Source organism: Ciconia boyciana, chromosome 16, assembly GCF_034638445.1.
Source record: "Ciconia boyciana chromosome 16, ASM3463844v1, whole genome shotgun sequence".
NCBI lineage: Eukaryota > Metazoa > Chordata > Aves > Ciconiiformes > Ciconiidae > Ciconia > Ciconia boyciana.
Genome location: NC_132949.1, coordinates 10068008 through 10193833, shown reverse-complemented (window position 1 = coordinate 10193833; position 125826 = coordinate 10068008). Strand labels below are relative to the sequence as shown.

The window sequence follows — 125826 nt, the reverse complement described above, 5'->3', positions numbered from 1 at the left end:
CTCTCCTCTAAGGATAACGAATAACGCGGTTGTTGGCATTTCGGTGCAGCTTTTCACAGAGGTTTGCTGCTTCTCTTGAGCTTCTTTGCATATTTTTTAAAACATACTCTGCAGTTATACCATATAAAGATTTTTTCCCCCCGATTTTTGTTTTCTCTTGGTCCCTTTTAAATGAAGCAACACTATGGAAGTTACAACATCATTACCATTTTATTTAACCAATAGGCTGTGATCTCCCATTTCTGTAAGAAAATGCAAGTATCAGTGATCCTGTTCCCAGGCAGGTACCACAAATCCTTATGTATAGCGTTATTAAACATACATACCAGCCTTCCACAGCCTCATAGGCCCCAAGGTATCAATTAAGATACTCATGATTTATGTCAGAGTGGTTGTCTTTCTAAACCTCAGGTTGTAACATTTAAACAAAGGTTCAATCCACATTTTGCTCCTCTTTTAACGTGTCTGCCCATTTGAACAGGCACGTATAAGCATACACCTACAGCTGCGCAGAGAAATTTTTCAAGTATAAAACTGACGTTTTAGAAATTAAACCACAGAACTTCCAACAAATGTGCAATTTCCTGTCTAAACTGCAACTTTCCTTTATCAAGTGCACCAGGTAAAGCCCCTCCTGTTGCAAGTTAAGGTCTCGTGCTTTAATCCACAGGCAACATTTTTGTTAAGCACAAATGGCAATGCTGTACAAGAACTAGAGACAGTCATGGCTGCAAAAGTTCCTGACCCAAGGATTTAACTGTCTAAATACTTTTTTCAGTGTAACTGTCTGTAAAAGACATCACAATCCAGAGAAGCAAATATTTGTGTATTTGGCTGTGAAAGATTTCACAATCAAATTAGTTACTGTTTTAAAGCCAACCCCAGAGCAGAATGTAAAACTAATGCTTTTTGGTTTTTTTTAATCTGCAGACTAAAGGTGAGTTATCATTGGGGTCAAGCAAATCAGCTTTACCATAATGAAAGCAAATAGAAACACTTTCTTACTGCCCATTTAAAGAAAAATAAGCTGACACTGCTTTGCATATACCCTGGAAAAATATCACTAATCCTAGCTTGAGGTAAAAATTGTAATAGCTTTGGTAATCATTCTCTGTGCTTCAGCTATCTTCATTCAAAATGCTTTTACATGTCATATTAACATAAGTTTTTTTTAAAGCACTACAATCACTCTAGAGCAATCCCTGTGCAACTTAAGAATTTGCGTTTCCTACAGAATTGCTAGAATGCAGCATTAGCTGACACCTTGTTTCCTGTTCCTTTGGATGAATATTTTCATGCTAAAAAGCTGTGCCAATCTTGCAACGTATTCCACAAGGACACAATAGCCACAGTTGCATTGACAAATACAGCGATAGCACAGATTAAAGTTCTAAATTAGGAATGTGTTGAGATTTGCACTTAAAGGCATCGCTAAAATCCTTCTGTTTCACACTTTGATGATTATGCTTACATTTATTATCCAAACTTGATATAGTGATTCTTCAAAAGACATGACAGTTTTGGATATTTCTGTAACTCTGCACAGACCATATTTAAAGTATTTTTTATTTTCCCCCATATTTCTTTATATTCACAATGAAAAACAGATAGCTACATGAAAATTGAAACATTTGCAGAAACACTGAAACATTGAGGACATCTTAGGTACGCATCTGAAGTATACCTACTTCATCCTCTGGCTTAGGAATACCTGGACTGAATTAATTTCGATTTAAGAATTCAAACAAAAAACAAGCAAAAACTTGTACAAACTGAAGAGCATGCAAGGAATCAATGTTTCAATGCACAGTATACAATTATACTTGTGTAATCATTAGATAATTAGATGTCCCATTTATTTTACTGCCAAGAGCAATTTCTGCTTTCCATTAGCTCTTTATGCCATTTTCCCACAGAACATCAGATCAGTTACCATCAGCACCGTGCGTGACAACCTGAGAAAAGAAAGCACCATCCTGCTTTAATCTGCCCCCGGGGAGGTAACCTTTGCAATGCTGCAAAAGCTGCTTCCAAAAAACCTCACAATATAAAAGCTTTCCTATGTCAACAGTAGGTAGCACTTAAGAGCATTACTTGCTTGTATGGCCTCTATTGATGTATTTGGCCTCCATTGCTACATTTAACATTTATACCTGCACCTAAAGCATTTACACCAAGAATGAAATAGAAAACTAAGGATTTCTCTATGAAAACAGTATGCTGCAAACAACTTCAGAAAGCTTTTAAGGTTATGCATCAGTCCTGCAAGGCATTGCAAGCTGTAAATGCCTCTTCAAGTTAGTGACAGCATATGCTACTCAACAGCTGTCAGAATTAGGCAATAAATCTTAGTTACAGCTGGTAAACAGGTATTCCATGAAATTAGTACTCCCCAGGCTTTACAGACAATGGTCCCACAGAGGTCAGTGGGGCACCACACGGAGCTCAATGGGATGATCTCATTTGTAATGGGGACTCACAGCCAATGCCACATAGCTGCAAAACAACACTGGTTTGGTGACTGTTTCCAAACGTTTAAAAATCAAGCGCACTAGGAATTTTGTCCTGGCATGCTAATAAGATCACATGCTTATTGCACTACTGAATTTCTAAGTTTAAGACCTCGAGGGGAAAAAAGAAGTATAAGGAGCTAGAAAATAATATTTAGGAAAATGGTCTGAAATTAGGAAAAAGAGCCAGAAATATAGGTGTCAAACTAAAGCAAAATAAAGGCCAGTTCTGTTGTATCTGCATGTTCTTGTTTTTAGATCAACAGCTTAAAAGTTACAAGTATATTTACTGTACAATGCCTTACAAAAATCTATTTTTTTATTATTGAGCAAGAAGTCTACAAATAGTCAATTACATATTTCTGAATGTTTCTCCTGGCAAATAGTTTTTGTTTCTGCAGCAACATGTTTTAGAATTCATGCTGTTCTTTAAGTCCAAGATCAGGCTTTTAAAATGTGTTTCTTCTTCCTTTTTTTATTGGTAGGCATAATGCCGCTTACCTACTTCAAAGTGCTGATGTAAAATCCCCAGATGATTGCAGAAAAAAATGTTGTAAGAATCATTAATCAATAGCAGAAGCTTACAAGGATCCTTACCATATTCCAGTTTGGACAAGTGCTTGATTGTGTGTGTGTGTGTGGTATTTCCCACAGGTAAAATAATTTCTCTCTAACTTCATAATTAAATTAAGTCATATCAGGTTATCCTGCTATGGTCTCTGCAGAACTGGAGAAGTATACAGTTGCTAATATTTTTGCAGACAGTAACATAAGAATAAAACAGAGTGATATGCTGTGTGGTATATATTGAGTGGAGGGGACAGATGAGTTTCTTACTTATTTAACTCTACTCTAGACACAATAAATCTTTTGTCTTGTATGACTCAAAATGGCTTAACATTTGGTTTCCAGAGAAACTGGTTGCTTATAAAAGTTGGCTGACAACTACTTATACATAAATTTATTCCCAGAAGACTCAGTCAGCTGCTTGTTTGGGTTGAGAACACGTGATACTTATTACTTCCTATTTTTCATCCAAATCCAGCAGCTGGGATCTCATGACTCACAAGCATGCCAATTCATTCTTGCAGTTCCTCATAGCCTTTTCCCATTAAGATAGTTACAAAAAAATTGCAGATCACTTTGTATTTTCTACTACTTAGTCAGTTAATACCATGGACTCTGATTTTTTTTTCCCCCTATCTTCAAATAGTTCACTCTGGACTGTTATGAAAAAAACTGTCTGATCAAAATCTCAGTTACTGTCCCCCAACAATGATGTTCAGGAACAGCTGAGCAAACTTCTACCATGTTATGGCCTTGAGCAAACACTCTGGAGCATCTGGATTCATATTAGGAAAAAAGCCAAAAACGGAGTCTGTCATTCAGGAAGGACCACATTCCTGTGCAACTGAGAGAGGACCAAATATTGTTTATACATGAAGGTATACATTGGCTTACATGAAGGGAATTTAAGAAGTTAAGCTGAACTACAGATGCCTGGACTTTACCCATTTTGTCCCAAAGATGACATGAGCAGTTGCTCTAATGAATTGAACAGAAACATGTGAATGATGTTTAACTGAACTAGAAACACAAAGGATTTTTCAAATGTAGCCTACTGTCCACAACAGGAAAGTCACTCAGTATTTCAAGTGAATTAGAAACTTTCCTCCCCAAGCAACAGATCTTCCAAACCACCCAAGCCTTCAGTTGACATACGATTCACAAAAAGTCACATCAATGTTAAACCCGTAAGATTATCACTGTTATTTCTGCTTTGCAATTCCCCCCTCAGTTTTCAAACAAGGGCATTATTTTTTTTCAGGATTCTGTTCACAGTTATAACAGCTACCCAAAAATACATTGCATTCAATTACTATAACCATCGTAGCTATCAATATTGAAAGCTAAAGCTTAAAAAATACCAAGTATTACAAAACTTGTGATGGAACAACATCAATTGGCAACACTGATATAATTTAATACTAGCAAAAAAAAAAAACCAGCAGCAAAAACCCTCACGAGTATCAAGAATTGCATTTGGAAGAATGGGAAACTTCAAACAACAAAGCTGGCGCTCTGTTTGCACGTGTGTAGTTATTCACAAGGGTATATACCCATACATACAGACGCACATACATGGAAACACACCTGGTACAGAGAGGGAATGGCTTTTAGCTGCTGCAACATGGAATCAAGGTCCCAGCAACAGGTCTTCTGTTGGCAGCCGTCTTGAGACAACTTTGTGATGCTGAGAAATCACTTACAAACCTCACTGTACTGCAGCCTTCTGCCCGTACAATACAGACATAAAGTGCTAGCCAGTAACGGCTACTGCACAGTGCGGGTGCTCTGTGACAGCTGTGAGGTACCCAAGTGTGAGGTACGCGCCAGCTGCCATCGAGAGCCTGGAGGCACATTGACCTCCACGGCAGCCGCAGGCACCAGGGCTGGCCAGGCATGGGGGCAGCAGGGAGAGGCTCCCTGCTACAGGGAGGGGCTCCCCTCGCCCTCCCTCGCCCCTCAGCCTGGAGCAGCAGGCAGCCCTGGCAGGCCCTGTTGTGCAAGGGGCCATGTCCACCTCAGCCAGAGCAGGTCTAGCAAATTGTCACCAGCTGTGCCCAGTAAAGCTCTTTCACACACCCAGCATCTCCCTAAAGCATTTCGCCTCTCTCCTCTGCCAACACGCGAGTTTTTCTCCTCTTTTTTAAATACAGTTAAAGCCATACAACCTAAGGAAACGCCAACGCTCGTTCTTAAGCAGCATCCACAAGCCTATCCACCATCTTGAATACGGGCAGCACGCCACCATCTTGGGTGAGGCTGAGGCTCTTCCTTTTCCACTCACCCATAAAGCCCCAGGGACTGCAGAGCAGGGAGGGAAGGTTTATTGATCCACTCCTTTGCCCTCACCCAAAATGGCCGCTGGCGCATCCGATCCTTCTTAAGCCGGGCGTCGCGCCGGCGCGTTGCAGCGGTCGCTCTGGCCGCGCTCTATGGTTCGGGTCGGCGGGGCTGCAGGAAGCGGAGGCTCCCGGGCGTCCCATTCAAAGCGCGTCCATGCGGCTGTGCTGCTGCGCGCCCCGGGCAGGTACCGCCGGCAGGGGACGGAGGGGGGCTGCCGGGCTGGGGGGTTGAAGGGGCGCCGGGGCTGTCCCGGGGCGGGCTGAGGCGCAGCCCGCCTGCGGGGTCTGTCGGGGGAAGGTGTGGCGGGGGGCCGCGGTGCGGGCCTGGCGGGCAGGAGCCCCTGTGGCGAGCCGCGCTGCACCGCCCCTCAGGGAGCCGTCGGCTGCCCGGCCTGAGCCCCGCGGGCTGCGCTGGGCCGCCCGCGCTCGGAAGCGCGCCTGAGGAGCGGGGTGCGGGCAGTGGTGTAGGGCGGGAAGCGACTCCCCCGTCGGCCTGGCAGGGGTGCGGCCGGGCCGCTACGGGCGGGTCCCAGCTAAAGGCCTCGCGTTACCCACACGTGGGGGAAGAAGAACGGAGGTTTGTTTTGGTTTTGGCAGTTCCTTTCCCTAACTGGGTGCTCAGTGAGGGGGAGACCAGTTAGTGCATGGGTCTCGCTGGGGGAGGCAGGTGCAAGATTGGGAGACCCAGCGTCTATTGCAGAAGGGTGCATTGTCCTGCTTTGGCTGCCAGGCTAGTCTGTCATGGCAGCCTTTGCAGTTAGCAGGAGAAATGCTGTCAAAGAACTTTCCATTGCTCTTGCTGCTTTATTTGTTTGAAGTGCTGCATGAATTAGCAACAATGTTGTTCTGGCTTCTTGTTTTTCCACGTTTTCTCCTGGAATCTGGTTGTGATAGAAAGGAAGAGACTTTTACCCCCAAAATGAGAAGCTTCTCGAAGAGTTCAGATTCCTGTTGTTGTGCAAGTCTCCACATGACAGTTCTTCCTTGCAGTTTTTTAAAATGTGTATATTGCTCTTCCTGTGAGAAAAAGACTATGTTGTTACCCTGGATACCTTTTATAGTCTAGATTAAGACTTGGTAAATCCTGACAAATGCTAGGAAGGGCTCTTGAGGGCTAGTGTCGGAGTCAGCAATGATTTTAAATTCTTACTTATCTTTTTTTTGTCCAGTGAGGTTTCATGAGTCAGACTGGGCTGTTGGGAGTTTTGTCTAAAGATGTACATGTTGGTTGAAAACCGCACAAGTTCCCATCTTCATCTGAAGAGGTCACCTGGCATCCGATCTTGGTCTCTCTTTGTTGGTAAGACCATAATATTCCTTAGTTTATCTCAGAGCTTGTTTTAAGGGAAGAGGGTCACAGAATAAATTCCTGGAAGAGCCTCTAACAAGAGATGCCTGTCTTTCAGGCACTTTTATTTCAAGAAGAGGAATCATCATGCTTTGAACTGCTCCTTTAGCGTAGCCACTAAATGAGTCTGAAGTCTTCTCCTCAGCACAGTAGTTTCACTGAGACTGATAATTTTTCAGTCTGTCATCTGCAGAACCTCAGAGGCTCATGGACAGAATTTTAAGGGAGTCCTGAAAGATGAAGAAAAGAAAGTTTATTCTATGCTATATAGCAATATAAATGTGAAGGTTCTGAAGGGGATGCATACTTACATTGAAAAACATCTAGGTTTTCAGAAACGGAAAAATCTGCAGTGGAGCGATGCTGGGGTTAGATCTTGCGTGTGGTTGACAGTGAACTCTTAACGGCACTGTGTGTATGAAATGGGAAGTCATACAGGATGTTCTGAAAGGCGTCTGTTTTTAAATGCTACTGAATATGCAGAAAAAAATGGAGCGGGTACTTCTTAGGACCATACTGAGAGAGCTGATGGGGAAAGTGTGGCATATCCTGCTTTCCAGCTGACTAGAACCCATTGCAGTAACACTACAACATTGTCATTGCTTTCAGTGATGTCTTGTCAAACTCTCATTGAGACAGGATCTGCGCAGTTGCAGTGGCGCTCTGGGGCATGAGGCACTTTTCCACTGCTTCCTCATCAATGGGAGAAAGGAGCTGGCAGGTTCTGACAACTTTATTGCAGACGTTTTCTTTTGGCTCCACAAGAGCACTTAGAGGGGAAAAATAACTGCTGTAGTGTTTATGTTAGCATGCTGAAAGTTGTACTGTGCTCGAGAGGAAGTATGGTGTAATGGGTAGAGTGAGAGTCCCTCTGAAGTTCTGTTCCCGATTCTGTCATGACCTTTTATTTCTGACCTCAGCCCCTGTGTTTTTTAGTGTCTTTGCAGAATGGGAGGTTTTTATACTGAGTTCACAGAAAAATAACTGACTCTTTCATATAGTGATCAATGTTGCAATCACATTTGTCTCTTTTGAAAAGTGATGAACTTGTGAATATTTATATGTTTTTAATCAGGAAATTTTAGATAGTTTGAGCTGCTTGTTTGTCCTAATTCTCTCCCTTCTTATCCTAGGAATAGCCTCCATAGGTGTGGCTGCTGCTTATTATAGTGCAGGTAATGGCCTATCATTTTTTTGAAGAATTGCTTATTTCCTGTTGATCTGTTTTTCATGCTGATGACTCCTCTGCAGCTTCTGTCTGGCCTTACAAAGGCAATATAGGTACCTATCACACTTTGTGGTGTGAATATTAAAACCCAATGATAATTGTTGCCTGTGTATGACTTACCGTGTCAGTCATGCTTAATGCTCTATTTCTTACTCAGCCTTCCTTTCCATTTGCAAGAGTATTTTTAATAATGATATTTAGTACTCTGTGGCATTTTGTACTTTCAGTGTTTTTTATAACTGTGATTAGCTGGTCCTCACAGCTCTCCTGGGAAGAGGTATAATGATTGTTTGCCACCATAATGAAATGATTACCTTGCCTTTGATGGAAGTGCTCTGTTTCTCTGGAAACTGTTAAATCATCACTGGCAGAGATTACTCATAAGAACACCTTTAGAGAACAGACAGCTACTGCTGCCTCTTCCCCCCCCGCAATAGAGCAGATGGTACCAAATGCCAGGTATCCTTCCATCTATGGAATTTTTCCTGAAGGTTGTCCTGTGATTCTCTTGCTGCATCCTATTAATATCAAATTTTAAAACTTAATAGTGTATAGGAATATACTACCGATGTAATCAATGTATTTTTATTTTAAGAGCAAAGTCTGGTGAAAGCTGCTTGAGACACCAGCTATATCAGCCTTTTTTCTTAAGACATTGCAACAAAGTTTTCTAAAACAATACTGAGCACAGTTCTACTCTGCTTTCAGTAAAAGTCTGAGCAAGCAAATTGCTTAGGCTGCTATATGTAAACATTTCCAGGACATAAAATGCAAATATTTGTTTGTCAAGAGGGCTAACTACTTCCTTTTATGAAGAAACATGTTTGCTTCAGTGAATTTCCATTGTCCCTTACTTACCCTTGTCCTCTGCAGCACAAATATTTGGTGGTTGAGAGCAGGTTGAGAGTTTTGTGGATGCCTTTTAAGATGCCTTTGCTTTTAGGGAAGAGAAAGATGCGTAGTGATGTTACAACCTTGCCAATAATACATATGTGTATTATTCTGCATGGTTTGGAGCCCAGTGTAGATGGAGTCTTTGAAAAATGTGAAGAGTTTCTGTATTTTTATCCTGGGAGAGAGCTGCAAAATAGCTTGCATTACAATTAAAGGCAAAAATGTTGCATCAGAGAAACCTTTTTTCCTATTGTCGCCTTTAAAAGGAGCATGTTGCTTTTCAAACTAACTGCTTGAATACCAAAGAAAGAAAAAAAAACCCTAAACTTGTGCATTTTTTTTGCATTCTTCAGACAGCTTGGCATGGAAGCTCTTCTATATGGCCGGGTGTTTCTTTGTGGCAGCACAGAATCTGGAGCAGTGGGAGGTAAGATGCTGAATTCTGGAAATGAGGTCGTGCTAGTTTAGAAACAGTTGGCAGATGCTGATTCCAGCAGCCCTGTGCACTTCAGCCCCATGCGCTTGCTTAGTCCAAACAGACAAGTTATGCTTTTGGTTTTGAGGAAACCCTTTGGGGTTGCTACACTAGGACTAGAACTAGGGTAATAATTCTTTCACTACACAAGCATGAAAACGTGAAGCTAAGGGGAGACTTGTCCTGAACTGTTCTGTGGCCTTTTCTCCCTCTTATATAAAAGAGGGAGAGAGAATAGCACATTCAGCTGCTGCAACATGATTTTGTACTTAACTGTGCCAGCTAATGACAGAACGACCATTAAATAGGGTAGCTCCAACCTTCCGGGCCACTCAGCCATTTTCCACTGGGAAGAGAGTGGTGTTTGTGAAGCTGGCTTATAATCTTGTGGATGTCGATTTGTTGGGAGTTGGACTGAGAACAATAACCTGTTATATAGGCTTGTCACTTTAGTGACCTAAGTTGTTAGAGTAAGCGACTCACACGAGACATCTTCTTTTCATTGACTGTCAGGGGTATTTTAAATCTAGTATAAGCCTGGCCCATATGGCTTAACAGTGCAATTTTGGTGGAGTTGGTGACTGTTAGTGAAAAGTGTAACTAGAACCTATGATCGCTGTATAGTTATACTGTAGGCCAAATGCATACATCAAGTGAAAATTACAGGAACTCCAGGTTAGTGTTCAAATTTGATTCCAGGCAAAGTTTTTATTACATAAAGAACATGGCAAGAAGGGCAGTGAAACCAGCTTTAACTTCCTGCTAGAAGTAACACAGGAGGTATGGTAAAGTCTCGCTTAAAGCCAAGAGCAAGATTGTGATTTTCACAGTCTAATAATAGAGGAATGTCTCTAAAATAGCTATGTATTTTTTTTTTGTGTTACCAAGATTATTTTCCCATATAACTATTTTTATTTTACTTTGAAGCATAGCTACTGATGGTGTTTTTAAGAATCTTGATTTTTATTTTTCAATTTTACAGGAAGCTGTATTTGATAAGAACAAGGGAACAGTCTGCCTAAAAACATTCAATCTTTACAAAAAAATACTGACCTTCTCAAAAGGAGGCAATGAACAAGGTGAGAAAGCAGTATCTGTGGTAGCAAATGTGGTGGGCAGACAGAAGAAATGCATACATGCCCATTTAATAAGCTGCTCTGGAGTTCTGTACTCAAATTAGTCACATCTGTTTCCAGATCTATTTTGTTCCCAAGCAGCAGATATAATAATCTGCCTCTCAGGACCCAAATGTTTTCTCAGGTTAGAGTGCTGAATGCATCTTGTTTAGTTATTTTAATCCAAAGTAACTGGGCTTACACATTGCTTTCTATAATAGTCTTAGCTATTCCCTTGGGATGTTAATGTGCATGTTTACATTTCCCTTGGCTAGCCTGCTTTGCAGGTGGGACTGGTGGAAAAACTTAAATTTTTGGATCCAGGAGTTGAGATTTCTATAACCTAATCTGGTTTTGGTAGCACGCAAGTCTTTAGGTATCATATGCAAGCAAGCATGTTATATCTTGCAGATATATCATATGCATTTAAAACAGCATATTCAGTAGGCTCAGCTTAATGCAGTGTCTCGTTTCTTTTGAGCTTCCTGTTGGAGTAACAGAAGTTGAAGTATAGTATGTGACTTGGCTGAGTCACTGTGAGACAGGAGCTCCATTGCGAACTAAAGTAGGATCCTCTTCAGTGTCAGATTTTTTTATTCTACTTGCTAGTCTAAATCAAACCAACTGTCAATACACTTAGAAAACTGACAAAATTTGGAATGTCCTTAAGTTGAATTGGTTTTTAAATAGTTCATTTTGGAGATGTAAGATAAGATGTGGAGAGAAGGATGTTTAATATTTCTGAACTTTTCTTTGGGGTATGTTTATATGTTGGGGAGCTGAGCACATCTCTTCCTGAAAGGTTATTTGGTAATACCTCTTTCAAGTACTGTTAATGTGGGGATGCAGAGATCAGCAGATGCTCTGAACAGTTAAATCTTTCAGTATTTGTTCAATCTCAGTAAACTTAACACCTGTTTACCTGCTCTGTACAGAAAAAAAGTTAAAACTGTCATTAAAGTAAGTGGGAAACATAAGTAATAAACTAATGGTCCCCAGTTCCTCGGAGGCAGTGTATCTTGTTCATTAGGGCCTCTACCAGCTAGTATGTGCTGTAGTCTCTCCTTGTTTGTTTTGCCTGAATAGCTCAGCAATTGTTTTCTATTGCAGGACTGCCCCGTTGTATGGGATCAGAGTAGTAGTACCCAAGAGCGTAGTACCCAGCCATGCAGGTCACAAGTAGCAGTGTTGAGTTTACTGTAATGCTAATAGACTACTTTGTTTTCCACATCTGTTTACAGTAGTGGCTCTACTGAATGAGATCCGAGATGTGAATGTGGAAGAGGAGACTGTGCGGTATTTTGGGAAGGGTTACCTGGTTGTGCTACGATTTGTCACTGGATTTTCACACCCACTGACTCAGAGTGCAGTGTTGGGCTGTAGAAGGTGCAGTGTGGACTTTTTTTAATTAGAATGTGTAAGGTGGGAAATAACAATCACATGGGTCAGCAATTGTCAACTATTGTCATCTTAGCTCCTCATACTTGCTGATATGACCTTGTGTTATTCAGTTTAACTTTTTTAAACCCTTTAATGCTTTCAGTTGCAGACATTTGGGTAACACCATCTCCCATCAGGAGACTGATCATATTTAGATATCCAAGATTCCTTTAATCCTGCATGTCTGCTGTAGTTACCTTCACTAGCTCAGCTGTGCAATGGCAGAGGGGATTAACTCTATTTTGCAAACATTCAGTGTATTTATCAGTGAATAGGATTTATTTTAAGCATCGATAATAAGGAATCTTGCAGCAGGGACTGTGGGAAAGGGGTTGATTTGTTCTGATGTGGAAGTAATGGCTTGGCTTGATATGCCTTTACAAGTGGGATGCTGCCAGTCATACTCTATGCCATATGTTGACTGGCCCTTCAAGCAGTTATTCTCAAGAATTAGCATGCCTGTTCTTGTCTTGTCAACACCACAGTTCCGCTAACTCTTACATTGTTTTTTCTTTTCCACAGTGATGTGGAAGCAGTTGCCAAACTCATTACTAGTTTTCTGGAACTGGACAGAGTAGAGAGCCAACAAGATCTCTCTCAGAGCAGCGAAACAGAGGCTAGCGATGCAGATGAACCACAGGATAGATATTAATAGTCATCATGAGCTGAAGAAAGCAGAGGCTTTCAAACATCTGGAAAATATGGATTGTTCTTCAGAAAAAGAAATCCCTCACAGTCTTGATCTGGGCATTTCTCTACATGTGTGTTTACAGTGGGAGGAATCTGTCTTAGGGCACCTTTTTTAGTGCTAAACTGCTTCAAGATCCATGCTCACGGTATTGCTGTTGTAGAGTCCAAAGCAAATTCTGTTTTATTTGCTCCTTTGACTTAGTTCCTGCATGTGGGCATTGCTGGCTTTTGAACTTTGTCAGCTCATCAAACTTGTCTAGGAATAGTTATTTATTAATGAATTGGTTTGAAATCATTTATTGCTTTTGTATTAATGAAGTGGAGATACAGATGTAAACTTCCACTTATTGCAAACATCTGCTGCAGGTACAGTATATGAAATGTAGAAGAGCTGAATTTGTAGCTCATAACACAATGCTTTGAGGTTTTTCTTGAAATGTTGTAAATGACTGAATATATTGCTAAATTGGTTTTAAGCAGCTTAATATATGCAATTAGGTGATGCAGGATAGTGGCACTTTTATATTCTCTACTACTGACTTGCCATTAGATATCAGTAGGAGTCAAAGTTGGAGTGACTGTCTTGGAGTGGGAAACATCAGGCTGATCAACTTGTTACGTTGTCTTCTCTTGGACTTGCCAAGGAGCCATAAATAGTAAACAAAATGATCACATTGATGATTCAACATCTCTGGGATGTTCTAGCTTAGTCCTGTTCTGCTTAACTTCTGGGCATAGACTGCCCCAAGACAGAATAACCTTTTTCTAGACCTCAACATTTACTATTTTAACTGTGTATTTAGAAAGGAAGAAAAGCACATCTGTCAAACAACATGGCAGCCTGGATTTGTTTAGTATTTCCTCACTTGAAATGATACCAAAGTGCTAAATAATAACTTAATTTTTTTAAGATAGCTGGGATAGATCCAATGTTTGACTTGCACCCATGTTTTACTCCAGGTGTATGTAGTGTCCTCTGTTCTGACCAATGGTTTCACAAATAGTTAAAATATGAATTTTCCAAGATATCTTTTGAAGTAAAAGCTACCTCTGTTAGTCAACATGTTCTGTCTAGAACTAAAACTTCATCATGCCTACATCAACATGTCAGGACGAAAAAGTTGTAAGGAGCTGAAAGTTCCTTCAACATGTGAAAACTGCTTGTATTAAAGTTCACTGGGTTTTGTTTAGGACTTGTATGATGGTAAGACCTGAATTAGAAAATATTTACACAGTTACTTCTAGGAGATCTCTATGGGGTACAAGGTAACTGTGTGGTCTGCTTTCACATTTGGCCAGCAGCAAATGTCTTCTGGCAGCAGCTTCTTCAGGACTTAAAAGAACCTGCATCCTTCTTTCAAAGCACTACCTCTACAGAAGAGAAAGCTCTGAAAAGATTTCAGCAGAAGCTCTGTCCTGTTGTGTGTTCCAGCTATATGGAACCTAAACACATGCTTATCTGACCAAAGAACAAGTTGTACCAAGAGTTCACTTCCAGCCATGTAGACCCAGTATGTGAGCTGTGAGACAAAGATGCTCTTACTGTCGGTTTGAAAGGGTAATCAAACTGTAACAGGGAGATAGCTGTTGATGCAGCTTGACTGCAGCTCAGAAGTGGGTGTATGACTTAAATAAGAAAAGAAACTTGTAATCACATCAGGTATCAAAGCAGACCTCTGCCAATAGACGTGCTTGTGAAGTCCTCCGAGTTGGTGAGCTCATTGTGTGGGGTTCAATCGCTACCCCATTATCACTGGAATGGGGAAGCTGCTATGTATGAATGTGGGAAATTAGATTGCAGGCAATTAGCTAAATTTGGCCTTTATTCTGAAGCACAGCTGTAAGCTAAGAATAATCATCAAACCGGTTTAAAAAAAAAAATTGCAGGATGTAACACTTTGGAGAGATCTTCATTTAAATCCACTCTAATATATACCCTAGGTAACACTCATTTTGGAGAGAGGAAAATGAGATTGGGAATTTGGAGAACTCTCCTGCCCCCCTCCCCCCCCCCATGTGAATGTCAAGTGTTCCAAGGACTTCCAGTAAGAAATACTGAAAAACACCTAGAGTATTTAATGATATAATGTAAGCAAAGGGGCTCAACCCGCAGATAACTGCTGCTTTGTAGCAAGGATATGCAGAGGGAGGATATGGTACGGATGTGCATTGCACTTAATATTCTGAGCGCACAGATTTGACCATGGATGGAATGGACAAAACTGCCTGCATTCAGTCTTAACTATGCTGGGTTTCTTTTGTATTTCCATGGGAGCTAACATGCCGTGGAAGATACAAACCATGGTGTGGTTTTCTAGTTAAAAATCAGCTTTAGAAAGGTATGTCTATTGATCTAAGCCTACATTGCATTGTGTGCCCTGCTTCTGCTGAGCTCTTTTGTGCTTCTAGCTTGCTGTACATTCTTGATGTTAGTAATGTATATATTTATGGACTATGCAATATCGTTACACAAAGACTAAAACAATGTAAGGAAAATTGGAATCCCCAGAAAGAGGAATGACCTATAATAAGATATAACAGCTTGAAATACGTTCTGTGGAGTAAGTTGCATTTTGAGTTGATGTCCAATGATCATCTCTTTAAAGATGTTCTATAGTGTCCCCCTCACACATCGGTATCCTACTGATGGTAGGCTGGAATGGGATGACTGCTGGCATGCACTCTGTGTAGGAGGAATATTTTCACTCCTCAGCCTTTCACTTGGAACAGCTGGTGTAACCCTCTCTTGTACTATGTCCATTTTGCATTTGGCAGCTCTGTTGCCATACAAACTAGTACAGATTCAAATGAGAACCTGAGTTCCGTAGACTGAGCTATTGTGAAGGCTGACTGAGTACAAATTCTTCAAACGCTGTGGGTTCTGCCTGTGGGCTGTACATCAGGCACTGCTCGCTTGATATGTACAACTGGGAGCTTACTGTGATACTGACCTACAGGGCAGGTAAAGAATGATGCAACTTGGCACTTGGCTGCTGTACATGAATGTGCATCACAGGCTGATGTGTATTTCTCTTGATCTATGTTTTGAGCTTACTGTCTTCAAAACTGTTTGTCTTTTGGAAGACATGTCCAGATGTTCATGTTTTGCAGTAACTGTGTACATGGAAAATTAACTTGCAAATTGCCGTTAACGTGGATTTGATTATGGCAAAGTCTGCAGACTCTTCAGTGATGCGATGCAGCTTGAAGGAACTGTTTAGAACAGCAGGTGCTAACTCAGGACAGGTTCTGTTTTTCCCTCTTTCCACTAGCCCCCTCTCTGATGCTCTTTTCCTGACGCTTTTTGCCATTTTGCTGAAGGCTTTTTTTGATAGTTTTCCTCACTTCTCTTGGGTCTAGCATATCAAAAGGCCCAGTAAACATAGCCTTATGTGTGCCTGATCTAAAGTGGCTTGTACTAAAAGGAATGATGTGAAAAACTAGTTTTGGTTAGGAAATTAGATACTCCTAGAGGAGATGTATTTGTTAAGTTTTTTGCACCTCAGGCTGTCTAGTAACTTGAGCCTAGACAGCTGTAGTTTGACTTACAAATGATTTAAAAAATCTGCATAAAAGATCTTAAGTTAGATCTAACCCCTTGCTCCATAAGGCCAACACTTTCTATTGTGTCTGTTAATATAACTGTATGATAAGTGCCATTTGGCAAATGCATCAGCTTAAACTTGAGTAGCACGTTTGAAGTTACTTGCATGTGTGCGGTTGGATGGGATCATGGCCTTAGCTGTCATACTGAACAAAAGCTAAACTGCATGTTGTACAAAGGGAGAAAGTTGCATTATCTAAGCTATAATCTAATATTCTGATATGTCACAAAATGAGATATTCCAGTTACTAGGACCAATTGTGTGTGTCTCAAAGAAAATCGAAGTCTTCATACTGTATAGCTGAGATCTGACTCTTATGCTGTATTTATGAAGTTACACAGATCCAAAACCTAAGCTGGCTTACATAGTAAAGAGTGCTAGTTCTGACACTGTAGTAGATTGCTGAGAGGCAAAAATACTTCTGGAAAATGTTTAGAAATTGCTTTTCTACTTTAAAATTGCAAGCAGAATTTCAGCAAGGCCTTGTATATTGTCTTTTTTTTTTTTTAAAAAAGTCCATTGATAAAATCAACTTTGATAACTTGTTTTGTGTCCCTGCAGTCTTTTATATTGTTTTTAATTAAAATGTATTAAAATATTAATGGCTATATTACCACTTGGCACAGACCTATTGAAGGAGTTAAAGCGGGGAGGACAGAGTAGAGGAAGTCCAAATACCTAGCTCCTTACTGACCCAGCTTTCAATATCATATAAGCTGATACAACCAACTCTCCACTGGTGAATATATTTGCATTTTTTCCTCTTTAAACCAAACCAACATGCCACATGCAAAACAAAGGCAAGTTTCCACAAACATTTTGAATATCAAATGATTTATTAAAGTAAAATAAATTAAGATCTTGTTTAGTTCAAGGTATGTGACTCTTGTAATTAAGGTATACATAGCAATTGATTCTTTTTGGCTAAAAATCTGCATGTGGACCTAACTCCTGTAGCTCTCATTACATAAGTTTGATTTATCTTATGCTGTACTTCTTGTACTTTCTGTATCTAGAGCTATACTCTTTATAACAGATTGTTCCAAGAAAATTTCAATACCTGTGCTTCCAAAATAAGACTTTCAAGAAAGCAATAAATTAAGCAAACAAGTAAAGAATATTTTGAATATTCATGGTAGTGTACTTAACTCCCAGACTTTGGCATTTTTCCCTTGTGGTGATGATCTTAATGCTCCAGTTAAGTCCACAAAATATATTGCTATACATTATTAAAAGTTCAACCTTAAAGTAGAATAAACCAGCACTTTTCCCTCATTCAGTAGACTTTAGTCATGCTTCAAATGTGGATGAACCTGCAGTCTCAGGTTTTACATAGCGAAGTAGATGTGTTAAAGTGACTGGGATGGTGCTTTTCTGTGGGGATGAAACTAAGCTTAGATGATGCTTTGGTAAAATGTCAAAAGCCCAATGTGTTAAGGCACTTTTCCCTCAAAGTCCAAGTGTCACCTTTGCTATTGGCAACAAGCCCCTTTTCTATAGCTCCCTCTTGCTCTGTACTGTCGTGGTACATGTTCTTCCATGCATCGGCTGTAACCTAGTGAGCATCTAGACAGTGGTTCCTTGCTCAGAGTTCTGCAAAAAGTTGGATGTTTATTTCCTGATCTCAAGCTAATCAAAGCTGGATTTAGGACATATGGTTTTATGTATTTCAAAGACTGAGAAAGTCCAAAACAAAATTAAACAAATCAACTGCTATATGCTGTGGAAGGACTTGTCCTGATGGAAAGGTAGGATACATCTCTGAACATACCTGAAAGAGGAATGAGTCACAGTACAGACCATAAGGACCTCAAGCATGTTTAAAGTATCCTAAATCTGTCTTTTTATGGAAATTGCAGAGGGAGGACATGTTGGCTACTGACTAGACTAGAACTTGTGGAACTTTTCCAGGTTATTGTAATTACTACAAATACTGAATTTGGAAGGAAACTGGGTTTTTCTCCTGCCTTGTAATATAGCCGAGTTCTGACTCACTCCTGCATTCTGTTTCGTGAGGGGAGCAAATCTGACTTACAGGGCAGGTGATTTAACTCTTAAGATGACAAACTAGCTATATGACTAGTTGCAGATTTCCACTAGCCATCTTTTCCCATGGAATAAGACAGACTAATTGAAATGCCCCTAATTTTGTGCTTTTATTGCTTTATCTAAATCATCCACCACTTCCTGCAGCTTCTGTAGGCTGGGGTGGACGTTCTCCTCCATCCACTCCTCTACAGTACACTTGTGGAAAACTTGCTCCATAGCTGCTTGGAGGTCTTGCACCACAGCATTCCACTGGGAGAGAAGACTAAGCAGAAATCAGAAGGAAGAAACAATCACATTTGCAGCTGAGCTCTGCCTCAAGGGAGAGCTAGCTTACTGGGCCTTTTAAAGGGAGTACAGTCCTTAAAATGAGTTTACAGGAAAAGAAGCATCTATTACAAGAGCTCAAAGGACTTGTTTTTGTGCAGATGGCAAAAGGTTGATGCTGTTTCTGTTTAAGTACCATTAATCTTGGCACTTTTCTTATGCAATGACTTTAAAGTACAGAAATGTGAGCTCAGAAAAGCACTATACACATTTTAAGTGTAACTGAAACCCACTGTGAGACTTTGTGGGAATTTCATTCTGTTTTTTATCAGCAAGAGTGGATGCAGTTAGATGTTCACCTTATCACAGCAAAAACATGTATAAATTAGCCATTTAGCATGAATCAGCCATCTTTAGGACAACTTCTGAAAAGCACATACAGTGACAGGAAGCAGGGTAAAGGGGGCTGGTTTTATTCCAAGCCCTGCCTGGAACCTGGCCCACAGTGGGCTCCTACACTGAGGTTAACTGCTGTGAGATGCAGCATGTCTGTATAGGAGTAACTGCATGTACAAGGAAGAGTTTTTTGGAAACCAATTTTGTACTTGTATTCAAAGAATTTGTTCAACAGAAGGCAAAGATATACATGTTCTTCTGTTTAAACCATATTATGAATACTTCATATTGCTTGATTTCCACTGATGCTTCTGAAATAATTTTAGAAAGAGGCAAGGACTCAGAACTGTATGTTGGGCACTTGAGTGCCCAAAATATGACAGACTTTATTTCCCCTATAATTCAAAATAAGTGGTGTTACCTTACTGCATCTGGATGAAAGTGATGCATTATTATAGGATGAATAATCTTCCTTTTTCTGTGGTAGGGACTGAACCAGCCTGTGACATATCTGAAAATGAATGTTAGTATGAGCAGTCTTCGAAACAGCAGACACATATGTGTTTGCAGGCTGACAGGGAGGTGATAGGGCTTTAGCTGAACTTCTCCTGCATAAATAGAGATAATGCTTAAGGAGTAAGTAAATTTAATTCTATGTATCTTTGGAACTAGCTTGTAAAAGACTGTTCCTGGCAGATGAGAATAACTGATCATCTGTTGCAACTCAAGTTTCATTTCAAGCTCCTTTTCTTGGTAACCATACCATTAAAAAAAATTTCATTTTTACTTTAAATAACAGTGAGATTTAATTCAGGAAAGAACTTTATTCTTGAAATGAGGCAGCACATACTGTTTAGGAATTCTGCTGAAACACTTTACATTTGGATCTAAGTATTATGCTCTGCTGAGGTGTCAATATATAGGGATGTGATGCCTGAAATGCAGAGCTTGATGTTGAAATCACTTTGCTGGAGTTATGTCCCATTTTGAGATGATACAGCCCCCACACTCCTGCAGACAGCCAGAGAATCAACATAAACCTTATTACCTGTTCCTTTCAAGAAGTTCATCCACTGATGACTTGAGGTAGAAACTAACTTGCGTCACAAGTGTAAGGATATTGCTCCCAGGAAAGGTCCCCAGACTTGTGCTGTCCAAAGAGGATCCGTTAGTTTCTGAACTTACCACGCAATGAGAAGCATCTGAATCCCACAGCTGGAATTTTACCTCATGAAAGTTTCAGTTTCCAGGTTGGACATTCCCAGGAGTTTTTCCACGTTTTCTTTAATCTTTTCAGAATAGCCACCTGGCAGAAGACAGTGGGCATAAGTAAAAGGAGCCTAAATAACCAAAAGGTTCTTAAAGAGGGTTTTTCTGGAGTATGCTGCATTGGCCTAGTAGTTCTCCTTGGATGAAGATTTTTTTAAAAGGTAAAATGGAAATAGAATAAGGAAAAAGACTTGGGGGTGGGAAGAGTACATTGTCTTTCACACAATTGTCTTGTGCTAGGTAAAGCACTTCCTAGCTATGAGCTTTCCGTTCAGGGTGCTGAATATTTTTAGTGCCTTAGTTAAAAATGGGTAGGTTGCATTTTTTTTATTTTGAAAGTAAGAAATGCAGAAAGACAAAAATAAAAATTCTATTGGCAACTGCCTGTGAAGAAACCAGAAACTACAGGAAGTTTTTTCCAGACAGTGTACTACCTAGATCAATTTTAAGAAAACTGATCAGTTAAAACAACTTTTACCTGTAAACAAGATCTAAATCTAAACAAAATCAGTCTCATTGATACACCAGTAGTGTTTCAAATCAGTTTCAAAAGCAATTCAGCTTCTCAAATTTTTTTTAGTGTAAACATGAAGAAGTTTGTGACCATTTACGGGTTAAAACATAATAAATGATTAGTATACTATGGCTATTTTTAAATACTTAGGCCAGGAGGCTTCTCTACTCCTGTATTGCAAACATTCAAGAGGTATAAGTTATTGTTCATAATTCAGACTGTGATCAGATAGTCAAACCACCTCAAAATATAATAAGCCTGTGCCAACCTTAGGGCAAGGTCACTTCACTCTTGTGCTAGGCATTAGCTGAGAGAGAATAAAGTTCTCATTGTACCATTCTTTAGTGCCTGCAGACATACAGCCAATGATGGAATTGCCACAGGGAGAAGCTCACACAAAACAGAGAAGTGATCATACCTAAATAAGAAAACATTCATTAATTAGACGTTTTACTGTTAGAACATACTAAACAAGTGGGAAGTCTTAATATTTCAATCGCTAAAATTCAAAGAGCTTTAGAGACATCACTTTCTGACTCAGAGAAGGGACCTTCTGTCTCTGAAATGCTAAGTATTCCTGTTTTACTAGTAAGAACAGACACAAACCAAATTGCTTTCTCAAGCCAAATTAGGGTCAGAAATTGGAATTCATCGCTCTCATATTCCCTGTTGCATAAAAACCTCCTGCCTGTTGCATAAAAACTTTTACTCCTTCATTACACTAACAAACTCTTCTGTCTTATGCAACTTCATTCTATTTGAATTCACGTTAGACAGTCAGATGTACACCGTGTATTGTGTTAACTATGCTGTCTATAAGCAGTCCAAGGTGGCACAAAGTACATTCAAGCCTTCAAATCCAATCTGCTATTGTTGGTGTCTGTCAAAACAATTGCTCCGGCTGATAAATGCTGTAGCAGTTGACTGGAACTCTGAAATCCACCCTTCACAGTCAGTTGGGCGAGGCCCAGCAGTAACCAACAGGAAGGACTGCAGGGTTGCAAAGTTCCTTTCTAAATCCCCAGCCTCCTTGTACCTCTTAGGGAGTTTTTGGGTGGAAGTTTGGTTCCATGTGATCCTCGGAACCATTTAAAAAGATGTTCCTTACCTTTGCCAGCCGGTCAGCGCGATACCTTCAAGGACATCAGCAGGGCTATTGCTTGCCACTTTCAGCCATTGAAGGTGGTTTTTTAAATGGTGTCCAATAAGCGTTAGAGACTGATTCACTCCTGTAGCTCCTTTAAAAGCACTAGCAAACCACACCTTGGAGAAGCCACATCTACGATACTTCTCTATAAGAAGCACTGAAATAAGACACAAAAGAACACTTACAGGACAAGTTTTTCTCCATTTTCAGCATTGACTGTAATGCTCCAATTAACAGGAACCCAGGTCCAGTTACAACAGGCTGCTGAGCCTTGCCCCGTCAAGTTTTGAGCGTCAGCAAGGATGGGAGATTTGACATCCTCTCTGAGCAACCCGTTTCGGCGACTGCCCTCCTATTTTCATGTGCCCAGTTACTATATTCCATTCCCTTGAATTGCTAAATTGCTTCAGTGCTAAGAACCATGGGCATGTAACGAGCATGCGCAACATCTGACAACTGATTCTTCTTTCAGCAAAGAAATATTAGTATGCATGTTAGATGCCTGATTGGAGCCTTTAGGAGTTTTTCCTTTGAATTCTATAGATGTATGAAGCCTTAAAGCTTCTTTTGTAGAGCTGTTCAATACAGAGCTATCTGCTCCCGCTGGTTTTAATGCGAGGAGAGTTTATGTAACAGTGCTTGTGAAAAACCTCTCAATCTCCCATCAGCGATTCCATAGCCCTGTTGAAAAGAATTAAGCAGCAGACAATGCAAGTCCTTCATAGGAGAAGCATAAATAGAAAAAGAAAATAAATAATAGCAACTATTATGTGAAATCAAACAAGGACTATGTTTATGCTACTAAAGCAACAAAAAGCAATTTAACAAAAATAGAATTTTTTGGTGTCCAACTAAGGTATGTTTTAATCATACGGTTTTGTTTTGGCTATTTTGCTTAACAGGTAACAGAGCTCTTTGCTTCTAAGCAGCTCAGCAGAGAAGTACAAACCTTTGCCCTCCACGTCGAGGTCTGCTGCATAGTCCCAGATCATTGGCTGCACAAGCTGTGGGACCCCAGACTCTGAAAAGAACAGAGTTCTTCTAAGTAATGAAAAACAACCAGTTAAAAGTGAGAACTAAGTACATATTATTGGTGCAGTTAACATGACTAGAACTATGGCTTGTCACTAGAATTCTTCATTTACAGTTGAAGTGCCCATGGGCATTTTCAGCCTGGCCAGGGCTTTGAATACGAGGGTTCACATGCCAGGGGCCACTAAGTCCTTAGACAGCTTGAAACCACTAATATGGATCAGCAGTGACAACTCATCAGAGATCCCATTCATTCCAAGCCCATCTCATTCCTAGTCCCTTGAATCTATCAGTATACCTGCTGGGTTGAACTGGTGGAGCTGCGAACTGTACATGCAAGGTTTCAGCTAAATTCAAAGGAAGTATTTACCCTTTAAGTTAGAGATTGTCTGAGCTGTGTTTGCACAGAACTTAGCTTTTCAAGATGCCTTTAAAGTACAAATAAAGATACAGGTTTAGCTTCAAATACCTTTATAATCAACTTCCTGACTAGTTTTAAACATGAGAAACCAACCCCTAGAGAAACTGCAGTAAATTATACAGAAATTCAGTATTTTAACTGCATGCCATTTTAGTTTGTTTAGTCTGTGATTGCCTGTGGCAGTACAGTGCACTTAGCTAGATGCTGTGCTGCTCTTGTGGAAACTGCATGGGTCCTATCAGCATTTTTTTGGATGATTTCCCACTATTAAAGCCATGAATAGGTCAGTCACTGCTGGAGGAGTTCTTCATGGTATTGTCTAAATGTGTTTAGAGCAGACACATAAGGTGGCTCTGAAAATGCTGGAACTGTGTCTATGCTAGGACTACTCAAATTTTAGCAGTGGTTTCATAGTTTTCAACAAACAAGACTCGTGACGTCAAGGTCTTGGAGCTATCCCACAATTCAGTATCAGAGTTCCTCATGATGTGCACTGTGATCACCTATAATGTCAAAGACACTCACAGGGTCACAGCTTCTCCGGGTGAGTCTGCACCACGGGAACCAGATGCTGCACAGAGCAACAACTGACATTAAATGGTGGTGAAAGGCATAGAAATTTAGGCTGAGTCCACAAATGCTAATAGACTTTTTTAATGTGTAAAGAAAGTAGAATTGATGGCAACCACTGCATGATGACTGTTTTGTTTGTCACTGTGTACTACCTGATGGAAAACTAAAGTATATGTGTCGAGACTTGCCCAGCCATACAGAAAGTCCGTGACATAGCCAAGGACTAAGTGTCTCTACTCTCTAGTCTAACGGATCATATCTCAACTATTCTCAGATTTCTTGTTTTCCTTATTTTATTCTGCCAACAAATCTGTTTTAAGTGGTTGTGTAAACTTCTTTGTATGCTACAAAATACGACTCACCCCATCATTGGTCACACACCTGCCAATGTTTCCTCACTTATCCCTCTGAGCATATCATCCCACACGATGGGCGTCACAGTGGGGTAAGATGAAGTCACACAACTTGCTACTGCTTTTATGTGGGATAAGCACAGCTTCTCTGGAGTGTTGTCTTGTTGCTGCAGCCACTGCTTTGACTCCTCTCCTTCGCCGAGGTAGTAGACCTGAAACATCAAACAAATAATCTTGACTTCTTTTATAGGAATAGGAGGCGCAAGTTTGACACAGTGTCATGAAATCATACAATATTCAAAACGTATTGCAAAGATATGACACACTGAGTGGACATATTTAAAAGCACCTCTCAGTGATGAAGACACTGCAAGCATTTCTATCAGTCTGCAGGAGACTGTGGCCCTGACTAAATGCATCACGTAAGGGAATTTTCCTATAGGAACCGAAATACCTAAAGAATAATTAAAGCATGCTGTATTTGTCTCTGGAAGGTTTGTCCTTGGAAGTAGCTCTCACCAGTTTTACTCAGTTCAAATCTAGCAACCCGTAAGGTCCTGAATTATATAAAATGAGGTTCCTGTCTTGGGGAAGGAGATCATTTGTACGTGAATCTAGAAGTGACCTGGGGGCCTGTCCAGGAGTGGCCCCAGCATATTTGGTCCTATGCAGAGAGTAGACTTGGGCCTGTTAAGCTGGATATGCATTTAAACTCTTTGTTGTTTTAGAGCAGGTTTTATCTAAAACACGTTTATTCTACATAAATAGTATTTTGCTTTATAAAAGCTTGCAGGTCCCTATCTAACCTTGCCATTTGTTCCCACACAACAGGATTAAAAATGCTAAACTAGTATCAGTACAGTTAAGGTGATCACAATGAATTTCAGGGATCTGCATGCCACAGGGTTGGTTTTAAGAAATGCTGAGAAAGGAGAAAACTCAGGGTTCTCCTTGAGGAGACAAACTACCAAGAGAAAAAAAAAAACACTTCCCACCACAAAAGGGCTTACATTGAATAAGTTGGCCAGAACAATGAGCCAACATCTTACATCAAAACTCCCGTGATTCTTAATGAATACCTGCAATTGATATCTCACTTTAAATACTCATTTGACCTAAAATCAAATGCTGAGTTAGCTTTAAGAAACTGCTTTCAATACTTTCCATATTCCACTCAGATTAATAGAAATTACATCCCGTGCTACTGGAATCATTTATTGTCAAAATGACTTTTCTACACTGGCTTGAATTGGTGTTTTCTGTCCCCAAAATCCTACCCAAACGTGGCCTGGGCACCACTGAAAGGCAGAACCCTCGGCCTTCACCATCATTCCTCACAAAAAAAATATTCCTGGCTCAAAAGAAGTCCCACCTCATCACATCCGATGTGAAACCATTTTAAGTCTTCGTGCAGTGCCATGACCTGGTCAATCATGGCTTTGACCAGTGCCCGTGACTCCTCCTTGTGTGGGTTGAGGGCGTTGGGAAACGCCTTCACCTCCCGGAGATGAGCAAATTCTTTGTGCTTCAGCACAAACTGCAAGAGAAAGGAAAGCTTGGGGAACAACCGCAAAATGGAGGGGACAGCAGCGTCCTCCTGTGTCACCAGGGGTCTGCTAACAGCTGTCCTGCTAAAACCTGGGTTTTGGCCGTGTGTGAGCACAGAGGACAGCACGAGGCCTTGTGCCGGGGTGGCACAGGCAGGAGGGGCACGGCTGCTGCGCCACAGAGCCGTGAGGGTCTCCAACCGCAAAGTGCCTCATGGGGTGAGGGAAACGGGGCGGTCAGTGCAGTGCCACCCTGCTGTCCGGACCGTGCAGCTGACGGGAGCTGGATAACCGGAGCACCAGGAGTTACGGCGGAGACTTCCCAACAAAGCCACCCCCTCACCGCCGGAGCTGTTCGCCCCGCTCGCCCGACCCAGCGTTCCCAGGCGTCGAAAGCGCAACGACGCCCGCTCGGCGCTCACCTCCATGTGCCCGAAGGTCTGCACCAGCGGCACCGCCTCCAGCCCCTGCGCCCGCGCCTGGCTCAGCACCGCCCGCACCTCCCCGGGGCTGCGGGGGGAGAGCGGGACGTCAGGGCCCGGGCCGGCTTGCGGCCCCCCCGGGCCCTCCCCGGGCGGTACCTGTAGGCGTGCGGGGCCCGCAGCGGCTCCAGCGGCCCCGCGTAGGGGAAGGTGTCCTCGTACTCCAGCAGCAGCCCGGTAGCACCCAGGGCGCGGAGCAGCGGCAGCACCTGAGGGGGCGGGAGGGGACAGCGGGCGGGTGGGGCCGGGTCAGGTCGGGCCGGGCCGGGCCAGGCCAGGCCAGAGAGCCCTCCCTGCCCCCTCCTTACCTCCGCCAGGTAGGAGGCGCGGGGCGGGGCGCCCTTCAGGTCCAGGTGCACCAGCCGCCGCCGCGGGCCGCCCGCCTCCATGCTCGCCTCCATGCCCGCCGCATGCCGCCACTCCGCCCTCGATTGCTTCTGACTGCGCGCTCGAGGCTGGCCGCGGCACCGCCGGTCCGCATCGATTGCTTTGGCCTGCCGCTGCGGTATCCCGGCATAAGGCGCTTGCCCGCGTCCCTCTGACCCGGCATCTCGGTGCTGCCCAGCTGCCGCCCCTCGGTCCCGGTGAGGCCCCTCTGCTGCTCCCACCTCGGCTCTGTAATGGAGTGCTCCTGCCGGTTTTTCTGAAGCGTTTCTGCTCGGTGGCCGATTGCTTTCCCCTGGCAGGCGGGAGAGGCGGGCCGAGCTCATCGCTCTGTCTCGGCGGGCGCGATGGCTCCGCAGCGGCGGGCGGCGCCGCGCGGCCCCGAGAGCGGCGGGACAGCGGCTGGGCCGGACCGCGGGGGCCGCCGCCCCCACAGCAGGTACCCGGCGGGGGCTGGGGCTGGGGCGGGGGCTGTGGTTAGCGGCTGGCACCTCCCGCCGGCAGCGGCGGCCGCTGTCCCCGGGGATGGCGGTGCCCGGGCCCGGCGGGCTGAGGGGAGGGGCCTGCGGCAGCGCCGCCGGCTCTTGTGGGAGCTCCTGTCGGAAGGCGGCCTGACACCTGCGAGCATGAAAGAGGGGTAGAAATTGCGTGTGTTTGTATGTGTATACTCAAAACGAGGGGTACCGGCCCCGGCCCTTGATCGGGTCTCCCCGGTGTCGGGCGGGTAGCGGCCAAAGCGGTTCCTCACCGGCTTGGGAGCGTGTCGTTAGTGTCGTTAGCTTACGTGGGGCTGTCGCTGTGCTCCCTCCGTAGTGCCAAGAAGAGCAGAGGCCAGCAAGAATCACGGTGGCCGTGGCTGAAGGCAGCGTTCCTCCTCTCCTCTGCTGCCGTTGGCGGCCTCCTGAGCTGGAGCTACCTGAGCGCCGAGGATGGGGTCACAGAGGTGCTGGCTCATCACAGTGAGAGCCTGCAGGACAAGTTCATTGAGATCCCCTGCTCTGAGGACTATGACAGCCACAAAAGATTTGAAGGTATTTGGGTAGTATTGTCTGAAGCGGGATGAAGCAGTCTTCAGAGGACCATAACAGGCTGACTGCTGTCTAAGTCTGTTAAACCAAACGTGTACTGCAAAACTCCTGTGTTTCTAGCAAACACCGGGTCACTGTGCATATTGTTTAAATCCCCAAACATTCATGCCTCTTGGGCCAGCCCAGAAGTTGTTGCGTCAGAGAGGTTTTTCTGTCATTCCTACATAATTCTCTTCTGAAACTACTTTGCTTAGACTGTGTGAAATAAACCTTTTGCTAAATCTGTTTCTAGTGTCTTTTCATACTCTGACTCCTGTGGTGAGTTTGTTATTGGTAAATACCATACAGGGTTTGGAATGGAACTGATTTAGGATATTGTCTGTGCTGCTAGCATGCGGTAATGGTACAAATGCCATCTTCTGATACACCTGCTTTGAGATGTGTGTGCAGGCAGCTTTTGATGCTGCCTGCAAAGCATTCCTCCTCTGTCTTTATGTCTTTCAGCTGAGACTGTTTTCTGTCAAATTGGTATTTGTCTCCCCTGGCATTTATTTATTTGGAGTGTTGATGTTGGATCTTCTAGAAAAGTGGAAGATTTTAATCTTCTCTAATGAAGAGCAGTGAGAAAATTGCAGTTTGCATGGATAAGCTATGCTGATGTTCTTTTTCAGATTTGCAAAGTGTATCTTGATGAACATTGTGAGCTGGTACTGCTGCCAGAGAGCAGCTCTGCTCTTGCTTTTTGTCAGCCTACCTGTATGTGTAGCTGTGTGTTGACTGATAAGCTATTGCATCTAAAAAAAAATAATTCTGAGTTAGTTTTTAGCCAAATCAGTTGCCTTATCTGGTTTGTTATGTGGCTGACAAAACACTTGCTGACACAAAGCTGGAGGCAGTGCGGAGGCTGGGAGAAGCTGCTTGGAGGGGAGGAAGAAAGAAGGTGATCAAAGGGCTGGAGAACCTGCCCTGTGAGGAAAGACTGAAGGAGTTAAGTCTCTTCTCCTGGAGAAGAGAAGGCTCGAGGGGACCACATCGTGGTATTCCAGTACTTAAAGGGCAGCTACAAAGAGGATGGAGGCGCTCTCTTCACAAGGAGCCACATGGAGAAGACAAGGGGCAATGAGTACAAGTTGCGCTGGGCAAGGTTTCATCCTGATATGAGAAATGTGATATGAGAAATATGATATCTCATCTTGATATGAGAATTTAATCTCTCTTTTACAGAGAGAACAGGCAATCACTGGAACAACCTCCCCAGGGATGTAGTAGAGCCCCTGTGACTGGAGGCTTTCAAGATGCGATTGGACGGGGTGTTAGATAATCTCATCTAGGTTCCCTTTCCCATGAAAGACTGGACCGGGTGATCTTTCGAGGTCCCTTCCAACCTGAGCTGTTCTATGATTCTATGATTTCTAACTTTCTTCCAGTGCCAATTCTGGTAGAAAGTGTTCATCAAACTGCAGCCTGGATGTGGTGCTCCAAAGATGTAGAGATAATTTCCCCTTCCCTCTTCAGGTGGCTGGTCCTGGTGCTGTTGGTCGAAAGGCTTGTAACATAAACCAAAAGTTTATGTGTAGTCTGTGGTCAGATAGTTTTTCCTCAGTGCTGCTTTTGTAGCATCTTGTTTGGTAGGGTTTTGAATCATCCCAAATGTTATTGAGGCCAAGAAAACTGCTGTCAGGAAGCTACCAGCAAGAGAACTTCCTCAGTAGGGGGATTTTTTTGGCTGAGCACATGAAAACATATGTTCTGTTTTTAACTTTTTGTAGTTACTACAAGGAGAAACTGTTTCTGGCTTTATTTGCGTAGTGCCAAGGCCAGAGAAAACTGTGCAGCCAGTGTTGCCACAGATTTGGTAGTTATGACTGAACTAAGGCTAAAACTGTCTGCGTTCTGCTGCTAGGGCTTTTGTTTACCAAAAGAAAGCCCCCAAACCAACAAAACCTTACTCTTCCCTTCCCTGGTTTGCAAGAGGGATTTTCTGAGCTGTGGACTTGTGGTCTTGGCAACCCCATCAGTTATTTCCCTGATAAGGAAGGCAGGAACTTCAGGGTTATTTCTGCCCAGGAAGAGGAATGAATGTGTTCTCTATTCTTGTGATGTCATGGGGAGCAAGCTCTGCAAATGAAGTGTGACCTCTCTTGGCATCGTATGAGAATGATTGACATGGCTGGCATCAGCACAGGAGGAGCAAAGGGGAGTCATCTTGTGTGAGTTTGTATTCCGGTGTTCTAATTAGATGTTTCCTTGCTGCTGCTTCTTAACTTATGTGATTGATTTTGGTTTTTAGCAGATGTTTTTACATGTGTTCCCCTGTACTATGCTTTCAGAAAGAGATCAGTGGTATTAGAAATGTGCGAACGTCTGTTTTGTTAAGTGGTTAATTGAAGCTGTCCTGTGATAACAAACTTTGCTCGTTTTTTAACTCTTGTCTCCTGCTCGGTGCCCGCAAGAGGGTGGTGGTGAGCTGCTGAGCCTTGCTGTCCCGTCAGAGCAGCTCCTTGCTCCACGTGTGTTACTGGTAGCTTAGTGAGGCAGTAAATGCGGATTATGGTTCTCTGCCAAACTGGATTTAGCTCCGGAGCTTTAGCCACTTTGTTGGAAATATCTTTCTATCACTCAATAGCTTTTCATTCTCTGGCTTGACATCCACAGCTGCTGGCTCTGTGTCAGAAGGAGGCACATTCTTATCATCACTTGGTGTCTGATGCTCAGCTGTAAAGTTTCCACAGCTAAGATGAGCTTTGTATTTATGCACCTGTCCCTGCTTCAAACTGAACTAGTGCAACTGAGCTTCTAGTTTGCTTCAAATGAGATGGTAGTTGGTGTCACAGAGCAGTGGGTTTATTTCCATAGCACTGCCTGTCAGTAAACCTGCTTCATACAGAAATAAAATGTGTTATTTTTCAGAGGCCAAGCACTTAACTTATTATATTTGCAGAAGATAGGGTGTTCTGTGAGCACAGTCTCATCTGTGTTCTGAACCCTGCAGCCAGACTGGCTATTTCTGCTGTCTTGAGACATGGTTAACTACTTAAAACTACTGTGGCTCCTAGTGTGTCTAATGAAACTCCTGGGTGTAGTCTCTTATGTGTGTTGACATACTGTGTCAGTGTACAAAGCATGTGTGATTACTGCCGAGGAGACAGCTTTAAGATGCTTTTCCAGAGACTAGATCAGCAGATGTGGAAAGCAGAGAAGTCTGTGAGCAGTGGAGGAAAAGGTCTAACACCTAGACTGCTGGTGTGGTTATGGGGATGGCATCCAATACATCTTTGCCTCCTCTTGTCCTGCTTTGAGACAGATTACATTAGGGGAGCATAATGATGGGGCTTTTTTCTTGTGTGAGTCATCCTGGTCTCTGCAGCGTATGGTGCCTGGGCAAGTACCACTTTAAGTAGAAGACAAAGCTGCAGTTTAGGCACTTGAACCCCTGTGTTACATTCTGTTTTCTGTGTACTGAATAGGAACAGGGACCATAGGGAGTACTTGTGTTTTTGCATGCTTTGGTATGCTCCTTCTTTACCTTGACTGAAAAAACTCTTGGATCCAAAGCAGAGTGCCTTATCTAATAAGTGAATGATTTTGTGTCTACTAGGCACAAATTTGTGGAAGCTACTGGGTACTTTGTGATAGTAAACTGAATTTTTCCTGAGTGCACATTCTCCAAGTATGCTTTTAACACTTCAGTGCTCCCATGTACCATGGTCTCTTTGACAAAGATGACACATTTCTTAATGCTAAAATTGTTTTCAAACAAACAGACTGTTCTGATTTTTCGTTAGCATTCATCCAGTGTTTGTGCCTTACTGTTGGTACCTGACTGACTTTACACTGGACTATCTTTTTCTTGTTTTTCTTCTCAGTTTGGAAAAGCTTCTGCTGTTGCCTTCAGAACACCTCCTGCTTCCAGTACTGTCTTTTCCAGTTCTTTGTCAGAGACCCTAGACATGTATCACTTGACCAAGGTAATGCTGTAGTTTTGCCAAATCTGGACTCTCCAGTACCAGCCTTTCCAAAAGGGTAAGATCTGTGCTGTTGTTTACAACTGGAAATAGAGAGCACAAATCTCTTGTGAAATCAGAAGTCTTTGCTAGTGTCCTTTTTGCAGTAGGTTGTACAAAGAAAACTATTTGGACAGGTTTGTCCTGGAGTATTGAAATTCTCCTTTGAATTTGCTCTTTCCCACCTCTTCTGTCCTTGAACGTCAGCTTTCCCTCATCTCTAAGACAATTTTCCTTGTCTTTCAAGCATTAAAGAGACCTTTTCAATGGCAGAAGGAAAGTCATTCTCCTTTTCTTGTCTCTATTAGCCAAGAGAGCTTCTTTATTTTTCTGTGTTCAGCTTTTTCTGAACTCCTTAAAATCTCATTTTTCTATCAGCCTGTTAGCTCAGCCTTTTTTAATCTTGTTTAACAGGACTACAAAAGAAAAGAATACTGCCAGTAGCCAAACTTGTGCTTCATAACATTGTTGACATCTTTATACCCAACAGAACGTTGGGTACAGTGTGGAGTATAGGTTATGTGATTTGTGATTGATGATTATTGTTCTGCAAATCTTTGAGTGGATCTTATAGTTACCAATGAAATGTTTGGTAAGGTTTTTTTTCAGTTCTGGGAACCCAAATTCCTCTTTGGCTGTTTTTTTACATGCATCTGAGTTTAAAATTGGGTGCTGGAAGCTGTTACTGCCTCAGCCATCTGTCTCGCTCTTTGGTTGAGTATTTGCTAGCCTGGAGGCAGAGATGTCTCATCCCTGTCAATTGGCTTCTGAGATGCTCTTCAGCCTGGCATTCAAAAGTGAATAACTGATTTTAATCTGCCACTGCTGAATGTATGATGGAGCATTTACGGCACAGCAACATAAAATGTGTATGTTTTTGTTAGGACAGATGAGAAATGGTTTGCAGCATTTGCTGACTACTACTTGTTGCTTTTCAGAACTGCTAGGTCGTATGCTCCAAAGAAATATAGCATTTCCAATGCTTACATTTTTATTGCAAGATTTGCGGTGTTTAACTTGCAAATCGTTGGTTCCTGGAATTGAGATCGAAAAGCGCAACGATTTCGACAAAAACTGTGCCTAGGTGTTCTGGTTGCAGAGGGGATATTTACAGTGTGCCTGAACCATGGCACAAAAGCTCCCCCTCTCTCTACTCCCTCCCCTCCCAAATTTGTAACTTAGAACAACTTTCCGCCTATGAAGCCCTTGTGGTTTTTTGTTGGTTTGAATTCTGTACCTTTGGGGCTGGTACTGTATTGCAAAGTGGTGTTCTTTAATATGCAAAGCACCTTTGGGTTGCTGCCAGAATTTTTAATTTTTATGATGCTTTTTTATATCAAGGCACTATGGTTTCTGATGAATGGTATGTTTTGCTTCTGCTCACTTCTTTATCTCACAGGGTCAAGAGGAGAAACGTGAGCTGGGGGAGCAGTGGTTCTGGTTCATTCTTGTTACAGTGCTGGGTTCTGTGCTGGCATTGATAAATGGATGCTTAAGAATGTAACCTCTAGCATTATTTCAGGCTGCTAGTTTCCCAGGTCATCTTCAAATAACTTAGTGTACGCTTCCTGGAATCTGAATCTTGAGCCAACTTCAGTTAATTATTGCTGGGTAGTCAGAAAATGCATTAATTACCTGGGTTGTAATCCAGTTGGTTTCCTGACCTTGATCTGTGTTTAAACAGTTTGCTTGGTGTGGGTACCTTTGACTTCAATTTAAACATACATCAAACAAGGGACTTTTCTTTTCCCAAGCAAGGAAACAGTGTGTATAATTTGGTATGTTGTTGTCAGTGCTCAGCCTATTCACCCACACATCTCTTTCTCATTGCTTCTCTCTCTTCTTCAAACGCTGGTGTAATTAGAGGGCTATATCAGGGTATATCCAGTAAGATGGAGTGGAAATTCCTACAAAGCACTGGTACTGTGTCAAAATTTCTTTCTGTCATTGTTATCATTAGTTGCTTTTGATCAAAGCAGACTGATGCTTTTGACTTGCATGGGTGAATTGATTGATTTATTTCCAGGAGCTCTCCTGTCCCTTGTGTTCTGATGAGCAAATAATCCTTGAAGAGGAGCTCACTTCAGTAACAGTAAGTGTATTGGCAGATGTCAGAAAATACGCTAATCCCAACTTTTCTGTGGCTTTACATCTATATATGGATCTTCCCCAGTAAAGTGCCAAATGTGACATCCCAAGGTCTCTGGTGGCTCAGAATTGATCTTATTTCTTCTTCTTGCCTGAAGACTGTTGTGGACCAGACTTCTAATTTCATAAGAACTTTCATATATTCCTCACCTGGAACTCTTACTGCTGGCTTTTTTCCATGAGCTTTTAAAAATAAAAGATTTCTTAGCAATGAATTGTAAGAGACTTTTTTTTATCATATATGTCCAAGCTGGGTGCTTCAAGACACTTTTGTGCAAAGTCTCATATAAAAAGATGTCCTTCAAGGTATATTTGTATAGACACCCTGTACAGAATGTTATTTGCTTCCTTTTGACTCAGGTGTTTGGGGGGGGGGGGGGGTTAGCAAATATGAAATATGGTGCTTTTATTTTCCTGGCAGTATGATTGGAACATTCAAATTCACTGCTTTTTTATGTTACCATTGCTTTTCCAGTGACTGCCAGTGGACAAATATTATGGTTCTTAGTGCTTGACTACGGGGATCTCTGTTAATAAACTGGATGATTTAGGGTTGGATACCAAAACATAAGTTAAATTCAGTTCTTTGTGTTAATAAATGAACTAGTATGTATTGATACTACATAAAGATCCTATATCTATTCAGGAACCCTTGTTATTAGTAGCATCTTCTTCATGGCTTGAACTGTTTGTGTTCTAACCAATTTTCTTAGTTTTTCTTTTGTCAAGTGGTGATTTCACTCCTGCCTGAGTGGCATTCTCTTTTCGGTTATTAGCATGGTGGTGCTCTGGTGTTACATCCACTGCAGCCTGCATCCAAGTATATTTTGTCTTCTGCATCTCACTTTTCTCCAGGACAATTGAGTTTCTTTATCCTGTTGAGACTGTTTGTTTGGTTTTGGGATAGAACTCTCTTCATATTGTGTTCTGTACCTAAGAGTGGTGTGTACTGGACCTTTGGGTTAAAGACTTACTTGGACTGTAACAGAAAACATTTTGTATATGGACATGTGATATTAAAGGGGTTTAGTTGCTAGAGATCTTGGCTGATTTTGGAACAGTCAGCCTGATTTTTGAACTTGGCCAACTGAGATGGAAGGATCCATGTGGCACTGCAGAGCTTTCCAATTCTTGTCCTGCCTGTCTGAAGGCCAGAATAGAGTGTGTAAGCTGAAATCATTGAAGATCATCTTCCTTTCAGAGACCAGTTATGTAAACAGCAACTTTTGTTTTCACTACTGCACTTGGGAAGAAGGGGAAAAATCACTGAATCTATCTGTCTTGCTGCATGTACATGGAGATGCAGGTGCATCTGTTATTGCCTTACTAAACAAAGGCCATCTTCTCTAGCTTGAAGTGGTAGATGTGCAAAGGAACATCAGTAAGTCAGTTTTAATCCTGAAGTTTGTAACAAACTTGTAAAGACTTGTAGCAAATCTAGGGTTTCTAAGAATTCTTTTCAGATCAACAGGAAAAGTAGTTTGTTTTTAAAGGCACAGTATTGCTGTGAATTTTGCTTAATCTAAGCACTAGAGGCTCTGGGTCGTGCATGACAGCCACATCTCCAGTGGCTGTGCTACTTTGGGTGTTGAGATTCATTCCTTTTAGACCATCTCCTTTCTGTTGAATGGCATTATGGACATAGCAGGAAATAACTTGTCAGCTTAGTTACTTAGTTAACCAGCCATCGGAGGGAAAGTGATGCAGCTTTGAGTCCTTGGGACTTGAATCTGTGCAGAAGCAACAGTGACATTAGCTGGCCTGTCTTCTGTCTGATGATTGTGGTGCAAAACACATCAAAATGGAGATGTAACTTCCTTGTAGTTTAAATGATCTAAAATATTCTGAGATTGCCAGTATCCCTTCTGAATGTTGTGAATCTGAAAGGGAGGTAGAAGGATATTAATAGAGATTTGTTTTGACCGTTTCTGAAAGATGACCTTTTCTTTTTTTCTCTTCCTTTTTGTGTTCCAGGGTGCACTCCTAGAAAGTGTGGAAGGGGTGTGACCGATGCAGTAATCACAAGGGAAGAAGCTGAAAGAATCCGTAGGTAATTTTTCTTTTAGCTCTTAACTTTTATGAGCACTTACTTTAATGACAGTGTGCCAGTATTTAAGATGTAGCACAAAGCTCATTAGCTGAAGGAGGATGGGTTAAACCAGTTAAAATATTAAACTTTTTTTTAAAAAGCCATTTTTGCTGTAGTGGAGGCAGTTCTCTTTCATACAGAGTCTGCCTAGCTCTGTGGGACAGGAGCGTTGTAGAGAAAAAAGGAAAAATTAAATAATTTTTAAAGGATTTTCACTTGGCCTTCTGTTCCCATTTGGCCTCTAAAACCAGAACAAAACAACATAAGCCTCCTTTCAGCTGAGTCTCTTTCTGGGTAATTATGAGCTAGTGCTGACCCTATAGTTCTCTATGAACACTAAGTGGTGAGTTTTAATCAAATAGTAGGGGATGCTGTCAAATTACACAGTTAGAAAAGTTATCAGCCTCTTTGTGATTTGCACTTGATAATCATGTAAGTAGGGAATGTCACTAATGCTCGAAGCAATATGCAGCTCGTATAAGTGCTTTGTTCACTAGTTGGGCTGGCCACTCTGTGATTTCAAATTCAGTGGCGCTCCTGATTTTGATACAGCATTTCTGCATTGTACGGGTTTATTTGTACTGCCCCTCAGAATAAAGATCTGGGGTTTTTTTTATGTTTAATCTTACTTGGCCAGAACGTATTTGAAAGACAATGTTTTTGGATGTGTTTTGGGGATTTATAGAAGGGGGCTAGAAGCTCAGAAATGTTCTGCAACCTAGATACTTATTTTCATGACAAGCTCCAAGATTGTTTCAATTAAATGGCAGCTTCTCAACTCAATCGGGTCGTATCTGATGCATCAAATAACACTTACTGAAGAGTTACATGTTGTAAATAATGACATTAAAGGACAAAGTAATCAGACATCAGTTCTCATCTGAGGTTATTGTTTTGCCTGCAGAATAGCAGAGAGGGGACTGTCCTTGGGAGGATCTGATGGAGGGGTGAGCAGTGTCCTGTTACTTTTTACGTTCTTTTACTGCCAAGGCAAGATTATAAATGCATTTTTGGGGCGAGAGGAGATGGAGAATTTTTCCTTCCATTCAGACTTGGAAAAAATTTGTTTGGAGAGTCATTTTATCTCGCATTAATACTTCTGCTAGCAGTATAATTCCTGACTTCTGCAATACAGTTGACGTATTTCCTATTATTTGGTTTAGTTATTTCTAGCGCCTCTCTTGAACTGATTTTGTCTTCTCCATCTGGAATTTACTATAGCAGAACTGCACAAGTTTGACTTCTGAAACTAAATTACAGTGGTTCAAAGCATCACGTAAAGATTGGTTTTGTGTAGTGACAAAAAATGCCATATAATGTCTTGAGTAGACCTTTGAATAATATTCTTTAAAAATGAAAACAAAACCACTTCTCTTTAACAAGCACGGTTTTTAAAATTTCTTTCCCCCGTCTTTGTTCTCAGGATGTTTTTGTGTATGAACAGAGACTGTTTCTTGAGTATTTGTAAACACAACCACTTATTTAGGCCTCTGCTGAATTAGGGCATATATTAGCAGAAAAGGAGAAAGGTTTCAATGAAAAAATAAGACTTTATCATCCTTGTGATTGCTGAGAAAGACCTGCAAAAAACATAACCTGAGAAACTTAAGCAGTGCTGCCCATCTGAAACAATATATTTAAAAGATTTAACATTCTCTGCACAGTTCTGTCAGGATGCCTTAGATTTTTTTTCAGTTCTGTGGCTGCATAAGCTGCCACTTTGCCTAGATTACTCTGCCTTTTGGGACCTACAGCTTAACTCCTGTCAGTGCTGTCAAGTGGGTTTCCTATCCTGTTCTTTTGGCACCTACATGTGATTTTTCATTAGACTTCCACAAAGAGGGATTAGAAGGGCAGTGTATAACACAGGCAGCTTCATGGATTTGGACCACAGGAAGCTAATGTCCAGCTGGGGGTCAGAGAACTGGGGAAACTGAGACGGAGAAAGCCTGGAAGAGGCATGAGGGGAGATGAACTTGCTGCCCAATGCACAGAGCTGGGCAGGGGTCCTGAGCTAACTTACTTGGACAACAAGCCAGAGTGTCAGACAAATATAAATCAATCATCTACATAATTTTGGAAGCATCATTGTGAGTTTTTTTTTTTTTTTAAATGGGAGGGAAATGGGGGGGGGAGGCAGAAAATTCTATTGCTGCAATAAGATAAGTCTAAGAAATCTGATGTCCATTGAGAATTCTGGGCTCTGGTCCAAAAGCCTTCTCACATTTCTCATAATCTGTAAGTGTGTGAAAATTATTGCATGCTGTTACTCCTTAGGGAAAGGTGCAAGAAGAAAGTTGAGTAGTATTGCATTGCAGCCTTATCCAAAATAGTGTATAAACACTGAAAGATGCTAAAAACAAGAGCTGACCAGTGTTTCTGGGAGATCATATTTAGGAGAAGCCTTTAAATACAGTCTCTTTACCTAGTTTCTTTTATGCCTCTTTCTCTCCTGTTCTGCCATTTTCCTCTTTTTTTTCAATGTGCATGCTTGTACTCCCCGTGTCGTGGAGTGAATCTTTTCCCAATAGTGCTATCTTGGCTCCCAGATATCATTAAATACTGATGGGATGTGTGGTAATGATGTATAGATTAAACTGTCTGTCTTCATTTGAGCATTTTATCCTCTTCTCAAATCTCTTACCTACATAGCATACAAAATGTTTCAAGTCTTACTTCATCTAGCTACTTTTCCTGTATGCCTCTCAAGCTTCAAGCCTGTTGGATCAGGTCTGGCTTGTTGGTTTAAATTTCTTAGGCTTTAGAGTGTTTGGATAATTCTATCCAATTATGTCTCTTGTTCTAAGACTAATTTTTTCCTTAAGAAATCCTTAAATAACTCCTTGTTTCTGTTTAATTCTTTTCAATTCTTTCTTTAGCCACTTTGATCTCTCCACTGTTCCAAATAAAACTTCTTCAGATTTCTACTGGGATGCAGACTGCATTTTCATTCTCTCTGATTTCCTCTTAACCCCTTTTTAAGCAACATGTCTAATGTGTGGGGTGTTTTTTTCTGTCATACTTCTTATATTTTGAATTCACAGAACTGGATTTCTGTCTGTGTGTCTGGTTATAACTTAATAATTTAAAGACCTATACTTGCAGTTTGTGACTGTCAATTCTCACCTCCCTTTGTTTGCTGCCCTTTCTGCTTCCTTGGAGGACTGAAGTATAGCACAAACTTGTTTGCCAGGACCTTCTCAACACAAAAGGATGGAAAGGGAAACAACTGAATTATTGAAATCTCCCAGGAGTCATGCCCCAGTTGTCATGCTGAGCTTTCTTTCTTATCTTCCTTTGTAATTTTTCCTAGATTTATTTTTATTTACACACACACACACACAGAGAGTGAGGCTAGAAGAGGCCATTGTAATCTTCTGGTCTAACTTTCAACAGAACCCAAACAGGAACATCTTTTCCACCAGTATGCTGCTTTCCCTTGTACGTCTCTGTCTCTGTGAAATAGTTTTATACTCTGTTCCTTGTTAACAGAATGTGAACTGCATTAGTTCTCTTGATGTTTGCCTCAGCTTAGGTTTTTTTATTCTCTATAAAGATAACGACGTTTCCTTTTCTTCCCTACCTAATATTTGCTTGCACGCAGCCCCTGCTTGTGTTAGCACTTTAGGCATGCCTTATTCATCCACGTCTTTGTAGGTACTGCCATCATAATATCTCGCTAATGTAAATGAAACAACTCATTTACTATCAGATCTATTGGCATTTATTTAGAGGCCCGAGAAAAGAAATCCCTTGGTGTAGCCAGTCAGCTGCAATCTGTTTCCTGTGTTGCAGCAAAACTGTCAGGATTAGCCACCTAGACCTCCCTTTTGCAGGGGAAAATTAAATGTCTTAATCACTGGGAGAAGCAAACAACCTGCGTAGCTGTGATGCCAAACAAGGGTTTCTGATGTGGGCCCACTGACCCTTGCATAGAACAGTGGTTCTGCAGGCCGTATCCCTCCCTATTCTGCTTTCAGCCCTCCCAACCAAACTCTGAAGTCCTCAAAATGCTGGCAGCTCTGTGTTTTCCAGGGAGAAGATAAAGCCTCTGTGTAATACTTGTCCTATCTCATACCTCTACTATGGGCCACATAAGTTTTCTTCCTTCCTAATTTGCCTCCTGATAGCACTTAGGAAACACATACTTGTGAGGAGTGAGAGACATACTTGGCAGTGTGTCTTTCACTTTACTTACAGCTGTGTGTTGGTGTGATTATCTAGACTTAACTCGAGGAAGCTGGAGAGGAGCTGCTTGTGTCTAATCTGTATCTAGTGTAAACTTGTACTGTACACCATAGCCAAATATTGTATTTAATTTCCACAGTAATAACCTGTGACTGTAGCTGAGTGTTGTGTAAATTAGATTGGTTACACTTGTGTCTCATGATTAATCAGTGTAACTTTTAAGAGGCATTACCTTAAGAATGTAACCCTGGCCCCTCTAATCTCAAGATTCAAGTAAGGAAGGGGTATTTAAAGGTAGTAGTGTTTTGAGAGTCTGTGTAAGACTGCCTGCAGTGACAGCCAGTTTGGTGCTGCCCAGGAATCGGTGGCCATGTAGAACCTCCATTGCTCTTTCCTCTTCTCAGCTTGAGTGTATGAGCGTTCCCACAGGAGGAATGGGGAGGGGTTTTTGAGCTCTACCAGCTTTTCTGTAGACAAGTAGAAATAAGTTTTGCATTTTTCTCTCTTGGGCAGTGTGTCTGCTGTTTTCTTTAAAAATCTCACTTAAAACTTTTTAAAGGGTGGAGGAAGAAGGTGGAATTGCTGTAGCATTGAATGTATATTTAATGGTTGGCAATCCCCTTTAATGAGGATCAAATGCAGGGCCTTTGCTTTGCAAGATGGGGAAATTGATCCTTTTTGCCACATGCTGAGAAATGGTGGTTACTTGCATGTTCTTTTTGAATCCTTTTAGCAGTGAGAGGGTGGAGAATGTGGGACTAACAGTACTGAAGGTCCAAAAGAACATATATTTGTGCTTTATTTTTTTTTAAAGTAAGTTCACTTTCCTTTCTATAGAAAAGTTCTGTAAACCAGGATATTGGGGTGGTTCTGTTAAACAATCTCTTGGAAATAGATGTGTGGGTATGTGTGTTTGCAGTGTTCCTGCCATCTTTAGATAAACTTTGTAGAGCTTTCATCCTGGGAACACTGACCTGAATTGCAGGCTGACCCTTGATCAGGTAGCTGAACTTGAAGTAATGGTGTTGACACAGGCTTCCACCAAGGTATTCTTCTCAGTGTAGGAAATGATGAAAATGTTTAATGTTCTGAAATGGCAGAGGCCAAAATAAATGTGTTTCAGTTTCTTTCCAAGGTAGCTGTTAAACAAATAGCTCTGTGCTCCTGTGTAATTAAGTCCCTGTCTGTGTTTGGCATTCAGTTGTTTTCCTCTGTCTGAAACAACCTTGAAGAATATTCTTTCTTTTTCATACTCCCTTTTCAGTCTTCATCTGGCTTTTCTAGGCTCTATATCGTAGCTATTATCTTTTCAGCTGTGAATGCCTACAGTTCTAGGGGGTGTCTTTTATTGATTCATTTGGTGATTTTGGATCTTCCCAGCTGTAATCACCTGGTCCTTGAAGAGTGAGAAATGTGTACATTTGGAAAGCATGTTGAAAGTATTTGAAAGGCAAATTGTTTTTAAATTAATTTAATCTTTTTAGATGTGTCCTGCTACTTCTCCTTATAATCTACTTTAGCACGATCACAACTGTATTTTTGAAGCTACATGGGAGCAGTTGTACTTCTTCTAGCTGTAGCTTAAATTATTGTACAGAACCAGAAATCAATAAATGAAAATATTTTATTCTGAAGCTTGTGAAAAGCTTATTATGAGAGCTGCTCTTGCATGAGTGTGAGATTTACTTGTTTCCCTAACAGTCCTCTGAAGCTTTTGGAGAACTTATGTGGGAAGGGAAGGTCTGAAAAGCTCATGCTATGTCCACTTGAATAGCTCATTACTGTATATATTTTTTAAAGCTTTGTTCAGGAGTAAATAATTATTTGGGTAGGTTTATTAAAAGAAGGTTGTTACTGTCACTTTTAAAAGGAGACTTTAGTGGGGTTCCCCTGATTTAGCTCTGAAGCTCAGAGCAATTGAGCCTGCAGCAATTTTCTTTTGCTGAGAGATTGGCATGGGTGTCTTCCTCCAACATGATGCAGAGGAGGAGAGAGAAAAGTGCTTTGAGACTGGGGGTGAATGTGAAGCTGTGTTGCTAGCCTGGCATTGCAGCTCTGACATGTCTGTGTGCTGATGATTTGCTGCTGCTTATTCACCAGCCTGTCTGCATTTGGGTAGAGATACCAAGTGGCTTCAAACAGTACTATTCCAACCATGCCCGGAAATTCTTGTTGCTGGTAAGATGGAAGTTATCATTCTTTCCAGGCAGCTCACCTAGTGGTGGTGTTATTGTTTGGGTTTTGTTAGAATAATGTGAATGGTATGTGGTGCATCAAGAAATGCCAAATTCCAAGATGAGTGCTTTTGCCTGGATGTTGTATATCAAAGATGTCATTACTTTGGTGCCGGTCAGGTTAAATAACTGTTGCTACTTGATTTCCAGTATAAAAAAAAGACTGCTACTAAACAGTCATAACTTTAAATACTGTTTAACTGATGCAAAACAAACATGTATTTTAGGGACAGCAGGGGACATACAAAAGTGTACTTTATTCAATTTAGAGAAATAATTTAGAGTCCTCTCTATCCTGGCAAATCTGAATACTAATCTCTTTAGCTTGGTCTGGAGCTCAGCAGAACTGTTTGGCTTGAATTGGATGAAGAAATGGATTGAATTTTCATATGTAAAAACTTTTCACTCTTTGGTTTTCTTTTACAGCGGTTTAGAAATTGGGGAAAAGAAAGTTTGGCTCTAGTAAGCCTTAGAATTATAATTGTTCTTTTAAACAGACTTTTATGGCTGTATTAAATATGAGAAGTATACAGGAGCTCATGGTGAAGGAGAAGTTCTAATAGCAAGTGTTGGGCAAGATAAATATTAGTGCTGCTATTTGAGCGCTTCACAAATATTGGAAAATTAGTCATCTTTGTGTGGAAGGGAAATGTCTTCAAGAAGGGATCCAGGAACACAGTGTCTTACCCCTAGCCCATGGAGGAAGACTCTGGCAATTTTGTATGTCAGATTTGCATCTCGGGAATAGCAGTCCTGTGCCTTATGCATAGTACCTTAATCTTTTGTGCATCTATACAGCAAACTGAGGGAGGTTTGTAGTTGTAAAGTAAGTATTAGTATTGTGAACCCAAATGCTAGAAACTAGTATTTTTACTTGGGAGGCTGTGGAAGGTGAGAGCCAACTTGGGATAGTTATTAAAGGTCATAGTTAAATAATGATAAAACCTTTTCATGCTCTTTTTCCGACTTTTTTGTTTCCTTTCCCAGGCATCAATTTTGGACTTGCACTCTGGAGCTCTTTCACTGGGGAAGCATTTTGTTAATCTGTACAGGTAAAATGGGACTGTGGCTTGCTGCCTGTCTTGTTATCTTACACTTCAGTGCTCATTGCCTTTTCAGATTTCTCAAGCCCTGTGGGCTGGGGTTAGTAACGACAAACTGTAGAAGCTGGTTAGATTCGCCACAGTTTAAATGACCAGTTAAAAAGCCTTTGTGACATGAAAACTGACCTTTTGTTGAACTGAGCTCTTTGAAAGCTATCATTACCTTTATTTTCAGAGTTCTTGCAGCAGTAAATAATAGTATTTTTTCAGTTATAGTCTAGTTTGTCAGTAGTGGAAGAAATCAAGTAGTCTGAAGTCTTAAACTTGAATCCATGTGCTTATTTAATGATGTGGGAGGGGACTCTTTTCATGCCTGGGGGATTCCATCATCAGTTGATGCATCTTCATCCTTTAATCTTTTAACATTTAATCTTTGAGCAATGCTTTGGGAACATCATGCTTAAGAGCATTTGTAGGATTTCTTTGTATTGTGTTTTCTTTTAGTGACTGTGGGTAAAGCACAGATGGCAGTCTGATTTCAGTAACTCCTCTTTTAGACTGTTGTTTAATTTTTCAGGTACTTTGGAGACAAAATTCAAGACATCTTCACAGAAGAGGATTTTGCATTATATCGGTAAAGACTTTCAATAACTGCTGAATGAATCACAACATAACTTTATGGGTTTTGTGTAGAGTGCAGGCTGGGAGGGAATTGTCCTTTGGATTCAGACATACAACTGAATTTGCAGCTCAAAATAGTAATCTCTGAAAATTAAGATGCCTTGAGGAAAATAAGTAAAAGGACCTTTTGGTGACTACCTGATAAATAACATCTGCTGCTTTGAAACTTAGCTGCATTACCAATGTCAGGACAGTATTGATGGTGTAAATGTAATCAGAATGACGGCAGCACCACACATTTCCCTTTCTGCGTAAGGGGTTGATGCCAGCCCTGCAGACCTGTAAGCAAGGAGAGCTGCTTCATCTGAGTTCTGTGGTTATTTGCTGGAACATTATAGCTGGGATGTAAAATCCTTTAGCATTAACTCCTATCTCACACATGTTATCCAAGAGGTGTTGTGTTAGATGATAAAGACAGTCCTATGCTATTATTGCATTAGGAACTTGGGGTTTTTTGGGTGAAGTGTAGCAAAACATTAAAAATGGTAAAGCAGGAAGTGGAAGGATTTCAAATTACTAATGTTCTGGCTAGAGAAGCAGAGCATACTTTCCCCCTAAGAAGCCAGAATATGAAATAGCGCTATAATGTAATAGCTTTGGCATCTGATGCTTTTAGCTTTCCTGTAGACCTGCTCATATACTTAACGAAGACAACAAACGTAACGAGTTCCATGTGTCTGTGAAGGTGCGTGGCCAAAGTGTAGGAACAAGCATTCTTTGTTGACTAGACACAATAAATCTTTAGTTACACATTTCAGTTGCTTTCTCATAATTTAAAATGTACCTGGCTTGAACATTTTAACTCTTTTTGTCTTTTTTCTTGCCTTTGTGAAGGAATATGACCTCCCTCTAGTGGTGGAAGTAGTATTAAGTAGCCAAATAGGTTTATTAGTTTTATTAGTATAGTAATTGTATTTGCCTTAAAATATTAACCACTTAAAGCTTATTTCTATTTGACAGCTATTTTTAGATACTGTTGTCTTCATAGATGAACTTCCTTAAAATGTGTTTACTTCTGCCCCCAAAATCACAAAAATGAGGCACTTCCTTGATTATTATTGAACTTTGTATAAGGAAAATATATAGTCTCTGCCTCACTCAGATAGTGGGGAATATTTTGAAAATAGTCTTTGTTTTGTCTTCCATTCTGTAGAAGATCAAAGAATCTGTAGAAATAACATGAGTGTATGGAGGGGGTGTCTTACTAAAGAATATTTCTTTCACATTAACAGAAACATCAGTTTTTCAATAATTTTAATGAATTTCTGATCCTTACACTGTGAGATGAGGCAGCTGCTAGGCAGTATCAATATTCCACTGGTATTTCATGCCGATATAGGGGATGTTTCAGTCTGCTGGATACGAATCTAATGCAAAATATATTATTAAATGCTTCTGTTCATATTAATGGCAGTGCTTTAGCATGGACTGTAGTACCTTATGTCTTAATGAATGATTTTATGCTATTCTTGGGAGCACTTCTCTTTGTTACTTTCACTTACCTACCAAGGTCAGTTTAAAAATACACTCTTGAGAGAAATAACTAAATGTAATTCATGTCTAAGTATTCCTGATTGCAACAGTAACAAATCTGAGTAGGCATTCTGAGCCAGGAGGCTGGTTTCTAAACTGTCTCTGTCAAAATCACATTGCTTCAGGATCAGTTATGGTTTCTAGGCTGATGCTTTAACCGCCATCTGCCAAGCATATTACAGCAATTCCTCTTGTTTCACGTAATAGATGCATCTCTATCCAGAAGAGACACCTTTAAATCTAGATGCTTGGTTTAAGGGTTGTGACTTCAGCAGAAAATGGCACTATCAAAGATTTATTTCAAAAATCGTACAACTTACTAAGGTGGAGACATAGAAAGAGCAGAGGAAGAGCTGATAGTTTGCTTTCTCCCTTTATTTGTTCTGCATGTGTGATTTCTGTTAAAACTTTCTGGCTGTAGAAGAGCATTGCTTTGTCTGCTTCTACTGCCTTTGGCGCTTTTCACTGGGAACAGTACGGAGATGCTGACAAGTGGGCTAGAGAAGTTGTGTAGTTTTGCAAAACTTTGAGTGTTCTTGTCACCATACTTGAATCGCACTTTGCAGTGACTCCTAACAGTGCATTTTTTTGCTGGTCTGGCAGAGCTTGTATCTTACAGAAACTTTTCTGTGGCACTTGTAGTTGTTTTACTCAGTCCTTTATGCTGCTGCTGATACATTAAGCTGGCAACTTTGCAATCTAGTGAACATCCTTTCTCTTAATTTGTATGTTCCTTAGACGTCTAGCTACTTCATTGGCTTTTTTTTTTCTTCCTTATCACCCTGACTCCAAAATAGATTTCAGTAACTGCTTTTATAGAGGGTGGTCATATGCTCTTTTCAGGGAGTTCTGTCCTGCCTTTCTGTGAGTCTGGCTTGTGCATTTTGGTATTATCAAGTGACCAAGTGACTCAGTGCAAATGTCCAAGGGCTGCTGCTAACAAATTCTGAGAGGGATTCATTTGTTACTTATATTGTTGACTGGGTGCTGTACTCATATATTTATTGCCATAGCAGAGCTCTGTTTAGTGCATCTGATCAGAGCCAGGGTATACCCTAAGCAGTTTGAATGATAGAACAGTTGCTGTGTTTATGAAAATGAATGCTTACATTCTCCAGCAGAAATAAGTGTTTTCTTTGTAGCTATAGCACACCAGAGCTCTCCCAACAGTTTTTTTTGTATGTGGGGGACATGGAGGATGAAGAATGAGTGGGCCAGGATCAAGAAGGGAGGGAAGGCTCCTGCCTGAGGCTCCTGCTTCTTCTGGGTACATATGAGAAGTGGCTGAGGGAACAATGTGGCTCTTACTGTACCGGATCCAAGGTAGCCAGAATTTCTGGGCTCTTTCCTTCCTTGATAGCACCTTCTAAGCTGAAATTTGGCTTATCTTGTCACGTGATTTACACAAGAAGTACAACATGTTTGTCCTTAAGTATTTTACCAATAGCCTATATAGGCTGTGTCTGGAATAGCAGGGAAGGGAATGGAAAGAAAAACTTGCAGTCCTGATATTGATAAATGTTGAAACGGCCAGGTCAGTGGAAAGCAGGCTGTACAGAAGGGTTTTTATAGGCTAAAAAGTGACTTTATGCTATTTTTGAAAACAGCTACGTGCTGTATTTGGCATACACTGGGCACAGAATGAGCCGAAGTACACAGATGCATGTGTTCAGACACATACTTTACAGGATTCTAGGGAATGCTTTCATCTCTAAAAGGTAAACTGCAAGGTAAACATTTGATTCCCATGTATAGTGTTTAATGTGCTATCACAAAGAGGGACACAAGATACCTTATGGAGTTTGAAGCAGAGTTCATGTTTGCACTGACAAGTTTGTCAACCTGTTGATGACTCCTGTAGGGGGGTAAACGTGACTATGTGGAATGAAGGGCAACCAAGATCATCACAAAGCACCCTGCAAAACATACCTCCTGCAGCACACAGTTATCTTTGCCTTTGGCACCAAACTTGTAAATGGATGTGTTTTACACATTCTTACATCAGCTACAAGCTAAGGTCTCCTTGTTATTAGTTACAATAGTGCAATGCAATGCTTTCTAGTAAGATCAGTGTTCTGCATGTTAATTCCCCCCCACCCCCTACATTAAGCATTAAGTTCTTTTATACTTTATGTGGCTTTCTTAAACTTACTTTGAACTGCAGCCATTTACATACGACAAAGTGAGAAGTCCCGGTTGTTGTTTACATGCATTGAGAAACAGTCTTCCCTTGCATATTTTCAGTTTTCTTCTCTAGGTTATAGTGCCTATGTATTTGATTTGACTGATGCCACATTATTAGAAAGTAGGTATTAAACACTATCTATGTGTAGAAATAATATCTATGTGCTGGCTCAACTAGGAATTTAATGGAGTTTTGGTAGCTTTTGAGCAGTATGGTACGTACACAAGCAAGAAAAAGCATTTAGGCACTCAAAGGTATCGCTCTTTGGAGCTTGTTTCTAGCAAATCTTTGCCATATGCGTTATTCAAACATCAGTGGAAATCTGCAGTTTATTCATTACTGATGTGCCTTTTTTTAGCTCCTCTTCTTGATTCTCTGTAATTGGGTTATTTATTGCACTGCATTACACTGCAATAAATGTGCATATTTTTAGGCACAGTGTTTCCAGTTTAATAGTTAGTATTAAATATAAACTGCTTGGGCATTTGTTGGACATGTATCAAGTGACACTTTGTGTATCAGGGTAGTATTTCATGCTTAAAAATTTAAGAGCATCCAAAGGATGTGAAGAAATGGGGAGGCCGCAATGGCCTGTCACTCTTTCCTCCATCATATGTTACTGTCGTAGTTTAGCCCCAGCCGGCAACTGAGCACCACCCAGCCGCTCGCTCACTCCCCCCCGGTGGGATGGGCAAGAGAATCGGAAGAGCAAAAGTAAGAAAACCCAAGGGTTGAGATAAAAACAGTTTAACAGGGAAAGCAAAAGCCGCGCACGCAAGCAAAGTAAAGCAAGGAATTCATTCGCTACTTCCCATGGGCAGGCAGGTGTTCAGCCATCTCCAGGAAAGCAGGGCTCCATCACGCGTAATGGTTACTTGGGAAGACAAATGCCATCGCTCCGAATGTCCCCCCTTCCTTCTTCCCCAGCTTTATATACTGAGCATGATGTCATATGGTATGGCATAGCCCTTTGGTCAGTTTGGATCAACTGTCCTGGCTGTGTCCCCTCCCAGCTTCTTCTGTACCTGGCAGAGCATGGGAAGCTGAAAAGTCCTTGACCAGTGCAGCAACAACTAAAACATCTCTGTATTATCAACACTGTTTTCAGCACAAATCCAAAACATAGCCCCATACCAGCCACTATAAAGAAAATTAACTCTATCTCAGCTGAAACCAGGACAGTTACACAGGTTTCTGTTGTCCCTCTTAAATTCAAGCCTGAGCTTTGGGAATACCCAATTTACAGCAATGTACATTAGATGTATTTTTTGTCATGTGTGTACACTGGGGAAGAAAAAAAATCTGGTCTTGAATATTTCCTTTCTGTCCCTACCATTTCTCTTTAGAAAGGTCATCCTGTGAAGGGCTTTTCTTATGAGTAAAGCTTGCTGGAAAGGGGTCTTGTTTACAGTGACCGGTACATGAGTTTGGGTTACTTTGCTTGTTTTTTCCATGTTAGATTTGGAGTTCATTGAAATTAATAAATAACTTCCTACTGACTTCAGCATGTGCTGGATTAGGCCCTAAAAAAATAACTTGGTTGTTCCCCAGTTCTCACAAATATGTCTAAGAGACCACTGAAGGCAAACTAGAAGATTAAGTGTCCTCTTCCCCGAGACTTAACTTTTTTATGACTTTGCAGCCTGCACATCAAGTGAAGTTACTTTTGCTTTGTTATTTTCAACTTTTTATTGTAGGCAAGTTAACTCCTCTTGCTCATTGAGCTCTGATGTGAATAGTTAGTATTCTTTTGCCTGTTGAGCTCTTTGTTGAAGGAAGGCTGTTACTATAAACTTGCTCCCTGGACTCGTGATATCATGGTGAGTCTGTATTATGTGTTAGCTCAGCTGTAAGTGCAAAGGGTAAATACCTGGTTTTTGAAGCCTTGTCCAAGATCCATAACAATCAGTGGGGCTTTTTCATGTTAACTATTGTTTTGTTGAACAGCAAATTACTTACGTGCATAAAATTTACGTTAGTCTGCTATGTATGCCACTATTGTCTTTGATTAAGTTTTTGAGTGATGCTGTGATACATAGGATGACAGCTCACAGGGAAGCAAAAGGCAGGAGCATACAAGTCAACTGAAGAAATGCAAGGTTGGCACCTCTTGTCACCTTGTGCACTTGAAGAAGCTACTGTGATTAAAAGCAATACTTGAAGCCAATAGCGCCCAGGGAAATAAGAGGCCAGCGGTATGCTCCCACACCCAAAAACCAGCTACCTGGGTCAGCTGAAGGCAGCTGCTTCTGTGAGACCAGAATAGCACCTAAAGTCATGCTTTTAGACCTGTCACAACTGCTTCATTACTCTGTCTTCGTATTCACCACTTCCCCTGCCTACTTGGTTGATAAACAAGAAAAAACAAACTTATCTTGTGAAAATTATGCTTATTTTCTCTTTGTAGCATACTTGAACTGTTGAGTTTATTTTCCTTTTCTTTTGATAACCCATTGGCCGGTCCAAAACAGGTAGACTTTTGGTTGCTGGTTTTGTCTCTCGAGAACAGTTGAGTAGAGCTTTACTTCCTGCTTGGTTTGTAAAACATGCAGTCTTGCCCAAAGCCATTGCACGTAAGTCTTAAAGAGGAGGGAAGCTTTAACAGAGCCTTATAAACACCAGACAGCAAATTGTAATAGAAAGCTTTTAAAAGAGGAAAAGGAATCAGCCTGAAAGAAGAAGCAGTACTGCTTAGAGAGCAATACAACTACTGGAGATTTAAAGTCATGTCAAGACTGTGGCCTTACTACTTCGGAGTAGATATATTCCAGCTGGCTGATGCAACTGGCCACCTGGTGTCAGAGCCAGGTAATATGCTGCTTTAGTATTTGTGGGTTAGGCTATTAATTCTTGTGTTGGGTTGTTCAAAGGGCCAGCTGCCCTCCATTCATGACGAAGCAAAATAAGTAATTACATTTAATGCTTTTTGGGAAACATAAGGCAGCCTCTGCTGAAGTCCTACTTCTTGGAAAGAAAACAGACAGAAAGATCAGGCTCCCACAGGCATGAGAGGAAGGACCTGTAGATCCTTTCCTGATGTCAGTTTTACAAACTCTACCACTATGTAGCTCTCAACTTGAAACCTCAGTTTCCTGCAGCCATGTAAATACCTGAAAATCTCAGCTCTAACTTCATTTAATGGTTTCGATATTTCATGTGTAAAATAGCTTGAATTGATCCCTAAAGCTTAGACCCCTAAAAATGTAAAGTGAGACAGGTTAAAAATCAGATCTGTATGTGTGTGTTTTATTTTTGGTGAGGGACAAGATGTGAACAGGATGAATATTTAGGATTTCTTAGTACTTGTGGAAATGGTTCTTAAGAGGTGACTTTCACAGCCTAATACTGTAGGTCTGGTTTTACTTCTGTCACTTCTTTTTAGTCACTGTTTAAGTTCCCTAGAGAAATACTTGGGAAAAACTTTCTTGAAAATTATGCTGAAGTTCAGTACTGCCCAGTGGAGAAATAAATGTCTGATACAGAAAAGATGCAAAACTACTAATGTAATTCCATGCACAACTTCAGAAGTGTGTTTACTCAGAGTATCTTGTTTGTGTGCTGCTTTTGAAGCACTTGGGAAGGAAGAAAAGGAAGACTAATATAATAGTTAAGAATGTGTTAAAATTGGGAGAAAACAATATAAAGATTTTAAGAAGCATAGAGGATTACATTTTAAAAAATCCCAATGTTTTCATTTAATCTCATTGTGTTATTGTATTCTTTGCTGTTTTTTTAATTTCCTCAAAGTTAAATACATACTAGCTGTATGTTTTTACTGGTGGGATTTGCCAGTGGTATTCCTCATTAATCACAAATGTCTTCTCTTTAAAAGCGGCGCTGACCTGAACTAAGGCTGGTAGTTCTAGTCCTGTATGCAGCGATATCTGTCCTGAAAGATGGATGCTGCTATATAAGAGTTCTGTATAGTAATGCATGCATGATTATCAGTCTTGATAATATTAAAAATAAAAATCCTGTTCTGTTCTTTTCCTGTCTCCCAAGAAACACAGGAATAGCTAAGGTAGAAATAGTTTGGTTGAATCTTTGAAAATAGTTGGGAAAGACATCTTGCATTCATTTTAAAGGAAAATCTGGTTATAATACCAATACGTATGTTGACTGAGAACTCTTGAGTTTCATGGTGCCAGAGACTTCATCAGTTAGTTTAAAAATAGTTGAAGGGGCTTCAGAAGCAACCCTTTATGAAGATACAACTTCCTAGTTATCTGATTTGGATTAAAAATTTATATGTGAAACACTTTAATCTTTTCAGCAGTTATGCATGGAATTTTTCAGGAAAACAGACTGTTTACGCAAAGAAATTTTAACACCTAGGCTACAGGAGACAAATAGTTTATTTTTCTTGATATTCTGAGAATTAAAAAAAAAACAAACCCAAACCAACCAACCAAACAAACCCCCCCCAAAAAAAACAAAACAAAAAACCTCAAAACAACAAACCCCAACTCAGAACACTGGAGGTTCTCTTTTTTTTATGTAGTAGATCTCCTTTATTTAAGGCAAAATAAGAGAGAAAGTAGGGATATATGTTCCCCTTGATTTATTAGCTGAGGAAGAAGCTTAGCCCTGAAGAAGCAGTAACTGAATGAAGGAGAAGAGAGAAGAAGCAGGAAAGAAGCGTGTCACTTAGCATGCTGTGTTGCGTTGTGTTCTTTGCAGCGATGTGAGACGGAGAATTCAACAAAGGATTGCTCAGGCGTTTGGTATCAGCTCTGCTTCCATGTACCTGACTAAGCCAACGTTCTTCTCAAGAATAAACAACACAGAAGCCAAGACAACTCACGATGAATACTGGCACCCACACGTTGACAAGGTAAGTAGGAGGCTGAGATGGGATGCAAATGTTTCCTATTATTATTAGCTTGCTTTGAAGTCATTTTGCATTAAACAATCAGTCAAACATGTTTGAAAACTGGTGGTTGTAAAAATCCTTCAGGGATGAACCTAATGGAAGGATAAGTGAGTTTTAGAAACGGAGGCCAGTACATTCCTTTTTATTTTCTCTACTGTAGTTCTGCTAGAATTAATAAAGTGTGTGAATGAATACTCAGGAACCTCTTCTCAGAAATGTTGATTAAATGGACCTGCACCTACAAAGTGTTTCAGTTTCATCAAACCTGCGTTTCCACTTAGGCTATCGCCCTTTCAGCCAGGTCTAGCAGGAGCTATTTCAAAGTGGTGAGTTGGTCACTGTTGTTAGTTGATCTGAACCTCTTGATAAATGCTTAATGTTTATATTTCAGTTATATGTGAATCAAAGCTTTTTTACTACATGTTCTACAATGGGGATATGGTACCCTCTTTTAATAATTTGATTCTCGTTCTTTTTTAGAATGTAAGTATTGTGACTTTCTTTTAACTGCATAGTCTTCTATCTGTAGGCTCATAGCTTAATGTTTTGCATTTCTCAATGGACTTAAATGATTTGGGATTGGTATTGAGTTTATTTCTGAATTTAACTGAGTTCAAAGTTTCTGTGCAGCACAGCAGAATACAAACTAACAATGGAAGAATCAAATAGCAAAAAAACCCCAAAACCACTCCCAAAAAACCAGAGTACCCACATTTCATGTCTTCAGGATTTAAAAATTAGAGTCACTCTAGAGTCATGGATCACCCAAGATGGAACCAAATAAAACTTATCCTATCAAAATCTAAGTTACACCTCAGTGCTGAAGTCTGTATGTGAGTAGTGTACCTCAAAGTCTATGGCCTGCAACATCCAAGATGAAAAATCAAACAGAGAAATATTCCTTGCCTTGAAAATATTTCCTGGAAGAAGTCTGTCTGAGGGAAGTATGATGTCTGTTGTTGCTCACAACATTAGTGTAAGCTCCCGTGCCCTTTCTTGTCATGTAGGCAGAAGCAGCTTAAATTTAGAAAACATGGTGACAGTGATGATACCTGATACAGCTACTGTTTGAAAGAAGAAAGTAATGCAGGGTAGAATTTGCAGTCACTGATATAACAAAGATGAGACCAGCTTTTGGATGCTTCTTGTTTAAAAAGCTGTGAGGTAACCATTGAATAGGAGTGGACCTAGGACCAGAGGTGGTAGGGTTGATTTTGAGGTGCAGATTATTTTGGCTCGTGCTGGTAGGAACTGGTTGTAGGGAGCAAATTGTGCTGGTGGGGTTCATGAGAATTCCATCACGTTGCACTCATTTCCAAGAGATGCCAAATAAACTAGTGATTCTGGTTGTGTGAAGTGCAATAAATTCATAGGTTCCTCATAGTTTTTGCACACTTCCAGAGAATTGAATTTGACTGCTACAAGAGCAGAGAAAGCAGTAAATATCAATAGCTGATGGCTATTTTCTCCACTTCTTTCTTGCAGCCCAAAAAAGTGTATTTTAGAATTTCACTCTGATTTATTACTATAATGAGATTGTGTCTGCACAAGCATTAGGCTTGCCAATATTCTCCTTATTCTTTTCTGCATGTGTGTTGCATTGCTAAATGAATAAGGTGATCGGATAACATCACAATTGTTTCTACCGAAATCTCTCCTATAATGCACAAGTTGTTTTGTCATTTAGAAGTAAATCTGTTTCCATGAAGAGAATTTTTCCTTTGTAGCAGTTGATTCTCTGTTATGGCATCCTGACAGTGCCTGTACATGATGGACAGCAGGCTAGATGTTTTGCTGATTTTACCCATCTGTTTTGTCCACATTTTGTTTATCTCGTAGGCTGTCTGTTCAAGGAGCAGATATGTCAACTGATTGGCCTTAGCTTTTTCTAACCCATCCCCAGGTTCAAAAAACAAAACAAACACAAAATGTGATCTCTTAAACTTGCTATGTGTAATGTAAACCTTAATAGTTTCTATACTGAATAACTGAGTAGTCTGATTTATGACAGTGGTGCAGAGATAATTATCCTAGTTGGGGCAGCTACGAAACACCTTGTTCATAATCATGTAGAATTTGGCCCCCTCAAAAATAGCATACCTGCTGTAAAATATGAAAATGTGACTTAGGCTAAATTTCAAGGTGTTTTCTGAGAGAAGTATTGTTTAGATAATACTGGGAGTTAAAACCGTAGCTTGTCCTGTTTATTCTATATAAGTAGTTTAAACATTTTTCACTTCTGTAGCAGGTGACTTCTGCAGTAAGTTGTCTGTATTGGGAAAGCTAAAGCATTCAGACCATTGAAGTACTTTCTGTCTCCACCTTAAACTTGTGTTCCAGGTTTGATCAAATAAATTTTAATGTGGTTATTTTCTTTCTTGTTCAAGAGCATTCTCGCAGTAAGGATTGCATGTGAATATGCCAAAGCTGGGCCACTGTCCATGCTGTTGTGACAGCAACATTGCATGCTAAGCTGAGAGCCTTGTGTGGATCAGTTCCCTTTCATTTTTGGGGGGAGCACAAGGGAACAGAACTTCCCTGGCCCCCAGCCAGAGTGAAGGGGCTTTGTGGGTGCTGTGGAATAGAGACCTAGAGCAGACTTCTTGTAAGTGCTTTTTGAGCTCATGACTTGGGGGTCCATTTCTCACTCTTTGGGCTTCACATGGAGCAAATGCTGTTTGTGCAGAGGGTGTTGAAGAGAGATGGACAAGCCACTATGGGCTGGAATCATTCTTGTGGAAACTGCCCCAACTTAATGGTTCATCCCTTATCTAGGATAAAGGACTTCAGCTATTGCCAGATAATACAGTTACTTCTGTGGTTTAAATGATAGCAGTTTGCATTGCCTGGTTGAAAATTCAGAGTTTGAATCAGGCTAATGATGCTTTCAATAGGGTCTGATAGAGATACATCCTTGATCCCATTCACTTTATGTCCATCATGAAAGTCCAAATTACATCGTCATGTGTCATCACTACTTGCTGCCTTCGCTTCTGGTCCATCATTCACTTGAATTGGCATCAGAGGATTAATTTGAATCCTTTCCTTGCTGCTCAATTCCTCTCTCCTCTTTAACTTCTGTTTCTATGTCAAAAGGTCTGGTATTATGTTTCCTTTAATCACAATTGAAACAGAGCTATATGTGGATGTAGCATTCACGTACATGTTTGCCAGATCACGGCTTACAGAAAGTGTTACAGTATGTGTAGAATATATGTCTGCATATAGTTTTAGCCTACTATAGGTGTACATTATGTATATCTGTATCTATATTGTTATGTGTTTAGAAAGAGGTAAAAAAAAAGTATTTATAGCTGATCAGGCTATGCAGGAGACTGAATTCAAATAGAAGGTCAGAAAATATTTCAGAGAAGGCTAAATAGGATAGACAAGTTGTGTAGCTTCACAGGTTGTCTTCAGTGCAGTCAGCCTACCTTGTATTTTAATTTCTCCAACAAACTAAGTTTCACTGACTGCAGTTGAAAGCAAGGAAAAAAAAATGCATTGCTATTGATCTGGGGTAGGAAATACTTCCCAGATAAGAGCAGTAGTATTCTTATGTGGCCTCCAAAACAAGTGTGAATACTAGGGAGTTGAAGAAAGATCGATAAAAATCAGCACGTTAAATACTTTGCCAGTTTGTTGGATGCTTTTGTGTTGTATCATTATTTATGCTTTCCCCTTGGAATGGAACAAATAACTTTCTGTATTTCTGCATAATAATTAAATGGTGAAGGTTGCTCCTAGAAGACTTCAGGATTTTTTTTTTCCCTGCCTCTTTCCAAAAGAAAGGTAAAATTAAGCCTTTGAAAAATGAGTCTGACATGCTTTTTGTTTCAAAGTCTGACACTGTTGGTTCAAAGATGTAGGCTTCTTGGAGCACACAAATACCCCTCTCGCCTTTTTGCCTAGATTGCTGAGTCTATTGCAATTATTAGCTGTGTTTGACTTATTTGGGTAAAGGGTGCTCAACAAGAGCACACTAACTGTATGATGTATCAGGCTGAATGGAAATGCCTGCATTTTTTCTATTGAACTGTTCATAAGGAGCTATAGAAATTTGATTTGCTGCAGTGTGCCTGTATAGCTTATCGCCTGGTTTTAATGACAGCTCTTCTCACATAGTCTGAACTTCTGGTTCAGCTATTAACCTCTCTGGCATTGGAAATCATTACCAGGGTAGTAAATACATTTGATATACATGGGGGACTTATAGCATTTTAAATAACTGAGTATAATTTAGTGCCTCCTTTCCATAGTATTGCATTTCTCAGGCCTGGCTGCTTTCTGAGAGTTAGTAATGAACAAGAACAGGAATAGAAAAGCCATTTTCCATTGCATACTTGGTTCCCCAAATTAGTCATCTATAGAAATCAAATGTGTTTGGTTAGGCTAAAATGGCTTGTAGTCAGCTCTTAAAAGTTCAGAATTGGTAAAGCCACCTTGGGGAGGATAGTGTGTGCACTGATGGAGCAAAGATTGCTGCACCACTGAAGAGTTCATAAAAACAATTTTAATGCATTAGACTTGCGACTATGAGTTGAACGAACTTCTTTGCTATGCTAATGCCTTCACTAGCCGGAAGACTTCCTTAAACTGACTTCAAGTTTTATCACCAAAGCAATGAAGGTGAAAATAGCTTTGCGAAGCTGATTGCATGAGGAGGGCTGTGGAACGGCTGTTTTGAGGTGCTGCAGTACCACATGCTCATTAATTCCCATTTATTGCCTTGTATTGCTACTAAGGTTTGGGTAAATATGGGGAGAAGGGGATCACCAAAACATTTCTCTCACTCTTGTGATTCGGACTGTGTAGTGCAGCATATCACCAGATTTGGCTTTTTTTCCTGTAAGCCCTTATGGTCAAAGTAATAAAATGAGTAAGAATGAAAATGTCTTCCTATTCCATCTGCTGCTGTGTTCTCTTTAGTCATTGCCTGTACAGAATAATATGTACAACTGCTGTTGAGCCAAAATTTAACTGGCACTAATGAATGTAACTTAAAACAAAATTGAAAATATTTAGAAAACTTCTAAGTTTGGAAGTAGCACCTACCTCTAACAGTCACTGGGTCAGTCAAAACACTCTGCAAATGCTGTATATTTATACAGTACTACTGTGCTGCACATGTCACTGTTTGACAGTGGAATGCAGAACTTGATTGAGTTGTGATATACTGTAAAAAAAATTGGAGAATACAGCCATTGATTTTAAGTATATTTTTAATTGTTGGTGACATGTAGATATGAAAAGGAAATATTTTCAGAATCGGCTAAACTCAGTGTTAAATATTTAGATAGCTTCACTCTGAGCATTAATACATAGTATGTCTTTTCTCCATCTTCAACATACATATCGGGCAAAAATAATACTTTAAAAGGAAGGAAAATCACCTTGTTATACTTTAAAATGGGATGTTTGGTCTGTAGGCTGAGAAGAAGCAGAGACTTTGAAAGTCATGTTTGAACATTTCTAAACAAAACCTGTATGGAAAAGAGTAGAAGTTCGTCCAATAAATGTGTGTTTACTTGGAAGGTCTGATTCACTGTTACCATGAAGCTCCTGAATGGTAGCTGGTGAAAGAGTAAAAGGTGAGGTTTCCAGAAATGTATAACCATGATTAGATAATGGGTGGAATTAATTAGTCAAAGGCTATCATTGAGTCTCATTAATCTTAGGGTGAAATTTTATCTTGAAATAGTATAAATAGATCTGAGCCCTTCTGTAGTTTTGATACAATGCAGAGGTGTAACTTCTGACACTGTTGTGTTTTGCTAGTTGTTTAGTAGACTTAGGAAGAAAGTTTAGTAGAAATCAATAGTTTAGTTTAGTAGAAATTTTGTTTAGTAGAAATCAATAGGAGCACTTCTTTAATTATGGAAACTGTAATAATAGAAATAATAAACATAACATGCTAGTCTTGTATGTAGCATGTGTGTAAACATAATAGAATAGATTAATAAACATATTTCTAGAAAAGAATGTTCTCAGCTTTCAGAGACCCCTTTATTAAAGATGTGAAAACTGGAAAATTAGAAAAAAACATCAGATCCATCTGCTTAATTATTTGTGCTCTGCAGAGATGAGAGCAGAATTTGTTAATTTTTGGTAATGTTGCCTTGCTCTTAGGTAACTTACGGCTCTTTCGACTATACTTCACTGCTCTATCTCTCTGACTACACTGAAGACTTTGGTGGTGGACGTTTTGTCTTTATGGATGCAGGTTCCAACAAGACTATAGAGCCCCGAGCAGGTAAGAGTCTTGGTTTGCCTGCATTGAGGCAGGCCAAATTGTACCATTTATTAACTGGGTGGGCTGGCGGATGTAGTGGGACTCTGTGTCAGCAGTAACTGTGGAATAATGTAGCATTTTGTCTTCAGATTGATTACATAAAAAGTAAAGATTAAAAAAGATTAAAATGTGGCCACAGTTTGAAATATCTGGAGTTAAGCCACACAAAGTGACTTCCTTGAAAGCTGTAGGGCTTAGAACTGCAATCCAGTTATGACAGCTTAGCAGGTCACTATGCGTCAAGAGCAAAGATAACTGTGTGACTACAGCAAATCCAAAATAAAGCAATTTATTTTAGACTGTCTGACCTGAAATTCCTTTGCTGTTCAAGGTGGAGCTTAATACCCTGTAATTGCTGTGGGCTGGGTGTGAAGATGATTGATTACCACAGCTCTGCTAACCTGCAGTAACATGATGAACCATGGTAACTTGGTTATAAGTCCACACCTGGTTTCAGTAGATCTGACAGAGATGAGCATTCTGATGGCTGTCAGTTATACCTTAAAAAAAAAAAAAAAGCCTTTAAGGCTGGTTTAAGTTTTTTTCTAATAAGTAGATCATTTGAGACTAGAATTACTTTGGGGCAGTATACCTAGGAAGAAAGAGCTCAGCCTCAACTGATCTGTCTGGCAGGTGAGTACTGAGCTTACAGCAGTGTAACCTTTTACAATGCAAGACCGGTCACACTTTTGCAGGAAAAAAAAAAAATCAAGGACAACTTTATATTCCTACTGTGTTCTGTCTTTTTTTCAAGAGAGAAAAGATGGAAATTTACTCATTTAAAGACAGCCTAGTAATTGTCTGCTGACAGGCATCAACCCAAGCAGAACTTCTGACTATTGCTGCCTGCAAATGGGGATGGGTGTGGGGTTTTTTTGACTTATAGATCATAGTGATCCACTCACCAGCAGTAATGCTGGCTTAGATAAACTCTGATATTATCTGTATTCTGGGTTTGGTATCAAGAATTGTATGTTTGATTATTTTGGCTTTTGTGGTTGGAAATAAACCCTAAACTGAAAGTATCATCTTCTGCAAAATGCTGCCACCAGTATTTTGAAAGGGAACAAATTAATCCATTTCATTTACAGACGCAATTCTAAGATTAACATGTTTTTATAGCTGTAGAAATCATAGCTGAATTTTAGGTAGCTGGGAGGACAGCTGTCTCCTTGCACAGTACAGGGGCACTCAGTCCGATTGCTGTATGCAGCGTGCCTCTGACTTAATTTAAAAAAGTCTGCAACTGTGAAATTGCTTCCATTCAGCCCCATCCGGACAATTTTCAGGCTCTGCTGCAAGGTGTTTGCTCTTTATGTTGTTCTTGGGGATGAAGGGGGAGCAGATGAAATACAGAAAGATTTTTTTAACAGCACCTGGTTTTGGCCATTCTCTTTCACAGGTTGTTGTACTGACAGGATGCGTGCCACAGAACTGGTTAAACACACCTTTATACAACAAAATGATGCAAGCTCAGAGGGAATGGCCTTTTTTGAAAGATCAAATGTGCTACATGTACACAACAGAAAACTAAGTTTAATGCCAGTTACACCTTTCTAACACACTCCTCTGTCTAAACACATTTGTCAGGGGTCCTGTGGTTGTGTCACTACTTATGGTATAATCTAAATAACTACTAACATCCTGTGAGAACAGGTAGAAAAGCTTTAGAGGTGAAGCATAATGTGAAGGCAATTGCACTTAGTTTTCTTCTTGCTGATAAAACGCAGCTTGTGAGAGAATGCGAAGGAAGGAATGACCCCAGGGTGTTTTCTGTTGCTGGTACAAGCTGATGTATTTTTCATGTTCAGAATGTTCCTTTGCAGTGTTTTTTCTCTCCTTCCCTCTTTGTGCCTTTTTTGTTTGCTTTATGCTTCTTTTGATCCTTTGTGCTTCTCCTGTCACTCCAACCGAACTTTTAAAACCATGTGTTGATAAGCTTTTATGCTTCTCATTTAGGAGATTCAGGCTTTTTTAGAGATGACTGTTGTAATTGCTGGTTCAGTTTTAGTGCGTGACAGCTCAGTTACCTTCTCCGTATTGCTAATGCTATTTCAGTTCCAAAACCTGGCACTTCTTGTTGTCTCAGCCTGCATTTTCGGAACCTGGTACTGTGTGCCAAAATGAGCACATTCCTTTTCTGTGAGCAGTAATTTGTTAAAGTGTCAGACTTTACAGTAGGGAACAGAAAGGCATTGTTACTGATGCAGCAGAGCAGAAAAGCAGTAATTGGAAATACAAAAAAAGACAATTAAAAATAAAACATTGGGATTTCCTGCGTTTTGGAGTGCTGCCTAGGCAAGTCCCACTGCTGCTTCAAATGCTTTCACAGCACTCGCCGTTTAAGGATCAGTCTTAGCCAGACAGTTAGGGACAGAGAAAACTGTTTTGTTAGAAGTGGAGCCTAATTTTAAAACATTTATCACTTCTCTAAGTATGTATCACTGGTGGATTGTATAAGAAGTCTGTAAGTACCAATTCTCACATATTTGAGTGAAAGACTCTCAATATAATTTGTAGCATGGTCTATAACATTGCCTAGTTCAATTATTAACAAACACCTCTAGCTTTAAGAAGGAATTATAATCTGTTAACCTAGAGGCTCTTGAGATTTTTTCTTTTTAACGGACATGAACAAGTCACCCCTGTGATGCCAATTCACATGTACAGACCTTTGGCTAATTCATAACCAAATGTGGCATTAAGGAACGCATCTTTCTTGTGCCCTGATGGGCTTCAGAAGTATATATGTGTCTTTTGACTTAAGTCAGGACCTCTGTCTGCTGCAAGAAACTCACTGTACCATGAGTAAGAGAATTCCTGGTGCCAAGAGAAATCCTACTTTGAAAGGAAAACATTTTTTTGGACAAAGAAACAGTTCTAAAGTATTATCTGTTGCTTTTAAATGGCTTGATTCTATTTCCAAAATTGAGGTATTAGCATTTTGTTTTCATCCTTTGCACCAGGGGTAGCTCTGTTCAAGAGACTAAATGAAATAGAACAACGGTTAGAATGAGGTTCTTCAAAACAAAGCCCACAGCCCTTTCAACATTAACTTTCCTTTGCTGGCCTGAGACCTGTTTTAGTAATCCTCAATAGATACAGGAGGATTAAGAATAAATGGCAGGCATCAAGGCATTCATTTTTAATGAAAATTGGTATACTTTCTGCTGCTACTAAATTTAGCAGTGTAAACCGTATTTAAAATGTCATCATTTTGGAGAGTCTTGTGTGAATTTGGGGACTGGCAATATTAGACAGGTCACAGACTTGACTTTATGATAAAGTGTAGATGAAAGGCTGCAGTTGGAATGAAATCTCAGTACTAGTTATGTGTTCCTTATTTGCATGTATGTTTCTTGGTTTTAAGGTCAGCTTTGCACTTATTTTCAACTCACAAAGGAGTTTGTTCTTCATACAAGTTGTTTATTATATAAGGGTAGAAGGAAGGGTTGCAAACACTTCTTCTGTGTGTTTGTGGAAGAAAATAATCTATGGTGCAAAATGAATTTTGTGCATTGGAGGGTGAAATGTGACTCTTCCTTGAATATCAAACTTAACATATTTTCATAGCTGTCAGAAGTGCGTGTTTCTGAAAGTGTAAAAATATTTGAGATGGAAGAAATGAGCTATTTGGGAACTTGTGAAGTTGGATTATTCTTCATTTAGAATGGAAAAAAGTGTATGCTCAAAGCCTGAGCCTTTAGTTATTTCTGCTCAGGTAAGGAGAAGCATACGTTTAAGAATGCATACATAGCTTTCTCAGTGCAGAAATGGGCTTCAGGGTGTCTGTGTGTACATTCACTGGGATAAGTGTACCTTTATTGCAGTGGTTAGATATCACCTGACTGTCAGATCATGTAATCACGAGAATAAGTGCAGAACTCCAAGTTAAGTGGTGGGAATTTGTCATATCTTTATTTTATTGTGCTCTTTAAAAAATCAGTTTGGAGGAATTCACTACTAAAGGCTGAGGGAATGCAGCATAGTGACAGAAAGTGCAATGACATGAAAAGTAACATTTCCAGACTTCCCCCTCCCCGCCCCCCCCCACTGCCCCTTATAGGTACTCTGATCTTTCTCCACATTGAATCTGGATGATGTGGGTGATAACCTTCTGGCATTCCTAGCTTTAGTTTTGCTCCAATCAGTAAAACTGGAGCACATCTTGATCTTAAATCAGTAACAGCTGAAAGCTGAGAATGATTTAAAAAATCCACAGAAGTAGCTGTCAGTCCTAGAGAAGGATAAATGGAGCTGGCATTAGCAGCTGCAGTAATAACCAGCTATGCAAAGCTCATGGGTTGGTAGGAGAGCAATTTTTACTGATTTGCAATACTAATCACAAATTGCACCTGGGACTGGTAAGATGATTTCAGAGAGAAATGGTAGAAAAAGGAGGACCTGTTGTAATTGTGACAAAAATATGTAGAAGATAGCTCAATAGTGCCTCATTTCTTTGTAGAACTCTGAAGATTTTCTTTTTGCTTTCTTTTTTGTTTTCCATGGAAGGATAACTGTCTTCCAGACTCTGTTTTTGTATTCCAGTGATGCTTGATGATAGGTTTATGATGGCATTAAATGAAATAATCTTTTAATTGGGCCCATAAAGCAATAGGTATCTGGGAGGCGCATGTCAGACCTGCACTTCACATGCTGCTTATATGAATTACTTCATACAAAATACACTATCTTTGAGGGCATCTGAGGATAGTAACGGTCACTTTACACTAGCTGGACCATTGAAAGGCTTGAGGAGTGTTGGGGTAACAGGGGGAGCTAAACAGATGTCTTGTGTTACAGTGCACCACAGAGTGTTGTGAAGCACTGTCAATATTGAGAATTGGCCTCTAAAGGCTTTTTTCCTTGGTATAAAGTACTTGGTTATAAATGAACACATGTAGCATTGCACCTTATGTGTTTTTCATTGCTTGCTGCGCAGGACTTTGTTTTATGTAATGCATATGCAGGCCAATATCTCATGAATTTGATTTGATACTGCTAGACAAATACACAGCAAAGCTGAAGGCATAAAGAGGGAGCAGAGGAAAATCAGCTTCAACCAGTTACCTGATGAAATTCAGGTAATGTAACAGATAAAATAAAACAAAATACCAAATTAACTGCAGGTTCAGCTGTGTTACACTGTATAGTTCAGTAATGATGTTTCATTTCTTGGTTCCTAAGCTTTGTGAGTGTTAACGTCACACACCATAGGTGCTATCATGAAGTCTTTTTGTTTAAAGGCCATTTTTTGAATAAGAAATGAGCAGCAGAAGTTACCCTTGTGTGATGCTTTAGTGATTTGCTAAATGTAAGGCTGAATTCCTTCTCCATCAGAAGCCCAACACGTAGAACTTGAGTATCTGTGTGATTTGACCACAGCTTTACTAAACATGCCATGTTTAGCAAGGTCAAGAAAAGTAAAATAGATGATCCAGAGGTATTTCATGTGATTGAAACTGCAACACTTTGTTCTTAGAGGCTTCTCTTTGTGAGAACCTCTTGTAGGAGTCCAATTTAGAAACCTTCTGCAGCTGCCCAGAGTGCTCTAACATGGGAGAAGAGAGCAGACTTGACCATATTCATTGGGTGAGGTTGAGTGCCAAAGGGGAGAACTGGAAGGCAGAGCAGAGGTGATATCCCTGTCCTTCTCTTGGCTGTAGGGAGAAGAAATGGAGCCAAAAGGCCTTGGTGAGACTTGGTAACAGTGATTAGGAGAAAGTTATGCAGTTTTCACTTCTAAATACTTCACTAGGTTGTCACACCTTCAGACATAATGTACAGGGCAGAAACTGCTGTTATTTTGAGCAACCAACTGTGCTGATAGGAGAGAAGCAGGCAGGGATTCTGTTGAAGTCTAAAAATGCTCATGTACTTTTAGTAGGAAATAATTAAGTTCACTTATGTTCTTTAAAAACTGTAATTTGGAATTTTTCAGTCCAGGTGCTTCTGAATTTAAAATAGAAGCAAGTACTTTTAAAGTTATTGATAATACTTCTGCAAATTACAAGCTGGCTGGGGAGAGTTTGCTATGTTAATGAGTGATCTTATTTATAACAGCAAGTAATTTCTCTGTCTCGTAAATGCATTTGGGATAAGTTTGTAACTAGGCTTCATTAGATACCCGTTGCAGTTAGGTGGTGTGTGTGGGTTTTTGGGGGTTTGTTTTTGTTTGTTTGTTTGGGTTTTTTTTAGGCAGTAGGCTTCTTTATGCTTCTGTGCTTGGCATGTATGTAGAAAAATTGTTTACTTGTGCCCTCTTCTGGCACCCTCTCTTCACCCCAGATCAGGGCACTCACAGATGCTGTCATTCCATGTTACTTTTGTGGGTTTTAGGTAAGGACTTGCTTAAAGCTCTCCCCATTCAACACTTATTTATACGTAATTGAATAAGTGTATCTGTTAAGTAAGTTTTATTGTGTGATTACAGAAAATATTATTATCAGGTTATTTGCCTAATAATATGGTGGTTTTTCTTGGACACTTTACATGAGAATGAATTAGCAAGTAATCCTAAAGAGATGACAAGGATGAGAACACAATTATGTTTGTGCAACTGTGTCACAGCAGTGCTTCCCTCTTGGTGTCATTCAGCAGATGAGATGCAGTTTTTCCTTCTTTCCCGAGTAACATTTAGAGCTGGTAAATGTTAAGCAGACAGTCAAAGCTGTCAGTGCGTAAGATGAAAGATGTTGAATAGATCTGTAGTGCCAAATAAACTGTTCCTGCTTCCCTTTAATCAGGCAGATGAGTTGCTTCATTCCTTTCTGAGCAGCAGCTCAGTCTTTCCAGTGCCCCCAACCAGCTGCTGTGGACAGTGGATGGAGGTGAGACCTCTTACATTCCCCCAGACTTGCTTTGCATCCCTTCCCTGTTGCTGGTACCAGGCTGGGGTAGCCCCTGCCCTTCCCTGGCGTCTACCCACAGCTTAAGCAGACCAAGGAGGAGAGCGAGGAGACAGTTATCATTCCCTTACTTGCTTGCATGATCGAGTGTTGGTTGAGACAATCTAACACATAATTTGCAGTTTCTCCTTGATGTTCTCATGACCCAAGGAGTTTACAAGGAAATTTGTCAGTGAATTAAAATAGAAGGGCCAGAAGGATACTGCCAAGAAAGCCGAAGTGGTAATCTCATGTGAAGGATGGGAGCATGAATGGACTTGGAATCCAGTGGCAAAACAGGTGTGCTGCAAATAAAGTGATTGCCAAAGTTGATATTAATGTGAATGGCCTGTTCCATGTGTAATCAGAATAACTGAAGCTGGAAGGGAACCTCTGGAGGTCATCTACTCCATGCCCCCTGCTCAAAAATCAAGCACAGGAGACATGGGGGTAGCAAAATATATGTGCCTGAGACATACCTGGGAAATGTCCATATCTGAATGCTGCACTCACATTGCTAATGGTATGACCCTGAGCAACCTGATGGAACTCAGAAGTTGGATATCATTTAGAAGTTGGCCTTGATTTGAGAAAGGGAATTAGACCAGATGACCTTTCAAGGTCTCTTCCAACCTAAGTTATACAATGAATTTGTAATATTAGAGGCATAATAATCTTGTAGTATTTTTTCCTATGAGCATTGTGGTATGTTAGTATTTGTATGGTTCTCAAAGTCCTTTCATATATTCTCTACGTCTTGTTATAATTTAATCTGGCATGCCTTACTACTTTTTCTCTTGCCAGAATAAGAACAACAGAGGATATTTTTTTTATAATACTTGTAAAACAGAACGTGTGTTAAATGCATAGTATTGTAATGCTGTTTACTAATTAATTTTCACAGTAACCCTGTTAGAATAGGTCAGTACTAACTTCATTTTAGAGACAAGGAAACAAATGAGAGCGCAAGTGGTTTGATTGGAGTCACAGTTACATGTCAAGGGCATAGTTGTCATTTAAAATTTTCCTTTGTATATTCCTCCAATCTATATCTCACAGTACAGAGGTTAGGTAGCAAATTGTAGGCAGCTTGTTTATGGAAGTGCAACTGAATGTTAAAATTCAACACGGATAAAATCTCCTGAGAGCAAGCCTTATGGGAATACTTACGTTTTTACTGTGATATATAGCTGAATGCATAATTCTTTCCTACCTATATGCTGCTTCGTGCAGTGGTTGTATTTTCTGAGTACATCTAAAAATAATTAATTGCTAAGAGGCAATTATGAATGTCATTAAAAAGTGAGAAAAGCAAAAGCAAGGAAAAGCAAAAGCTCATAGTTAATACCTATATTCCTCTAGTGGTTTTGTTTGAGTAATTAAATGGGACATAATTGCTGCATAGTGAAATATCCATTGCTTTTGCTGCTTAAGTATTATTCCTGAAAATTACAGTGTTGCTTCATCTAAATCAGGATCACATAAAATTCATAGCAGTGGAGCTTGTGACTGGCACTTGTATGTCTTCATAAATAATGATTCCTGTGGATCAGTGCAAAAATTTATTCTCAAAAAATCAGGAGAATAAGTGGTTACCTCTAATATGATTAAGGTCTTGCTCCTCTTACAGGGAGCAAAACCTTTTCTGTTTTTCACATCACAAGCTTTTCTCAGCCTGACAGCATTTAAGAGCTTGACTTGTGTCAGTGACACTGAAGATTGGGCTCAGTTTTGATGGATGCTGTGGCACTGAGCTTGTTAGCAGTTCCTTGTCCTAGGTCACTGTGAGAGGGTGGTGTATTTAAATGAGCTTGCACCTGAGTGTTCCATGACATTAGTTCTTTCATCCCCAATGCAATTTATCCTTTGTTTACTCTTAAGTTTTTAAAACTTGTGTGGATGCTTAAGGGCCACAGAAAGAAGGGACTGTGAAGCAGCTCCACCCGTGGATGAAGCTCTTGACTAATCTTAGTACAGAAGCAGAGCTGGAGGCGTATCTGTGAACTAGAAAGAGGAGCGACTGCCTCACAATAACACTTTCTGCAATCTGCAAGGAACAGAAGCTCATCAGCTAAGCTTTTATTGGACCAAACTCCATCTTGAAACACACTTTCTAGCACTTAATGCTGGAAAGTAGAGAAAACATGGAAAGGAAAACAAGCTGTAGACTCAGGTATTGTTGTCACATAGAGATCAAAGGCAAGGATTGATTACTTCTGTTCTTGTAGAGATATTCAGGAAAGCTAATCATTTAGAAACAGGCTCTTGCAGGTCTTGAGGTTACCACAAATCTTTCCAATTCTTTGGTTTTTTTCTCTTCTAATAAGAAAGGTGAGAACAAGTGCATTTGTGTGGGAGGAACTTCCTCCAGTCCATTGTTGCACTCTTCCATGGGAACTAGGCTGGAGTATAGCTCACTCCCCTATTACTAGACAGCCTGATGGAAATCTTGAAGCCATTTGGGAACAGCTGTGAAGAAATGTTAAGTGTTTGTGGGCAGAAAAGAGGAAACAGCATGGATAGAAGTGCCTACAAAATGTATTTTTATCTAATATGGGGGCTGTATGTCCAAGTGCTAAAAGCACTAATTTCTGTGGTGTGCTCTGCCTGATTGACTTCTCATGGAATGGAAAGTGGAGGTGAGGAGGAGATGATAGATGTGAGACAGCAGCCCACGGTTCCTTGTACCTTATGGATCTAAAACCCTTCCATGAGGTTGAGGTACTGGTCAAAGCATCATGAAACTAAAGAAGCAATGGATTTTTTGGCATCTTGCAATGATTGGGGAAAATGAGTCAAATGTTCACAATCGGGATGAAATACTTTTCAGACTATAGATTTATCTCAGTGGAAAAAAAACAAATCCTTTGGTTTTTACCCTTGGCATCACTTCTAACCCCAGGACACCTCTATTCCAGTCTTCATCCTTCAGAACGTAGCTCAGACTGGCCTCTTTCTGAAAGCTTAGAAGCATGGACCTCAAAACAGGAGATGATCCCTTTGCTGTTTCTTCCTCTCCAAAAGTTCATCCCTTAAGGACCAGGGATTAAACACTTTCTCTTATTTGGTTAGATAATATAAAGTTATACTGAGTAGTAGCTTGTGATCTCAAAAAAGCTTACGCTTTTAACAGTAAGTGTTCATAAATCAAACTGAAACTATGTGCTAGGAGGTTGTAGTCAAGATTTCTTTAGTGGAGCAGAAAAGCATGTTGGAAATAAATCTGCACAGGCAGGTCAGAGGAGGGGAGAAAAAAACTAAAAGACCAATTTGAGGCCATTGTTAAATAATGAAAGAAAAGGACAAAGGAAATGGGATTAGAATTTTACACTTTCTCCTGAGCTTTTGTCAACCAAAAATATTTCATCAGGAAATAGTACATACATACTTTTATCTGCAATGAATAGTTGCATAGCCATTCTTTAGCATTTGTAGTACAACAATAATCTTTTATGAAGCTCAGCATTCACTCTATCAATATTTCATAGTCTGGAGAGCTTAGTGGAACTGCCCTATGCATGTCTTCCTCACCATTCACAATGAGAGAAATCCTATCACAGCTATGTTAGTTGTGGCAGTGCACTTAAAGTGCACTTTAAACACTCTGAATGCAATCTCACAGGTAAAATCAGACCCATATTGCATATTATCCTACTAACTTACTAATATGGTTCATAGTTTGGAACTTTGGGGTTTAAAATCTTAACTCAAAATTGATCAAAATTAGCTAGAACAAGGACAGGTTATAACCTAGGAGTAGGTCCATGCTTTCTTAAGGAACTTGCTTAGTCCTGACCTGCTTGCTTTTTTGTAGTGATTTAATTTTTGAAGTGGTTTCCATATACTGTGTATTGAAGCAAGATTATGAAGGGTCCAGTCTTGGTGTGCTTGAAAGTCCTAGAAGTAATCCTATCCAGTAATGGTACAGCTTTATTTTATCTTGTTTCTTTCCCCAGGAGTCTCTGGATAATGATATTGCCATATATTCCTTGAAGGTTTTGTCAGCTGGGATGGGAATTAACATTCTTTATCCTCTTTTTGAACCTTTATACTATTAAAAATAGTGTACTATGGAGAGAGTGTGCTTTTGCTTCAAAATTTTGCAGTGGAAGTTAGTTTAAAAGCAATTCGTCCCAAGTGAGGAAAAGTATCTTTGAAAACTGACCGTAGGCTTGTTCAGTGACTTGGAGACCCTGTTTGACAGATATGGGATGAGATGCACAAGGAGCTATAAGATACCATATATATGAAGACATATTTATTAAAGACAGAAATTAAAAGACATTCTGTATAGCCAAAAAATCCAGTTTAACTGGCTTAAACAATATAAACAATACACTGAAACTTGTCTAACTCTGAATTACTACTACTACTAATAAGAGAACAAACAAAAAAGCTTGAAAATCAGTTTAAGGCAAAGCTTTGGGTGAGTAGGGGAGGGACTGATAATAAAGTACTTGAATGATGTTGAAATAAGATTTAAAAGAAAAAAAAATTCATGACACAGGGACTTTGTATGAAATCTTTAGGGTAGTCCTGTTCATTGCAACACTCATAGGATAGGAGTACATTGCCTTCATTTAGTCTTTCATCCAGAAAAGCAGGATGCCAAGGTGTAAATGAGCTGTGCATACGAATGAATCTATTTTTTTTATATATATATATAGCTTTACCAATTATTGATGTGCAGCCACAGGCAGAGAAGAGTATGATATGACTTCTGCTTGGCAGTTATGAAAGACAATGTGAACTATGAAAGATAAAATGTGAACTGCAACTGAATATGCAAGGGACTCAGAGGCTACTCAAATAGACTTTAGAGATTAGTGGGTAAACTGAGCTCCACGAGGCCAGTCTAGTTTTGTTCAAATCTCCCATGTGTGCTGCTTAGGAGTACGCAAGCAAAATAACTTCTGGATCTTTTGGATCACCTTTAGTTAGAAGAGAAAACCAGCTATGTTGTTTGGTGCCCATTTCTGCAGTGGAGACTGTATAATAGTTGGAATAGTTTATCTTGTTGTGCAAATTTTAAGTAGGCATGTAAATGTTTCACTTTTTGCCTGATTGTGAATGAGTCCCAGGCAGAGTTAGACTGTCAATATGAGTTCCCTATGATAAGCTTTTTAACAAACTTTAATCTAATTTGAACAGTGGAAAAAAAGCCTGAGTAGGAAAACCACATGCTATTGAGATAAAACAGCTGTGCATATGAGTATTACTAGCTTTCTCAGGAGAACTTGAGCAGTCCTACAGAGTTGCGTCAGTTCTGAGTTACTTGCTAAACATCAAACTCTTGTGTTCTCAGAACAGTTTAATAATGTGAAAGTGCAGAGGGCTCCATTCTGCTGTTTCATCAAGTGGGATGCTAATATACCTCTGCTGTCATTATAAAAGTAACTCATTTAGAAGCAAAGAAAATAATTTCACCTTGATGCCACTTAATGCCTGGAGAACCCCAAGGCAGGGTGGTGGTCAAAGCTTGGACAGGATGAAGCACAGGAGTAAGCGCTTGCATCTATAAAACAATTTCCAAGCCCATGCATTCATGGAGTGTCTCTTTCTAAGGAAAATTAATTTGTATATGACTGATACATAACTTTCTAACCTGGCTGAGCAGTGAGTGATCAGACTGCACAAAAAGCTATAGCAAATACTTGGTACAATGCTGATAGGCTGAAACAACTGCTTGTAAACCTGCTGAGCATTTTTTCACTGAAGACTTTTTGCCACCTTTGTAGTACTTCCTCCTTCTTTGGTCTAAAATTAGAGGCCAGACTAGAAGGGGAGCAGGAAGGAAATCAATACACTTTGCTGATGGTCACTAGAGTTGCTTGCCTTTTTTTCTGAGGCAACTAAGAACTGTATGCAGATGTTATTGGCCTCCTCTTGCCTTTTATAAACGATGAGATACGGTGGAATTACATCTCCAGCTTTGTAGCACAAAGGATTAATGTACATTTTAAACAGTACATAAAGCTGTCAGAGTGCAGCATAAGCTCGTTTGTCTTTGTGATGACCTATGGGCTCTCAGGTAGCTAGGGAACAGTTGGACTGAGACAACAGCAAAACTGTGTAGAGAGCTGATAGCTGAGTGGCAAATTCCATGTCACTGATTAAATACTTTTTTCTTTACAGGCCGGGTTTCCTTTTTCACCTCTGGATCGGAGAATCTTCATCGGGTGGAAAAGGTTCACTGGGGCACTCGCTATGCCATCACCATCTCCTTCACTTGCAACCCAGACCATGGCATTGGGGATCCAGTCTTGATGTAATTCCCCTGGGGATGGAACATGAGGTCAAATGGAATGAGAGAAGCCCTGCAAGAGGAGAGGAAAGAGGGAGATAACATCTCTTGTAACCTCACATTCAATTACAGTTTCCCAGCTGTATTAATGTATTGTAATACATTTTGTTTTCACATGTCCATTTCCATAAATGTTGCAAACGGTGCCTTAAAGACCATCTTAAATTTGGTGTATTCTGAAAATGGTTTGTCTTCATGCCCTAAAGGGATAGGCTACAAAGAAGAGTCCTGGAGTGGGCTCTTTATTTTTTTTTATTATTTTTTTAAATTCCCCAGTTTAAGAGACAATCTATCTTTTGGACCATGTCTTGATATGACTCCCCATGCTGCTGTTACCTGTTGTTTAATTATTTAGTCTCTTCAGTTACTAATGGGATGTAGAAAGCTTGACCTAAGATAGTAGAGCAAGATGAGTGTTATTCTTCTGAACATACCTTCTGTTGAGAGGAATGTATTCTCCTTAGCATGGGCATTAGTGTGCAATACATTATGGTTTGACTACTGGGACTTACTTGAACTTTTTAAATTGAATTACTACAGATATTTTCTGCTACAAACTGGGACTAGTTAATACAAAGTCAGAAATACAATTCTCTGGTTAGCCAAAAAACATACTGCTTTTGGATTACAAATGCTTTGGTGTGCTAGGGAATGTCATGGCATTAGATCCCTCTGATCAGAATACAGCATTCCCAACTCACCTAATTTTCTCTGAGTCATCACAAAAATGATCAGTCTTCCTGTTGGAAGCCCAGTATTAAGGTTATTAAGAGCTCTTTATGGAGATGGCTTGACCATGTAACCCTGTACCTTAAGTAAATACTAAGAAGGAAAGCTGGGCAGAGGTAATCAGACAGTCCTCTGGATTCATCTGAGCATTCATCGATACCTAATTCCCAGGTAGGGCAGTAGGATTTGGGAGGGGAACAGCTGAGAAAAAAAGCTAGTTTTGTTGTGGTTTTCCATGTGCCAGTTCTGGCCTCCTTAGACTCAATCCTGTAAACCTTGGCTTGCTGTTGGCGGGCTGGCTAACAAAACCACACGGACCTGTGGACTGTGGTATGTGGGGTCTGAGGGAAACTGGTGTCCACCTACATTTTAAATTGACATGGTCTTGAGCTGGAGCTCGATAATAAAACACTTTTAGGCCCAATAAATACATGTTTTTAATGTGGTCTTAAGACCAAGTTGAAGGAAGCTTGTTTTTTTTTTTAATTGTTGATGCAATTATAAATCTTTTGTTGTGAAATACTGTGTTTTATCTTGTCCAAAACAATGTTTTATCTGTTTCAGAAAGTTTCTCAATAGCTCTTTTTGGACTTTGCTTTTTCAGTTTAGTATGAAGACTTTTTTCTATTAACTAGGACCATTACTCTGTGGTGTTCCTTGAATAATAAATTGCAAGGACTTCAGAGAAGAGGGGACAATTGCATTGCAGTACAGATAAAGTAACAAACAAATAGATAATCTTGCCAACTACCTTGCTTTCTTATTACAATCAAAGATTTTTGTGGGTCAGTGCATTGATAAGTAAATGGTAGGAAAACCTAATTTTTTCTCAATCAAATTCTGAAGCAAACATGTTCATTTGTTTTATTAATAGTCTATATAATTTCTGTGAAACACTGAAAATCTGGAAGGGTGCTTTGATTTTTTTTTTTTTAATGCATACAGTTTTCACTTTTGTTTTAATCTACCCTTTTATGGAAATAGTAAGTATTGGAGGAGATTACACTGAAGATCAATATAAAGAGGAATGATGACAGGATACTTGGACTTGTTCTGTTGTGAGTGTTCTCATTTGGCACACCAGCAAGATGGGTCTTCTGTAATTTCATTTCTTTGTTCTCAAACCTGAAAAAGGCTTCCTTGTCCATGCTAACAAGGAAAGAATTGTTAAAATGGCTGGATGCCAGGAAATAATAAAGTCAGTTGGGTTCTGTATCTAAATACATGTCTCAAAGCCTGTTAATTCCAATAAATTTGCATTACACTCAAGTTGTAAGTTTATGTGAAGGCAGACCAAGATCACCAGCAACTGCTTTACTGGCTTAAAACTTGATTCCTAATGTTACACTGAGATTTAAATGTGGGGCCTTTTCCACAAAAATACCTGATAGCAGTGGAATCTAAATATGAATGGACCTGTGTGGATTTGGGTTGGGATTCTCCAGATTGAGGTCCTATGTTCCAAAATTCTTAACTTCACCGTAAGTCCTATCACTGCTCTGCAATGCTGTCCTATAAATTGCTTTGCCACTTTTAAAAGTGTTAGTTACTTCTGTCTGTCATGCAGGCTTTGAGTTGCACTAAATGAAAATGGCATTTTCAGAGCTGCCTTCTATAATATAAATACTGCTCAACAAGATGATGCTAGACCATGGGGGAGATCTCGGCTAATCTCCTCTCGGATTTTCATCTTTTGAAGATGCCGTGTATTGTAATGTCTCCCAAACATGGTGCATCTCTTGTGCTATGCATTGACTGTCATTCAGAAATAAAATCAAGTTGGTATTTGTCTTTTGGAGTTTTTAAGCTTCAGTAATGTGTTCAATGTGATGACCAAACCTGTCAAATATAATTTGTGGAAAAATGTGTGCTGTACCTGGTAAGAGAATTCATCTTTTGAAAGAAGTATAATAATTCAATATGCTGTATGTTTCAGTACCAACCAAGATTTTTCTATTTGAAGCTTTAATATCTGGACTACTAAAAGCAATATCTAGATCTATGAAGAAATTAAATAGCAAATGAGGAAGTACAGTGCCATCTAAAAGATTCTGAACATAGCCTCCAGCAGGAAAACAGTAATTGCAGAAAGGCTGATGTTCCTGGGGCAGAGTGGAAGCTGCAGAATTCACCGATCATTAGAAATAAACTTGGCTTAATTTATTTTAGTCCCCTTAAATACCCTGAGTAACTTTTTATTAAGGGTATCTCTTCCCAGTTCTTGACAGATAATTCTGAAATACTTTAATTACTGTCTGTCCTCTTTCAGGTTCAGTCTGCCTGTTGCTACTGGGAAATGCAGTGCTCTGTTTCTTAGAACTCTGATTATGCCGAGGACAGAATTTGTTCTGTTAAACTAACATAAATCTGATGCCAAGCTCCTGCAGACAAGTACTCTTAATTGAACACACGGTGACAGCAGAATTTGGCTTGATGTTTCCCAGTTGTGTGAGAACCTTTGTAAAGAGCCCTCGTGGTTCAAACAAAGTAAAGAAAGGTCAGTACATGTTCAGTGTGAATTGAGGCTAAGTCCTGACATTAAATTTACATCCTTGTACCTGAAAGCATACTTGTTACAAGTATTTGGGAATGTTGATTTGTATTTTGAAAGAAAAATATTTGTAAAGAAAGGTAAAGCCTGCTTGTGTGAAAAGTCCCAGGGTGAAATAGGAAACACGGCAGGAGAGCAAGCCAGAGTTTGAATCCCTACGAAGAGATTGAGTGAAGCTTCCTGAGGGCTTCTGTGAAATTGTACTACTTTTAAAACTATCTTTCCATTCAAAGGTTTTGGGGAATATCAGGAACTTTTCTAAAATTAACAGGTATGGGATCAGATTAGGCTTTTAGTGTAAATCTAGCTTTCAGTCCCGTAGGATGCATTTTATCTTAATTTTTTATCCCCTATGACAAGATTCTAGGAATTCTGAGTGGACTTCTTGGCATTTCTCATGTATAAAATTTTCATTGTGTAAGCAGCTGTGGAATCATTGTGTTTTTTTAATTACCCATAAATCAACTGAAAGTTTGGAAAGGTACATTTATGTTGAGATTTTCCTGAATATGTATTGTCCACATAAAATATTCTAAGCTCCATCTTAATGAATTTCAAGTCCAGAAATGTTTACCAGGATAGTCTATTTACAAAAAGATTTTAATTTGGATTTATAGCAGAAATTTAGCTTCATGTCTTATTTTTATTTATAAGGTCAAGATCTCAACAGGGTACTTTCTGAGGCTGTAGCACATAATGATCTGCACATTAAAATAAAAGTGTAGCTGAAATGGCATTGATAATGACTATGCTGTCAAGAAAATCTGGTTTTGTTTCTTCTTTAATCGCAATTCTTGGTACATTTGAATTTCTCCTTTATAGCTTTCCTTTCCCCAGTAAATAAAGATCGCTTTGTTCTTAATATAGAGTTCCTCACATTCCTTCTACATCGATAGCCTTACACAGCGTTTACATGTGAATTGGATCTCTCTAACATGCTCATGTGTAGCTTTGTGCAATATTTCTCTCTTGTCTAAATTCTAGGAATAAACCCAGGAAATGTTGGTGGAGGTCAGGGCTCTTTGTGTGTGTGGGGGTAATACAACCAACCACCCTCCTCCTCTTTCTTCCCCCAAGGGGGGGGGGGGGAATTCCAACTCCTGTCTCTCCTTTTTGAGTCTCTTGTGCGGAAATCCAACCAAACATTCCAAGAACAGCAGAAGAGTTATTTCCTTCCTGAACCGCAGATGGCTCTGGCATGCATCGATCATCTTAGCCCCATTCAGAAAGGCAGTCTTCTCAGGAAATCCGGCTAAGAGAGCCATCGTAAAGTGGTGAGTGTCTATTGCTCCTTGTAAAACACTGTGAAGACCTATAGCATACTCTGCCTTATCTCTGTTTTTGTAAACCTTCTTAGGAAGCTGAAAGCTAATTTTTTGTCATGTTTGCTGAAACCTGCCAGTCAACTCTCTTTTAATGACAATCCAGTTATCCCTAAAGCATATGTGTAGGCACTTTTTATCTTCCATATGAGTGTTGGTGGCTTGTACTAAAGCTTTCCAGGATGGACTGTCCAAGGAAAAGAATTCTGTCCTATTTCCAAACTGCACATCTTCCTTTGATTCTGTCCATCATCTCCCCTCAAATCACTTATTTCATCTCTCAGTTCTGTCCCAGCATACTTAAGCTTTTACCTGTAGCATATATTGAATAGGGTATATAAGCTCAGTCCATTAGTTATTCATGGACTGGCTTGCTAGAACTGAAAAGGAACGAGCTTTTTCCCTATAACCCTTTTAGCCCATGCAGTGTATTAATCTTTAAGAAGAATTTCTAATGGTAGTGGAACTGTCAAGTGTTGCTCAACTCTTGAGATTTTTCATTCTACAGCGTTCATTTTTTCCAAATATGCTCTTATTTTTCTTCCAATATAGGCATTGTCCATACTTGAAACAACACCCTTTATTTCAGAGATATTTATTTCCATCTTGCCTGTTTTTCTATATAGCTGAAATAATGACAAGGTACGGATCAACGTTGCCTGCTGTTGAGCATTCTTGTCTTTCATGATAACTTGTGGACAGTGAGTACCGAATTTTGAAACAGATACTAGAGAAACTTATTTTTTCTTTCCTTTTTTTTTTTTTTCTGTTCTTTGTCAGTGACTGTTTTGCATTAAGGAGCTGCTGGTAGAGCTGCTCCTTTGTGAACTCCCACTGACTTTAACAGGATGCTCCACATGCAGATCAGACTGCGGGATCACAACAAGAAATGCCTTGCTTGGATAGTTGTTATTGTGAAATCAATAAAGCAGCCTGGAAGTACCATCTCCTTTATTTTTGTAAACTTGAGATGCATTCAAACAAAGCAAAACCCTCAAAATATCTAGGTTTACTGCTGGATAATCCTGAGGCTGTCCAAGGAGTCTGGGCTGGTTGAATCCATAAGCTGCCAGGTCAGATCTGAACTTCACTGAGATCTTCACCCAAGACTTCAAGCTGAAGACTCAGTGGTGTAGAAGTAGAGAAGGAGCATGTGCCTGAAACCATAGAGCCTCTTTTTGAAGGAAATATTTTATTTATAGAGAGAAGCTGATATTTATGGAGTGTTCATGTTACTTGTTTCTGGAAATTTCTTGTAATAGGCCTCCAGTGTTCAAAAAGCTCATTTTATAAATGGATACTCTTCCTATTCTTTTGTTAACAATAACAAAAAAACAGCCAAGTAGGTTACTGAGGCATGATATTTCTGGACAGACACCTTGAGAATTTGGCTCTTATTTGTTCATCAGTTTATACAATTCTATTAAGCTGTTTATGTAGATGCCAGGATACTTTGCTACTGACTCCACAAAAAATCTTGATGTTTTCTTTTGAGACTGCTTTTCACTGCCAGGGTAAGGTCTCTGGGTGGATTCACACCTTGGAGGTGACCTCCTCAGCATATTAACTTGCCAGCCAAACCATTACATCTGGGGGGGAATAAACAATGGCAGGTCCTAATGGAGCAATTCTGCATGCGTTGGCTCTGCATGGTAGTTTCTTCCATTCCCTCTAGCAGGCTTTTATTTCTGATTTATGTTACTGAAGAGGAGACATGTTCTGTGAGTCCTCTCTGTATATTAGGGCTTTAAATGTGATTCACTGAATAACCCCGTAAAAAGAAGGCCACATTTTACCAAGTGATTCAAAACTTAAAAGGCTGCTGTGAAGCCGGACAAACTCTAAGCCCATTTAGTCTTTGCACTTCTCAATACAAAAGAAGTGAGAAAAGTGATCTTGCACTTGGATTACTTCTACTTCACTTCTGTAGGCCATAAATGTGTGTGTTGTCATTTGTTTCTTTATTTTAAAGTGAGATAGAAATGAATTAGGAAGGCATTCCCTTCCACAGGGAGGAATATGATAAACTGTCATTTACTAGTATGAAAAAAGAAATACAACAAAAGTAAGTCAAGCAGAGGGGTAGGTTAAATTTAAGATGGTGTTAGGTAGAGAGCGGCTATGGGATATTTCTCCCACACTGAAACAAACATCCGTATCAATGCTGAACTGATGTTTTCGCCCTGCTTCAGTCTGCTTTATTGTTTCATTAGAGGATCAGACAAAGACCTGGAAACTGTGAGCTTTCAGGCAGCAAAGCTCTTGCTGTTAAAACCCTTCATAAAACTTTCAACGGGACCTCTTCCTCAATACCATTTACTTAGGCTATTTATCCTGTCCATATTCTGTTTGAATTAATAGTGAATGTTGAGTATGCTAAAATAAGTTAAGTCATGCTGCATCCATCTATTTAAAAAATAATTAATTAATCTTTCTTCTGCATGTAGCTTGTGTATCGACTGGGCCTTTTTTAGGTGATGGTGTCCTCCATGTATAGCATCTGTCTATTGTACCTTTTCTGGTACTAGGCAGAATGTAGACCTGTAAATAAGAAACAATCCAAGAAGAAATTAAGACTGAGTTCATAAATATACAGAAGTATACAGAAATTTTCCCCTTGGAAAAAAAAAAGAAAAGGTTTGATAAAATTTGGGGGTTTTGGAACCATAAGAAAGGACAAAGTTTTACTCATTTTCTAATCCTTTGGTTGAGGTGTAAGAGATATGCACCTGCTCCTCAGTACTCTCCATTGAGGTTCTACTCTGCTCTTTCATGCTTGCACAATATCTGGAAATCTAGTTCTATCCCTGCTCATTTTCCCTTCCTAGTTATGCACACACTTTGTTGGAGATCTTCATCCGTTCAGATGACGTGCAGGCAGGAAGAATCTCATTTGTCTGCCTCAGCACAGGCACAAAATAAATGCACGTGGATTTCTCAGGAAGGCTGTTCTCTTCAAGAGTGCCCAGCTGAAAGCACACAGCTTGGGAGGTGATGAAGGCACTCACTCATGTCACATTTATTAGTGCCAAGAGCCTTGAAGTTTTCCATCTTCACAGCTGACTGCCTGCTACCTTTGCGCCTTGGTATTTTCATCTTAACAACTGGAACTTGAGACCTCTTGACTTTGTTTTCTAAATGCTTTTAGCACCTCCAGATGGCTTGTGAGTCAGTGGATTCCAGCATGCTGCAAAAATTATCACTTTCAATGTAAGTTAATCACGTTTTGACTCTGTAGATAAGACTTTTATCTAGGCTTTGGAGCAGGCCATTAAAAGTTGTCATCTTCGTTGTAATCATTCTCCTTAAATGAAACACTTCAACCATAAAGCATGCACAGATGGGCAGTAATCAAAAGCCTTTCCATAGCTGAATTGTACAGGGAGATACTTTTGAGATTTTCGGGTCTAAATTAATTATTCTGTCCTCTGGTCAGGCCAGCTTTTTGACTTGCAGGATCCTGCGCAAGGCAGAAGTGAAGGTGTTTGACAGGAGCTGTGCTGTTCACCTGACTCCCCCGGAGTGGGAGGTGTAATAGTACTGTAATTGTGTGTACACTTACAAGGGCTTATATACTAAAGTTACAAACATGGCAAGGGTCATAAGGAACAGTAATATCCTCTTATTAGACCATTTGACAGAATTGAAAAAAACAGAAAGCTTCGAGCTTTAAAGCCTTGTTTTTAACGAATGAAATTGAGTGAATGAGTAAGTGGATCAATTAACTTAATAAGTAAATGTCATTGTCTGCCTCTCCCCTGCCCATCAGCTGAACAGGGTTATTGAACCTTAGTTTTCTTTCCTTCTAGTTGTGGATGGACGTGCAGCAGGGGAGAAGACTCAGCTTGGTTATTACCCTGCCTCCTGAGGCCGCAGTCACTACTTGCTCTAGACATCCATAGCTACTTCCTAAGCACTGGTGACGACGGCTTGCTTGTGGTTCAGAGAAGACAAAGGTGGGAACAGGACTAGGATATTGCAAAATCTTTTTAAATTAATAAGATTTTAGTACTCTAATAGTGATGGCATGCTTGCTGAATGCATTCTGAGTAGTCCAGGTGCACCAGACTGTATCACTTAGGAGACAAGTATTTTCCAGTTGTGTTCAAGGCCCTGAAAGGTTAGGACAGCGTGTGTACATCTGAGCCAGCTTTATTCATGGAGCATGCCAGTGGTTCAGGTTCGTATCAGTGTGACAAGTAAAAACTGTCTCTAAATTAGCTGCCTTGAAATTGAGAAATACTATTTTGTTGGGAAGAACACAGGTGTGGAAAGAATGCTTGACTTAATGAGCTTATCTAATCTCAGTCTCCTTCAAAACTACTAGCCTGACTACAAATATTAAAGTATGTTCTTTTTAGAGATAATAGCCAAGAATGCTTCCTAACCACATGAGGATTTACCATTCCTAAAAAGCTAAAATTAATCTGAAATAGGAAAACTCCATACAACCAAGCATTTTGCAACATTGGTGTATTGCAACTAAAAGCCAACCTCTGTATTCGGGCACAGGCTTAAACCAGTCCTCGGAAGGAATTTTTACCAGTGACTCAGGTGAAGATTGCTAGTCTTCTATTTCTGCAAAATAAGTTTAAGATCGTTATTATGGTACCTGAGTTAACTGTAGACTTTTTTGAGTTTTAACCCCCCTTACAGACTCCTCCTGTTCATGTCTGACAGCAGGGGAAGGCTTCTGCTGGGGTAGTGCCACCAGCCTGCAGGCACCTCCCGTACCCCGATGTAGCTCCCCAGCAGCAAGGGTGTCAGCTCAGCTGCACGTTTCTCCTTTCAGGAGACACCACTCTAAACAGTGGAGATGGTGTTTATCCTTGGGGCCAGGACTCCATCAATTTGTGCAGTTTATGTTGGGAAGAGGCAGTAAAACTGATGCTTACAAGAATTCTAACTGCATACACTCCTGCGCAGGAAGCCAAGAAAACCCTTGTGTCCCTTGGCCCCTCACAAGGTGGGCGGTAGAGACCACCTCAGGAGGAGGTGCAGGGTATGGCGGGGGCTGGATGGTGTGTCCTGGTTGTCAAGTCCAAAATGCAGTCAGCAGCTGGGATGGGAAGGACACATCTGCCAGATCCGGAGACTCTAAGGAGGTGGTGGCAGCAGAAAAGACTTTATGGGGGAATGGGAGATAATATTTGGGCTTTTTTGTGGGACTCGGAAAGACATTACAGGTGATGGGAAAGGTGAAACCTCCTGCTGTTGAAGAGGTGCTGAGAAGGAGCAAATGCTAAATCCAGGTAACGGCAAGTGCTGAATGGCAAGGTCTAACATCCCAAATGACAATTGATGGGGATTGATATAATGTGGGTACGTGTGATGGGGAAAGGTAAAACTAACTGATGGCCCAGAGACTTCAGCAGAGTGTGGGATCCCTTCACAAGAAGAGACTGAAATAGTTTTTTAGAGACGTTTCACTTAGTATTGGGATTTGAGATCAGTTTGCAGCATTTCTCTAGCCATCCTTTGCTGATAGGACACTGTAGTTGTTGACTTCTTGTAGTTCCTTGAGTATCAGTAAGGAAAGGAGGCTGACAGGAGAGGCAGAAAATTCATGCTGCCCTGGTGAGCTACAGAAAGAGGCTTTGACAGGGACACTTAGCAGGAAGAAAAGATCCTGACAGTATTGTTGTCATTGTCTTCCCAGCACAGTACCTCCAGAATCCAGCAGAAAACCTAGGCGAACGGAATCAGCGGGTGGCTGCCTCAGTGGCATACATCCACAGAAACCCGAGAGACGCCCAGCAGGAAGGGCCAGAAAGCACAAAGGCAAGACTGAATTATTAAAACAGATTATTATTATTATTTTTTTTTAATTTAAAGCTCCTCTGGAACTTGATAAGCTAATTTGCAGAAATGTTTTGCATAAAGCCTTACTTTAAAGCAGGACGTTTCAGAAAGAATAGTTAGAAAAACTTTAGTTAAGGAACCACTTTGATTAAATACCACTTCCTTGGCAAGACACGTAAGAGGATCAGATCGGTGACTGTCTGGCAGCGTGACTGAAGCCACACGGTGTCCCTGGGCTGAGCAGTCCTAGGGGGTGGCAGCAGGAGCTGGCCCCGCTGCCTGCGGGACACCTGCCTGCGGCTGGCAGTGCTGTGTGCCCAGCCAGCCCAGAGCTCAGCTGTGCCGTGGTCTTCCTAAAAATCACTGCCCTGGGAGTAGGTGGCCCCAAATACACAAACATCAGCCTTCCAGGGCATACTATATGTAGGGCTGATGAAACTAAGTGGGAGAATGAAGCAAACTCACTTGCCTGGTTTAAGGCAGCTACTTTATTGATGTACTATTTAATTGTTTTGCTAAAGTAGATGTCTCAGCCTTATTAATTTAGAAGAAATTACTAATTGAAGAGAAAACACTAATTCTAGCCCCTATGTTAACTTGATTCTTTTTCCTTGGGGGCAGGGAGAGAATATCCCATAACACTTCTCTACTTGAAATCACAGGATCTCTTGAAGAACTGCCCTATGCCTTGCCCTCTTGTAAAAAAAAAAAAAAAAAGGAAAAAAAAAAAGGAATATTTAAAATCAACTAGATCCCACCAGCAGCTTCCTCACCTCCTCAGCAGCCCAGACTCAGAATGGATGAGCTCCATTAATTTGGAGCTGTTTGGCAAAATATTCAATTAAGGACCCAGTGGAGTACTCGACTAGTTATCATTCCAGATCATTTGTTCTGGGTGTTTGAGAGTTACAACCCTCGACAGGTTTGGATTCCATTTCATTCAACAATTTTGTAACCACGGGTAACTGCAGAAATGACGTGGCTTCGTGCTGCTGCAAGGAGGCTGTCAAGGTTGTCAGGTTTTAAAATCAACCTGCTTTGACGGCTCTTCCGTTTTGCAGAATTGACCTTGCAGGGTTTGCTCTGAAAAACCTGTTTAAAAATTATTTTCCTTTTTTGCAGCATTTAAACTAAAAGCAAAATACAAGAAGTTCATGGATGCCTTTGTAAAAGACTGGTATGTCTCCAGACATACAAGATCTGGCTTATTCTAATGTCTTCTCCCTAGCGGAAGAAATAAGTTTACTTTGTTCTGAAGCGTATTGTGAAGAATGATGTTCAGTACGGACTCTTCTTCCTCTTTATTTTGTGCATACTATAGACAGGATCAGAGGAGAAAACATTTTTCACTTTGGAAGTGCAAAAGGGATAAATCTGCCTGTGGTCAGCAAGGGTTTCAAGGCTTTGCTTTTTCTTTTTTTCTCCTTTCTGAACATCTGCGGTTGACTTCCATGCTGGGAGGAGGGTACCCTTTTCACTAGCATGTGCCCGCTGACAGCCAAATCCCATGGGCATATCTGTGGTGGTAGTAACACCTGACTGATGCTGTGCATGAAGAATATCATGTGTTAAATTAATCTAGGACAAAGGATAAAAGCCCAAAGGAAAATAATTACTTAAAATCTGTTCACTAATTGTTTAAAATTAAGTTGTACTCATCTTGAGTCAAATGCTACTTCCCATTTAAGTCCTTCCATCAAAACTCTCACAGAAAGTCCTCAAAATCCTTTCAGTTACAAGCCTCCTTGAATTCTCATACAGATACCTGACATTCTTGGTGGAACAGTAAAGATGTGACAATAAGCTGTAAATGCTTTTTTTGTCTTGAGCACTGCCTTGCAGGCTCCCCAGAGCCCCTGGAAGTTAGCCCAGGCTCCAGAAGGCATCCTCTGCGTGATACACTTGCTTCCTAAGCCTTAAATTATAAAAAACCTCAAACAGAAGAAACATGTGCCCAGCAACTGTGTTAGATCAGCAACAACAGAAGAATGACGAGGGCTCCAAAGCTTTTCTCCTGCTCACACTTACTGGGCTCTATTAAATGCTCATACTTTGCTATTCTGTCTGTAATGTAATTTTTTTCATTGGATGAGAATTTGGTCCCAAAAGTTCCTGAGTGCTTACAGGTGAGTTGTTTCTAATTAAACATCTCACTGGAGTCTAATGGCAGCTTCAGAGAGATCTTAATGCCCAGGAAGCCAAATGGGGGAGGGTCGGAGCTAGCAGGGAATAAGGACCAAAACCCTGACACCACAAGGCGAAGAGCAAGTGCCACCTTGGTAACTGAAGTCAAAGACTAGAGAGAAAGCGTCCCTGCTTCCCCCAGCAGTGTGGGTAAGCAAAGGTTTTCAAATCCGGGTAAGGTGAGCACTGTTTTGGAAGGCTAAATTTAGCAGGGATTAAATGAGCTCTTAATTAACCAAATACTCCCCCTGCTTGCCTTTCCAAATTATTCAATAACTGAACAATTATAATGAGCTCAGCAAGTAGTTATTCTCCATTCCAGACACAGCCCTTGCCAACTGCAGCCTTCAAAACCACCAGCTGTTAATGTGCTGGGAAATGAAGTCCGTGAAGTGTGAGTCAAATAACTGAAAACTGAACAGGAAAAAAACCCCACACGTTCAGAGGCAACGTAAGGAAAACTGCTCCCCCATGCTGAGTCCTTAAGCATGGAGTCTCCTCCAGACTGAAGATCCATCATAAAAATTATTAGTGTGGATTGAAGCTGCAGTACTATGTTTTCATGTACTCTGGCAAAGATATTTCATGGGTGCTCCGGCAAAGATATAAAGGTTCCGGATGGTTATGCTGCCTCACAAGGCTTTATAAAGCCTCCCTGGGGGCTAATGCACATCTCTGGAGAGGAAAGCCACTGCCTTACTCACCGACCAGAAAGGAGAAAACAGAAGGTAAAGCCCAAATCCTCTGAGAATACAAGTCTTAAAGATGTTTCTAGTTGCAGCAGGGTAAAAGTTGTTGGATTGTGTATTCAGCCATTTACTGGTCTGAGTGATATTTTAAACAAGAACAAGCTCAAGTGCATTGAAGCTTTTCACCCATGATTTTTAAAACAGATTTGAAGATGTCGTTTCACAAGCACTTCTTTTCACGGCCCATCAGCTGCCTGGGCATGGACAGTGAATCTGATTGGGACAAGAAATAATTATTTTTGGCTTGATTGGAAAAAAACCCCAAACAATCCTATAAAGTAAAACGGCTTAATCCTTTAAAACCACAAGGTTGCAAAAACAGATGCACCAGCCTGAATGAGGGGACAAAGAAGGTTGAAGCTGTAGTGACAGTAAAGGAAAAGCTTGTCAAGTTATACTCCTAGCCATGCAGACATAACCTCTAATGTAGTTGAAGGATTTGCTTATAGCAATCACGCTTGGCAGAAACATGCCCGCTTTCTGATTAGGTTGTGGAAATCAATAGAGACTTCTGCCTTCTCTGCGGGCAACCTGAAACAACAGATTTGAAATTCAAGAGGTATGAAATTTCCCCAAAGCCTTGAAACTCTCACTGGAGTATTACAGAGTCTGGCGGGTAGTGTTTTTAGCTATGGAGGAAAGCGAGGGTGGAAGCAGAGTTGCTGGGAAAGGCTGCAGCTTGTTGCTGAGAAGGAAACGTAACACAAAGAAAGGACAGACCATGTGGAGACAGAAAAGAAAAAACGAAGATTAAAATAAGAACGCCAAAGACAGCTCCATGCTAAAAACGAGCACATATTTCTACTGCACAAATAAGCTAAACAGTCACGTTTGATCCATGATCTTTCTGTAAAAGCTCTCTTCAACGTGGGCAGGAGATTCCGTCTATGGAGAGTGATGGGAATGCACATCGTTAAGGCAGGTCCTGGGATGAAGTCTGTAATTATACATAGACCCTCCACAGACTGAGGTCTAAAACACATGCCTCAGAGCTCTGCAAGATAAACATTTATTGGAGAATGTGACAGAAGACAAAAACGCCTGTTAAGATGCTGCTTTGATGCTTTTTTTGAGATCTAAGCTAATGTGCTCGTGCCAGTGCGCTTCTCTATTTCTTTCTATGCCTTGACACTGTCAGAGCAGCAGAGACGTCCTGCTGCTGTTGACCCACACTGCCTCTGTATCTCCTGACCCTGCACGGTGAGGGCTTGGCGCTTGTAGCAGAGTTTAGAGGCTCCTGTACCGGGTTTCCTTGCATGCACAGTAAAGAGGGCAAGAAGAGAGGAGGATTTGCAAGGAAGTCAAGCTGGGACGTGGCTGCATTTCAAACGGGGCATGTGGCTGTCAGATCTAATGCTGGTTCTGCACTGAGATCCTGACAGGAAGGAAGATTTCAAGAAGCCGTAAGTCTCCGGCAGCTGTCAGTGCCTGGGCACGTGCTCTCCTCCGGAGCCCCCTCGGGGTGCCCATCTCTTCCCCATCTTATTTCAATGTTATTACCGGAGGCAGCATGCAGCTGACGTAGTATTGCCTTCCTAAGCCTCCTCTCAGCCTAAAGGAATTTCTCTGTGCTCTCATTAAGATTAATGAGTAATTCAGTGTAACACATTAAGTATTTCACTTTTGTATTTTGCAGGTAGTGTAGTTGTCGAAGCCCTTCTCCCCACACCTGAGGCCCCTCTCGTCCTGCTTCCATGGGGCCCCTCTGGGGCTGTGAACATGAGGACTTGAGTTGGGGGACACACAAACAGTTTCCTGAGGCCATGAAGTTACAGGCTTAAAGTTTTTTTTCTTGTCTTTTATTGGACTAAAACCAAGACTTCTTACAGTTTTTCTTCTGAATAACAGAGATAGATACTGAATACCCAGGGCACACAATGCCTGACAGAGAAAATATTCACTTATATGGATGGAGGTAAAAGACCAAGTGATGCTCCAGCTCTGACCCCATCCCTCCACTGTGGTCCCCCCCATTTAAGCCAGATCTGCAAGGAGCTTTTCCCCTAACAGTGGGCACCGCAGGCTGCGGAGCTTCACTTTCTCATCCTACCTAAAAGAAGCTGTTGCAAAGGTAGAGGCGGCACTTTGAAATTCGAGAGATGTTTGCCATAATAAACTCGCCTTTGTATTAAAACAAGCAAACAAAAGAAAACAGCCAAGCAAAGTTACTTGGTTGCTATTTCCTCTGCTTCTGTTGTTGGGAATTACTCGTGCTGTGCCTCAGGCAGGTGGAGGTTCCTCGACAGATTTAATCATTCTAAGAAGATGCCAACAACAAAATGACAGGGAAGCTCTGCTGTGTTTAGCAATCGGTGATGAGCGTTGGGATAATTCTTTCTATTCGGCCTCCTCTGCACCAAGATCCTGCTGTTAGAGCAGGCTGCGGCATGGGCTCTGCCTGGGAGCGATGCCCTGCCCTTACCTCCGCTGACCCCAGTGCTCCCAGCCTATAACGTGGGGAAGCAGGGGCTCCCAGGAAGTAAAGAAGAAAGATTTTGCTTCCCTACTATATCCCCTGCTATTGCTTCTCACCTGAGGAGGGGCTTTAGAGAGAGTATTGATGCACTGAAATGATGATGCTTTTATCAGGAGACTCATTTCAGCCGTGTTCACAGCGAAGCCAGCCGAGCACAGCTGCCCTTGCTGTGGGCTACACGATCATCTTCGCTGACCAGCTGCTGTTAATCAAAACCAGAGAAGTTCTGGTACACAAACGTTAATATTTATTAATATTAATAGCTAACGTAAACCCTAAGTTATCCCTACAAGGAGCGCTTTTCCTTTCTGTAGGTAGCACACCTCATCCAAGGATCTCAAAACATGTCATGCACACCAGTGATGTCTTAAAACACTTGTGTGGACGATGGAGATAGTGTCGCTGTTTTCTAGGCAGTTAATGACTGGCGGCACAAGAATAAGCGACTTCCCTGAGGTCACAGTGCAAGTCCGTGGTGATTTTGGTGGTGGTACAAGAAGCCAGGACTTCTGACCTCCCCCCATTTCAGATAATCTCTCTCCTCAGCTTCGATGGTGAGTGCTGCCTCAATAGGCGTCTCCAACATCAAAACCCTTATAAATCTCTTCTGGATTTTATTAGCTATCTTGTGCTAAGCCTGCCTGGGTTACTTATCAACAGCACTAGTGCTTTTCGGGATGAACAGCCTGCAAGTCCCCACCAGCAGATGATGTGAAGGAAGACGAGCATATCCACTTGAGTGGGATCAGAGAACTGCTGCTACCGCGAGGCTGCAGACTCCGCGTGCAGTCCTGCTACCGGTCATTAATCTGAATGCTGCCCAGGGGCAGAAAGCTGCTTTCAAAATGTGGTGGCTAGAAGTAACTAGGGCTCCAGCTGATTTCATAATAATGTCATTCCTGTAAAATATTCCCTTCTACAGTGTTAGATGAAAGAAAAAAAAATCTGTTACAAATAAAAAGCAGAAACTCAGTTTAAATCAGTGGGGTTACTGGGATTTTGAGTAGCACGATGCTGGGAGCTGGCTGTCAGCCCATGCTCCCCAAAGGGAGGATGCTGCGGGAGCTTGGCACAGGAGCTGGTACTGCCTACTGCCGCGCACAGCTTGTCTGGTGGGACCGGCACGTCCCTGAAGCTTTAGGTGTCCTCTCTGCGTGTGTCTTCAAGAGTGCCACTCTCTCCCCTTTTAGCATTACTACATTACAGTAAATTTACCTTCTCCATCCTTCCACATTTTTGAAAGATAAGTTCAATGTAGCCTGAGAAGTAATTACTATGTAGTGCCTTTTCCTGGGAGGCTTCTTGCAAGAGCCAGCCTTGTGGTTCTCAAATGTCAAGCTGATATTTAAAAAAACTAAAAGGCATAGAAGTGTTGTGAATTTGATGGACGTCTCTGATGAGGTTTGCAGGAGCGCATATATGAAGCAGTAATTTGTCTCCAAAATGCCATGTTTATGGACACACCACATTTAGTTTCAGGAATCTCCCTTGCTTTGTTTGGATGAAATCATGTTTGGTTTTAGTTAAGAATTCAGGAGCTGAATTCAAGATCCTAACGGGAATGCACAAGGAATGGCTAACAACATCTTGGAGAGACACTGGCCTAAACAAGCTGAAACCAACTTAGCAGAATTTACTTCTCCAGCATTAGCACCCCTTTGGTTTTAGAATTGTATCCTCTGCCAAGCACAGCTAATATTGCTGGATGGTTTGATTTTGCACAAACTTATTTACTACTTTCCCTCCAGATATCTTGATGGAGGAATTTGGGTGGGATCGTCTGCAATATGAAGTTCAGCCTTCTCTAATAAATTCAACGGATGCTTCTTAACTCTTCACTTTGTTTCTCACTGTAGAAGCATTCCTAGTGTTTACAAAAATGTTTCATTTAAATTAAAATTTAAATTATAAATGGAGAGAAGAAGAAAAGTAGAGCCGAAATGCCAGAAGAATTCTTCAGAATTCATTTTTCCCCTTCCTCTTTTAATTGTCCCTTCCTTGGGTGGGGAAAAAAAGGAAAATGTTGCAGCAATTTTGCTTTGGTATATCCCTTTGGGAACCTTTTCTTTGGGGGCAGGAAGGCTCTGGTTGGGACCACAGATCACAAAGCTCAGTTCTGACCATTCGAAACCTGCTAGGATGAAGTTAGTCTCCCCCAAAAGTGCTATACAGCACACTAGAAACTCGGTGTGGGCAGAAAGCTGGATTCCTGAACAGAAATATTTATAATTTTTAAAAAACTGTTAATATATGTCGCATTTAGGGTTTTAATATATCTCAATAACTTCTTTCAATGTTGAGTGTCTGACAGAAGCTTGTGGCATCCTAGAGGTTTGGCTGAGCGAGCCAGCAGCGAGCTCCTTCCTCTGTTTTCACAAAGTCAATCTGGGCCATCCAAACCCCCCGATACTTTGCTCCCAACTGGCGCATCCTTTCTCTTTGCTGTGTTTTAGATACATTCCCAAACAAAGACAAAAAAGCTTGCATAATGATAATAACAATAATTTTAAAGAGTACTTGTATCCTGTGAAGCTGCTGCTACAATTTTGAAGACAAAGCAATATATTTCATATAAGCCACAGCAATTAACTCCACACCTCTCCAATCCTCCAGAAAAACTTGAAACTAAAAGTAACAGCCAATATTATAAGGCAGCCCCCCCAGCTGGGCTAAACTGTAGTTAGTCACTGGCTCTGGGTGTTTCCGTGGGTGCTGGCAGTGAGGATGCTGTGCAAAATGACAGGAATAAAGTTACTCTGGGTTCAGCATAGAAAGAAATGTGGGAGAGGAAAGTTAGCACTTGGAAGCAGGATTTCTCTTCACAACAGATTTTCCCCTTCAGATGTTGTAGTGACATTATACTTTAAAGATATTAAATGCTATTGTATAACTAGGTTGTGCCCTGATTGTGTGCAGCCACTATGTTTTAAGCCCTAAAATAAAAAGCAAATTTTCTTCCTGAGATGTCAGGATGGAAGATTGCTGCTGCCACCAGAGGGACTCAGAAATACGATGGCGGGAGCCGAGCATCTCTGAATCGGCCAAACTTTCCAGCGAAGACGTCTGACTGTCAGGGGCTGCCTTCAGGATTTCTCAGGTGCCGCATTATGCGCTCCCATGGCTTGAGGGCTGGGCTCAGATATGAGGTTTATGCACTTTCTCCTCTCATCATGCTGATGGGGGAACAGATTATGAACTTAGTCATCCTGCCTGTTCTCCTCGGTTAATGCAACTGGGCAGCAAGCCGAGGGTTTTGTACCGCACAAGGTACTAAATGCTCATAAAATCACTTCTATTTCACTGGCTTTCCTGGTATTCAATCACACAATAAGCACCAAAACCGACTGCTAAAATAGGAGTTAAAACATTAATGATTTGTTCACACTCATGATTAAATTGTAATGTGGGGCTTTTGAGAATTTATTGCAAATTTGGTTTTAAAAAGTGGGGCGAAAGTTGATAAAAAATGTGTGATTGAAGGTAAAGTCTGCAAAAATTCAGTAAGGTTCAAATGGATCCTCATGTGTCTGGGGAAAACAACCATTCTCACTTGTCCCACAAAGAACCAGCGTTTTCTCTTTTCAAGTGAAAGCAGAAAAATTGCCATTGCTGCAGTGGATAGTACCTTAGATTAAAGGAAGGAAAGAACACTCAGGATGAAACTGCATTTCTTTCTCAGTCTGTTTTTTTTTTTTCTGTGTGTCATAAAAACATAAACCCTAAGGGGTGTTGGAAAAGATTTTTCTAGTGATCAAACTATTTTCTTTCTTGTAAAGCATGTATGGAGTTTTGCAGTGACAACCTCTGGCCCAACAACAAAAATGCTGTTGCCTTTCCTAAAATTACCATTTCCCATTTTGCTGAAGAACTAGCTGTGTCACTCAACCCGGAGCAAAATTTCATTTATAATAAAAAACCCCACATTAAAAACCACAGGATTACAATGACTTGGGTATGATAAATGATCCCAGAGTACACATAGCTTGCCTTCTTGGAATGTAGGAGAATAGCCAAAGTAAAATTGTTTTCAAGGAAATCACCACATTTTGCTTCGTTACAGCCCGACTGACTTTCCTGTTGTTACTTCAACCCAGGCCTGAGATGCTTCAGATTTACCATAAGTGACAAGATACGTAGAGTTTGCAAAGTCCCATCATCTGGATTCTGGTTATGTGTCTATCTCAATTTTGATACTCTTTTGTAGCCCCTGCGCTTGTGGAGACAAGATGTGGTTTTAGTCTCACGGCTTTGGGAGTCTTGACTCATCCTTTTCAGTGTTGAGGACAGGTAATACCTTCCCCTCACGCACAAAAAGAGCCCGAGGTGCTTTAGAGCAGTTTTGCGTGGCCTGCACTGACTCCAGGGAGATATGCTTATGAATACGGAGGTCCTACCAAACCCAAACCAACACCCTCCCCAACATACTCTGGGTGAGCTGCAGGCAAAGCTACCCCTTACGGGTAACTTAAAGGTGGTGTCAGCCCCGGACAGGACTCTGTGCTATAGACAGGCAGCAGCAATCCCCTTCCAAAGCTACCCACCAGATTAATTTGTTTTTGTTGTTAAAGGAAGATACACAAAGACTGTCTCCTCATTTCCAAAGCATGAGCACACCCAGAAGAGTCAAGGCTTGCACAATTACAGACAAGAGGAACTCAGTTAAAACATCTGCTCTTGCAGGATATTTATGAAGTGGGTCAAACCTACTGACTTTTGGCAGTTTAACTGGTCCGATGGGACAATAAGAGGGATGTTGTTTATGTAATTCATCTTTTAAATTGAGCTCTGATCCCCGGGAGTACGAGAGGCTCCCGAGGAGTCATGTTTGCGAAGGTCTGCACTGTGCCGTGCTTCCTGCGCTGCTGAAGAGCCGTCATTCATCACACAGAGCAGCATCTTCTGATTTCTGGCCAGTTTTGCGTGTTAAACAGGCTCTCCTCTGCCCCAATGACATGCTTTGTGGGTGTCATCAAATTTACTGTTTCTCTTGTTAGAGTAACCTCGTACAGGTTTATCAGAGCCTGATGGGAGAGAGGAGCAGCGCTGGGATGGGACCGGGCTGAAGCACAAACTGGTTGAAAAACCCGGTAAGTGACAAATATCCAATATTTTGCATTTCATCTGGATGCTCCTCCATCAACCCTTTGATGTTTAATGCTCTGACGATGTGGCACAGAAAGCACATCCCTTACGCGCTGTTCGTGACGCTGAGCAGAGAAGCAGAATCCCTTGTGCGGACTGATGGGCCGTCCTGGGAAGCATATCCCAAATCAAACCCTTCTGTTTGCTTATCCCCACATTAGGTTATGAGTGTAGATCTCATCTGCTCTGCCTTTTCATCCCTTTTTTTCTAGGGACAACTCCTTTTCGGCTTCCCCTTCTTACTAATAACTATGTTTTTAGACTGTTTGGCTGTAGATGTTTTAACGTGGTTTTTTTAAAGCAGAAAGCGTATTCCCTAATACTCTTTTTGCTACCTATACAGCTCTTCCATCATCTGCTTCCCCTTAGATACCTTTTAATAGATACACACTATGCCTTGCAACTTTTCATACAGGGTAATCATCCATCCTATAGCAGCCTTGTAATGCTGTGGTGGGTAAGTGGCCTTCCAAGGACCTTCTCCGCAGGCCAAGCAATGGAAATCAAGACACATCAGCACTGTGTCAGGTCAGGATCCAAATTAGGGTGAGGGTGGGTTTTTCTTTCTATAACCATAAGGAAATATTATTTTTTTTTCTCAGAGGTGGGCAAATGGCATGTGCAACACCTGGAAGGGATGCAGTCATGCCTGGCTCTGCCAGGATGTCTGTCCAGCCGCACCATTACGCTCCCTGAGAGCAGGAGGGCAGAGCACACCTCACAGATGACGCATGTACTCCAGCCTTCCCACACCGCCTTTTGAGTTAAGTCTTATCTTTGTTATTCTCAAATGGGAGTGACTTCCAGCCTCGGAAATAGGAAGCAAAGGAAAAGTAACAATGACTTCAGAATGAATAATTAAAAAATGAATTAGTACCTGAAAAGTTGTTCCTAAAAACTGTCGAAGCCCGCTCTCCCTGCCAATTCCCAACATGAGCTGTGTGTTAGTCCCCCTCTTTCATAAGGAAATGGTACCATTTATACTGCCCAGCTTCATAGTCTACACAATACTGCAACATGACAAAGTGGTGACCAGTGTTTTGAAGACAGTCCTGTGGTTAAAAGCAATACAAGCAGTTCTAAGGTGAGTTACTTATTTCGCCCTCCCTGAAAAGCACCCCAACAACTGCATCTGTAATAAGAATGCCTGACTCCTGGCACAGGAACGTGCTTCCCTGGTCTTCATCCAACCTGTGCCCTGAAGGGTTTATTTTTCTGCTGTTAGTTGAGTGCATAAAATCCAGCGTGTTGCTGTGCTGTGTTCTCTGCTCCCAACCCTTGGCTGCGGTGTCGGCACTTTGTGTCTCTGCTTTAGCACAAACGTAGCCTAAAGTTTGGCGTGTGACACAAGAGGATCACCCAAGGACACAAGAACCCAGTAACAACGCAGGGCTGGCGTGGGACTCCTCTCAAGTGGATGGGGGTTGGAGCATGCCATAAGAAGGTGGAAATGACTGTTCCTTAAGCAACTGCCTGCTGTTTCAGAAGTCCCTGAGCATCACTAGCTGCTGACAAGAGTTTATGCAACTCATATCATGCTTTACTTATCCCTAGAGTCTGTCCCACAACAGGAAAAAGGAATATTGAACCCAACTTCATCTCCACGTACATGAGCTATTCAGAGAGCAGCTGGGAATGGCAGCCTCTCCCCTGGTAAATACACCCCCCTGAGCTGGGTGAAGAGACCACGCGAGGGGAAACGTGATGATGGCCCACTTTTTAATCAGCACTTATTTTATAAACTGAGGTTTTACAATTGTTTAGATGCTTACAGGCGTCTCTAGTATCTGTGGTGAAGGTTTACTACGAGACGGTCAGTGGGGAGAAAATGAGCACAATACATTGAGGCAAAATGCTTTTCATGAAATGTCATGAATAAATTTGTCCCTTTTATGATGAGTGTCATCATATAGGGGTATGTAATTTATTTAGTAATTTTTCTTAGAGCCTCAGGTCTTTGAGTGATAGGATTATAAGACATTTTTCTTTCTTTCCAAGGTAAATTTTCAGTTTTTCAAGCCCTGTTGACTGTTGAGAAAGGGACCAACTTTAAAAAAAAAAAAACAGTGGCAAATGCAAATCACCTTAGGTAGAAACCTTAAAAAATTACAAGTTTTTTTTTAGGTAATCCTGTGGTTTCTGACAGCTTACCTTGTGGTTTTTGAATGCTTGGAGTTCAAAGTGCTGCTGCAATGAATTTTAAAATAGAGACTTTAAGCTTGATGAAATAGTAGTGCAGTATAATGTAACAGGAAATAGGAAAAGGGGCTTAAAGATCTCTTTACACACTCTAGAAACAGACAAGGATAATATATAGGGCAAACCCAAGGCTTGCAGCTAAATTGAGCAATGCCAGGACAATTTCAGACTTTTGCAGATCTGACCCAGCTGTAGCCTGAGGATAGCACTGAGAAACCACACAGGAGAAACGGTGCAGAGCAGGAGCTGGGCAAAACTCAGCAAAGCGTGCAAAGAGCTTGGGGCAGAACTGAACAAAGTATCCACCTCACCTTCTGCACCCAGAACCCTGAAGGATTTGTACTGAATGGCTGCTGGCTCCTGGCAGGACCCCCTTGACAGCCCTAAGCCAGGCGGAAATTCAAATGCATCTCATAGTACTTGAGTTCACGCAGCTTCTTGCCCCTAAGTGGAGTGACCACCAGAAATGAGTTTTTAGGACCCTTCAGGGCTAAGGGGTCCCAAAGCCCTACCTTGGCCAGACGCTCTGCTGGTGCTGGTGTCTCCGGAGCGCCTCCTCTTCCTCACTTGTCCTTCAGCGTGGCCATGCCCAGGGCCTCCGAGCTGTAGTCGTACTGGTTGCTGGAGGACATGGACCGTCCCCAAGAGCACTGCAGGTTGGAGCCCCTCTTGCGAAAGGAGGATGTGAACCTGTAGAAGTTGCGGTGCCTGTTGCGCAGGTATTCCCGGTAGTTTTTGGTAAGCAGGGTGTAGAGGAAGGGGTTGATGCAGCTGTTGCTGTAGGTCAGGCAGGTCACCAGGTAGTTAATGCACTTTTGGGTTTGGGTGGTGAGCTGCAGGGAGCTGCTGTAGAGCCGCACCAGCTGCCAGATCCAAAACGGCAGGAAGCAGGCCCAGAAGACCAGCACGATGCTGAAAATCATGATGAGGACCTTCTGCCGGGGCGATCTCTTGCTCTTCTCCTTGTGGGGGGGGTTCCTCTGGGACTCCAGGTAGGTCCTGGCCAGGCGCGTGTAGAGGAAGCCAATGATGATTCCCGGAGCCATGATGCTGGTGCTGAAGAGCACCGTCAGGTAGGTCCGGTAGGCGTCCACGCTCCAGGTGGGCGCACACATCCTCTTCACCTTGCCCTCTGCCTTGCCCCCCTCGGTCAGGGTGACCATCAGCATCATGGGCAGAGTGAGGAGCAGCGAGACCGACCAGACGGCCCCCGCCGTGACCTTCCGGTAGCCGCGCGACCGTTTCAGGGTGTCCAGGGGCCGGGTGACGGCCAGGTAGCGCTCGGTGCACATGAGGGTGAGGGTGAAGATGCTGGCGTGCATGGTGAGCAGGTCCAGGCTGAGCAGGATGCGGCACCCCAGGTCCCCGAAGTACCAGTCCTGGGCCAGGTAGGTGCAGACGATGAAGGGGATGGTGGAGAGGTAGAGCAGGTCGGCCAGGGCCAGGCTGACGATGGAGCTGTACATGGGGGCGGCGCAGCGCGCCGAGTGGCACATCACCACCAGCGTGTAGACGTTCCCCGCCACCCCGGCCACGTACATCACCGACAGCACCGTCCCGAAGGCCGAGGGGATGAGCAGGGGGCCGCCCCCGGGGGCACTCCCGCCGCCCGCCGCCGCCGCCGCCGAGGCGTTGCCCCCCGCCGCCGCCGTCCCGTTGGGCTCCATGGGCGGCGGCGGCGGCCCCGCAGCGTCGCACCGGCCCCGGAGCTCCCGGCCCCGCCGGCGGCCGCTCCGCCCCCCGCGGGAGGCAGGGCCGTGCCGGTGCCGGGCCGCCCGCGGGGCTGCCCTCGGGGAAGGGCTGCCACCGCCCCCCGCCCCGCCGGGGCTCCCCCTCTCCGCGTCCGGAGGGAGAGCGGGGACCCCCCCTCCCGCCGCCGCCGCCGCCGCCGCCGCCCGCCCGGTGCGGGGCCGGCAGCGCGGAGCGGAGCGGCCGGGCAGGTGCCGTCCCGGAGGAGGCGGCTCCGTGCGGGGCCCCCGCGGCGGCGAGGCGGCAGCAGGAGGGGGCGCGGAGCGGCCCGGAGCCAGCGGGGGCAGGCAGCGTGCGGCCGCCGCCGGGCCGCGCTCAGCCCGGGTGGGGACCCGGCCCCGCGGAGACGGGCTCCCCAAGCTGGGAGCAAACTTGGAGCGCCCCGCGCCCCCGCGAAACAAACCCGCCAGGCAGATGCAGGCTGTGGGAGCTTCCTGAGGAGTTTTCCTGGCCACTCTGCTGTAATTTGGCTTTTCGCTCCCGGGTCAGCGTCGTTGGCAATAGGAACTCGTTGCTTTGCTTCAAGTCCTCAGGAAAAGAAATCTCGGGGGGCAATAGGGAGAGCCAGAGACGCCCCGCGTGTTTCTCAGGTAGACAGCACATAGTTTCAGACGTATTCGGAGATAGACTTAGATGGAGGTGGATGCAAAACCGGGGCTGAAACAGCCTCTTTTTTTCGTGGAAACAGCTTGTATTTTGAATTTTACTCTGAATAGCATGGCAGTGTTATAGTAAGATTCAAATCTGAGCTTTAGTGACAGCTGATTCACCTGAAGAGGGGGAAGCAGAGGGTGTGATGAATGAGGTTTACAGAGGCAACTTTTCCACACAGTTAGATAGGAAATCTGGGGACAGTTGCAAAATCAATGAGCGCCTTACATTTCGATCTTATTTTAGAGAAAGCAGAAATTAGGGCAATCCATAGTCAAAGGACAGCTTTCCAAGGGTACGAGAGTGCTGTATTTCCTCAGCTCCCGTGGATTTCCAATAGGAATTAACTGGCTTTTATGCCTTCAAACATTTCTGCTTAAACCAGAGTGCTAAAATGACTGCTATGTGTTTATTTGCTTGTTTTAATTCCTCCTCAAAGTGCTTTTGTGCAAACTGTCGTCTCATTCTCTGTGGCATGCTCCAAAGTGGTGAAGCTCCCTTTGACTCGTAGGAGCAGGACTTAGCCCTATAAAAATATTGTATTGAATACTCGGTTGTAATTAGCTGTGCAATTAACACACACATGTGTAACTCTGCTTTCCTTCCCAGTGCTGCTCATCAATGCACGTCTCTTTCCAAAGCACTCCAAATGCTTAAAGCTATATTCAATAAAGTAGCTGGCTCAAACACGATTTGAATGCTGGCGAGGGAGAAGAATCTAAATTGAATTATTGTCAGGCAGGGATTTGCTTTATCAGATTCAGCCATCGCACTGACAAAGTTCAAATCCAGGCGCTGAGATGGAGATTTTTTTTTCACTGGAAGTTCGGACTCCATCCCATGCCAGCGCCCTTGGCAGCCCTGCATTCCTCTGCGGCAGCTGAACCGAGCAGCTGGGAATGCAGACGGATACTTTACCGGGGCCAAATCCTGCCTGCATGGCAGTCAAGGGGATTGACTGCCACAGACTTCAAGTAAGATCCGGATTTGGCATAAATAGATCATCTCTGAGAATTAGGTTGCATGCAACTTTTGCAGTCCATTCTCCTGTTTGTTTTGAAGCTGTTCTCTGCACTGTTTTGTTCTCTGCCTTCATTTAACGGCCAGGACAGAAGGCCAAAAGAGAACAGAATAGGTATTTTGTTGTCTGCCATGTTACCTGATTTGTTTTGGGTGATCACACGACATGACAGAGATAAGCAGAGTGATACATTCTTCTAAACAGAGAATTACTTAATCTGTTTAGTAAAGACGTAATTTCAACTTTCCTTTTTTCCTTCCAGTAGAAAACTATTTAATTGAGCAATGCTGAGCATTAGTGAGTCTGCAAGACACTTGTTTTCTTAAACATGTAGGATACTCACATGTATCCATGGGAACTTACTCCTATTAAACTCTTAAACAATAGTTTGCTGCCTGAAGTCGTTCTGCAGCAGAGCAAAGCCTCTTCTCTGAGCAAGAGGCAATTCTCCCCTCCGATGCTCTGCTCTTGCAATGCGCTGAGTCTCTTCTGCACACCCGCAAGAATTGACACAGCACGCGATGCCTGGTGGAATTGGGTCTGGAGCATATGACAACCGAGATCAATCAGAATTAGAAAGGGGACAATGCAGGAGTCCGGAATCCTGATGTTTCCTGTTTGTCTGTGTACACAAGATACACATTTTTCAGCAGTGCGGGTGACAAGCTACCAGAAGAAGTGGTGAATTTTCCATTTCTCCAGATGTCTAAGTAAGGACTGCGAGTGCCTTTCTGGAAGATGTATTTTAATCAAATAGAAATATGGAGCTCAGTGCAGAATTACTGTCAGAATAAGTCCTCAGGGACATATTGCACACAAAACCAAGTCACCAAGGATCAAATTGTCTTTTATGAACCTCAAAATCTGTTAATCACCATGCGTTTTTTCTTGTAATATCCTAAAAAGTATTGATATGAAAATGATTAATAATGTACTCCATGTGCAAAATTTCCCCTCTGGAGGCATTTGTGCTAACGCACAAAAACATACCCAGCCATCTTAAAACATAGCTCCATTTTGCATTTTATTGTCTGTTTTGAATAGGAAATTTTTTTCAGGTGCTCAGTGCCTAATTTTTGAATTTCCTAACAAAATTGTCTGCTTCTTAGGAAGTAGACAATAGCAGTCTAGATGATGAGGGCTGTTTGAGTAGCCATGTCCTATGTCTTTTTTATAAACCCCTTGGTTTACTCAGTGAATAGCGGGTACTCCTTTGGTTATGAAGGTCAGAGTATTTACGGTGGGCAGCTGAAAGCTGTCGTCTTGGCAAATTGAAAGGTGGCTCTCATTGCTCCATTCAGCTGTGGCAGGCTTCAAAACTAAGTGCTGGCCGGGCAAAAGGAGGGCAGCAAGTGAGTGTCTGGAAACAGAGGCTCCCTGTTATGGACTGTTACTGTAAGCTGTTGTCCTCCTGAAGCGCCGTCCTGGTGGAATTTTATTGTTGAGAGTGAATTTTGCAGTTCAGGGTAGGGAACATGTGAAATGCCGCCTTTGCCTCCTTCTCAGCATCCATCAGCTCTGAGTGTACTGATGCTGTGGTGCACAGATCCAGCCTTTGGATGGGATTGCTTTTAGTTTTACTAATTCTGCCTGGCCAGGTGAGCACTGCTGTTTCTTGCGGTGTTCTTGTGTCCTGTCACCACATGTCCGCTGCTCTTCTCACCAGATTACTACTCAGCAGGAAATGAAAAGACTTAACTGATCACTTGGCAAAGCATCAAGAAAGTATTTAGCTTTTGCCAAGTTCAGAGAGGTCTTGATACAGCATCCACGTGAGAAAGGCAGAGATTGAGATGGCTCTGGAGAAGCCCAAGGGTGAGGTTTGTTAGATCCCAAACATGTCCTGTCAGATGAGATCCATACATTCATTTCTTAATCCTAAACTTAGAGGCCCAAAGTCATCATCTGTTAGTTTAGAGCCTGTAAATGGAAAGTAATGTTGTAGTGGAAGTGGATGACAAAGAGGTATCGAAAGCAACTGCAGCATAATATCCCACGGGATGCCCAGAGACTGATTTGGCCGCATTGCTTAACTCAATAGCGTATGCTGTACAGAACCTTTTCTCAAGTTACTAACACACTAATATATAATCTCTGCAGTTTGGCAATTGAATCTCATTGGAACAATGTTTATGCTCTGCAATAATATGCGTAGGTCTTCGTCTGTCTTTGAAATTCTTTCTGAACCAGAATTGTCACTCAGGTGCAAAGGATTATTTAAAACCATGGACCATGCACAGCATAACCCACTGATCTCAGTGGGGTCACTCCCGATCTGCAAAGCTATAAGCAGAAGCAAATTTGATCCACCACTTCTGAAAGCTCGTCATTAATACTTATGTTTACATTTGTCTTTTACAGTTGAACATGCCATTAAATTTAAATTTACAGGTATACTTTCATTTAAAGTTAGAGCTCTCTCTCCCCGCTCAGATGTTTGAGGCAAGTGTCCTAGCACTGGAGGAGTCACTGGAGAGAACCTGAACGCTCTCCAAGATCTCTGAAGAAGACTGTGTAACAGGTTTCAGGCAGCATTATTTCAGGAATGTAATTTAGTGGGTTTTTAAAAGTCCTCCCAGATATAAAGAACATAGGAGGGACTTGCTTTTGTACCTCTTAATCACAGTGCTCATGATCAAGTGCATTGCTCTCTTGTTCCTGCTGCCACGTGTAAAGAGTAGAGTCACTGGCAGCGTAAGATCTGAGACGCCGCAGGGATTTGCACCCGTGGAGAATCTGGCTGGTGGTGCTTCCTACCTTTGGAGGCATGCTACAGGCTTTCTATAGGAAGGCACAATCAGGGTTGCTGAGTCCAAATCCACATAACTGCAAGCAACCGTGTAATAGATTTGGGTCCAGAAAATCTGCTCCTCACCTCTCATACATCCAAAGCCATCAAAGCTTCTTCAGAGTGCTGCAATAAGCCTGAGATCTTCAGTACTGAAGATTATACCTGGCAGAGACTACAGAGGGCCACGAGGAAAGACGCGAGATCAAAGGCTTTGTCCTTGGTTTTTGCAGTAGAGTATAAATTGTGTGCTATTATAGTGACTTTGAGCAGTAAGGGCTCTGGCAGCATTTTTAGGATCTTCTCCTTGTGTTAGAGCATTTGAGAAGATATCATTTTACAGTGGAAAAAATACGTGTTAATAACCCCAAGTCATTTCCTGTGGAAACTCAAACCACTGTTACCCTTAGATTTGAACTCTTTCTCCCCCAGCTAAAAGACACTGAAAAATCATCCTCTTTCACCATGCACATGAGTACAAAGGAGTCAGTGCTGGCTCCCGGAGAGGTTTTTTGTTATTATACAACACAGCATCTGCACAGCCCTGTGCACTGCAGCGATGGTGCCAAACAGCTGGCAGAGACCTGACCTGAAGAGCGCGGGGTATTGCCGGGGACAGCAGCAGGTTTGATTTGGCAATCTGAGTTACCTTTTACATAGCTGAAGAAGCTCTGGAAGTCACGTGCTCAGTGCAGTGTTGCTTTTGGTACTTAATTTGTTTTTGTTCAAGGTAGGAAGGCTTTTAGTCCCATTGAATACCCCATTCTACTGATGGAAAAATTATAGCATTTGTGTCTGCGAATTTCTCCCCCAAAGAAGGATAAGCTCTTTCTACAGTCTAAACTCCACCCAAAGGAGCATGCAAAACCTATGGCAAGCTTTCATCACTGCAACTCAACCTCTTGTTAATAAAGGGCTTCAGATGCTGGAAACTCTTTTATTTCCTGACTTCTGTAATGTTTCTCTGTCCACACAGAGAAATTACCTGCAGGTGAATAGTCTGCATTTCATAAGAGCAACCGCAAGAGGAGCTGATGGGGAGCAGGCGGCTGCTGCCAGGACAGTGCACCCTGCACGGTGGAGAGGGAAACTCCCAATCTGTTTTGCAGGAACAGTTAATAGGAAAACGGATGTTTTTTCATCTTGGTTTTATAAGAATTATATAAAAACTCTTGACAGATGTGAGAAAAAGGGTAGAAGCCCAAGGAATCTCCTTTTGCCAAAGAAACAATTCCCAGTCAAGCCTCGTGCTCAGTGTCTGGGTCAGAGCTCACTTGAGTCAGTGGGAGCTTTTCCTTGGATTTCAGTGGGCTTTGGAGGAAGCCAGTGATTAAAAACCAAACAAGAACTCGTATCCCTTCCCCTGAACAGAGGTTCAGACCAGAGCTGGGTCCACCTTTGGGGATGTTTGAACTGAGCGGCGATTCTGCCTTGGAGGTTGGCAGCGCAGGATCCTTTTTAGGGTGTATTATTTAAACCTCTTCCAGCAGCAACCACGCTCGGAGCATCGTACAGTAGCACCGAGAGCTCTCGGGTAGCGCTTTGGCTCCCGGCACAGCTCTCGGGGTGAGGGTGATAGCTGTGTGTGTGACTCAAACCCGCTCGCCTCCGCTTAGTCATTTCTCTCCTCGTTATCTACCTCCTCCTATAGATTTCTTCCTCCCAGACTCCTCAGAGAGACACTCTGTGCAGGTGTGTATGCTATGCAGAAAAGGAGACTATGCAGCAGCCCGGCAGCATCGGGCAGGGACTGTTATTGCTGCCAGTTTTATTCGTAAGCTGACTTTTGCCTCCAGATTTTCTTGCCTTTGGGGAAGCCGGGAACCATTTGTTATATTTTTATTCTAATGTTTCTCTGGCTTAATTATTCGAGGGTATGTGTCAGAGTCTATCACTGTCAGATGTTGCTGCTGAAAGGGGATTTCAGCCAGTGAAAACTCCAGCTGGGTGGGCACTTACATAGGCTTTAGTGAGAGCAATGAAGTCCTCTTTGTTCCAGTTTTTCCATTGCCTTTGGATCAGACTTTGTCTCCCTTAAGATCTGTGTTAAACTTGACTTTAAAAGCCTTGACCAAATGGAGCAGAGGATTTGCTCCATGTGCTCTACTTCCAGGCCTGAAATTATCTTCAAAACAGCATTGCCCCAGTCATTTTTCCAGCCAGGGCTGCTGCAGTGATGTGCTGTCTGAGCCCCCGTGGGCTGCTAGCCGGGCTCCCCGGGCAGAGGAGTTTGTTCAGACCATGCCTGGAGAAGCCGCACGATGCCATGGCCATGCACCACCAGCTGCTGCCGGCTTCTTGTTCATGCCGACCTGGAGAGGTTTTGTTCCCCAGGGACTCTCTCCTGTGTGTCACCATGCTGGCCGGTGGATGATGAGGATAAACAGAAGCACTGGAGAGGAACGATGATAAAGGAACCACAGGGATCTGTTTGTTTGTTTATTGGAGGGGGGTTTGGACCCATTATTTAATTTCATGGCAACTTGTAGACAATCCGAAAATCAGCGTTCAGAAACTCAAAGACTTAAGAACTAACAACTAGGAGCATAGCTCTTTCCCCGCAGGCTGCAGATAGCCAGGTACATTTACAATTCTTTACTAATCAGCCTGGGACTAGACCAGCATATTTATGTAAAAACACTAATAGTTTTATTACTGAAGACAGCCCAGAGCTCAGACCCCTACACTTTGTCTAGAAAATGGAATATTTGATTTTCCCCCAGTAATAGTATGTTTTTCTTCTCTCCTGGCAGTTTGCACAAAAGCTCTGAAGTACGTGACATACAGCAAAGAGAACATCAAAATCTGCTGTGCCATATGATCAGCTCACATTGCAGTGGGCATGTTCCTGGCTCCACAAAGCTTCACAGACATAAAACTATTCCTTGCTTCCTGATGGGAATTCGTGCCTTTGCTTTAACTGTCTGCAGTAATTCATATGTATGTGCTCTCAAAACATGCAATGATAATGCTTCCTTTAAATATAAAATGTACCTAGGAATGGTAAAGGAGGGGGTTGGTAGTCCTGGTCACAACTATTGTCTAGGCATCTCCAGAAGAGACACGTTGTTGATGCACGCTTCCCCAGGTGGTGGGTTTGATGTGAAGAGCGTATCTCCAAGGTAAGTCGGTATTTGCAGAGTCAGTTGCATTTGTGCAGCCATGCCAAAATAGGGTGAAACCTCTTTTTTCCCACTTGGGTGACAGGTGTGGTACTAGTGTGGGACCCATAAAGAGCTCTCCTACCCTCTGTCATCCTTCCCTCAGTAAATTTGCTACTGCTTATGATGATCAGGCATTTATTTGGTAATGACTGTCAGGATGCCTCCGGCAGTGAAGACACAGAGATGTGTGGCTGCATTGAACAAGCACAATCAAATGGTTCTTTTGAGCAATAACTGACAGAAGCCACTTCAGTAACCTCTACAAGATAAAGAGCGAGGCATGACAACAGGAGAGACTAGATGATACAAGCGCAATTGTTTATAAACAAAAGGCTTTATTATTCACCATGAGTGATCAGCAAATCTTTGACTAAAAACTACTTCCATTAAAATTTAACGTTTAAAAAAGAGGGGATTTATCTTCAGTAGGATTTTCTTGCACTGGGCTCAACAGGAGAAATGAAAGATAAACATCTCACAGGCAGAGTCCGGGGAGGGAAAGCCTGGTCGGTGCAGCTGAATAGCTTCGGGCTTTTTGTTCCTCTTGGTGGGAAGCGGAGAGATCCGGATAAAGGGCTGCGGGAGCAATAGTCGGGGGAGAGGAACCTCTGTGTGGGGAGTCATTGAACTCCGAGAAAATGCCACATCTCGGGGTTGTTTTTGTCAGACTGACAAATGCAGCCTTTTCCCCGCCGTTAATGCAGCTGTAGGATGCTCTGAGGTGCACTGAGGCCAGTGGCTCCGGTACCCTCTTCCGCTCAGTGAGCTGCAAGCTCACACCTATCAGCGGGGAGGTTGAAAGGAGGCTGTATGTCTTTGGCCTAAGGTACAGAAATGTGTTTTTGTAGGCTTCTGATTAGAGACACAGAGAGCATATTCATCTTCTTAAGAGACTTACCTGGATTTGGAAGCAGGCCTGTTGTTTAGTCCCACAAAGTGTTGCAGGAGAGTTCCTGCACCCTGAGCTACAGGTAGAAATAGAAATATCTCTAAGTTGGCAAAACTGGGGCCAGAAGCAAGTGTATGTGAGGTGTGGGACTTTGGAAAGAAAGGCTGGGAGGTGGTGTTGGAGGAGAGAATTGGACCTGATGGTTTTTCTTCACAGCCACCAATTAGGGGGCGGATTTTTTTGCTGAAGTGCAGAAAAGGGGCTGGGATTTCTCTGCCTTGCTCAGAGGGAGGATGTGGGGGGACACTAGCAGTTTTACCTGTCAGCATCAGAGGAGATTTGACTGCTGAAAAAGAGCCTTACACTGTACCTCAAATAGCTTGGATGAGAGATAGGTAAAAGATAGGTATTCTCTGCTAGGGGGGATAATCAACTTTTCTCTTTCAGGGTCCAAGCTTGTGAGCTGTGGGCTGGAGCATCTTCCCTAAGTGGGAGAAATAGCAGAAGACGTGCTGTTCTTAATTTCCCAAAGAGCTCTCTGTTCCCTCCTACCCCTTCCTAACCTGTTCAGAAACACCTCCCTGTTGGTAGCATGGAGTTGAAAGAAGGTAGGAGAGAATCTGACAGAACCACTGGGATTCGGGGTGGATTTGAGAGACCTTTCTTAGATATTATTAAAATGATGAACGCAAGCACTGAGTATTATCACTTGATTCACTTAGTCTTTATGCTGCCAGTGGCCCCAGGGTTGTTCTTGGCACTACCACTTTGAATTAGCACATCACCAAAGGGAAGGAGGCTATAAAGGTATTTGTCTCCCAGAGAAGTGCTGAGACGTTGGCTCATGTTTGGCAGTTGTCCTAGCCCATCATTTGAAGGTGCCACCTCTGCTCAGTCCCTGAGGTGTCACAGCACTGCTACTCAGCTGAGATTCAAACACGCAGCTCCAGAACCTCACACATCGATTGAGCATTTGAAAGAAGTAGCTGCTTTATGACTAGCATAACAAAGGCATATCTTAGTGAAGGGAAGAGCCTCTGCCAACCCCTGCGATGGTCCTCAGATAGGCATTTTCATTATGCCTAGAAAGGGTGGCAATATAAAGGTCTTTCCAAGCTGCCTAATGTGCTTTTAAAAGACTGTATCTTATTTTTTTTTTAAAGGACGTAGAGATGATCTTATTTTTTTTTAAAGGACGTAGAGATGTAGGATCATACATTTGATTGAAAATCACTGGTATTTAGGCACTGAAACAGCTTTGAGGGTCCAAGCTGTAAAACAAATGCAGAACACAACCCTCCAGTGTCCCTGTGCAGCTCCCAGCTCCTTGTTCAGTGCTCAGGCTCATTAGACAACCTCCACATGGGTGGAGGTTTATGTATGTATTGCAGAAAGTGGCTGAAAAATGAGCTGCTGATGACAGGGAAGGAAAGGGGTTGAAAGTTAGTGTAGTGATCTTGTCAGCAACAAGTCCTGACTTGTGGTATTTCCCTCTGCTCAGGCTAGTCAGCTGTGAAACCCCTTGTTATTTGCTGTCAAAGCTAGATCTGCTGCGGGGATCCCACATCTTAGTTTCCCATTGCCGTTATGAGGACCCAGAGGGGAGCAAGCAGAATGGCAAACTGCCTAAGGAAGCGTTTGAGCCAGGTGGGCTGGATGGTCTGACCTGCCCCAGGCTGCACACGCTCATCTGGAAACTGCCAACAGAAGTGCTTGGATGAGGAATCCCACCTTGGATCCTCATGGGATCAGCTTGAGGTACGGCACCGACCAAGCCATTAGCTGTCTGGTGGTCTTATGTGGCCTTGTATGTGCCAACCAGTAGGAACAAAAATGCTTGTGGGGTTGTGTAGCAGGGTTTGAGAACGGCAGTGGCACATAAATTTTGCACTCGAGCACTAGAAAATCTAAGAATTCTTGATATAGGCCCAAGTCCATTTTGAAAAGAGGATTTAAGCATTTTTTAAATGTTACTCTGTATGTGTTACGTTCTATTTTTCTCTGGCAAGGGAAGCTGTCTGCGCTGCATTATGTATTAGGCTCTTGAAAGCATAACTAGTTATGTAATTATTAGAATTATATTTGCATTCACAACTAGGATGTATATAACTAGTATGGTAATGCATGCTAATTAAATACCAATTAATCATTTTAAAAGATGAAGTTTGAATCTATACAGCTATCACAGATGTAGTAAATACTCATTGCTTATGAAGAATAAATCAGATGTGTTTTAATATGCAACCCTAGTCCTATATAAACACATAGTGCCAATTATTTAGAACAGATTTAATGTGTTTCTCATTCATATGACACAGCTACTCCTGACTGAGTGACAGTCATTATAATGTATTTGACTGCTTTTACATTATTGCACATTAATGCTTCCCGCCGTTCACACTGGGCTGGCTTGTGTTTCAGCCAACAAAAAATGTGCAAATTCATTAAGTTTTACTCTGCAAGGTAGGAGAGTTTACTCATGCTTAATCCAGCCAGGCGATCCAGATAGGCTGCTGAAAACCAGTTGTCTTTGTACAGTTTGAAGCTTTATGGCTCTGGCAGGATATCTTACATCGCTTTATCTGCAGGCTTCAGAAACTCTGTGGAAGAGAATCAAAGTCCACATAGAGCTGAAAGCATTTGATGCTTCTGATTTAAGAAACATTCAATGTTTCTGCTGCCAGAGAGGGAAACAGGCTTTTGTACACTCTGTCTCTGGTATAAGTTTCTGCTGCAAGTTTAGAGTTGTGTTATAGCCCTGGGGGGGACAAGTCCAAGCTAAATTAGCTGAACGTGCTGGCTGCTGCTTACTGTAAACTGACAATGAGCAAACTAAAAGGGTTGTGGTATGCAGCCAAGCAGGGCACTGAAGTGAAGGTGTCACTGGTCACCCTTACAGCAGGCAGGCTTGCACAGCAGTGGCTGGGCTCACTGAGGACAGCACACGTGTCCTCCTGTGCCTAAGGACATCTGGGGTAGCAGAGGGCAGCGGCACGACGAAGTTGTGGAAGTGGAGAAGCAGAGAGGAATGTAGCTACAGGTGGAGGTGAGATGGCTGAGACAGCTCAGCACTTCCCACGAGATCTGGGTTTTGGCTTGTGGGGGTCTTTTCCAGACTTTTCCTATGCTGGGTGTTTGCTTTTGATTGTGTTTTGCCTTGGAAGCCATTTTCTCTGTGAAGAAACAGGCTAATTAAAGAGTTGCTTTGGCCAGGCCGGATTTGGCCAGGACACCCTGCGGTGCGGGAGGTGCATCCCTGTTCCTGCGCCTGCTTGCTCACGCTGGGCTCCACCGTGCCGGCCACCTCTGTCATCCACACTAGGAAGGTTTTGTCTGCATTGAGGCTAGGACAGGACTAGGGCTGAGACACCCGCCTGGGAATTTCCCCAGATCACCCCACCTCGCTCCCTGGGAGCATCCGCGGTGTCGGGCTCTTGATGCTCCTCTGCTGCTGTCCCCAACAGAAAGGAGGGCAAAGCCAGCTGAGGTGCTGGCGACCAGGGCACACGAAGGAAGAGGATGAGGAATGAGGGAGGTAATTAAGAACTGGCATGCTGTGCAGTTAGGAATGGGGTAGTGTGGTCTGGGGTAGCATTAGTGCCTACCCCAACAGCTCCCAAAAAGGGTCTGCGGCTCCTGAGGCACGTTCACCCCCAGTGTTCCTAATCCAGGACTCCAGAATCCCTGCCTTCGGCACTTGTCCATAAACAGCTGCAAAATCCTCTGGAGAGGAGCTTCCCCTGTTCCCCTCGGCTGGCTGATGCATGCAAGGATGACAGCTGATGACTGCCTTCAGAGATGTGGTTAACGCTGGGCTCCCTGGGCTTCAACCAGAGCTTCCCTGGCGTGGGATGGGAGGGGCTGGGTCCTGCAGACAGCCAGTGTGGGGGTCCCTGTGCTGGACTGCCTAATTAGTCTCCCCTCCATTTTTTCTTTTCTTTTTTTTTTTTTTAAAGTTAAGAAATAATATGTAGCAAAAATCTGTTTTACACGAATTCTATGAGTTCCCAAGTCAAGAGTTAGGTAGTGACAGAATTAAGGGTTTTCCTGAAGCCTCTGTTGTGTATATGGACGTTTCTTTAATACTTCTTTCATGTAGTTTCAGTAGTTACTAAGCCCTGATGCATTTGCTCTCAGTAGAAATGTCCCCAAACTCCATACAACCCAGAATTGGGCTGAAACTTATTAGGAATATGTACATTTGTGCTTTGCTAAACTATCACCTTTTTAAAGTGCCTGTAACTTCTCTAGTTACTTGTTGCACCATGTAAGGGTTTCAGCATCAGGATAGTTAGAGTTTTGCTTCCCACTCTTCTGCTTACTTTGTTTATCCCCTCTTTAGGAATCAGGCTCACTGATTTTCAGGGTCTTTAATTTCTGGAGCTGGTGATACCTTAAATGGATGATTTCGGCTCATTTGGTTTCATTCAGAAACCAATCAACCCAGATCATCTTCAGTGATAAGTAATGAAACTAAATTCAAGCACTTCTCAAAGTGTTTTCCTAAGGTGCTTGTCTGAGCTCAAGCTGCGCTGCGTTTATAGGACGCTTTAGGTCTAAGGCTCACTTGAGACTTCATCAACAAGGTAAGAGAGTGCTAGTAATTATTCTAATTTTTCAAGTCAAGACATTTGTTTGGCAGAATGACTCTGTGCTTCCTTGGAAGTTACTGCATCTCTCTTTTTTTCTAATAACTAGGAATATGAAGGCTAGATTTGGTGTTATTTGCTTTCCTGATGGTGTTATTTCTCAACGGAGAATTCCTAACAGCAAGATTTATTGCTATATATGAACAAGAAAAAATGGCATTTTACTAAAAGTTCAATTTAGATAGCCCTGAATAAAAGCCAGTCTGGATGGTGGATTCAGGAGCAGCAAGTGTAATGTACACCTAAGTAATACAAATGTAGAAATGATGGGGGTATTAAAATAGTTGACTGCTGCAGAAGCCAAACATAATTCTGCATCCTCAGTAGGTTTTTGGCTTAGAGATGTTAGGCTGGCTGTTTGCATTCTGCCAGGCTCAGAAAATGTAGTGATGATGTAGTAAAAGAGTTATATTTTTATACATGTCAAGCAGGCAGGTCTCTCCCTGACAGCAGTGTCCTTCTCTCTCTCATTGAAGCATCGTTCTGGCCTGTGCCTGTGTCAGGTTCTGCCAGCTCGTAACATGTATTAATCACTGCAAGTTACTTTAAGGCAGTGTCTGCGTGGATATATCGGGAGAATTGATGTGGACCCTTTAACCTTTGAATCATGTGTTCATTTGTGAGCCCAGCTGATGTTAACCCTGAGTTAATTACTGTCCCATGGCTCTCGGGTGGAAGCTGTTGGTGGATCTCAAACCGATTCCCAGAGAACAACCAAGCACAATATAAACCCACCAAAGTCAAAGCTAATGGAGCTAGCCTGGGATTAAATTCATCATAGAGAACAAACTTGAAGCAAATTTGTGAGTATGGGGAATGTACTTATGCTGTTTCTTATCAAAAGATAAATGGATGATTTTAAGTGTCATTACAGACTTTTCTCATTAGGCTAAATTCACTTGAGAGTGCTTTTCTATTCAGAAGAACATCATGTGGAATAGGAAGTGCTCAGCCACAAAGCAAGCTATAAAAAGGTTAATGATTTTAAGGTAAAGTTAGATACAAGCACCAGTAATGTTACAAGTTGTGTTATTCCATTTTCTGTGGCAACGCACATCTGTTTCTTTCATTTCAATGCAAGTTTTTGTCTCATAAAAGAGCTCTGAGTCTGGGAGCGGGGTACTTGACTGTACCTTTCTGCTGGACGCTTTAAAGGCCTCAACTAGCAACCTGGTACTAGCTCTTAGGTATTTAAGCTTTTGCCTTCTAGCTTTGTTTTAGGAGTGAGGAGTAACTTCACCGATTCCTAGGTGGAATTAACAGGTACTTCTCACAAAATAATAAAAAACCCAACAAAATTTGGATTCTGTCCCTTTCAGAGGTCTGGGTTCAAAACACCTCCCACTGCCTTTTTAGCCACCATGTCTCAATGGAGATGATGATAACTTGGACAAGGAGAAGAGTAGGTTGTTACAGCAGTCTCCAGGCCTGATGAGCTGGGGGGGGAGAAACTCTGCATTAATTCTCTCCAGCAGCCTCTTTCATAGGGATTTTTGTTACGTGTGGTCTCTATTGAGGGGACTGAGGCAGAAGAAAGACACATTACTTTGTCATAGTTGTAAAGAAACCCAAGTTTAGGCTGGAGATCAGCCTCTAAATGCAGCTACTGTCACTCCATATGAAATTTTTCATGCTGCCCATTGAGATGAATTATTTCAGGATAGGTGGTTCCATCAGTGGGACTCTGATGCTTGTTCAAGACTTGCAACAAAAGGCGGTGTGGTGGAGCTGTGGAGTTGTACGATGGATGAGCCAGGACCAAGGCTGGGGCTGCTCTGGTGTCGGTGGCTTTTTCCGGAGTAGGGAGCACCGTGAGCAGGAAGGAAGAGTTTGCCGAGAATAAATTCGACACAGTGGAACAAAGTGTTCCCCTGAAATGTGTTCTACAGCCAGAATAGCAGCAGCGTTTCTGCCAACTAAGGGGCCTGCTGCAGGAACAGTTTGGCAAGGGAAAAAATATAGCCAAATTTGTGCTAAGCAGCCTGATAGTGGGTGGCTGGATTATGCAATCTTACTGATATTCAAAATTCATTATCTCTTGCAAAGTGTCTCTGAGTGGAACGAAACGGTAGAGCAGATAACTCTTTATTTTGTTTTCTTCCCCTCCACCCCCTTCCAAAAGTTGTGCATTTAAACACCTCCATTCAGATTCTTGAAACTTGAGAAGTAAGATTGGGATGACAGAGCTTGTAATGAAACCCTCATCAGGAGCCTGAGGGCAGGGCTAGAAAATGAACTATTGCAATGTCAGAAATTCTTGGATTTGTTGAAACTTGGTCCTGGAAGGGATGAGCCAGAAAGGAATCCTAAGAAAAATATGATATCCTTTCACTTCAACATGCTCTTTTGTAAGTGTAGTCATTTCTGGGAGAAGAATCAAGGTTTACAGCTATTCTCAACACTGCCATGTGGGATGAATGAGCTCCCATGAATGGAAGAATAATCATCATCATGTAGAAATTGGTGTGGTTTTGCCTTGGAAAGAGTGATCATAGTTCAACAGTTGTGCTTGACTGCTTCTACTGTTTCGCTGTGTACAAACACAAACTGTCTTCTAATTGCCTGCCTTGCAAATTAAGGAAATCTGTCTGACTTAGTCTCAGTGGGAGTAACTTTGACCTCACGAGGTTGAATTTTAATATCAATTAAGGTGTATTTAAGAGCACATCTGTCTTGTGCCTCTTGCGGTCTTATTCTAGGAACAAGGGAGGACTGAGCTTGGGTTACAGATGCCACAAAGATGTCAGAGCTGAAAGAAAAAGGTTGTTGCTTGTAACACTCTCTCTTGTTGACTTAGCCAGTACGTTCTGGAGCCCAAGAGAGGTGATAAACAAAGGCAGCCTGGGGAGACGGTTTGCATTCTGGTGCTTTTCAAAGTACATCCTACTTCGAAGCAGACTGTTCCCATGAACAATCTTAGAAATGCAGTTTAGCGTGGAGCCAAAGGCTTGACTCTTTGTTAACCAAGCTCAATAATGATATCCAGCATAAATGAACCCTCAAAAAAATGAATAAGAAGAAACTGCAGCCGAGGTCTGAATATTTTGTGTATTGCTACCTCTGAGCATTGAGGAGTCGATGTGGACTAAAGGCTGTTATTGGTGCACTTTGCCCCCTTGCCTTTAATTTTAGGGTTTAAAACCATCTTGAAATTTTTCTCCCAACTTGCACAAGTGAATGAGTGCTTACAGCTGGGGGAATGTGCGTGATACCACTACCATGACAGAGTCCGTGACTACAAGTTTTGATGTGAAACAGTCCTGCACAGATTAAGAGAAACCACTTTTGGCTCCAAACCTTTGCTGTTCTGAAGCTGGTTCCTTCTGGTGGCTGTTGCCAGAGGAGGGGAGCTATAAATGGTTGGAGCTGAGCCTTCCTGGGTTTTGATCCTCTGATTTACTGTGTAAACTTGAACCAACCGCTTCCGCCTTCTGCACTTCCCAGAGCAGTTCCTAAACAAAAGCACGCTTGCTATAAATTCCCAGTGCCACTTTGGCAATGCAAGTATTGAGTTTTCCATTTTCCTTCTCTGGATTTTGTTTTCTTTCACCTTTTAAGTTTCTTCCCTTTTCCCCAAGGGAATGCATATGTTCTCAGATTAAAAACAGAAGTTTGGTCAGTTTTCCATGAAGGTTAATTTATTAAAAATTTAGTTTTAGTATCCTTTCAAATGGTATTTTCCATATAAAAATATTTATTTTACTAAAACCACATCTTTCTGATGGAAAAATGTCTGGGTATTAAAAAAAAAAGTCAACCACTGTCTAGTAGCTTCAGTATATAAATGTTTCTATGGTACAACTATGTTTTTATGGAGTAAAACATCAGAGAACTGGTTAAGTTCTTCATTTTAATTCAAGTTAATTAATTATAAGATTATTTTTAGCTGAGGTATGAAAGCTTCATGCACTAGAGCCTTACTGTGACCTTCTGAAGCCTGGAAATGTTAATATTTAAGCTGTAAAACATGGGTGTCTTCAAATTTTTATCGATGCAGTAAAGGAGAAGCGGAAGCTAGGTAAAAGCTTGCTAAAGTTTTGTAGCAAACTTCCCCTAGACAGCTAAGCTGTAGTTTGTGGTTGCTTGTTATTAGATAATGCAGCTCTGTGATGGTCTGAATTGGAGAATTTTAGACCTTGGATCTTAGGAGCCAGTCTCAGTCACTGCAGGTTTCCAGAGCACTGGCTGCAAACTGGCATAAAAAGCCTGTAGTAAAAGCTCTGAAACCAGCCTGTTGGGTTGTGATGTCCTTTGATGCTTGAAATGCTTTGAGAAAGAAACTTGTTTTGGAAGGAAAGAAAAAAAATTTTTGAAATTACTTTTTGTTGTTTTGTGTTGAAGACAAGAGAGGGAGATGTGTTGTTAAGGGGGTACAAAGTCTCACCTCTTTTGGAGTCCACTCTGAAGACCAAATCAAATCTGAGCTGATAGCAGGTTGTTTTTATTACAGGGCTAGCAGTGTCTTAACTTCCCTCTTCTGGAAAGGCATTTGGAAATTGCCCCCCACATATTAAATTAGGCTATTAAATCCCATAGTTCTCTTCTACAAGGCTTCTTGTTTCAGGGGTCTATTGGCAAGAGCCTGACAACCCATTAAAAGCCAAAATATTATTGGGAGAGAAGGTTTAGCAAGTAAAAGAAATGATAACCATAGGTCTTAAGGTAACACCTCTTCTCTCTTGGTGGTTTCCTCCAGCACTCTCTGTGTCTTCCTCTTCCTCCCTGGAATGACTGTCACCCCTTTTTGGGGCACAAAATCCTTTCTCAGCTTGCAAGAGTCTCTTGGTCTCTCACATGCCTGTCGACTTGCAACACTACAGTGAATACAAGGGGGTACCCACCTCCTCTCTTGCTCCTAGATTTTTCCCTTACAGGCATTGCTAAACACAAAGAATATGTTTATGTGAGGCAATGCTCAGTGACCAGCATGCAGGGTGTTCCTGCGTGAGTGCAGATCTGCTCCGTTTGTGTCAAACCCTAGCATGACTGTGATGGCAGAGACCTGGTGGGATCTTTCAGAAGCTGGGAAATGACTCTGGAGCTGATCTGGTGGCAACACAGAAATGATACTTAGGTGCTGTGTCCTTTGGACTTTTAAACAGCAGAACAGGTGAATAAGCCAACATAGTGCAGCTGATTCCCAGATAACTGGGTTATCCAATATATGTGAACAAGCATTGTCCATGTTGCTCCTCAGACATAATGGCCGGTCTCTGGCAGCTTTGCAATCCCAGCAAAAACAAGTACAAGTCCACAGCTTGCAGACCTTTCAAAGCGGTGTTATTCTATCCCTGTGCATTGTGTTAAGTAACTGAGGGAGAAAGTGGTTTTAATTAGACTGCATACAGATCTCCAGTGAAACAGATTTTAATTTTTGAAAATCAATAGGTAGAATCAATCTACGGTAAAGATAAAGTCTTTTACCGATTAAATATAACTTCACCCTTCTTTGAGGACAAAATGTTTACCTCTTTAACTGCTTGAACTCTGAGAGAGACTTCTGGGGGACAGAAAAAAGGGTGAAGAAAATCTTCATTTTCTTGGTATTTGAAGGGGTAATCCTATCTCTTGGCTCTCCAGTGTATATTCCGATTAAAAAGCTCAACCTTCCAGATCTTTCCAGATTTGTATAGATCATTAGGAAGAACATTAACTGATGATTTTTTGTTTTATGCTTTCTGGGTTGCTGGAGTGATGTTTCCAAGCAGCTGTAGGCACGGAGGAGTTGTGGGTTGCAAGGCAGTATGAGAAGTCCTTCATCTCAATACACTGCCTTTTGACATATGAGCACAAATATTGTGTTTTCTGCAGTGATAGGATTTGTTTTGCAGAAAACAATACTGAGAGAGAGAAAATAGGAGGTTTTCTCCCAGGGCCATGTTGCCAAAGGCCAGACTAGAGCTTGAAGCATGGTTACAAAGGTGTCATCAGCCTGTCTTTAACCTGTTGTCCCTGCCCCACCATACCGTTTGGGGACCCTGTCACAAACGAGGACCGCAAAGTGTTGCGTGATGTACAAACCTAGAACCAAAGAGCCTCTTATGCACAGATCTTGTGCTCCCTCCTGCAACCCATGCCTAGCAATTTAAAAGCAAGAAAAGCCTCCTAGCAGCACCGAGAGGGAAATATCTGCCTTAGCACAGCAGGAAGCTTTCCTGGGGGACTGGCTTCAAACTTCTAGGTGGTGCAAAAAGCTTGATGCCAGCCCATTTTTAATTGCAGCCTGTGAGGGGTCTCCCAAAACTCAAGGTAGATCTCAAGGCAGATGCCGTCCCACTGGCTGGCACTGTGCTGGCAGTGCTGGAGAAGGGACAGCAGAGGAAGGACAATTTCCCGGCTGAAGCAACCCACCAAGCAGCAGCTACTGGTGAGTGAAAGCTTCTCCTGGCCCCCTCTCCTTGCAGAGGCCACCCGAGTGTCCTGGGAAATGCAGCAGGTAATACCTGGAAGTATAAAAGCAACTTGAGCATCTCACTGAGGCAGAAACCTGGTCCCTCCTTTCTCTTCAGCAGGAGGTGATCTTGTCCACCCTGACCTTCTCCCTGCTCTCTGCCTGTCCTAATTAGACCAGGCTTTGAGGGGTCAGGCCTTTACACTGGTGATGTTAGCATATAATTTCTAGTAATTTAGCCCATTGTTTTGAAAATTAACCTTTAGCACTGTGAGCTCCTCTTAAAGAGAAATGGTGTCAATTCCTGATTAGTGCAGTGAAAAGCTGCTGGCAGCTGTTGCTGCAAGTTAGTTCTACTGGATTGGTGAATTTAGGGCATTTTTTTCTGTTGCAATTAAAATACAGGATCTGCAATATTGTTGCACCAGTGGCAGCAGCATGTAAATAAATGTGTCGATGCAGCAGTTTTGCAAGCATCCCAAATGTCTTCTGGATTCATGTTTCTTCTGCCTGTCATATATCTTAAGAAGAGAGCGATAAAATGGTGACTTTACAAATTCAATTTTGGATTTTACCTTACCTTTCAGTGTGATAAAACTAAGAACTTAGCTCAGGGATATTGCTTTGTTCATGGCTCTTGAAAGCAGAGAATCTGGACTATTTATTTAATTGAAATGTAAGCTTATGACACTTCACGTGTTACACTGGTAGACAAGTCGTGGGCTTGGAACAGGGCCATGTGTTTGCACTAGCAGGAGATTAAAACTGCCAACTACAGGCTGATACTATGTGCTGGTGAGTCAAAATGTGATGACAATAGAAGCCGTGTTTCAGACAGAAGATGATAGCACTGATTCTGTTTTTCCCTGTCAGCAAAAGAGGTGCCAGTTGCTGAGAAATGTGATCCATTTTAGGTTACAGGTCCTTATGAATTTTTTAAAGAAATGTGATGCACATTTTCATGGATAAGAGCCCATGTTAATTATTTTGAAGGTCTGCAGAGAGCTCTGCAGTATTGTTGCACAGTGGTGCACGTAGATAGATGACCTTACGTGGTCACCACCACTGATGCATCTGAAAATGTCATGATCTTTAATTTGCTTAGAATTTTCTTTTAATTCTTTGTCCTTGACATCTGTGTGCCACTGTGTGTGTGCTGTGCTTTGAATTTAAACATATTTTGGAAGTCGATATTGGGTGTTATGTTTCTAGACATCAGTGTCAAGAAATGTTACATGATCATCAAAGTAGGGATTTTTTTGCGGGAGGAGGATGTATTGTGATGGAACAGGAATACTTGTTTTTAATCTTTCCTTTCCAGCAGTTATCACAGTAATTGGGGGGAAAAACAACAAAGAATGGCTTAATTTCTCATCATCCCTTCTTCTCTTTTTATCATTGTGGAGTAATGAGAGAACCTGCCTGAGAAAGGTCACTGTCAGCAGTGCATCTATAGCAACCTGCAAAGACGGTATTCTCTCTGCTTTATTTATTGAGGGCAAGAAGGGTTCAAGATGGATATGCTGATGGTAGGGTTGCTCTGGCAGGAAATCTTGAAGGGGGGAAAAAGAAGTCATGCCAGGAGCATGCTAGCTTTACTAGGAGTAAAGTTTGTTGGTGTAAGTACATCTGTTAGGAGTTGGAAGAGCAGAGGATCTCGGCATCAGCTGAAGGTTAGCAAACCCTCCCTGTGCCCGTGGCTGCAGTGGCAGAAATAATTTTGTGAGCCTGACAGATTTTATTTGGCACTGTGGTATAAGTCATCACTTACTGCTATGTGCTGTCTCTGCGGGACAAGAGATTGCTGTATATTTAAAGCAGCAGCAGTAGGAAAGCTTTTCTAATGCAGATGAGGCCAAGAACTAAATTTCAGGCTTTGGCCTGGATTGGGCCAGGTCCTTGGGTCTCCTGAGGATGTAAAGTGGGCTTGGGGCAAGGTGGCACCCCTATGGAGACCATGGTTGTTTATGCTCACTAGTCCTTCCCTAGAATGTGCTATAGAACAACTTTCCTTAGCATGAAATTCGCTGTAGGAATAGTTAAAATGACACGTGTCATTCTCACTGTTAATTTATTTAAAGTACTGCTTATTGTAGTGGGAATACTACAAGCATAACGAGCATAATACACCAATATGGTGATAACCTCTTAAATCCTATTCTCCCTCTGACCTAACAGACCATTTTTGATGCATGTGTTCTTTTTTAACAGCTGAAAGAATCAAAATGACTTCCTGTATTCCCATTCCAGGCAGCGATATTCCTGGGAAATGTGTTAAATTGCCTCTTTACTGATCAGATAAAGAGGGTGAATGAAGACAGAAATTCTACTGAAATGTCATTGTTTTTAATCTGATTTTTAATAAGTGGAGGAGTAGATTTAACAGTTTTGTTCTTGTGAGAAATCTTATTCAGTTTATTTTATTTCACACTTCAGACTTGCCTGGATTATTCTTTTCACTGTACAGCAGCTTTTAGTACAGTGACGGGATCAATAAAGGAAGAAAGTTTGGTATATGCCACTGCTTGTCTGTGTGCATCAATGCCCGAATGTTTTAAAAAAAAAAAAAAAGTGTCTAGAGATTTTGCATTCTTGTTTAGAGATGGTAAATTTGAAAGGTCTTGAAAATCTGGTTGGAAATTGTCTGAATAAACTGTTTTCTTTCAGGAAATGCTTGCTAAGAAAAATCCAAGTATTTTGCAGGAACACCGATTTCTATTGGACCTGTGGGAATTTTTCAGAGTAATTAGTTTAGACAACATCGTTTTGCTCTGATGTGCTAGCAGGAAATTTCAAAGTAAATCTCTCTTTAGGAAAGTTCAAATATTGCAAGAAATTGTAGCTTTATTTTGTCTTTTTTTTTTGTTTTTTCTTTTTTTCTTTTGCCAGCTCAGGAGAATGAATAGAAGTTGACTAAGCCTGAAAGTCTGTATTCTGGCCAGTCCAAATTTAAAGGGTTTTCATCGGAAAATGTGCAGCACTGACATTTAGAAATTCCTCATTTTAATAGACATTTCAGAGTAGTCATCAAAAACTTAAGGCATATAGTGAGGATTGTGAAATGGTGCAAGCTAGCTGTTTTCATTAATTACGTCATTAGATTGTCACTTAAATATTAGTGGGTGTCCATGTTGCAGTTTGAGGAGCTCCGGTAGGATACCATTAAGGCAGGATTCTCTGTCTGGCTGGAGAAAGGAACTATAAATACCAAAGCCAATAAGCACGTATTTTGCTGAAAGTGCTTTTCTGAATGCTTTGATTTGTGTGAGGAGCCTGTGGAATGTGCGCTGGGCCAGCTCTGCTTTTCATACCTGAAGACACTGACTGCCTTCACCTACCGAAGCGTGCAGAGCTGTCCATTCCCTTGTTCCTTCGTTCCTGTGGAGAGTAGGATCTGTGCCTTAGGTTATCTTTATTTTCTTTTATTTTTAATTCACTTGCTTTTCTCTCTTCCACTAGTTTTGGACTCCTGTTTGGGGAACAAAACGTCTTTTAAAAATTACTCCATTCTGGAGGGATCTTGCAGGGAAGCCAGCAAGGAGTTACCCAGCTCAGTACTTCACTCCTGCATTATAAAATTCACTCTGGAACTGGAGGAAAAGTACTCCATCCCTTTTTCTGTGCAGAAAGCCCAGAATCTGTGTGTCGTTGTGGTGCCAGTGCTTTTCCCGTGGGAAACTTCAGTACAGGCTCTGGGTAAAGACTAACTCAGCCTGGTTTAGGTAGGACAAAACCAAGCAGGAGCACTGGGGTGTGGGAGTAACACCTGCCCAAGCATGCAGAGTGCCCTGCAATCCCTTTGCATATTCCTTATCTAATAAGACAACAATTTTTGCAGAAATTGCTGGTTCCCCTTAACTCCCCCTGTTGCTACTGACACAGATGCATATCATGGATGCTATATAAATGTTCAGCTATTCATAATAAATGAGACAACAAACTCCCATGTTTCCTTGGTGCCTGAGTTGCTTTTAGTATAATTTTTGTTCTTATGATGTTTTAGTACCAAAATATCTTACTAGAGGGTATGGAGAGGTATCAATCATTTCTTTTGGTTCTTTTAAGTTTGAAGAAGGTTCAACACAGCCTGTGTTTCACTATTGCTGACAGTCCACTATAACTACAACCTTAAACTTACAGCTGAAATGGAGGGAGAGGGGGAAGAAGTGGTGCAAAATAGAGATTTGTGTATTTTGGAAGAATTTTAGGGATTCTGATTCCTTAAAAAATAAAAAATAAATAAAAAAATTTCCTCTGGCAGCAGATGCTCCCAGGCTGCTGGCACAGGCAGGAGGCAGCACACCCAGGACAGATTACTCGTTTTCACTTTTTCTGTCTGAAGCTATACAGACTTGCAGCCCAGAAGGAAAAGAACCAGGATGTTCTGATCATTAATTGTGCATCTCCTCCTTGAAATGACACATCCTTACAACTACCAGAAAAATGGCACATTTTAGCCTTTTTTCATAAGAAAATGAACCTCTTGTGATCACATGCTCTGCGCACATCAGCCTTTCTGACAGTTCCCCCTGTAAATTTTTAGTGCCTTGGCCAATTTCAGCTGAAGTGAACAAAAATTTCAGAAATGCAAGGTTTGTCAAAATAGACAGCAGTTGAGGAAAACCCAATTAGAGGACCCATGGAGGTGAAGAAGGTGTGAGTCCAGGATTTTACTAGGCTTGCAGGAATCTACAAAGGATGGAGGTGTTATGAATCTCCCAGCTGTGGAAAAACTTTAGTAGGCGTTTGTTGCAGCAGAAGTCACAAAACTCTATCTGGCACAAGGCAGGGACTCGCTCCTCTTTGGACTCTCTGGTGTGTAGTAAGGAGGACCCTGACACAGCAGCTGCAGCAAAATTCTGTATAAACACTCTTGCAGGGTCTCGCAAATGAGGATTTATAACTTTTGGCAATGTTGGAAATACTTGTTTACTCTAACAGTACAGATAATTTATTCTCCAAACAATACTTTTTTTTTTTCCTTAGTCTTTTCTCCTGATTCTAGGACTGTGTTGCTTCCTTAGCCCTTCACTTATGCTGTCCAGCTTACTAATTGCATTTCTTCCTGTGCTATTGCTTGAATCTTCTGTGCTAGCCTGAATCCAAGCTCCAGTAGTCTGACATCAGGGAATTGTAAGCATGTACATGTGATTAAAGACTTGCTCTAGCTCCTGGTGATGTTTGAACAGGTTTGCCTGCATGCATTCTGACTGCTTATGGGATGTGTGTTATAGCTATGCACAGGACAGCTTGACAGCTTTTTCTCTGTCTGTGATTATGTGAGCTGATTTGAGCCATATTATCTCTAGCTGTAGTCTTCAATTCTTGCCCTGATTCTTGTGTGAGAGGAAAGGAAAATCACTAATGTGAAACAAATCATGAAGAATGAAAATTGGGAGATCTCATATTAATAAAGTTCTTGCTGTTCCTGGATTTACTGCTGTAGGATCTCAAGGAAATCATATCAAGCTGATAATGATCTCCTTGTGTGCATCTTCAAGAGTAAGAGAGAAAAAAATTGCTGTGTAGAGTGATCATCAGAAAGAAGGAGATGTGGACTCGGGCAGTGTTGGCTCCTTACTGATTTTTGGCCACACCATGCCCAGGCAGACTGTTCCCCAGTTTAATTACATAATTGTGGGTAGAAAGTATTTCCGTGTCTTTGTTTAAAACCTGCTGCCTTGTAGTTTCACTTTATGTTCTCTAGTTCATGAATTACAGGAAACAGTGAATAGTTGGGCATGGTAGTGGTTTGTGGAAAACCACTTATCCCATTGACGTGAAGTTATCCTATCTATATCCTTCACCTGTCAGCTTTAAAATGTGAAAGCACACAATCCTTAATGGAAGAAGTGCTACTTAGCATCTTTTTAGCTCAGAAATGAATGCAAGGTTCAGCTGATACTGGATATCCAACCACCAGCCTGTTCTCTGACAGTCACTTTCAGATTTGGGTGGCTTTAGCCTGCTGTCAGAAAAGATTTGTCTCTCTTATCACCTACACAGCAACTTCTTCCCTCCAGGTGCTGGGTGGGATGTGAGGGCAGCAGCAGCAGGAGGTGGCTTCCTGGCACTTCGCAGTGCTATATAGTGGGATTTTTGCAATCCGTTTCCTTTGCATGCTGCTCTTTAGGGAATATTCTGCCTTCTTGGAGGTATGCAGGTTTGTGAGATGTAGCTATGGATTATCTCTTCTCAGATGCTGTGTTTGCATTCTGTAGAAACCATACTAGTATTCTCTTACTGTATTTGCAAAACACCCACAAGTCATAAGAAACATGAATTTTATTCTAAATGGGGCAGAGGTGATTAATGAAGATCATACTGGTGCCGGTTCACAAGCAAGGAGCTCGGTTTGCTCAGCTTTTGAAGTCCAGTAACATTTCTGTGGTCTTCAGTGGAAAAATTGGGACATTGAAATGTTGTGGTGACCTCAATAAGTCATTGATTTTCTAATTGAGACCTTAATCAAAGAAAAATGAGGAAGCTTCAATTCACTTTCACCCTCGCAACAAATAAGGATGCTAACTGCCAGAAAAATGTTCTACTGATTGTATCGTGTTTGTCCTCTTAAAAGAGGCAAGTGCTTTAAATGGAATTATGATAATGATGTGATCATTGTCTGGGCTGGCTTAATGAGTTTAGCAGCTGTTGCAATATTAAATACTTTGCACTTAAGAAAAATACCTCCTGTTCCATTCCAAAAAGATCAGAAAAGCTGATAGAGCTTTTACTATTGTGCTGGATACATCACATGTAGTTCTATACACTGCCAAAATAACTGCTAGTTTGGACACTGCAGTCGTCTGTGGATTTGGCAGCTTTGGTGCTTCAACATAAACACAAGAATAGGCTCTTGGAGGCTGTACTCTGAACTGATTAATAAATTATATGAAAGTTCGACATATCAGGTGGGGTGGGAAAGTGGTTGGAGTGTGCATTATGTGCATGTATGTGTATAAAAAAGTGAGTAGAGAGTGTCAGGAAAGAGAGAGTTCTGTCAGTCTTGAATAATTGATCTGGGGATTGAGGGGTGCTGCGAAGAGAAAAACAAGGTGCAATGTGTAGAGAGGAAGCATAGAGGCTCCATACGAGACCCTGTCCCTGGTCTGGTTCTGTGTAAGCCATCTCCAGCTGCTCTGTTAGATGGCAAAGGTGGCCACGAGGATGCTTCCGTCACTGGTGCTAGTTTGCTTCCTCTTGGCAGTGCTGCCCTGGGGATTGAGAGCTCTGGGAACAACTTTGTGTGTCTCGGCTGGTGTCCTGCATAGGTCAGGGAGAGGCAAATGGCAGGTGGTGATGGAGAAAGCTTGCGTGGCTTTGCTGGAGAGCTCTTCTTGACCAGTCCCATTCCAACTGAGTGTCACAGGGTCTTCTGAAAATGCCAGGCGAGGGTCAGAAAACATGTATGTGCAAGGAAGTCCAATTTCAGTGGAGTTCTTATTTGAAAACAAAATAGTTACGTAACTCAAACTGTGGAAAGACTCCTTTTTGCCTTGAGTAGTTTTAAACTGAAATGAGGTGGCTCTAAGTCACATGGATCATTAGTAACTTTGGGGCTCTAATATGTGGTATCCTGCAGAATGAGGTATCTGCTGTTGCTGTACCCTGTTTTGAATGGGGGTGTTCAGTCCATGTGCCTGACTGCTTCTCTTCAGCACTAATTTTCACTTTGAAAGTGCATAAGGTAAATGCTCCCACCCTCTGTTTCAGTGTAAAGGAACCAGGTCAGGACTGAGAATGGCATCTTTGGGAATTAACATTTTTTTGTACTGGAAATCTGAAACTATTTTCCAGGCTGTTGAAATTTAAATAGTTTTACTGCTTAACGATGCTTTGTATCTTCTGTTAATCCCTAACAAAAATTAATTTAAATGTCTGTGACTTCTGCTGGGAGATGTAGGTAAATAAGAGCTACTTATTTACAATTCCTGGGTATGGCAAGGGAAGCAATCATTTTGCCTTCATCACTGGAAACTCATTCACAGTCTCTGAAAAATTTTAAAGATATTAAAACAATATCTTTAAAATCTTTATCTGCGCCATAAAGATATTAAAGGGTTAAGGAGTATGCAAGAAGTCAAAGATATGCAATAGATGATAACTCAGTTCAGAGAGTCCCATGAGTCAAGTGACAGTGGTCTGATTCACAGCATATGTCTGTCTAGACACGCTCTCTTTTCTTCACGCCAGAAAAAGATGTCAGGTTTCATCGGTACCTGGGTAGAGATCCAGGCAAAAAACTGTAACTACTTTGCAGAGTTTTGGCACAAAGCATTTGTTCATGTGTTCAGGTATTTATTCTTATCCTAATGTATATGCTTGGAAATGTGCAGGAGACATAGAAAATACATACTTATTTGTTATGTGGAGTAAGTGTTCTGCTTTTTTCGTTTAGTCAATTAAGACGTTGTTTCTAAGTACAAAATGTTTGTTCTAGACAAACTGATATATGAAGTTGAGCTGGGGCTGCATTTTCCAGGAACAAACAGTCTCGTGGAATGCATACTCGCTGTTTGGAGCTGGGAGAAATGTCAAATGCAAGTAGATTTTACAAAATCTCTCGAGTTTTTCAGTGTGAATATCAATGATGGTGGTTTGTTTTTTCATGATAAAAGTCATTCAGCTATTAAATTACTGGAAAGAAATCCACCACTTCAACAAAGATGCCTGAATGAGTCATATGCATTTATAAATATAAAGGATGTCATTATGATTGGTTTCTGACCCTAAAAAAAAAAAAAGCCACTTCACAATTTCCCTGTGGTTTTCATTTAAAAACACACACCACTTTTTTTTAACGTAATAAATAAATAGCACTGGTATTAAAATTCTGCACATACAGCTCTGAACCTCTGTTGCTTGTCTTAGTGTAAAACTCTACATTAACTTTTTTTGTGGGCCTTTGAGTGTATTAGAGGTATCGAAGGGTGTGTGTGTGTGTATAGCTGAACATAATAGTCTACACAAGGTAACTGTGCTTATACTTATGTAGGGCAATATCATACACAGTACCTTTTGTTTTCACCTGTACATAAAACTGTAGTAGGTAAACCCTGTGTAGCTCCTGAAATTATTTAAAGGCCTAATAGAAATACACTGATAAACCTGTCTTATTGGGAAGATGCCGGGGAAGAAAAAAAAATCAGATGGCTTCTGCAGTCGTGGTATGATAAATCCCTGAGGTGGGGAGAGAAATCCTGGGTTTTGCTGGGTTCTTCTCCGGTGGCTGAAAA

General features: G+C 41.6%; 4 protein-coding genes across 11 annotated transcripts; 2 read left to right on the top strand and 2 right to left on the bottom strand.

Moving 5' to 3' along the window:
* Window positions 1-5401: 5401 nt before the first annotated feature.
* Window positions 5402-13802, top strand: CYBC1 (cytochrome b-245 chaperone 1). 2 transcript variants are annotated; one of them, XM_072881493.1, is made up of 7 exons: window positions 5402-5604; window positions 6589-6719; window positions 7901-7942; window positions 9243-9316; window positions 10347-10443; window positions 11721-11865; window positions 12442-13802. In XM_072881493.1, exons 2-7 carry the CDS (start codon window positions 6635-6637, stop codon window positions 12569-12571), a joined length of 573 nt encoding a protein of 190 aa, XP_072737594.1. In that variant the 5' UTR covers window positions 5402-5604; window positions 6589-6634; the 3' UTR covers window positions 12572-13802. The 2 variants fall into 2 exon arrangements, with proteins under 2 accessions (XP_072737594.1, XP_072737595.1); XM_072881494.1 differs by lacking the exon at window positions 5402-5604 and adding an exon at window positions 5852-5996.
* Window positions 13803-17037: 3235 nt separating this feature from the next.
* HEXD (hexosaminidase D) lies at window positions 17038-26971 on the bottom strand. Of its 5 annotated transcripts, XM_072881485.1 has the most exons (12): window positions 26570-26971; window positions 26361-26470; window positions 26202-26289; window positions 25605-25769; window positions 24261-24444; window positions 22803-22874; window positions 21815-22010; window positions 21042-21124; window positions 20151-20229; window positions 19972-20073; window positions 19345-19434; window positions 17038-18525 (listed from the first exon to the last, which is right to left on the bottom strand). In XM_072881485.1, exons 1-12 carry the CDS (start codon window positions 26969-26971, stop codon window positions 18357-18359), a joined length of 1740 nt encoding a protein of 579 aa, XP_072737586.1. In that variant the 3' UTR covers window positions 17038-18356. The 5 variants fall into 5 exon arrangements, with proteins under 5 accessions (XP_072737586.1, XP_072737585.1, XP_072737587.1 ...); XM_072881484.1 differs by having other exon boundaries at window positions 26361-26971; XM_072881486.1 differs by having other exon boundaries at window positions 17038-17985; window positions 26361-26971.
* On the top strand, window positions 26952-76253 carry OGFOD3 (2-oxoglutarate and iron dependent oxygenase domain containing 3). Of its 3 annotated transcripts, XM_072881490.1 has the most exons (10): window positions 26952-27084; window positions 27459-27676; window positions 31540-31641; window positions 35800-35875; window positions 36819-36861; window positions 43324-43388; window positions 43957-44013; window positions 52459-52612; window positions 58781-58904; window positions 71966-76253. In XM_072881490.1, exons 1-10 carry the CDS (start codon window positions 26993-26995, stop codon window positions 72100-72102), a joined length of 1068 nt encoding a protein of 355 aa, XP_072737591.1. In that variant the 5' UTR covers window positions 26952-26992; the 3' UTR covers window positions 72103-76253. The 3 variants fall into 3 exon arrangements, with proteins under 3 accessions (XP_072737591.1, XP_072737592.1, XP_072737593.1); XM_072881491.1 differs by lacking the exon at window positions 31540-31641; XM_072881492.1 differs by lacking the exon at window positions 58781-58904.
* Window positions 76254-95851: 19598 nt separating this feature from the next.
* Window positions 95852-96955, bottom strand: LOC140660400 (urotensin-2 receptor-like). Its single transcript, XM_072881257.1, has one exon. The coding sequence runs from the start codon at window positions 96953-96955 to the stop codon at window positions 95852-95854; it is 1104 nt and encodes a 367-aa protein (XP_072737358.1).
* Window positions 96956-125826: the final 28871 nt, after the last annotated feature.

Coding starts and splice junctions, on each gene's coding strand:
- CYBC1 (XM_072881493.1), top strand. CDS start 6,635: ATGTACATGTTGGTTGAAAACCGCACAAGTTCCCATCTTCATCTGAAG. Junction 7,943..9,242: donor TGCTGCTTATTATAGTGCAG/GTAATGGCCTAT, acceptor TGCATTCTTCAG/ACAGCTTGGCATGGAAGCTC. Junction 9,317..10,346: donor AGAATCTGGAGCAGTGGGAG/GTAAGATGCTGA, acceptor TCAATTTTACAG/GAAGCTGTATTTGATAAGAA.
- HEXD (XM_072881484.1), bottom strand. CDS start 26,971: ATGAGCTCGGCCCGCCTCTCCCGCCTGCCAGGGGAAAGCAATCGGCCA. Junction 22,875..24,260: donor AAGTGAGGAAACATTGGCAG/GTGTGTGACCAA, acceptor TGTTCTTTTCAG/AGTCTGGGGTCCCACAGCTT. Junction 19,435..19,971: donor GAACTTCTTGAAAGGAACAG/GTAATAAGGTTT, acceptor ATTCATTTTCAG/ATATGTCACAGGCTGGTTCA.
- OGFOD3 (XM_072881490.1), top strand. CDS start 26,993: ATGGCTCCGCAGCGGCGGGCGGCGCCGCGCGGCCCCGAGAGCGGCGGG. Junction 31,642..35,799: donor ACATGTATCACTTGACCAAG/GTAATGCTGTAG, acceptor TTTGTGTTCCAG/GGTGCACTCCTAGAAAGTGT. Junction 43,389..43,956: donor CATTTTGTTAATCTGTACAG/GTAAAATGGGAC, acceptor TTAATTTTTCAG/GTACTTTGGAGACAAAATTC.
- LOC140660400 (XM_072881257.1), bottom strand. CDS start 96,955: ATGGAGCCCAACGGGACGGCGGCGGCGGGGGGCAACGCCTCGGCGGCG.